The sequence below is a fragment of the Scyliorhinus torazame genome, chromosome 18 (genome assembly GCF_047496885.1).
Source record: "Scyliorhinus torazame isolate Kashiwa2021f chromosome 18, sScyTor2.1, whole genome shotgun sequence".
Lineage (NCBI taxonomy): Eukaryota > Metazoa > Chordata > Chondrichthyes > Carcharhiniformes > Scyliorhinidae > Scyliorhinus > Scyliorhinus torazame.
The window spans coordinates 38,773,290-38,917,468 of record NC_092724.1 but is presented as its reverse complement, the minus strand read 5'-3'; the positions used below and the strand labels follow the sequence as shown (position 1 = coordinate 38,917,468).

The 144,179-nt window shown below is 47.7% G+C and overlaps 2 protein-coding genes across 5 annotated transcripts; both read left to right on the top strand.

Annotated features, from left to right (window-relative positions):
* The first annotated feature begins 32,687 nt into the window (after window positions 1-32,687).
* LOC140395138 (C-C motif chemokine 20-like) lies at window positions 32,688-51,584 on the top strand. The gene is made up of 5 exons (XM_072482608.1): window positions 32,688-32,815; window positions 36,050-36,148; window positions 45,208-45,331; window positions 46,363-46,492; window positions 49,825-51,584. The coding sequence occupies exons 2-5, from the start codon at window positions 36,085-36,087 to the stop codon at window positions 49,828-49,830; spliced, it is 324 nt and encodes a 107-aa protein (XP_072338709.1). The 5' UTR covers window positions 32,688-32,815; window positions 36,050-36,084; the 3' UTR covers window positions 49,831-51,584.
* A 19,630-nt stretch (window positions 51,585-71,214) lies between these two features.
* Window positions 71,215-142,071, top strand: pnhd (pinhead). Of its 4 annotated transcripts, none has more exons than XM_072482604.1 (9): window positions 71,215-71,457; window positions 105,356-105,496; window positions 120,636-120,786; window positions 125,965-126,054; window positions 132,174-132,316; window positions 132,800-133,067; window positions 137,411-137,592; window positions 137,702-137,760; window positions 140,755-142,071. In XM_072482604.1, exons 5-9 carry the CDS (start codon window positions 132,197-132,199, stop codon window positions 140,912-140,914), a joined length of 789 nt encoding a protein of 262 aa, XP_072338705.1. In that variant the 5' UTR covers window positions 71,215-71,457; window positions 105,356-105,496; window positions 120,636-120,786; window positions 125,965-126,054; window positions 132,174-132,196; the 3' UTR covers window positions 140,915-142,071. The 4 variants fall into 4 exon arrangements, with proteins under 4 accessions (XP_072338705.1, XP_072338708.1, XP_072338707.1 ...); XM_072482607.1 differs by lacking the exon at window positions 71,215-71,457 and adding an exon at window positions 86,801-86,868; XM_072482606.1 differs by lacking the exon at window positions 71,215-71,457 and adding an exon at window positions 104,625-104,773.
* Window positions 142,072-144,179: the final 2,108 nt, after the last annotated feature.

Below are 144,179 nucleotides of genomic sequence, written 5' to 3'. Positions count from 1 at the left end.
GGAAAGGGCCAAGTGGATCAAGTGTCATTCGGGGACCAATTAGGGGACAGTGATCATTGCACCATAAGGATTAGGTTGGCTAGGGAAGACGACAAGGAACAATCGAGAGTAAAGAATAATTATCTGAGGGAAAGCCAACTTTGATTGCGTAAGAATGGATCTGGCCCAGATAAATTGGAATCCAAGCTTAGCAGACAGAATTGTAACCGAACAATGGGCTGCTTTTTAAGGAAGCGTTAGTTCAAAAACAGCCAAGGTATATTCCTAAAAAGGAGAAATGCAGGACAAACAAGAGATAGAGATTAAAATTAAACAGAAAAAGTGTGCTTCTGAGAGATCAGGTGAACCTGGTCGAATATAGAAGGTTCAGAGGGAAGCGAGAAAGCAGACAAGAGAAACAAAGAGACAGTATGAGAAGAGACTGGCAGCTAACATAAAGGAGAATCGCAAGCATATAAATAGTAAAATGGTGGTCAGAGGAGGACCAATTACAGACCAAAGGAGATTTATACATGGAAGAAAGGGGCATGACTGAGATAATAAGTAAATACTTTGAATCCGTCTTTACCAAAGAAGAAGATGCTGCCCAGGTCATAGGAGGTAGTCCAGACACTTGAAGTGTTTAAAATTGATAAGGAGGGGGTATTGGATCTGCTGGTCTGCACTTAACATTGATAACCCGGATGACATGCAGACAAGGATATGGAAAGAAGTGAGGGGGGAGATTGCAGAAGAACTGTCCAGAATTTTCCAATCTTTCTTCAACTGAGGGGTGATACCAGAGGACTGGAGAATGGCAAATAATACGCTTTTCTTCAAAAAAGGGTGTAAAGATAAGCCCAGCAACTATAGGTCAGTCAGGTTAACTTCAGGGGGGGGGGGTAACTTTTAGAAACAAAATTAATAGTCACTATTGCAAATACGAGGGGCAGCATGTGGCGCAGTGGTTAGCACTGCTGCCTCACAGCGCCGAGGACCCGGGTTCGATCACGGCCCCGGGTCGATGTCCGTGTGAGTTTTCACATTCTCGCGTGTCTGCGTAGGTCTCACCCCCACAATCCGTGGATATGCAGGGTAGGAGAATTGGCCGGGCTAAATTGCCTCTCTATTGGAAAACTTAAAATAAAAAAACTATTGCAAATACGGTTAATTAAGGGAAGCCAGCATAGGGTTAGTTAAGGGAAAATCATATTTAACTAACTTTGCTTGAGTTTTCTGAAGAGGTAACAGAGAGAGTTGTTGAAGTTAATGCTGTTGATATGGTGCACATGGGCTTGAATTTTCCAGCTATCACTTGATGGGTCCGGAAGTGGATGCAAAATACACTTCTGGAAATGACGGGGCCCTAGAAACAAATTTCACGCTGGCTGTTCAATTAACGGGCAGCTGGCGTAAATCATGTCCCGGGGAAAGGCCCATTGCTGCCAGAGAGGGCGGTCGCCAAGAAAAGGGAGGGTGTGGGCTAACACTTCTACTGTGTTCCCTCATGGAGACAACCGCTGTGGAACTGTCTCAGGCAGCTGCAGACCTGTGAAAAATAAATTGCAATGGAGAAAAGCTGCAAAGAGTGTAAAGGCAGCACATTCATGCACAAACCACAGTCCTCAGGTACCTTTTTAATTTATTTCAGCCCTGACCTTCCATCGCCCCCTGGACTGAGGTAGCAGCTAAAACGTACAAGCTGCCTGGCCAATTGGCCGGCCCGCCGACTGTAAAAGCAGGCAGGTCACGTAAAATTGCTTCCAATTGGCCCCTTAATGGGTGAATTTGGCTGCTTGATGGTTCGGCGGCGCAATTCTGACTCTGGCGCTATCCCACTCGTGTGAGTGCGCGATGATGTTAGGATTCATGCCCGACCCCTTCTCCCGCGATTGCACCCGCTTCCAGGTTGGTGGCGTGCCCACCCAAGGAACGTAAAATTCTGGCCATGAATCTGGAAAGGCATTTGAAAAAATACCGCACAACAGACTTATGATCAAAGTCGGAGCTCGTGGAATAAATAGGACAGTAGCAACATGGATGTGAATTTTGGCTGAGTGGCAGGAAATAAATAGTAATGGTGAACTTGCTTTTCGGATTGGAGAATGTTTCATAGTAGAATTCCCCAGGGATCGATATTAGGACCCCTGCACTTCCTGATATATATTAAAGACCTCGGACAGGATTCTCTGCCCCAGGCAATATAAAATAAAGGGAAAATTCTAAAAGCAGTGCAGGAGCGGAAGGAATGGGTGTATATGTGCATAAATCATTGAACTTGACAGGGCTAGGTTAGCAAAACATACGGCACCTTGAGGTTTATCAATCGGGCAAACAGAGTATTAATAGGTTATGTTAGACCTCAATAAAGCACTTTTTCAGCCTCAACTGGAATACTGTGTCTGGGAATCATACTCCAGGGAGGATGTGCATGCATTAGAGAGAGTGCAGCAAAGATTAAGCAGAATAGCTCCAGGGATGAGGAACTTCAATTATGCAAAACGGTTGGAGAATTTGGACTGTTCTTCTTGGAGAAGGGAAGGTTAAGAGGAGATTTGATACAGGTATTCAAAATCGTGAGGGGTCTGAACACAGCCATTGGTGAGGAACAGGATTGAGAACTAGAAGGTGTAAATTGAAGGCAATTGGCAAAAGAAGCAATGGCAGCATGGGAAAAATATTTATACTCAGTGAGTGGTTAGGATCTGGAATGCACTGCCTCAGAGTGTGGTGGAGGCTGGGTGAATTGAGGCTTTTAAAAAGGAATTGGATCATTATCTGAAAAAAATATTAGCATACCTACAGGGAAAAGGCAGGGGAGTGGAATTAGGTGAATTATTCCTTCAGAGGACAAGCACAGACCTGACAGGCCATCTATGCAGTCACCATTTGATTATTCAATGATTCTAACCCACCGCAACATCATGGTGGTCCCCCTAGCCATCTTCCGCTTTATCTGGAGGTCAGCAACGGACCTTATCCACAAGGATCCGTTGAGCCAACATTGCCCTCTTCCTGATGACCACTTTTGTATGCAGCTATAGCAGCCTTCGACCCGAGATTGAGGACAGCCCGGAGCTCAAATCCAATGCTGACACAGCTATATGCAAGGACCCTGGGTACACAAACACCAAGTGCTGAGGTTCTATTTGGCCCAGTGTTGTGAAGGATGGGTCTGACCACTTTGTCACAGATCCATTCCTTGTAGAAAGGTTTTATTGAAAAACGCCTTCAATAAATCTATCAGGCAGTGGCCCACCTGTAACATCCTCAAAGCCCCGTGGGAAAAGGAGATGGTGGATCCTGTGAGATAGTTCTCCGGGCAGATTGCCAAAGTCATTTGACAGAACACCTCTTTGTCAAAACTTCCAAACAAGTACCAAGCTGTAGCTTGGTTTGTGGTGAGAAAGGCCCTCACTGTCAGATCCTTTCTGCGTGCCCAGAGGCAGCGGCTGTTGGGAAAGGAATGCTGCTCAACTTGTTCTGGGATGATCCAGATATATCACATCTGGAAAGCGATGCAGTAGTTTTTGGCATCCCGAACGCCTCCATGAAGCAGGATTTTGTGCTCTACAGGGCTGTTCTCAGGGACCTAGCGGAGATGAACATAAACTGCTGTTGGAGGGCCATCAACTGGATGAAAAATACTCTGTCCAAAACCTATTGGTCTTCCAGTGTAATGAGCTGCCAATAACCGAGTCCTACAGATTGGCACATTCCAAATTTAAAACTATTCACTGAGGGACAGACTATTCCTCCCGGACCTCGGTCTAATCTTGCGACTTGTCTTGTGTCTTGCAGCACCTGCTGGTGATTGGGTGGGTCCATCCAGTGTTCCCCGGCCCAACCAGTGCCAGAGCTGGAGCCCCCCCACCCTGAGAGCCGAGCACTGACTAGGAGAGCAGCTCGGACTGCAGCCTTCTACCCCAGATTCAGGACACCCCGGAGCTCAAATCCAATGCTGACACAGGCTTCCCGTCACAGCTATCTCCAACACTCTCCACCATCCCAGAGACACTCACCTCGGTTGGACACTTTGGAGAAGATGCTCCTGGGACAGTATCTGGTGTACACCACACACATGCTCTGATACATCAGGTGCAGGTAGGAACTCCCGAGGGGGTGGATGGTCGAAGGGCGGGCCAGGGACTAGCTGTCGTCCAGATGGGTTTTGGGCTGAACAAAAGAACAAAGAACAATACAGCACTGGAACAGGCCCATTGGCCCTCCAAGCCTGTACCGGTCATGATACCAACCTTGGCCAAAATCCTCAGCACTTCCTTGTGCCATATCGCTCTATTCCCATCCTCTCCATGTATTTGTTAAGGTGCCTTTTGAATGCCATTAATGTGTCTGCTTCCACAACCTCCCCTGGAAACGCGTTCCAGGCACTCACCACCATCTGTGTAAAATAATCGGCCACGCATATCTCCTCTAAACTCTAAACATGGACCTTAAACCTATGCCTCCTGGTGACTGACTCCTCCACCCTGGGAAAGGGTACCTGCCCATCCATTCCATCCATGCCCCTCATAATCTTGTAGCCCTCAATCAGATCACCCCTCAACCTCCGTCTTTCTAATGAAAACAGTCAGAGTCTATTCAGCCTCTCTGCATAGCTAACACCCTCCAGGCCAGGCAACATCCTGGTAAACCTCCTCTGCACCCTCTCCAAAGCCTCCACATTCTTCTGGTAGTGTGGCAACCAGAATTGTGCGCAATATTCCAAGTGTGGCCTTACCAAGGTTCTATACAACTGTAACACGATGGCAGTTTTTACACTTGATGCCCTGTCCAAAGAAGGCAAGCAATCCGTATGCTTTCTTGACTTCCTTGTCCACTCGTGTTGCCACCTTCAAAGTTCTGTGTGCGTGCCAAAATGCATTACCTCACATTTGTCCAGGTTAAACTCCATTTGCCATTTCTCTGCCCAAGTATCCAACCTATCTATGTCCTGCTGTACCCTCTGACAATCCTCAACACTCTCTGCCACTCCACCAACCTTGGTGTCATCCCCCAACTTATTAATCAGACCGGCTACATTTTCCTCCAAATCGTTTATGTGCACTACAAACAACAGAGGCCCCAGCACAGATCCCTGTGGAACACCACTCGTCACGACCTTCAATTCAGAAAAACATCCTTCTACTGCTACCCTTTGCCTTCTGTGACCGAGCCAGTTCTGTATCCATCTTACCACCCCACATCTGATCCCGTTTGACTTCATCTTTTCTACCAGTCTGCCATGAGGTACTTTGTCAAAGGTTTTACTGAAGTCCATGTACACAACATCCACCGCCCTCTCCTCATCAATTATCTTTGTCACCTCCTCATAAAACTCAATCAAGTGAGTGAGGCACAACCTCCCCTTCACAAAACCATGCTGTCTGTCACTAATGAGTCCATTTGTTTCCAAACGGGTATAAATCCAGTCCCTGAGAATTCTCTCCAATAATTTACCTACTACCGACGTGAGGCTAACCAGCCTATAGTTTCCAGGATTATCCCTGCTACCTTTCTTAAACAGCAGTACCACAATAGCTATTTTCCAGTCCTCTGGGATCTCACCTGTAGCCAATGAGGATACAAAGATGTCACCACCGCACGGGTGGTGTCCACGGTGGAGGCATTGGGGCGAAGGTTTTGGCTATGGATCACCATGTCCAAGGCCTGGGGTATTCTGTGCAGGCGCTGGCCGAGACCCAGGACAGGATTGCTGCCTCACAGGCAGCCATGTACCAGAGCCACCTGCAAATTGAAGCGGCGCTTCTGAGGGTGGCCCAGTCACAGCAGGCCATGGCTGGGAATGTCGGCGGCATTGCCCAAGCGCAGGCCGACGTGGCGCAGACACAGAGGAAGGTGGCCCAGTCCCAGAGGAAGATGGCACAGTCACTGGCAGATGTGACACAGACACAGAAGGTGCTGGCACAGTCAATGGGTGATGTGGCGCAGGCCCAGACGGAGATGGCCCACTCCATGTGCTCAATGGCCACAAGCATACAGACCCTGGTCGAGATCAGTGATGGCCTCCAGGACTGGCAGCGCAAGATGGCGGGGGAGCTTCAGGAGATAGCTCGCTTCCACCCCCATCCCATGGAGTAGCCCCGGGGTCATCGGGCAGCCTGAAAGAAGAGGTGGTGATGGGGCCCTTGCCGGTGATTCACACGGGAGGTACTGAAACACCGCAGCACCTCAGACTCCACCCCCCTGTCCCTGGCGCATCGGGTGGGAAGTGGGCAGAACAGGGTGGCACCATGCCACCTGGGATGCCCGAGCAGCAGCCCATCCAGGCCCCATCGCCGCAGAAATATCCGCCAACAGGGACACAGGTCTCGGGCGGGAATCACATCACGCCACCTCCAATCCTGATGTACCATTTGGGAATCCACCAAGACGTGGCGTTAGGGCCTGTAATGCCAAAATGTTTGGCACTAATTACGTTGGCACAGATGCAGGACACAGTTTAGTGATGGGGCTAGGGCACAACTCTGTATATACGTTGTCACACTGTTACAACCTGACTTGGTGCTCTGTCAGAACGGTGTGAGGGGTGGGCTGGTCTGGGCAGGCCAGAGAGGGGGTGCAGGTGGGAGGGGGAGGTGTAATGGGCTGACTTTTGGGTGGTCTAGGCTCCCCCCCCCCCTCCCCAATCATACCCACCATTGTCACTCCAGGAATCCGATGGTGCCAGTCTACCCCCACCCCCAGTCGATTGGAGGCAATCAGAGTGTCCCGTGTGCGTTGGCCCTGGCGCACATGTCGTACGGCCTCCCATACCTGTCAGGGCCCCATGTCCTGCCCATCCACCCCCTCCCCCGCACCCTTCTCATCAGATGAAGCCTGCCGTTCCTCCTCATCCTCCTCCTTCAGCACATCGCCCCGCTGCTGCTCGATTTTGTGGAGGCCGCAGCAGGCTGCCATGATGTGGGCGACTCACTCAGCATCATACTGGAGGGTCCCTCCAGAGCGGTCCAGGCACCTGAACTGCAACTTCAGGAGGTCTAAGCACTGCTCGATCATGCTCGTGGTTGCTGCATGGCCATCGCTGTATCGGGTCCCAGCGTTGGTCTATGGCCTCTGGATAAGCGTTATCAGCCACGACCGCAATGGAAAACTCCTGTCAAACAGGAGCCAACCACCCAGCCAACAGGTCAGGAATCGTCGATGTGCCAGAATGAAGGCGTCATGCACACTGCCCGGGTATCTGATGGTCACATATCAGCTGCACTTTCATCGAATGGAACCCCTTTCAGATTGTGTAGAGCAGCCTGTCATCTGCAGGTGCTCGTAGGCGGACCTGGGGCAAGTCGGCAATGTCGGCGAACTCCGCTGCCCAGGCATCCTGGTGGGCTCGGTCCACATTGAAATGGATGTATTGAGCCAATTGGGCATATAGGGCCTCTGTGTTGAAACGGATGCATCTGTGCACCGAGATCTGTGAGGCACCGGACAGGTCCCCACTCGGTGTCTAGAAGGACCCCGTGGCGTAAAGGTCCAGGGCGACCATCACCTTGATGGCCACCGGGAGCAAGTATCCTCCCCCATACCTCTGCGGTTCCAAGGTGTGCCATGTTCTGGCCGCCATGTCGCATTCTCTCCCTGCTCAGCCGGAGTCTTGGGAATGCCAGGGCTGGTAGGTCCTCCAATGATGGGCGCTGTCGGTACACACGAGGCCTCATGCCAGAAGTATGCTCCGTGGCCCCCTCTGTCAGGCTACAGTGGCCATTCCCCTTGATGTGGTGATGTGCATCAATGTAGATGCATATAGGCTAGCTAGACACTAGAGGGAGCACCAGAAACACACACACACGCAACCAATAGATCAGTTAGATAGGACATGATCAATGGACATTCACGATACACAAGGAGGTGACACCACCACAGGAGGGCATTTCACCAACCCATATATAAAGGAGACTACACACCTGATCTGCCTCTTTCCAGTGGAGCCAGTCAGTGAGTAGAGACACAGGGTTGATTCAATATTACACCCACCACGTGGATTGCAGCAACTGGTTAGTCAGTCTGGGTAGCTATAGTAGGATTAGCAGTAGTGTCGAACCTGAGTAATAGAAGTGTAAATAGTTTAATAAATGTGTTGAAGTTATCTCCACGTCCGAACCTTCCTTTGTCAAGTGCACCACAAGGAAGCCACTTATGTTCCACCTAGAACATAACAAATCACTTGAGTGTGCCACATGATGCCCCGCTGGTGGGTGGTGGCCTGGTTGGGCGGGGGGGCGGTGGAGGGTGGGGTGGGGGCACCCAAACGTCTGCAAAACCAGAGGCCAAGGTGGGTGGTCAGTCGGGTGCATAGCAAAATGGCTGCTGTTATAACCTGCCTACTTACCATTGGCTGGGGACTAATGACAATCCCATAATCCTGTGGGAGTATGAGCTTCCCCAATGAGGGGGGCGGAGAAACCATTAGTAAACTCCTCGTATAAATAAAGCTGGCCAGTTTAGGAACCAGCAGGAAGGAGTGTGCAGCAAGGGAAGTTGCTGCTGCTGTTATCTATATTTGTTATTGTAAATAAATGTTATTACTTTGTATCCTTAAAACTCGTGCTGGATTCTTCGTGGCCCTCACAAAACTGGCGACGAAGGTTAAAGTGAATAGTTGTCTACACTGCTGAAGCCACCTCCCTGGATTTTTGTTGGATACAGGTTGGAAGTTGTTTTCTATTATACCATGCCTCTGTACGGACGTTTGGATGTTTTTGATGCTGCGCTGGAAAGCTGAAACCAGTACACACAACGGATGCGTTACTATTTCCGGGCAAACAATATCACTGAAAACGAGCGCCAGGTGGTCATATTGCTCACCGCCTGTGGCCCGCATACGTTTGGGGTGATTAGGAGCCTTACGTACCCAGCTGCGCCGGACACCAAAACGTTTGATGAACTTGTGAATATAGTGGGGCAACATTTTAAACCCAACCCCGTCCACGATAGTCCAGCGTTACCGGTTTAATACCGCTGAGAGGACCCCTGGAGAATCCCTTGCCGATTTTCTATCCAGGCTACGCAGGATTGCGGAGTACTGTGACTATGGTGAGACCTTGTCAGAAATGTTACGCGACCGTTTGGTTTGCGGTATTAACAACGCGGCCACCCAGAGAAAGTTGTTAGCTGAGCCAACATTGACTTTTCAACAGGCCATTCAAATAGTATTGTCCCGAGAGAGCGCAGAACGAGGAGTGCAGGAGCTACAGGGAATGGAAGTGCATGCCTTGAGGCGCAACCCCTTCCGTCCGAAAACGTCCCCCCGCACTCCTGCGGTACCTTGGGCGAGGCAACGTCCGGACCGATGCCAGTGGCCGTCGGACATTCCTCCCCGAAGGGAGCCTTCTCCAGAACCAATGGATGAGGAGCCATGTCCGTGTCAGACTTGTAGGCGCCGACCCCGTCGCGGACGGCGGTCCTGGGGGCGCCAGAGGCGCCGTCGTTCCGACCGAAACTGGGACCAGCCCAGGGGCCGTACCTTCCATGTGGATGAACCTGCGGCGACTACTCCTGAGGATGTGGAGATGGAGGACGACTGCCTGCAGCTGCATTGTGTGGCAGCTCCCCGTGTGGCCCCCATTAAGGTGACAGTACGGGTCAATGGCCACCCGCTTTAGATGGAGTTGGACACTGGCGCAGCCGTCTCCGTGATCGCCCAGAGGACATTCGACCGTATCAAGCTGTCTCACCTGTCTTAGGGGCTAGGTGGACGCTGGAGGGGTTGCCGCCGCTCCAGCCGGCGCCGAAGGGACTGCACGAGTTCACGCATGCGCCAAAGGGCCGGTGTGATCTTGCGCATGTGCGGAACCACTGGCGTGTTTTGGCGCATGTGCTGGGTTCTCTTCTCCGCGCCGGCACAAGCCTGCCCACAGATCGGTGGGCCCCGATCGCGGGCCAGGCCACCGTGGGAGCCCCCCGGGGTCAGATACCCCGCACCCCCCCGAGGACCGCCCCAGCCGACTTACCTGCCAGGTCCCGCCATGTGGGTCCATGCGCAATCCACGCCGGCGGGACTGGCCAAAAACAGACGGCCGCTCGGCCCATCGGGCCCCGACCGGCGTGGCGTGAACACCGCCCCCGCCCGAAAACCGGCGCCAGAGAATACGGCAGCCAGCGTCGGGGCGGTGGGGCGGGATTCGCGCCGCTGCCCCCCCACCCCCCGGATTCTCCGACCTGGCGGGGGGGTCGGAGAATCCCGCCACCTGATGTCCTTGAAACTGAGATGGCCAACATCACAGCTGCAGGCTAAACCTCGGTTGCAATTTTGCTGTGCCAACAATTTCTGCTGTGCTGACCCCCTTTCAGCTATTGCAGCTCTTTAAAACCTGAAGCTGCATGCAGATTTCTGCCCCCAACCTCATATGGCCACCAGTCAATCAGAGATGACACTGTCACTGAGAACTCACCAAGATAGTTGAGGGCAAAAATGGTGTCCGCTAATATTCTACTTGGAATCTAAGTGGAATATTGAGTTTCCTAAAGCAGAAGGAGCACTATGTGCCGATTTAAAAAATATATCTATGTGCTAGAAAACTGATGGAATTTGCTGTCTCTTGATAAGCTATTTATGTAGTCTAAAGTCGCCTGGGCTGGTTTAGCACAGTGGGCTAAGACAGCTGGCTTGTAATGCAGAACAAGATCAGCAGCGCGGGTTCAATTCCTGTTCTAGCCTCCTCGAACAAAGCCGGAATGTGGCGACTCGGGGCTTTTCACAGTAACTTCATTGAAGCTTACTTGTGATAATAAGCAATTATTATTATTATAGCCCCAGATGACCATAGGCTGCTTTCCCCTTTGAGGGGGAGAGCTGACTGATGGTGATTTAACCAGAGGATCACTGCACCTCAGGCGAGGGGCAAAGTTGAGAAGGCGAAGCCTTCATAAATAACCTCAGCCGGTACAGAAACTGAACCCGCGGTGTTGGCCTCGCTCTGCATCACAAACCAGCTGTCCAACCAACAGAGCTAAACCAACGTAAACTATGATGTATTTCTGACATCTGTCAGTCACGTGTTACACGCTCGAAAGAGAGAGTTTGGAATCATGCCGAGGAGCAATATACCTATTCTGTCATCTGTTTAGATGGCGTACTAAAAAACAAGTGTTCAGATACCAGAGTATGTCTACGATCTGTCTAAGAACCAAATACCACTCCTAGAATCCGACATAAAAGGACCCATCTTAGAACAGCTTATTCTGGGCGGCACAGTGGTTAGCACTGGTGCCTCACAGCACCGAGGACCTGGGAACTTCCATGGAATTTATTTCACTCCACTGCTTAGTTTGGCGGACATTCGGTTGTGACACCATTTGTTCCAGTGATTATACTTGAAAGGCATGAGTACTGATGGATTGAGCAAGACATAGCTAGAGGCTATGGAACCTCAACGGTTAACTCCATCATACATTGCACAAAAACGCTGCGGGATTCAAAGTCCTCCCCACTTCTTTTTTGTATTCATTCATGGGATGTGGGCATCGCTGATTAGACCAGCATTTATTGCCCATTGTTAATTGCCTTGAGAATGTGATGGTGAGCCGCCTTCTTGAACCACTGCAATCCATATAATGTCGGTACACCCACAGTGCTGTTAGGGAGGAAGTTCCAGGATTTTGACCCAGTGACAGTAAAGGAACGGCTATATTTTCCAAGTCAGCTTGGTGGGTGACTTGGAGGGGAACTTCCAGGTGGTAGTATTCTCATGTGTCTGCTGCCTTTACTTCTAGATGATCATGGTTCTGACTTTGGAAGATGCTTTGGAAGAGCCACGCGGTTCTGCGCATACGCACCAATGAGTGCGCCCGCATTTTTTTACATGGTTGCGGCTGTCATCTTGAAGGCCGCTTGCAGCTGGCATTGTTAAAAGCCAGCTGCTGCGGCTGTTGCTTGCAAATTTGCACAATCGGGAGCGCCACAACGGACGACTCCGGACCCCCCTAACACCCACCCACGACCCACCCGCGGGTCGCGACCCCGACTCTGAAAATGCCTGATCTAAGGGGTCCCAAATGGTGCTGAACATAATGCAGTCATTCGCAAACGTCCCTACTTCTGACCAGATGGCGGAAGAAAGGTCATTGATAAAGCAGCTAAAGGTGGTTGGGCCTAGGACGCTTTCCCAATGCTGACCATATTTTTATGTTACTGTAACTATGGAACATTTAAAAGTACTCTTATGATCAGGGGCTGCTAGGATTGAGTATCATAAAATTGTCCCATCTATGCTGTCAAACCTGTTCAGATACAAGGAATAAGGGCTGCTGGACTAGAGTCACGGCTGGGATTCTCCGAGCCTCTGTGCCGAAATCGCGTTCAGTGCGAGGGCGGAGAATGGGGCGTCAGACCCGCGATCGGGTCCGGCGCCTTCCCACGATTCTCCGCGGACTGGAGAATCGCCGCCAGTCGCGTGAGCGCGGTCGACGCGGCGCCGGTCGGTGGCCATTGAAAGAGGCACCTGCGGCAATTCTCCGCCAGCAGCTGGCCACGTTCACGCCGGCGTGGTTCTAACATAGTTCCACCCAGCGGGCATTAGGAGTGGCGGCTGCCGCGGCCGCCCTGGTCGGGGTCGGGGGATCCGTCACCTGGGGGGGGGGGGGGGGGGGCAGGGGGGCAATCTGCAGGGGTGGGCTTATTTTGTGGGGGCTGGCTTGCTGTGTGAGTCTGCCACGTTGTGCGGGGGGGGGGGGGGGGGGGGGGGGGGCAGGGGGGCAATCTGCAGGGGTGGGCTTATTTTGTGGGGGCTGGCTTGCTGTGTGAGTCTGCCACGTTGTGCGGGGCCGCCGCCGCTGTGCACGTGCACAGACCCATGGCCGGAAGTGCAGGGCCCTGAATCGGCAGCTGGAGCTGCGCGGAGCACTCGCCGCCTTGCTGGCCCCCTTCAGATAAGTGAATCGCTGGCCAAGGGGCCCGTTGACACCAACGTGAAACGCTCCAGTGTTTACGCCGCGTCAACACTTAGCCGCCGTTTCAGAGAACCCCGGCCTACAGTTTTTGAGTTAACTGGACGAATGTTGGCATGGTTCAATGAAAATTAAATGTTTCCTTACTGATCTGAACAAAATGTTTTGCTGTATTATTTGGCATTTGACTAATTCTCAACATTTCTCACAAAACCACAGAATTTTCCTGAAAAACTGTTCTTTCAGACGGGGTGAGTACAATCCTGTCAAAACCCGTCTCCTTGTAAATAATATTATTGTCAATCAGTGCCTGTGAACAAAATATTCTGTTACATCCTGTAACATGGCCCCGAACAAGCGCCGGAATGTGGCGACTAGGGGCTTTTCACAGTAACTTCATTGAAGCCTACTCGTGACAATAAGCGATTTTCATTTCATTTTCATGTTGAATATAAATCTACCTCTGGGCTGTTTTGCCAATTTTGATGAAGCGGATAAGCCTTTTTGTGTTGGCATGAGACTCTATAGCAATCACTTTGTGAGGGAAGGTGCTGTTGAGCCACAAAATCAAGTTAGTGCCACTGAAAAAGCAGCAAGTGTATGTGGAGGATGAGAATTCAACAGTAGGAAGGATTGGGGTGCAGTTAGAGCAGTTATCAATCATCTCAGTGCTGCATGATTAAGAGCGTTTTGTATTCTCATTTTAAGCAGTGAAAGCATTCAGCCTGAATCAAACTTCAAATATCAATGGTTTGACCGGCAGCCAAACATTTGGCAATCCAAGTATTTAACATGAGTAGCTGATGACAGATCGCTCCCTCGGGGGAGAGCTCTCAGTAAACAATGATCTTCGCTAAAGTGCTGATAAGGGAGCCAACCTAAAACAAGACCAGAGGGGTTTGTTTCCTGGTGTCCTTGCCAATTTTAAACCCCCCCACCCCACCAACACCTACAATAGATGACCTGCTCCTTTATTTAATTGGCTGTGCACCTTGCTTTGCACAAATTGACTGCCTCGTTTCTTGCATTGCCAGTGACTAAAATACTAAAAGTACTTAATTGGCTGCAAAGCTCTTGGGACATCTTGCGGTTATAAAGATATTATAAAGAATATTAGAAAGACGTTGGGCGCGATTTTCCTACTGCGTTGTGCCCGACACATGGAGAGTGTTAGCTTTATGGAAAAGCTGAATAGACTCGGACTGTTTTCATTAGAAAGACGGAGGTTGAGGGGTGACCTGATAGAGGTCTACAAGATTATGAGGGGCACTGTGCCCGACATTTGGCGAGGCCAAAAACGGAATTTGCGCTGGGCGGCAGTTTGCCAAGCTCGCAGCCCACCCCGATGGCTTGTCTTTTCCGAGGCGGGCAGACTTTGCTGAGTGCATCAAGGCCAATGCAGGCTGGAGGCGGCACCACATCTGCAGGGGGCTGCCACACGCCCTCAAGACTTAGCTGCACATCAGGATGATGAGGGGACCAGAAGGGGAAACCAACGACGTGCCAGTGTGTACATGAGTCGATAGTCGCACTACGAATTGCCGGACAGCATATGCCGCAGAAGACTGCTTCTTCAAAGGGAGACAGTGTGGCACCAATGCCACATTATCGTGGACATGGCAGCCTGTGGACGAGGAGGACACTCGCTCCCAGTGGCCATAAATCACTGTAGCCCTCAATTTCTACACCACCGGGGCATTCTATGGCTCAAGTGGGAACCTGTGTGGCATCTCACAATTGTCAGGTGCATCTGTGAGAACAAAGAACAAAGAACAATACAGCACAGGAACAGGCCCTTCGGCTCTTCAAGCCTGTACCGGTCATGATACCAACCCTTGCCAAAACCCACAGCACTTCCTTGTGCCGTATCCCTCTATACCCATCCTATCCATGTGTTTGTCAATATGACTTTTGATCGCCGTTAATGTATCTGCTTCCACAACCTCCCCTGGCAATCTGTTCCAGGCACTCACCACCCTCTGCGGAAAAAACCTGCCTCGCACATCTCCTCTAAACTTTGCCCCACGGATCTTAAACCTATGCCCCCTGGTGACTGATCCCCCCCCCCCACCCTTGGACAGAGTGCCTGCCCATCCACTCTATCCATGCCCCTCATAATCTTGTAGGACTCTATCAGGTCACCCCTCAACCTCCGTCTTTCTAATGAAAACAGTCCGAGTCTATTCAGCTTTTCCACATAGCTAACACTCTCCAGACTAGGCAACATCCTGGTAAACCTCCTCTGCACCCTCTCCAAAGCCTCCACATCCTTCTGGTAATGTGGCGACCTGAATCATGTGCAATATTCCAAGTGTGGCCTTACCAAGGTTTTGTACAACTGTAGCATGACTTGCCAGTTTATATACGCAAAGCCCCGTCCAATAAAAGCAAGCATTCCGTACGTTTTCTTGACTACCTTGTCCACTTGTGTTGCCATCTTCAAAGGCCTGTGGACCTGCACACCCAGATCTCTATGACTTTCTATATTCCTAAGAGTTTTACCATTTACAGTATATTTCCCCTCCATGTTAGACCTACCAAAATGCATTACCTCACATTTGTCCGGATTAAACTCCATTTGCCATTTATCTGCCCAAGTCTCCAACCTATCTATGTCCTGCTGTATATTCTGACAATCCTCAACACTATCTGCCACTCCACCAACCTTGGTGTCATCCCCCAACTTATTAATCAGACCGGCGACATTTTCCTCCAAATCGTTTATGTACACCACAAACAACAGAGGCCCCAGCACCGATCCCTGTGGAACACCACTAGTCACAACCTTCCATTTGGAAAAACACCCTTCTACTGCTACCCTTTGCCTTCTGTGACAAAGCCAATTCTGGAACCATCTTACCACCTCACCTCAGATCCCATGTGACTTCACCTTTTGTACCAGTCTGCCACGAGGCACCTTGTTAAAGGCTTTCCTGAAGTCCATGTAAACAACATCCACCACCCTCCCCTCATCAATCATCTTTGTCACCTCTTGAAAAATCTCGATCAAATTAGTGAGGCACGACTTCCCCTTCACAAAACCATGCTGTCTATCGCTTATGGGTCCATTTGTTTCCAACTGGGTATAAATCCTGTCCCTGAGAATTCTCTCCAATAATATACCTACTACCAACATGAGGCTCACCGGCCTATAGTTTCTTGGATTATCCCTGCTACCTTTCTTAAACAGCGGTAGCACATTAGCTATTTTCCAGTCCTCTGGGATCTCACCTGTAGCCAATGAGGATACAAAGATGTCAGTCAAGGCCACAGCTAGTTCCTCCCTTGCTTCCCTCAGTATTCTGGGATAAATCCCATCTGGCCCAGGAGACTTATCGACCTTAAAGTCTTTTAAAAGACCCAATACCTCCCTTTTGATGTTAATATGATCCAGACAGTCCACACACCCTATCCAAGATTCAACTTCCACAAAGTCACTTTCTTTAGTGAACACTGATGCAAAGTATTCATTTAGTACCTCGCCCATTTCCTCTGGCTCAACACATAGATTCCCCCCATTGTCCTTAAGTGGTCCAATCCTTTCCCTGGCCACCCTTTTGCTTTTTACACCTTAATCCTACTTGCCAAGGACTTTTCATGACCCCTCCTAGCCCTCCTAATTTCTTGCATCAGTACCATTCTACTTTCTTTATACTCCTCAAGGGTTTTGACTATTCCCACCCTTCTAGACCGTACAAAAGTCTTCTTTTACTTTTTGACAAGGCTCACAATATCCCTCATTATCCAAGGCTCCCTAAACTTCCCATACTTATCCTTCAATCTCTCAGGAACGTGACTTTCCTGAATCCTAATTAACTGTCGCTTGAAAGACTCCCACATGTCCGATGCTGATTTATTTTCCAACAGTGGCACCCAATCCAAATTCTTCAATTCCTGTGAGGTGACAGATGATCTGTGTGCCCAGGCATTCGACTAAATCACCTTCGATCTGGACCAGGCCCACCGAGGTGCCCGCGCTGCAGGATTTGCCATCATCGCTGGGATGCGACAGATCCAGGGGGTACTCCAGAGTTCGGCACAGTCACAGAGGACCATCGCTGAGGGCTTCGATACCACGGTGCAGACAATGGGGGCCTCCAGGACTGGCATCCCCAAATCAAGGAGCTGGTCGTCACAATGCCATCCTCCTGGCTTGACTGGGAATGAGTGCTGAGGGGCTGTTTAAACAATGCTCCCCTTGTTAGCTGCGTGCAGCTGAGCTGTGAGTCAAGTCAAACAGATGCCTGAAGACTTTGGCATGGCAGGTTTCACAAGGGAGCTTGTTTTTTGCGGCAAGTGCGGATGAATACCGATCTCGATCGGGCCATTGCAGCCGGCAGAAATCACCCCGCCAATCCCACTCAAAATTACACTTAGTAATTTTTCGTGGGAATCACGCCCTTTATATAAATATTTTTGATTTAAAGCCCAAAAGCATTTGCAGAAAGATTGAATGTAACACATTATCAAAGGGTTAAAGCTGAGATATATGGAATGGTTGATTGGTTAGCAAAGACCAGGGGCTGGATTCTCCGTCCCGCCACATTTCTATTTCACCCCGCCGGCTGGAGCTCCGTTACGCCGGCTAGTCAATGGGGCAGCCCCACGCCGTCAGGAAACCTCCAGGCTTCTGGCAAAATGGAGCATCCCGCCGGCGGAGAATCCAGCCCCAGACCCTGTTCTTTGGTTTAATGCGCAGGTATGAGATACACTTTCTGCAGGCGTGAGATACACTGGGCGGGTTTCCCCTCTCCGCCAGCCGCTTGTTCGTCGGCGACTCACACTCACCAGCAGCGGGAATCTCTGTTCCCACCACCTGCCAATGGGATTTCCCATTGTGGCCACGCAACGCTGGAACCCGCGGTCGTGGGTGCACAGCTGGCGGAATGGAGAATCCCACGGTGGAGAATCCCACCCACTATTCTTCAGATATGCGATGCACCATTCTGCTGGTATGTGATACACTTGGCGGGATTCTCCAAACGCCGTCAAAATCGTGTTCGGTGGTCGGCTGGAGAATCAATTTTTACTCCGGAATCGGGTGCGCGCCGTTTTTCCAATACCCTGCCCCATCAAAAATGGCGTACTCAAGGAGTATGGCCCACACCGTCGTGACAGCCTCAGGATGTCACCTGAGCCCCTACCCTGATGCTCCACCCCGATGGGCCGACTTCCCGATGGTGTGTCCTCTCACTTTTCGGGGACCTCGCGTGGCGGCTGCGGACTGTGTCCAGCACGGCCACAGTTGGGGGGGGGGGGGGTGGGGGTGGGGGACCTCGCGTGGCGGCTGCGGACTGTGTCCAGCACCGCCACAGTGGGGGGGGGGGGGAGCAGTTCCGCTGGCAGGGGGGGTGTCGGTGGGGGCTGGGAGACTAGGGGTTAGTCCAGGGGTGGTGAGGGGGGTTACAGGGGGCCAGCTTTTGGCAGGTCGGGTCCATGCGCGGTCACAGACCCAGTAATTCTGCATCCATATCGGAAGGTATGTGGTGCGGCTGCTAGCCCTGCACCGGGCTGAGCACTTGTTGGTCATAAGACCAGACGGATCCTGCAGACATAGCCACAGAATCAGAGAATCCAATACACTATTCTGCAGGTATGTGGTGCTCTATTCCACAGGTGTGAGATGCAGTATTCTGCAGGTGTCAGATGCACTGTTCCGCAGGTGTGAAATGCACTATTGTGCAGATATGTGATGCACTTTTCTGCAGGTATGAGATGCACTATTCTGCGGGTGTGTGATACACTATATTGAAGTAATGAGATATACTATTCTGCAGGTGCAAGATGCACTATTCTGCAAGTGTGAGATGCACTATTCTGCAGGTATGAGATACACTATTCTTCAGGTATGAGATGCACTATTCTGCAGGGATGAGATGCACTATTCTGCAGATTCAAGATGCACTATTCTGCAGGTGTCAGATGCATTATTCTGCAAATGTGAAATGCACCATTGTGCAGATATGTGATGCACTATTCTGCTGGTATGCGGTGTACTATTCTGCAGGTGTGTGATACACTATTCTGCAGTAGTGAGCTATACTATTCTGTAGGTGCAAGATGCACTATTCTGCAAGCCTGAGATGCACTATTCTGCAGATATGAGCTGCACTATTCTGCAGGGATGAGATGCAGTATTCTGCAGGTGTCAGTTGCACTATTCTGCAAGTGTGAAATGCACTATGGTGCAGATATGTGATGTACTATTCTGCAGGTGTGCGATACACTATTCTGCAGTAATGAGATATACTATTCTGCAGGTGCGAGATGCACTATTCTGCAAGTGTGAGATGCACTATTCTGCAGGTATGAGATACACTATTCTGCAGGTATGAGATGCACTATTCTGAAGGGATGAGATGCACTATTCTGCAGGTGTCAGTTGCACTATTCTGCAGGTGTGAAATGCACTATTGTGCAGATATGTGATGCACTATTCTGCAGGTATGAGATGCACTATTCTGCAGGTATGAGATGCACTATTCTGCAGGGATGAATTGCACTATTCTGCCGGTGTGAGATGCACTATTCTGCAGACTCAAGATACACTATTCTGCAGGTATGAGATGCACTATTCTGCAATTATGAGATGCACTATTCTGCAATTATGAGATGCACTATTCTGAAAGTATGAGATGCACTATAATGCAGGTGTGAGATGCACTATTCTGCAGATGTGAGATGCACAATTCTGCAGGTATGGGCTATGCTATTCTGAAGGAGATGTACTATTCTGCAGGTGTGAGGTGCACTATTATGTAGGTGTAAGATGCACTATTCTGAAGGTATGAGATGTATGTACAATCCTGCAGGTATGAGATGCACTATTCTGCAGGTGCAAGATGTACTATTCTGCAGGTGTGTGATACACTATTCTGCAGGTATGAGATGTACTATTCTGCAGTTATGAGATGCACAATTCTGCAAGAATGGGATGTACGATTCTGCCAGTGTGTATCTCACTAGCTGCACTCTTACATTCCTCAAATGCAACAGCTTACATACCCACAACTTAACAATGCCTTTCTTTTCACTCTCAGTGTCACTATTGAAGGAGGCAGTGGGCCTGGCATTGAGAAGTTTGAACTTTCACCCTAAAACAGCTCTTCTTTTTCTGGAAGCAGATAGTGGTTTGAGGTCTGTATAGTGAATCCAGAGATGTTTTATGTGTATTTTACCAGTCTCTCCCTGGTTGCCCACCACTTACCTGTTTATAGCAATTAGGTAAAAAAAGCAGCAGTGCAGACTGACAAACACTCAAGACCTGATGGTTTCACTTTGGTGTATTAAATTGCTTGGAAAATTTCGCACGTAACCAGGAAATAATAAAATGGTTAATCTAACATCTATTGTGGGAGAGATAGTTGAATCTACAATTAAGGACAGAGTGACTAAGCATTGGAGAAATTTGAGCTGATTAAAGGGAAACAACACAGATTTTTTTTATTTGTACGTGCCATGTAGCCATCACTGGTGAAGCAGGATTTTGTAATCCAGTCTTAATTATCCTGAGAAGGTGGTGGTGAGTCATCTTCTTCAAGCCATGTGATGGAGGTACATCATGGGTTCAATAGCTGGGGGTAGTTCCAGGACTTTGGCCCAGTGACAATGCAGGAACGCTGGTATACTTCAAAATCAGGATGATGTGTGACTTGGAGGGAAATTTGGAAGTGGTGGTTGTTATATTACGATATTTATTATATTTATTACTCTCTTAATCAAGCCAAGTTGTTAAATGACAGCCGTAATCTTCCAGCAATGATTAAGTAATTTATTGAGTAATATAAAATAATCTTGTGAGTTCTCTTTTAATACTAAACTAGTAAAACAGATAAACAACTGTAGAATATTAACTATTAAATAAGTTGATATAAAACTCTAATAACTAATAACTTCTCTCTAGCTTTCTCACTTCTGTTCTCTCTGCAATCCTGACACACACTCCTCTAAGAAAGAGCGGGGAAACATTTATATAGGTCCTGATAGTGCGGCCATCTAGTGTTCATTTGCCTGTACTTGCTTAACATAGTCTGATTATGTATTTTTTTGGTTGAAATGTTTTATTTAAAACAAATTTGTAACATTTCCAGAGAGAAAACAGGCCCTGTGCAAAGAGCATAGTGCCCTATGCATAGTGAAAACAAACAGTGGGAAAGAATAAACATGTTAATAAAGCACTTCCCCTGTCAGCTCAGTTTGCCCTGCCCCACGTGTTCAACTAAACTAACGTGGCTCTAACCCCCGCCCCCCCGTCCCTGGGTGCTGCTGCTGTTGGTTTCCTGCGCTGTTCCCTGAGAGTCTGCAAACGACCTTCTCCCCCGGGGGATCCCTAGACCCCCCCCCCCTTGCCCACTTAAGTCTCCTCTGCTCTCCTTCCCGGCTGCCCCCACCCCAATCTCACCTACCCCCCGAGGCCTGACCTGCCAGGCCAGCCCTGCGCTTGGCCTAGCCCGCCCCTCCTCCTACTCTCCCTGGGGCCCCTTGACCTACGCTAGCTATGCTGACCCCTGCCCCTGGCGCCTGTCTGTCTCCCATCTGAGCGCACGGGCCCTCCCCCCACACACCAAGGACCCATTAACCTGATTGTATCTCCCCGTGCCCTTTCAAGTCCCTTAACCAGCCCCTAGCCCATCCCCCTCTCCGAGGCCCCGATCTCCCGCCAAAAGGTACCAAGCGCAGGACCCCCCGTCTCTATCCCCCCCCCCCCCCTCGATGCTATCCCCCCAAAACACCCTACACAATGCGCCCTCCAGCCCCCGCTCTCTGTCCCGGCTGAAAACACTCTTGGATAGAACATTACAGTACAGGATAATTTAACAAACCGCCGCCACACTAAAGCTCTGAGAGCCCAGAGTCCTTTAGTTCAAGTCCAGCTTCTTCTTTTAATAAAAGTCCACACCTAGTCAGAGCAAATTAGGTTAACAGACCACCACCACTGTACAGCACTGAGAAAACTAAGTGCCCGTTAGTTCAAGTCCAGCTTCTTTTCTTTAATAAAAGTCCAAACCTGTTCTGGTGTCTCGAAGTAGTGATGGAGTTCCTCAAACGTAACCCAAAGCTTCGCAGGATACAGCATTCCGAACCGAACCTCCTTTTTGTAGAGGGCTGCCTTCACCTTGATGAATCCTGCACGCCTCTTGGCCAGCTCCGTTCCTAGCTCCTGGTAGATGCGCACCTCACAATTCTCCCATCTACTGCTCCTCTCCGCCTTGGCCCATCGCAGCACACGTTCCCTGTCAGCAAGCTGGTGAAAGCGGACCACCAAGGCCCTCGGTTGGTCGCCCGTCCTGGGCTTCCTTGCGGGGGCTCTATGAGCCCCATCCAACTCCAGGGGTCGGGGGAAGGCGTCCGGCCCCATCAGTGCCTCGAGCATACCTTTCACGTATGCACCTACATCCGACCCTTCCCAGCCCTCGGGGAGGCCAACGAACCTCAAATACTGCCTCCTGGCTGTGTTCTCCAGCTCTTCAAAGTGCTCCTGCATCATCCTCTGGCGGGCGTTCAGCTCTTCCACCTCGTGCTCCAACTCCACCACCGTGTCCGCCTGGCTGGAGAGCTTCACCTCAACCTCCCTGAGCGCCTTCTCCTGGACCGCCTGCGCCTCGACCATTCGGTCCATTACCGCCCTCATCGGGTCCAACGTGTCCCTCTTCAATTCGGGAAGCAGTTCTTAAAAAACTCCATCTGCTGCTCCCTTGGCCAGTGAGCCTCCGTTCCCTGGTCCCTGCCATCCGCCATGTTTCGCCGCCTGGCCTGGGGTCCCCGCTGCTCCCACTTCGAGCCCTGCCGCTCCACTCGACCACTTCTGGTCCAGCTGCTTATACCCTGGGGGGGGGGGGGGAAGCCTCTTCCCTATCGTCTCCTCAACCTAACCATGTCGCCAGGTCCCGCAAAAGTCCGTTTAAAAGGTCCGTTTGCCCATCGCGGGCGGGAGCGATCCGACCTGCGACCTGCTTCCTCGTGGGCGCCACCGGAAGTCTTCTGATTATGTATTATTGAATACAGAGATCATTACAGTGGTGTTTGCAAGTGCCTCCTCCTTTTGTCTTTTAAGGTGTGTTTATAGAAACTCCAAAGTTTTAATGAAATTCACCTGACCTTTATGTTGAATTTGGCTAGGATGAGCACAAAAGCCTTCGCTGCAGGTGTGAGTCATCAGACTTCCAAGACATTTTAATCCAAACAAGGTTTATTCTAAGAATGTAGTTAACATACATTCTTAGATTCTATGATTCTATGATATATATTTAAACACAGCAAGAAGTTTTATCAATTACAAACATAAAGACACCACACAGCTACATTTACATTAATCTATGTATAGCACTTAATGAAATCCTCCTTAGCTGTTCCAATTCAAAAACAAAATCCAATTAAACCAAAACCCCTTTTCAAGGGCGTGGCCCAGCACATTGTATTCTCATTTGAATGGGATTGGTCCTTTTCCTCAAATTCTGATACAGTTCCAAACAGAAGATTCAAAGTCCTTCTGGAAAACAACTATGTCTTTAAAGTTAACAAGGCAGTCAGCCACACCCAATGGGCCTTTTACTGGAACAACTCCTTAAAATGAAAACTTAGAAGGACAGGAAAAGACACTTCTTTCTCCTTTAAACCCTCCTCTCACCTCACAACCACAGCCTTACTCCACCCACAAAATGACATCACTGAAGCCATGTGATAAGACAAAAACCTTTCTTAAAGGGACACTCACATGACAGATGGTAGAGATTGCATGTTTGGAAGGTGTTGTCAAAGATTCATTGGCATGTTTCTGTAATGTATCTTGTAGATGGCACACAGTGCAGCCATGGTGAAGTAGCGATGGAGGGGGTGAATATTTAAGGTGGTGGGTGAGTGCCAATCAAGCGGGCTGTTTTATCTTGGATGATACTTAGCTTCTCAAGTGTTGCTGGAGCTGCACTGATCCAGGTATTCCATCACACTCCTCACTTGTGTCCTGAAGATGGTGGGCAGGATTTGGATAGTCAGAAGGTGAGACAGTCATCACAGAATATCCATCCTCTGACCCGTTCTTGTAGCCACTGCATTCATTTGGCTGGTTTAGTCAAATTTTCGGTCAATGGTGATCCCTATGATCTTAATGATGGGAACTTCCATGATGGTAAAAGCATTGTATGTCAAGGGAGGTGGATAGACTCTATTTTTGACGATAGTCAATGCTGGACTTTTGTGTGACATGAATGTTACTTGATACTTATCAGTCTAAGCCTAAATGTTGTCCAGGGCTTAATGCAGACACAGACTGCTTTAATATCTGAGGAACTACAAATGGATCTGAACACTGTACAATCATCAGTGAAAATCACCACATCTGACCTCATGATGGTGGGAAGGCGATTGACGAAACAACTCAAGATGGCTGTGTTATAGCTTGAATGGCTAATTGTTGAAAGATAGTGCCAGAGTCAATATTACATTAATTTACAGAGTTAAACATCACCTACTAACTGAATCACACTAAAGTTTCAATAAGTGCCTTTATATATGTGCTAAGTAAAGTTATTACCCACCACCTGCGTACAAGTAAATATAACTAATATGCAATTAATAGGTTGGCCCCAAGATACTGCCCAAAGGAACTCATAAAATCACTACAGTGCAGAAGAAGGCCATTTGGCCCACCAAATCTACAGCGACCTTCTGAAAGGGAAACTTCTACCTAGGCCAACTCCCCAGCCCATCTCTCACTATCCCTGTAACCTAACCTGCGTACCCTTGGACACTAATGGAAAATCAACCTAACCTGCACATCTTTGGATTTTGGGAGCAAACCGGAGCACCTGGAGGAAACTCACGCAGACACGGGGAAAACAGGAATATTCCACACAGTCACCCAAAGCCCGAATTGATCCCAGGTCCCAGACACTCTGACACAGTAGCACTAACAATTCTGCCACCATGTCACCCTGAGATCATTATCCTCCAACAACCTCAATCCTTTGATCTATGTATGGTTCCAACCAGTGGACAGTTTTTCCCTGGTTTCCTGTTGACTTCAGCTTTACTATGAAGTGAAATGAAAGTAGGCTTCAAATGAAGTTACTGTGAAAAGCCCCTAGTCGCCACATTCCGGCGCCTGTTCAGGGAGGCTGTTACGGGAATCGAACCGTGCTGCTGGCCTGCCTTGGTCTGCTTTCAAAGCCAGCGATTTAGCCCTGTGCTATTGCTGCACTTAGTCAAATGTTGCCTTGCTATCAAGGGCTGACATTCACAACTCACCTCAGGAATTCCGCTCTCATTGATGTTTGGCCCAATAATGTAATGAGCCCAGTGGCCCTGGCAGAACCAAACTGAGCATTGATGAGTAGGTTGTTGTTAAGTAAGTGGCACTTACCATCACTTTGCTGATGATTGTAAGGAGATGGATGGGGCTGGTAATTGGATTGGTAGTAGATAGAAAATAGGCAGAGTAATGGCTGTGTTTCAGTCAGAAGGGATTAATTAGACATGTTTGTGCTGGGGCCTCAGCTATTCACTATATTTATTAATGACTTAGATACCACAAAAGAGAGCTATATAAATAAGTTTGTCGATGACATAAAACTTGGTGGCACAGCAAGTAGTGTAGAGAGGAGCATAAAGTTACAAAACCATATGGATAGATTAAATGATTAGGATACACGGTGGCAGATGGACTGGTTAAAATATCAGAACAGTGGAACTCCGAAGGGCTTTTTGGGGCCACACAAACAGATTACTGAAATGTAAAGTTTGGGTACAAAAAACACTCAAAAGAGCTAGTGGAATACTATCCCTTAGATCTAGAGGGCTAGAATTTAAATGGTAGGAAGTATTGCTCATGCTATTGAGAACCAAGGTTAGAATGCATTTGGAGTACAGTCTACTACACACTGCACATTAGAAAGGATTAGTGATATTTTGTAGGGAATCGATAGGTTAGAGAAAACCTTTTCCACTAGTGAAGACAAGGGCACTTCACCTTAAAATCGGAACCACTAAAGTTCAGGAAAGAAATTAAGAAAGACTTCTTCACGTCAAGGACAGTAGAATTGTGGAACTCTCTTCCATCAGAGGTGTACCGACCTGAATTAATCATTTTAAAGCTGAGATCAAGGGTATTAAAGGAGTTAAGGATATAAGAGGGCAGCTCGGTGTCACAATGGTTAGCACTGCTGCCTCACGATGCCAGGGACTCGGGTTCGAATCTGGCCATGGGTGAGTGTCTTTGTGGAGCTTGCAGGTTCTGCCCATGTCTCTGGGTGCACTGGTTTCCTCCCATAATCCAACGGTGTGCAGCTTAGGTGGATTGGCCATGATAAATTGCCCCATAATGTCCAAAGATGTGCAGGTTAACTTGGGTAATGGGGTAGAACAGGGAATTGGGAATAAGTAGGGTTCTCTATCGGATGATCGGTGCAGACCCGATGGACCGAATGACCTCCTCCTGCCCGCTAGGGATTCTAAGGGTATTAAGGAAACTAAAGGTATTTAAGGAACCAAGGCATTTCCCATGTAAACAGGCAACCATTAGAACATGGTGTTCTAATACCGCAGGTGCTGCATGAGTTTAGTTATAGCAGATAAAAGACTTTCTCAGCAACAATTAGTTGTGCTTCAGGTTATCTCTATCCTTATATTTACTTTATAAGCTTCACTGCATCTCTAAAGACTCAACCACCTATGCCTTAGGTCTTTGACGGTGACCCAGAACGGCTTCGAATTTTTAGCTGTATTTGGTGCTCAAGTAAAGTGCTTCAACCCTGACACTGAGTAATGTCTAAGACGCTGTCCTTTCACCTCTGAGATGTAGGTCCCTGATTTCGGTAGGGGTGTGCAGTTTATTAGAAGCTGAACTATTACCTTTGGAATAGGATCTTTCATCAAGAGATGCTGGCGCAGTGTGTTAGAATCTTTCTTTTTATTTCTGAGGCATGCGTCCTTCTCCAACAGTATATTTTCTACCATTTACCTGTTCGTTTGTGTTGTCATATGGATTTTAGAATTGGACTTTCTGTCATGTGACAATAGTTTTTTGGAAAGAATCACAGAACCATAGATATCCATAGCACAGCCCATTCATTCCACTGCGACTTTGACAGAATAATCCAAACCAAAATGCCCTGCTCTACTCTGCTCGTTCCCCATACCTTCCTCTGCTTCATATACTAGTTCAGTTTTCCTTTAATCCTTAGTCACTATTCTCCAACCAGATAAAGTGGTGTTTCCCTGTACAATCTGTAAAGATCTTCTCTACTCTAATTCCTCTTTTCCCAATTCTTGCTTTGTGTCAGCTTCCAACGCCTGGCACCGCGGTGCCTAGTGGTTCTACATTAAACCTCCACAATGGCTTGAATATACTTTGTTTAATTGAACTACACAGATTTCTCAGGGTAAGTCCAAACCCTGTACAATATATCTTTATTTCTTTACTCCTGGACTCTTTGGGCGGGTTTTCCTGCTTCTTGAACGCTCTGCCACCGGGGAACCCGTGGCGGGGCGGGGGGGGTCGCTATTGACGGGAGCAGAAGATCCCGCCAGAGAATCTGTCTGGAACATCCCGCCTAGATCTATCCTTATTAACAAAATCCAAAACATTACCGGCCTCTGTATGATTTAATCCACTGGTAACTGTATTTTCTCAGAAGGAAAGGCTGCCCAGGACTTCCCCCATGGCGGGGAAAGGCTGTGCTGGGGTGTGCAACAACTTATATTTAAATATTGACTAAAGTAGCAAAGTATCCTAAGGTGCTTAAAAGAGTGCTGTCAAACATAATTTTACACTTGCCCGCAAAAGGAGATGTTTTGCCAGTTTTTTGTCTTTAAATCATTGCAAGACGTGGAGAAAATGTAGGTCAAATTAAAGCCTGGAATTGGAAATCTCAACGTTTTTGGCCTTGGGCAGGAGCAGTCTAGTTCAAGGATTGGGGGATCAGGATATTCCCTCTGATTGTTTTCTTTTTATTATCCAGTTTTCTCGAACAATATTTTTTACACCCTCCTTTTGTACATTTAAGATTTTAATTCAACCATTATTTCCCAGCGACCAATGTGTAATATTTATTTAATCTCTCCTCTGTATTGTCATCCTCCATAACTAGAATCCCACAAACAATTCTATCCCTCTACTTTTAATGAGATTGTAAAAACCCTTAATATTTCCTTCGAATCATCTCCTAGTCCTAGCTCTTTTTATTATTGCTATTTAATACTTTTGATCTTTTTGTTCATTTCCTCACAATACTTCTTTACTCCTCTTGGCAATGTTTGTGTTCCTTTCAAGTTTTCTTTTCATTTTAATCTCTGTAAATCCATGAAACTTTGATGCATACTATGATGCTTCCTTTATTCCTGTAAGTATATAGACTTTATCCCTTTCATGTGGATGCTGGTTAGCTCAGCTGGCTAGTTGGCTATTGTGTGATGCAGAGTGATATACAGTACATGTTGAATCCTAGTCCTGGCTATGATAATTCATGGAGGCCCTGCCTCCTCATCGTATTTGCAGAGTGGTGCCCCTCTAGCTACAAGTTGCTGAGATGTCTAGCTCTAATGGTGAGAGTTGCCTATGGTCCTTTGGGAGTATGACCAGATACATGGATCCATCCGTCTCATGTTTGGAGACACCCCACTGTTTTTCTGTCAGTTAACTGTATTAGGATCAACGTCCAGTTATATTCCAATCTCACAGCAACTACTTTTGGTCCTCTTTGTTTTCCCAAACTGTTTTAACCTGCCTGCTTACCATTGGCTGGGGACTAATGACAATCCCACAATCCTGTGGGAGTATGAGCTTCCCCAATGAGGGGGGCAGAGAAATCATTAGCAGACTCCCTGTATAAATAAAGCTGGCCAGTTTGGAACCAGCCAGGAAGGAGTGAGCAGCAAGCGAAGTTGCTATATGTTATAGTAAATAAATGTTATTTCTTTGTATCCTTAAAATTCGTGCTGGATTCTTCGTGGCCCTCACAAAACTGACGACGAGGGTTAAAGTGAACAGCTGTCTACACTGCTGAAGCCACGTCCCTGGATTTTAGTTGGATATAGGTTGGAAGTTGTTTTCTGTTACACCATGCCTCTGTACGGTCGTTTGGATGTTTTTGATGTTGTGCTGGAAAGCTGGAACCAGTATGCACAACGGATGCGTTACTATTTCCGGGCAAACAACATCACCGAAAACGAGCGCCAGGTGGTCATATTGCTCACCGCCTGTGGCCCGCATACCTTTGGGGTGATTAGGAGCCTTATGTACCCAGCTGCGCCGGACACCAAAATGTTTGATGAACTTGTGAACTTAGTGGGGCAACATTTTAACCCAACCCCATCCACGATAGTCCAACGTTACCGGTTTAATACCGCTGAGAGGACCCTGGGAGAGAGAATCCCTTGCCGACTTTCTATCCATGCTATGCAGGATTGCGGAGTACTGTGACTATGGTGAGACCTTGTCAGAAATGTTTCAATTCCCACTGTGGTTGAGGAAAATTTGGGACCCCTTCCTTGTCCTGCTCCTGAGAGTGGAAGGCAAAGGCAAGCCACCACTGAAAAACTGCCAAGGAAATGGCAGAGATTGGGGCACCAGTAGACAATGATCCAAAAACCTTCCTATGGGCAGAGCACACACATGGTATGACTGACAGAACTGTGAGTACCCACACCACAAGTACTGTAATGCACCACCACCTTCTCAAGGGCAATTAGGGATGGACAATAAATGCTGGCTTAGTCAGCGACACCGACGCGCATGAATGAATTTTAAAAAATCTTGGATACAGTGTCTCAGTTCTTTCTTTCCCACCTTGGAATAGTGACCATTCTTTTAAGCTGGTACCTAGCCAACAGTGCTAGAGAAATTCCATCAGCATTGCCTCTATCACATCTTCCAGTTTCAATGGGAAGAATGTCCTTCTTGATGCCAGCTCCACAAGAGATCAGGCAAAACTCCTGCAAAATCAACTTTGATAGGCCGGATACTGTCCAAATGGCTGAAAAGCGTCTCCCCCACCTTTTTGGTGCTGCTTTGTCAACTCTCAGGTAACCATCATCGGAGGACAAAGAAACCTTTTCAAAGACACTTTGAAGCTCTCCATGGACCACAGTAACATTGACATTAGTGACTGAGAAGAGTTTTTCAGCAATCATTGAGAATGGCAACAACTTGTCCATCAAGCTGGATCATACTTTGAGTGACAATATCTTAATGGTGAGGCACAGCAGGGACAGAGAAGGAAAGAAAAAGAAGCAAATCCTGAATTCCAGATCCCCCTACCTCATGGGACATCCTGCCCCATGTTTCCAAAAACCTGCAAGTCGGGAATCTGACTGTCCAGTCACATGAAGTCCCAAGGCAGAAACTCACGGCCCGGAGTAGACGTCATCCACGAACTGAGGGGCAACTGATGTCGACGCCAAGTCTAGAACGTGAATATACATCAGACCTCTTTCCTCTCACATGACTATGCCATCAGCCATTGTCTCATAGAAAATCCAGCAATAAATGAGCTGCAATAATAATCTTTATTAGTGTCACAAGTAGGCTGACATTAACATTGCAATGAAGTTACTGTGAAAATCTGTTAGTCGCCACACTCCGCCGCCTGTTCAGGTACACCGAGGGAGAACTCAGAATGTCCAATTCACCCAACAGCACGTCTTTCGGGACTTGTGGGAGGAAACCAGAACACCTGGATGAAACCCATGCAGACACGGGGAGAACGTGCAGATTCCGCACAGGCAGTGACCCAAGCTTGGAATTGAACACGGGTCCCTGGCACTGTGAAGCAACAGTGCTAACCACGGTGCTACCATGCTGTCCATGATGTCCTTCTGATATGATTCCAACTTTCATGAAAAATAAAGATGACAGTGTAGCCGCTGACCCTGCATTCACCATCTCCTACAGAGAAAGCCCCTCTCAATGAGCTCTATGGCTTTTGATTTGATTTTGATTTTATTTATTGTCACATGTACCGAAGTAGAGTGAAAAATATTTTTCTGCTGCCGAGGGAACGTACACAGTACGTACATAGTAGACAAAAGAATAATCAACAGAGAACATTGACAAATGGTACATCGACAAACAGTGATTGGTTACAGTGCAGAACAAGGGGTGAAACAAAGCAAATTCATGAGCAAGAGCAGCATAGGGCATCGTGAATAGTGTTCTTACAGGGAACAGATCAGTCCGAGAGGGGAGTCATTGAGGAGTCTTGTAGCTGTGGGGAAGAAGCTGTTCCTATGTCTGGATGTGTGGGTCTGCAGACTTCTGTACCTTCTGCCTGATGGAAGGGTCTGGAAGAAGGTAAAGCCTGGGTGGGAGGGGTCTCTGATAATGCTGACTGCCTTCCTGAGGCAGCGGGAGATGTATACAGAATCAATGTGGGGGTGGCAAGCTTGTGAGATGCGTTGGGTTGAGCTCACCACACTCTGCAGTTTCTTGCAATCCTGGACCGAGCAGTTGCCATACGAGGCTGTAATGCAGCCGGATAGGATGCTCTCTATCGCGCATATGTAGACGTTTGTGAGAGTCGATGCAGACATGCCAAATTTCTTTAGCTTCCATAGGAAGTAGAGACGCTTTTGTGCTTTCTTGACTGTTGCATCAACATGCGTGGACCAGGTCAGACTGTTGGTGATGGAGACCTCCAGGAACTTAAAGCTATTGACCATCTCCACTTCGGAGCCATTGATACAGAAGGGAGCATGTGTCGTGCTACACTTCCTGAAGTCGATGATCAGTTCCTTGGTATTTCTAACATTTAGAGAGAGGTTGTTTTTGGTGCACCATGCGACCAAATGATTTATCTCCCTCCTGTAGTCTGATTCATCGTTGTTTGAGATATGGCCCAGCACAGTCGTGTCATCTGCAAACTTGTAGATTGAGTTGGAGTTAAATTTTGCCACGCAGTTGTGTGTATATAGGGGGTACAGTAGAGGACTGAGCACACTTCTTGTGGAGTTATGAGATGTTTCAGATTGGGGATGCAGCGATGGAATGTTTGTCAAGTCACACAACGCAGGCAAAGTGAGAGGTATTATAATCTAGCCCTGAGAAAAAGATCTTAGGGTTGTGCTGTTAGGGGAGGCAAAGTGAGCCATGTTAGTCCCCCTTAACCAGAGGTGGTTGTGGAGGGTTGGTGTACAGCTGTGACGGAGGGTAGGGAGTGTGCTGGTGCACAGAGGAGAAACAAGAGAGCGACCAATGGACTGGCCAACAAACTTTCTAGTGCCAGAGATTGAAAGGAGCAAATCACTTTCCATTGGCGCAACTCAGTCCAGTTTGATGCTTTTTAGCACCCAGAAATACTGAATGAAGTTCAGCCTGGACTCCAGGCAGTAAGACCTGATACACACATGAGCACAAAAAGTTGGAATACTTATAATGATGCATTTTCGCACATGCTCACTAAATGAGCAATATCATAGTGCAAAATGAGTAACTCGTTAACTTAGACGACCAAGGGCTGGAGTGGGTTCGGGGTAGATTAGTGAGGTGAGTGGGAAGAGGTTAAGGGGTTTAGTCCAAAGTTGGATTCCAGTGATTGCATTAAATAGCAAGTTGCCAATTGAAGCAGGTGTCTGTGTAATGAGTGGGAGAGGGTCTGTTTGCTGGTACACCTGGCTACCTGGCAGATGTATGCGCTGTGTACATTTCAGCATGTGCAGTTACTGAACCAAACCTCGCTTGGCTACTTTGCAACGCTGCTTTGCTTTGAATCTCACGCTTGGCAAAACAAAACAAAAAAAATCTCCGTTCTGCAGCAAACCGTGCAACTAAACCCCCGAGTACAGAAAGGAGTGTCACCTGACAAATCCCAGCCGGCAGATTCTCACAGAGCTGGAGGGGAGGGGCCTGCGAGATCTATAAAAGGAGAGTTTCTTGTGTCCAAAATATGTCTCCACGTGTGTTCAGTGGAAGCCTGTGAGAACGAGCCAACCACCCCGTAAGGTAAGTGAAACTTTTTTAATGTACACCCGTTTGTGGAAGGGAAGAGAAAAGTTCTCACAATTGTTAGCCACTTGTCAGTGATTTATTAGGACACTATTCAACTGGTCTTTTTTTCTAATGTGACATACATTCTGACGGGTTCTGCTCTATTCCCTCCGAGGTGCTCTTTACTATTTCTGTGTCGAAATAAGCCCCCTTTCCCATCTCAGATTAGCAAAGAGCTATTGATTCGGCTTTTGCCATTCCCCTGCGCTGTTTGAGCTTTGCGGGTATTGACCACAGCATTATTCTTGACACAGCCTGGGCGAAGAACTCAGCCAAGATGCCCAACCCAGTCAGTCACCTTTGTACAGTCAGATCCAGGGTTAACTCAGCGGAGGAAAGGGAGATCAGAGATTTCAGCTGCTTACACCTGGACGCTGTGGCCCGAACCTGCATTACAAAGCAATGCTGTTGACATTGATAGAAATGACAGGTGGTGATATTGTGACACAAACCGAGTGGCAGAACAATCGGCACCCTCCCCTGCACCCCCCCCCCCCCCAACAAATGACCATAGGGTTCTTCAAGGTTTTCAACCTTGAAGAACCCTATCTTGTGACTTAGAAGCCTTGCAGTGCAGAAGGAGGCCATTCGGCCCAATGAGTCTGTATCGACCCTCTGAAAGAGCGCCCACTCTTCTCCCCCCCCCCCATCTAACCTGCAAATCCCTGGGCACTAAGGGGCAATTTAGCATGGCCAATCCACCTAACCTGCACATCTTCGACTGTGGGAGAACAAAGAAAAGTGCAGCACAGGAACAGGCCCTTCGGCCCTCCAAGCCTGTGCCGACCATGCTGCCCGTCTAAACTAAAATCTTCTGCACTTCTGGGGTCCGTATCCCTGTATTCCCATCCTATTCATGTATTTGTCAAGATGCCCCTTAAATGTCACTATCGTCCCTGCTTCCACCACCTCCTCCGGCAGCGAGTTCCAGGCACCCACTGCCCTCTGTGTAAAAATACTTACCTCATACATCTCCTCTAAACCTTGCCCCTCACACCTTAAACCTATGCCCCCTAGTAATTGACCCCTCTACCCTGGGAAAAAGTCTCTGACTATCCACTCAGTCTATGCCCCTTATAATTATGTAGACCTCTATCAGATCGCCCCTCAACCTCCGTCGTTCCAGTGAGAACAAACCACGTTTATTCAACCTCCCCTCATAGCTAATGCCCTCCATACCAGGCAACACCCTGGTAAATCTCTTCTGCACCCTCTCTAAAGCGCCACATCCTTCTGGTAGTGTGGCGACCAGAATTGAACACTATACTCCAAGTGTGGCCTAACTAAGGTTCTATACAGCTGCAACATGACTTGCCAATTCTTATACTCAATGCCCTGGCCAATGAAGGCAAGCATGCCGTATGCCTTCTTGACCACCTTCTCCACCTGTGTTGCCCCTTTCAATGACCTGTGGACCTGTACTCCTAGATCTCTCTGACTTTCAATACTCTTGAGGGTTCTACCATTCACTGTATATTCCCTACCTGCATTAGACCTTCCAAAATGCATTACCTCACATTTGTCCGAATTAAACTCCATCTGCCATCTCTCCGCCCAAGTCTCCAAATGATCTAAATCCTGCTGTATCCTCTGACCGTCCTCACCGCTATCTGCAATTCCACCAACCTTTTATGTCGTCTGCAAACTTACTAATCAGACCAGTTACATTTTACTCCAAATCATTTATATATACCACGAACAGCGAAGGTCCCAGCACTGATCCCTGCGAAACACCACTAGTCACAGCCCTCCAATCAGAAAAGCACCCTTCCATTGCTACTCTCTGCCCTCTATGACCTAGCCAGTTCTGTATCCATCTTGCCAGCTCACTCCTGATCCCATGTGACTTCACCTTTTGTACCAGTCTGCCATGAGGGACCTTGTCAAAGGCCTTACTGATGTGCATATAGACAACATCCACTGCCCTACTTTCATCAATCATAGATTTCATAGAATTTTTTTTCATAGAATTTTACAGTGCAGAAGGAGGCCATTCAGCCCATCGAGTCTGCACCGGCTCTTGGAAAGAGCACCCTACCCAAGATCCACACCTCCACCCTATCCCCATAACCCCACCCAACACTAAGGGCAATTTTGGACACTAAGGGCAATTTAGAATGGCCAATCCACCTAACCTGCACATCTTTGGACTGTGGGAGGAAACCGGAGCACCCGGAGGAAACCCATGCACACATGGGGAGGATGTGCAGACTCCGCACAGACAGTGACCCAAGCCGGAATCGAACCTGGGACCTTGGAGCTGTGAAGCAATTGTGCTATCCACAATGCTACCGTGCTGCCCTTTGTGACCTCCTCGAAAAACTCTTATCAAGTTAGTGAGACACAACCTCCCCTTCACAAAACCATGCTGCCTCTTGCTAATACGAGAGGAGGAAACTGGAGCACCCGGAGGAAAGTCACGCAGACACGGGGAGAAAGTGCAAACTCCACACAGTCACCCAAGACCGGAATTGAACCCAGGTCCCTGACTCTGTGATGCAGCCATGCTAACAACTGTGCCACCGTGCTGCTCCAGAGCAATTGTGAAATCCTGTGGAAGCCCTTCTCCCCTCACACTGTGTGTATATATTATAGAACAAACATGTTTTTAAAAAGCAAAATAACATTGAATAATCAAATATATCATGAAATATTACAAAACAATTGGTACAAGTTTCAAGTGACCTGATATTTTGTGACATCCTTAAGGATGCTCAGGGAACGTAGGTGAAAAACACCACATGCGGCCTTAATAATGCTGCTAAGAGACAATAAAGTGAGCGGAAAATGTTCACTATGCAGTTTCAGAAAGATTACAGACCCTGTCGACAGGGTTGTGAGACACAACAGCAATAGAGTATATAGAAGTGACAATAAGATGTGGAAGCATTTAGCTAAAAGCAAAATGCTGCAGATGTTGGAAACCTGAAATCAGAACAATAAATGCTGGATAAACTCAGCAGGTCTGGCAGCATCTGTGGAGAGTGAAACAACGAGTTATTGTTTCAAGTCCATTTCTATCGAATTCTATAGGAGGGTCACGTGGACTTGAAATGTTAACTCTGTTTCTCTCTTCACTGGTGCTCTCAGACCTGCCGAGTTGATCCAACATTTTCTGGTTCTACTTAATAAGATTTGGGGTTAATGCTGTTTGCTGCAGAACCTGAGAATTGCCTCCCTTCCATCTAGACTCTCGTAACTGGGGATTCATAGCCGGGAGAAGAATGAGGTTCCCGGTATTCACCTTCACCCTGATGGCCGCCTGCTTCTACCTGAGCACTTCACAAGGTAAGTGGACACATACTAACTGCAAGATTCCCTTGTCGATGAGGATGTGAGAAGGGTACCATTTCTGCACTCGTGCTCCGAGGGAGCTGACTCGAACTGTTGTGCGTCTGGAGCATTGGCCTCACACACGACGCTATGATTTTCCACTTAGACTGCTGAAATGCTCAGTGGAGCAAAGGGATTTGTTACACACTGCGGTTAAGGGCAGTGCGGTTTGATAATTCGCTTTCCTTATAATCAATGGGAGAGTAAATATTTTTGTTTGCTGCCCCTGGGATCATGTTGAGTTGCCAATGAAGATTTTGTTGTGGTTTGTATCCGGTGTCGGTATGCTACTGGCACTGGCCTAGGATTTCTGGGGACATCCTGCAATGTTAGCATTGGACATGCTCATGTCCAGTGTTCACAGACAGATAAGGCAGGAGGAAATATTCCCAGTCTTCTATTTTCACTGTGGTGACCTTCTTGTGTGCCCCATGAAGCGAGTGGTGCTGGAACCTGCGCGTGTCTTGGCATCTCATGGAGCCAAGACCATTTGTAGGTCAGTAAATCCTTCTCCGTGTCTTTCACAGCACGATCTTTGGGCTCTGGAACTTTGCCACTGCTGGATCACAGAATTGTTACACCGCAGTAGGAGCCCATTCGACCCATCTGTCTGCACCAGCTCTCCAAATGAGCATTATGACTTAGCACCCTACCTTTTCTCTGTACCCCTAGACATTGTTTCTATTCAAATAAGCATCTAATGCCCTCTTGAATGCCTCGATTGAACCCGCCTCCACTACACTCCCAGGCTGCGCATTCCAGACCCGAATCACTCACTGTGTGAAAACGTTTTTTCTCTCTCATCACATTTGCCTCTTTTGTAAATCACTTTTTCTTGATCCTTTAACGAGCAGGAACTGTTTCTCCCTGGCTCCTCTGTCCATTAGAACACCTTTTAGACTTCTTTGCTCCAAGGACAGAAGTCCCAACCTCTGTTCTCCAGCAGTAGCTGAACGAGCTCTGTTTGGGCTACAGCTTCCTGCACCTAGCGGTGGGACCTAGATTGCTCCTCATGTGATCCTCACCTTCAGTTTACATTACAATGGTGAAGGTGAAATTAATATGATGCAAACTTTTTTTTAAAAAATCATTTAATTTGTAATTTTCTTCTCTCGGGTCACCAACTTTGGTTGGACAGATTCCTGGAGGTCACATCGTATGATGTTTCACGTTGAATTGCCCTATCTGGTCAAGTAACGTTTTGCTTTCCATTGCCAACAATTTTATAACTGATAAACAGAAGTGTTCATTGGAAATTAATAAGAACAGGAACACGCAATGTTTTTAAATGTCCCAATGATTTTTCTCCTGAATTGCTCATGGTGATAAATTCCTGGAGGGTTGCCAACCCTACTGTCTCCCCAAAAAGCCTTGACAGATTGGTGCTGCGATATGGCACCTTGTGCCAGCAGCTTTTCAATACCTCCGGCGTCTTGTGTAAACAGAGACAACGAGTATTGAGCAAGTTATCTAACCAGGTAAAGGATTACAGCTCAGGCAAGTCTAAACTTGTCCACCTTTCAGCAAAGCTGGCTGGATAATGATCAGGCCCAAAACTCCTGGCTGATTCTCCCCTTTATCCCAGCAATATTGTGCTGGCAACAATTATTCATGTGGTGAAATCAGTCTGGCAATGAAGCTGGCAGCAATCTGTCAATGTAGGTTTCTTCATAAAACTCAGTCTAACATGCGAAAACTACTTTTCCTCTTCACATAGATTTCTCACGCAGGTGAAACTGGTTCATATATGCTGTTTTGAATAAAGATAATGATCAATAAAATAAATAAATTAAAAAAGGGATGACACAGGGTATATGGGCAGACACAAGTTTACAATTCCACCCTTGTTTATTTTCAAACACAATAAAACAGTTTAACCCCCAAATTGTGCCAACTATAATATGCCCAAGACCCTGAATACTACCTGTGCCGATGTACTGGATCGTGCTGTGGATCCAAAGTCCCGGTTGTCTCAGGGCCTTCGTCTGCGAAGCTGGGTCTCACATGCTGCTCCCTTCTGCGTTCTGGTCCGCCGTTGAGTCTTCTCCAATGACTCTGCATTGAATCTTTGTTGAGAAGGTCTCTGGATGCCTCTTTGTTTTACCCCTCCACATCCTTCCCGAAACTTCTCTTGTCCTCAGCCAATGAGGTCGCTAGGTGGGAGTCTCAACATCCAATGGAGTTGCCGATTGCAACTGCGCAGGACACCATGAACCATCCTCCCCCTCACACCCCAGTCAAGTAGACCATCCTCTGACATATTTTCTTTATGTAACCTTAGCCCCTATAAGATGATCCAGGTGCCAGAAAGTCTGACTTCATCTGGGCAATCCTCAACAATCGATCTATTTGAATGGGGCCAATAATCTTCCAATGTCTTATTTACAGAGCAGGCCCAGACTTGCCGCAGCTGTCCAGTCTATTCGAGTTTGGCTTTTTGACTTCCCATCAGGCCTGACAGTGGCTTTAATTTAAAAAAAAAAAAATTTTATTGAAAATTTTTGGTCAACCAACACAGTACATTGTGCATCCTTTACACAATATTATAACAACACAAATAACAATGACCTATTTTATAAACAGAAAATGAATAAATAATAAATAACAAAAATGAAAACTAACCCTAATTGGCAACTGCCTTATCACAAGTAACACTCCAAAAATATAATTTAACAGTCCAATATATAATTATCTGTAGCAACGACCTATACATATTATACAGTATATATTAACAACCCTGAGAGTCCTTCTGGTTCCTCCTCCTCCCCCCCCCCCCCCCCCCCCCCCCCGATCCTGGGCTGCTGCTGCTGCCTTCTTTTTTCCATTCCATCTATCTTTCTGCGAGGTATTCGACGAACGGTTGCCACCGCCTGGTGAACCCTTGAGCCGACCCCCTTAGGACGAACTTAATCCGCTCTAGCTTTATAAACCCTGCCATGTCATTTATCCAGGTCTCCACCCCCGGGGGCTTGGCTTCTTTCCACATTAGCAATATCCTGCGCCGGGCTACTAGGGAAGCAAAGGCCAAAACATCGGCCTCTCTCGCCTCCTGCACTCCCGGCTCTTGTGCAACCCCAAATATAGCCAACCCCCAGCTTGGTTCGACCCGGACCCCTACTACTTTTGAAAGCACCTTTGTCACCCCCATCCAAAACCCCTGTAGTGCCGGGCATGACCAAAGCATACGGGTATGATTCGCTGGGCTTCTCGAGCACCTCGCACACCTATCCTCCACCCCAAAAAATTTACTGAGCCGTGCTCCAGTCATATGCGCCCTGTGTAATACCTTAAACTGAATCAGGCTTAGCCTGGCACACGAGGACAACGAGTTTACCCTCCTTAGGGCATCTGCCCACAGCCCCTCCGCGATCTCCTCCCCCAGCTCTTCTTCCCATTTCCCTTTTAGTTCATCTACCATAGTCTCCCCTTCGTCCCTCATTTCCCTATATATATCTGACACCTTACCATCCCCCACCCATGTCTTTGAGATCACTCTGTCCTGCACCTCTTGTGTCGGGAGCTGCGGGAATTCCCTCACCTGTTGCCTCGCAAAAGCCCTCAGTTGCATATACCTGAATGCATTCCCTTGGGGCAACCCATATTTCTCGGTCAGCGCTCCCAGACTCGCGAACTTCTCATCCACAAACAGATCTTTCAGTTGCGTTATTCCTGCTCTTTGCCACATTCCATATTCCCCCCGGGGCAAACCTATGGTTGTTTCTTATCGGGGACGCCCCCAAAGCTCCAGTCTTTCCCCTATGCCGTCTCCACTGTCCCCAAATCTTCAGTGTAGCCACCACCACCGGGCTTGTGGTGTAGTTCCTCGGTGAGAACAGCAATGGGGCTGTCACCATAGCCTGTAGGCTAGTCCCCCTACAGGACGCCCTCTCTAATCTCTTCCACGCCGCTCCCTCCTCCTCTCCCATCCACTTACTCACCATTGAAATATTAGCGGCCCAATAATACTCACTTAGGCTCGGTAGTGCCAGCCCCCCCCCCTATCCCTGCTACGCTATAAGAATCCCTTCCTCACTCTCGGGGTTTTCCCGGCCCACACAAAACCCGTGATGCTCTTTTCGATCCTTTTAAAAAAAGTCTTCGTGATCACCACCGGGAGGCACTGAAACACAAAGAGGAATCTCGGGAGGACCACCATCTTAACCGCCTGCACCCTCCCTGCCAGTGACAGGGATACCATATCCCATCTCTTGAAATCCTCCTCCATTTGTTCCACCAACCGCGTTAAATTTAACCTATGCAATGTGCCCAATTCTTGGCTATCTGGATCCCCAGGTAACGAAAGTCCCTTGTTACCTTCCTCAATGGTAGGTCCTCTATTTCTCTACTCTGCTCCCCTGGATGCACCACAAACAACTCACTTTTCCCCATGTTCAATTTATACGCTGAAAAATCCCCAAACTCCAAGTATCCGCACTATTTCTGGCATCCCCTCCGCCGGGTCTGCCACATATAGTAACAAATCGTCCGCATACAAAGATACCCGGTGTTCTTCTCCTCCTCTAAGTACTCCCCTCTACCTCATGGAACCCCTCAACGCTATCGCCAGGGGCTCAATCGCCAGTGCAAACAATAATGGGGACAGAGGGCATCCCTGCCTTGACCCTCTGTGGAGCCGAAAATATGCAGATCCCCGTCCATTCGTGACCACGCTCGCCATCGGGGCCCTATACAACAGCTGCACCCATCTAACATACCCCTCTCCAAAACCAAATCTCCTCAACACCTCCCACAAATAATCCCACTCCACTCTATCAAATGCTTTCTCGGCATCCATCGCCACTACTATCTCCGTTTCCCCCTCTGGTGGGGGCATCATCATTACCCCTAACAACCTCCGTATATTCGTGTTCAGCTGTCTCCCCTTCACAAACCCAGTTTGGTCCCCGTGGACCACCCCCGGGACACATTCCTCTATTCTCATTGCCATTACCTTGGCCAGGATCTTGGCATCTACATTTAGGAGGGAAATAGGTCTATAGGACCCGCATTGTAGCGGGTCCTTTTCCTTCTTTAAGAGAAGCGATATCGTTGTCATAGTCGGGAGCAGTTGTCCCCTTTCCTTTGCCTCATTAAAGGTCCTCGTCAATACCGGGGCGAGCAAGTCCACATATTTTTTTTGAATTCGACTGGGAATCCATCCGGTCCCAGGGCCTTTCCCGCCTGCATGCTCCTAATTCCTTTCACCACTTCTTCTACCTCGATCTGTGCTCCCAGTCCCACCCTTTCCTGCTCTTCCACCTTGGGAAATTCCAGCCGATCCAAAAAGCCCATCATTCTCTCCCTCCCATCCGGGGGTTGAGCTTCATATAATTTTTTATAAAATGTCTTGAACACTCCATTCACTCCATCGAACGCTCCCCACTCCATCTCTCCTTCCTCATCCCTCACTCCCCCTATTTCCCTCGCTGCTCCCCTTTTCCTCAATTGGTGTGCCAGCAACCTGCTCGCCTTCTCCCCATATTCGTACTGTACACCCTGTGCCTTCCTCCATTGTGCCTCTGCAGTGCCCGTAGTCAGCAAGTCAAATTCTACATGTAGCCTTTGCCTTTCCCTATACAGTCCCTCCTCCGGTGCTTCCGCATATTGTCTGTCCACCCTCAAAAGTTCTTGCAGCAACCGCTCCCGCTCCTTACTCTCCTGCTTCCCTTTATGTACCCTTATTGATATCAGCTCCCCTCTAACCACCGCCTTCAGCGCCTCCCAGACCACTCCCACCTGGACCTCCCCATTATCATTGAGTTCCAAGTACTTTTAAATGCACCCCCTCACCCTTAGACACACCCCCTCATCTGCCATTAGTCCCATGTCCATTCTCCAGGGTGGGTGCCCTCCTGTTTCCTCCCCTATCTCCAAGTCTACCCAGTGTGGAGCGTGATCTGAAATGGCTATAGCTGTATACTCCGTTCCCCTCACCTTCGGGATCAACGCCCTTCCCAGCACAAAAAAGTCTATTCGCGAGTAGACTTTATGGGCATAGGAGAAAAACGAGAACTCCTTACTCCTAGGTCTGCTAAATCTCCACGGGTCTACACCTCCCATCTGCTCCATAAAATCTTTAAGCACCTTGGCTGCTGCCGGCCTCCTTCCAGTCCTGGACTTCGACCTATCCAGCCCTGGTTCCAACACCGTATTAAAATCTCCCCCCATTATCAGCTTTCCCATCTCTAGGTCCGGAATGCGTCCTAGCATCCGCCTCATAAAATTGGCATCATCCCAGTTCGGGGCATATACGTTTACCAAAACCACCGTCTCCCCCTATAGTTTGCCACTCACCATCACGTATCTGCCCCCGTTATCCGCCACTATAGTCTTTGCCTCGAACATTACCCGCTTCCCCACTAATATAGCCACCCCCCTGTTTTTCGCATCTAGCCCCGAATGGAACACCTGCCCCACCCATCCTTTGCGTAGCCTAACCTGGTCTATCAGTTTCAGGTGCGTTTCCTGTAACATAACCACATCTGCCTTAAGTTTCTTAAGGTGTGCGAGTACCCGTGCCCTCTTTATCGGCCCGTTCAGCCCTCTCACGTTCCACGTGATCAGCCGGGTTGGGGGGCTTCCTACCCCACCCCCTTGTCGATTAGCCATCCCCTTTTTCCAGCTCCTCACCCGGTTCCCACGCAGCTGTATCTCCCCCAGGCGGTGCCCCCCCGCCCATCCCCTCCCATACCAGCTCCCCCCTCTCCCCAGCAGCAGCAACCCAGTAATTCCCCCCTCCCACCCCCCCCCCCTGCTAGACCCCCCGCTAGCGTAATTACTCCCCCCAAGTTGCTCCCAGAAGTCAGCAAACTCTGGCCGACCTCTGCTTCCCCCCCGTGACCTCGGCTCGCACCGTGTGACGCCCCCTCCTTCCTGCTTCTCTATTCCCGCCATGATTATCATAGCGCGGGAACCAAGCCTGCGCTTCTCCCTTGGCCCCGCCCCCAATGGCCAACGCCCCATCTCCTCCACCTCCCCTCCTCCCCCCATCACCACCTGTGGAAGAGAGAAAAGTTACCACATCGCAGGATTAGTACATAAAACTCCTCTTTCCCCCCTTTTTAACCTCCCTCTTCGCCCCCCACATTCGCCCCACCACTTTGTTCAAACGTTCTTTTTAATAACCCACTCATTCCAGTTTTTCTTCCACAATAAAAGTCCACGCTTCATCCGCCGTCTCAAAGTAGTGGTGCCTTCCTCGATATGTGACCCACAGTCTTGCCGGTTGCAGCATTCCAAATTTTATCTTCTTTTTGTGAAGCACCGCCTTGGCCCGATTAAAGCTCGCCCTCCTTCTCACCACCTCCGCACTCCAGTCTTGATAAACACGGATCACCGCGTTCTCCTATTTACTGCTCCGAGTTTTCTTTGCCCATCTAAGGACCATTTCTTTCTCCTTAAAACGGAGGAATCTCACCACTATGGCTCTGGGAATTTCTCCTGCTCTCGGTCCTCGCACCATCACTCGGTATACTCCCTCCACCTCCAACGGACCCGCCGGGGCCTCCGCTCCCATTAACGAGTGCAGCATCGTGCTCACATATGCACCGACGTCCGCTCCCTCCACACCTTCAGGAAGACCAAGAATCCTCAGGTTGTTGCTCCTCGCATTATTCTCCAGCACCTCCAGCCTTTCCACACACCTTTTGTGTTGTGCCTCGTGCATCTCTGTCTTCACCACCAGGCCCTGTATGTCGTCCTCATTCTCGGCTGCCTTTGCCTTCACGACCCGAAGCTCCCGCTCCTGGGTCTTTTGTTCCTCCTTTAGCCCTTCGATCGCCTGTAGTATCGGGGCCAACAGCTCTTTCTTCATTTCCTTTTTGAGCTCTTCCACACAGCATTTCAAGAACTCTTGTTGTTCAGGGCCCCATGTTAAACTGCCACCTTCCGACGCCATCTTGGTTTTTGCTTGCCTTCCTTGCCGCTGTTCTAAAGGATCCACTGCAATCCGGCCACTTTCTCCTTTTTTCATCCGTATCCAGGGGGGATTCCCTTCTGGTTTACCGCACAGTGTTTTTAGCCGTCAAAATTGCCGTTGGGGCTCCTATCAAGAGCCCAAAAGTCCGTTTCACCGGGAGCTGCCGAAACGTGCAACTCAGCTGGTCATCGCCGCACCCGGAAGTCCCGACAGTGGCTTTAATAACGGTCGAGTTTCTAACACTTTGTTTATGCCTGCAAGTAGCCAAGGGACAGATTCAAGTGTGACCAAAATATTACAATTGTTTGTCTTGTAGGCTCATATCTCTGACTCTGGTATTCTAAAAAAAATCATTGTAACCAATTCAAAATGGAAGTCTGGCTATGAGAAAGATGAAAGCATTTGTTAAAATGCCGGTTGTTTGCTTGGGGCATCAGCTGAATATTGTTGTGTTGTGTAGTGTTAGCGTTTGAGCAGTGGTTGGACACTTAGATCGGAGACAATGTGGGATTTAAATCGGGATAATTGAAATCTCCCACTTTGTGTAAATAGGAGGTCCCGGAGAGAATTCTTGCGTTCGTGGCCTGTGGAATCTCTTTAACACTCCATGCCCCCTCCGGGAGCCTCATCCCGGGGTGAGTTTGATGCATGCACCTGGACTGTTTCCTGAGAGAGGTGTACCCAACTTCTTCTCTCTATCTCTCGAACCATTTTATGTCTCTGATTGATGGCCTTCAACGCACTGGGTTTTTAAAAAAATTGTAATTACTGGGGTTCCAGTGAGAGAGCAACATTTTCAATTCATTTGGAAATTTTTTTAAAAAAATCTCCCACTTCGTAATTATTCACCAAAATCAATTGCACCACGAAGGTGACCAACAATGAAAACTATCCTAGTAAGGTTCATCCTCACCAGGAGAAAAGGAAAATGTGTTACATTATCAGAAGTAAATACAATTTTAAGAAACTTATAATTGCATTAAGCAAAAACCACCTTGCTGTGCTGCCATTGGGAATGCAGCATGGAGGGCGACTCAAACTGACCGCTGAGTTGTTGCTCTTACGTGACCAGATTACATCATTTATCTCTTAACAGCAAACTCGTTTGAAGACTGCTGCTTGCAATATTACAAAGGAGCACATACCAGTAGACTCCAGAAGCGCATCGTCAGTTACTACGAGCAGACCACTGGTGGAGGCTGCAATTTACATGCAATCGTGTAAGTACAAAAACTGCATAGAACCCGGCTCCTCACACGCTCACGGTGTGACAGAGACCAGCTCCTCGCACACTCACAGCGTGACAGAGCCTAGCTTCTCACACAATCGCGGTGTGATGGAGCCCGGCGCCTCGCACGCTCACGGGAGGACAGAGCCCAGCTCCCCACACGCTCACGGGAGGACAGAGCCCAGCTCCCCACACGCTCACGGCGTGACCGAGCCCAGCTCCACACACGCTCACGGCGTGGCCGAGCCCCGCTCCACACATGCTCGTGGCATGTCAGAGCCCCGCTCCTTGCACACTCGTGGCGTGTCAGAGCCCTGCTCCTTTCACTCTCGCGGCGTGCCAGAACTTGGCTCCTCCTCGCACACTCGCAGTGTGACAGAGCCTGGCTCCTCGCACACTCATGGTGTGACAGAGCTCAGATCTTCGTGCCCATAGAAAAGTCTATTCATCACAGTTAGCCTTTATCTCCCAAAACCTGTGTTGCCAAAACTCTTTCTGCAAAATTCTTCTGTGGAAAAATAGTGTAAATATTTGAAAACATGACAAGCCCCATGACAGCTGAGCTGATTGTAGCTCAAATGTTAGACAGTGGCCCCACCCTCCCATGTCAGACTGTGACAACCTCCCCCAGTGTCAGACTGTGAATCTCCATCCTTCCCAAGTGTCGGACTGTATTTCTATATTACAATAGGGCGGCATGGTGGTTAGCACTGCTGCCTCACAATGCCAGGGACCTTGGTTCAATTCCAACCTTGGGTGACTGTGTGTATTTTTACCCCGTGACTGCATGGGTTTCCCCCTGGTGCTCTGATTTCCTCCCACAGTCCAAAGATGTGCAGGTTGGGTGGATTGGTCATGCTAAATTACCCCTTGGTGTCTAAAAGGTTAGGTGAGGTTACGGGGAGAGGGTGAGGGTGTGGGTCTAGGTCGGGTGCTCTTTCAGAGGGTTGGTGCAGACTTGATGGGCCAAATGGTCTCCTTCTGCACTGTCGTGATTCTATGAATCTTTCCCCATTTCTGCAGCCTAAAGTTGAGGCGTGTGACCCTTTGTATGAATCCAAATGTGCCGTGGGTCAAATATTACATCAAAAGAGATAGAAAGCACGGAAGAAGATGCCGGGATATTTCTCGACCCTGTAAACATCGGAACACAGTAAGTGGAAACAGTACACAAGAGTCTGGCTAGATTGAGTGATGAGTTCAGCCTATTGACTGACTGTGGGACTCTGGGAGATACAAGCTGACGATGGGCGTGTAGTGTCAGGACCTGTTCAGGTCTGTGGAATCCAGTTCAAAATAGCCGAAATTCCAGGGAATGGTTAGGGACAAGAAATTTTGGAATCCAACATCAACATGGCCAATCCTCGCCGCAGCCACCTGGATATGTTAATGAATATTGTGCTAAAATCAGGCGGGGTTGGGGGTGGGGGGGGGGGGGGGGGGAGGCGGGGGGGGGGCTCCTATTCTGATTCAAGTGCCAAGAAATTGCTGCTGGTCATCCATCTTACTGACCAGTTGGTGTAATTGTGGGTCAGCCTGATATCATCACATTTCCATATCATGACTGCAGATCCATGCCAGGAAGGGAATGTCTAGGCCACTCTCCAACACCAATATGTCAGATAATCCAATCACTGCTGCACTATCCATCGGCGGGAATGTTGTTGGTGGGGGCGATGGGCAGGCAGGTTCAGGAATCCCTTCATCTGCCACCTAGGAATGTATAGCAAATTTCAGGAAACTGAAGGGTCTGAAAGTGGAAAAGTCACCTGGACCAGATGGACTACACCCTAAAAGAGATAGCTGAGGAAATTGTGGAGGCATTAGTGATGATCTTTCAGGAATCACTGGAGGCAGGAAGGGTCCCAGAGGATTGGAAGGTGGCTAATGTAACACCACTGTTTAAGAAGGGAGGGAGGCAGAAGACGGGAAATTATAGGCCGGTTAGCCTGACTTCGGTCATTGGTAAGATTTTAGAGTCTGTTATTAAAGATGAGATCGTGAAGCACTTGGAAGTGCATGGTAAAATAGGACTGAGTCAGCACGGCTTTGTCAAAGGGAGGACGTGTCTGACAAATCTGTTAGAGTTCTTTGAGGAGATAACAAGCAAGTTAGACAAAGGAGAAGTGGACGTGATTTATTTAGATTTCCAGAAGGCCTTTGACAAGGTGTCGCATAGGAGACTGTTAAATAAGTTAAGAGCTCATGGTGTTCGAGCTCATGGTGTTCAAGGTAAGATCCTGGCCTGGATAGGGGATTGGCTGACATAGAGGAAGGCAGAGAATGGGGATAAAGAGGACTTTTTCAGGATGGCAGCCGATGACTAGTGGTGTGCCTCAGGGGTCTGTGCTGGGACCACAACATTTTACAATCTACATTAATGATCTGGAAGATGGTACTGAAGGCACTGTTGCTAAGTTTGCAGATGATACAAAGATCTGTAGAGGGACAGGTTGTATTGAGGAAGCAAGGGGGAGTCAGAAGGACTTGGACAAGCTAGGAGAGTGGGCAATGAAGTGGCAAATGAAATACAATGTGGAAAAGTGTGAGGTTATGCACTTTGGAAGGAGGAATCTAGGCATAGACTATTTTCTACATTGGGAAATGCTTCGGAAAGCAGAAGCACAAAGGGACTTGGGAGTCCTTGTTCACGATTCTTTTAAGGTTAATGTGCAGGTTCAGTCGGCAGTTAAGAAGGCAAATGCAATGTTAGCATTCATGTCAAGAGGGCTAGAATATAAGACCAAGGATGTACTTCTGAGGCTGTATAAGGCTCTGGTCAGACCCCATTTGGTGTACTGTGAGCAGTTTTGGGGCCCATGTCTAAGGAAGGATGTGCTGGCCTTGGAAAGGGTCCAGCGGAGGTTCACAAGAATGATCCCTGGAATGAAGAACTTGTCATATGAGGAACATTTGAGGACTCTAGGTCTGTACTGGTTGGAGTTTAGAAGGATGAGAGGGGATCTTATTGAAACGTACAAGATACTGTGAGGCCTGGATAGGGTGGACGTGGAGAGGATGTTTCCACTTGTAGGAAAAACTAGAACCAGAGGACACCATCGCAGATTAAAGGGACGATCCTTTAAAACAGAGATGAGGAGGAATTTCTTCAGCCAGAGGGTGGTGAATCTGTGGAACTCTTTGCTGCAGAAGACTGTGGATGCCAATTCACTGGAGTGTCTTTAAGGCAGAGATAGATAAGTTCTTGAATAATAAGGGGATCAGGGGTTATGGGGAGAAGGCAAGAGAATGGGGATGAGAAAATATCAGCCATGATTGAATGGCGGAGCAGACTCGATGGGCCAAGTGGCCTAATTCTGCTCCTATGTCTTATGGTCTTATCCCTCCTTCGCCTGCTTCAATAACGTGACAAAAAAGTTGAAATCTCTTCAGGATATCCAGGCCATAACCCCAGGTAATTGTCAAATCCATCATGCGGTAACAGACCATGCTGATAACACCAGGCCATGGGAATCCCTGGAAATTTGGACTGCCAGTCATGTCCCCTCCTTTCGCCCCCAGCTTTTGTAAGGTACGGGCAAGGCTGCTGTGCCACACTAGGCCCCATAAAATCCCTGATCTAAATCTGGAACCTTGTGTGGGGGGAACTTTATTCCACCTCCCTGGGGAAGTCTTGGGCTCGCCATGGTAACAGCGGGACAGGTATTTCTGAATTTCCCACCATCTCTGGCCCATTCTTGGCAGACCTGCGGCAGGAGTACTCTGAAAGGGCTGTGAATCTCTGGCTGCAGTGCACCATTCGTTTATGGTCATCTCATTCTGTAAACCTTACCAACTCCTCGCACCCCATTCCCCGAGTGTGCAATTAATAATTCATGCGTACAAATTAAATACAAAACTCTTTAACAGACTGAATAGTAAAGTGTAAATCCTGAGTAAGTTTGTTATGCTCTAACTCGTGTAGTGCAATTAGCCCTGTGTGGCATGGGAGCCAGACTGTCCTATTCTTCACCTTCTTATAAATTTGTAGCAGATAAAACAACCTGACATTCCATTGTAGTTTTATATCCGATTGATAGTGTGAACATGGAGAGGATGTTTGCACTAGTAGGAAAAACTAGAACCTGAGGGCACAGCCTCAGACTGAAGAGATGATCCTTTAAAACGGATGAGGAGGAATTTCTTAGCCAAACGGTGGTGAATCTGTGGAACTCATTGCCGCAGAAGGCTGTGGAGGCCAAATCACAGTGTCTTTAAGACCGAAATAAATAGGTTCTTGATTAATAAGGGGATCAGGGGTAATGGGGATGAGAAACATATCAGCCATGATTGAATGGCGGAGCAGACTCTTTGGGTCGAATGGCCTCATTCTTATGGTGTTACGTCTAAAACAGTGTTCCTATTCTAACTGTTCTATTAATATGGGGTAGGTCCCAATAAGAGTGTTGCTGATCCCTCCACCATTGTGTTTGGGTGATGGTACAATACGTTTCTGAAAATCCACTTGCTTTACATATTTTTCAGCATTAACCAGGCTGTGAGGAGGAGGAGAGCTGATCCAAGACCCTCCCCAACCTGAGGCCACTTCTTCTCTGAAACCTGTCTTTGAATAAAGACCGAAGTGATTGGATATGGTTACACTAACACCAGTCGATGCTTCCACCAGCTAAAACATAATAAAGACATCACCAACTCCCCGCTGCCAAACTCGACTAGAGAGGGAAGACACTGTGGGGATGAGGGCAACACATCACCAGACATACTGTTACCATTGAAGCATTACACACTTAAATCATAATTCTTAAATCAGCAACGCAATCATTATGTTTAACTGCAAACAGTTCCACTCTGACCTCTTGGCTGCTGCATGTTGTTTATCTTGTGTAGTGTTTTTTTTGTTAGCTTGTTAACCTGTATAATTCACTCAAAAGAATCAATATATTTTTGACAAGTTTAAGACCAATCCAAAATCAAAAAATCCAATGGAGGAGGATGCCCTGTACCCACAATGGGGTAGAACACCACTTGTCCTCACGTCCTTCCTTCCAGGAGCTGCTGCTGTGCCTGGACGCATTCCTACCTCCCATTCCCCGTCAAGACCATGCACTCCCACTGACATGTCGACTCCTTTAAGGTGGCCTTGCATCTGAACTCCTCAAATAATTTCTAAAATGGGTGTTGGTGGAGTTTTGACAAAGTTCCCCTGAGGTTCCCCCCAAGGCACCAGCGGCAGTGAGCATGAAATGTCAACATCCCATCAATTTATTTTACTATGCTTGACCTATCCAGCTAAGTGCATGGTACTTTGAAAATGTTTATGCGGGGAAATACGATACCTTAAAGGGAAAAACTTGCATGGTAACTTTGAGGTTTCTGTGGAACCATGCAGCTTAGAGAGAGCATGAGTAAGTAGCCGGTTGTTATTTATGAGGGAGCATTATAATTGAAGCACTTGGCCTTGCAGCTTCTTTAAGGGGTGCTAGCGGGCATTTCCAGTGTCGATCTGCGCCTTAATGAACCTCTGGCTGGCCTAGTGCAGGTTTCAGGTATTTTACCATGATGGTTTCTTGTGTTCAATATGGGCTACACTGGGGACGGCACATAGTGCAGTGGTTAGCACTGGGGCTACGGCGCTGAGGACCCGGGTTTGAATCCCGGTCCTGGGTCACTGTCCGTGTGGAGTTTGCACATTCTCCCCTTGTCTGCGTGGGTTTCACCCCCACAACTCAAAGATGTGCAGGGTAGGTGGATTGGCCACGCTGAATTGCCCCTTAATTGGAAAAAAAATAATTGGGTACTCTAAATTTTTAAAAAAGCATGGGCGTGTAGCCCATGTTTCAACTTAAGGCCTTGAAGGTCACCTGGTCACCTTGAAGGAAAATTAATATCAGAACACAGTGCTGAACATCGTCCCCACATAACCTTTCAGATTTTGAAGTGCTTGTACTTTGAGCTGTAAGGGAGTGGCGCGACAGGACTTCACGAGAGGAAAGTCTTCTTGGAGACAACAGTGACAACAATTACAGCCTCAGCTATTCCAGTCACATTACAGGAGCCAAAGTTTGTTGCTGCAGCTTTCACTGAGCTGCAATCTGAGCCAGAACCCTAGCCTGTAGGCCGCACGCAACGTATAATCGTGTCTAATTTCTGTATTACAATTATTGATCAATTCTGATTATCTAGCATAGCAGCTTTATACAGAGTGGAGTTGCTGGAATAACCTTGATTATGTACAGGGTTGAGATTTTTTCTATGTTTCAATAAATTTTGATCATTTTATCGAACTGTATCCAGTGCTCCCTTCAGTATCCATTCAGGCTGAATGCTAACAGCTCAGAAAACCTGACAAGTCAAAAATGAGCCTGCATATGTTTTTGACATGTCAAATCAAATCATGAGGTGGAGATGCTGGCGTTGGACTGGGGTGAGCACAGTAAGAAGTCTTACAACACCAGGTTAAAGTCCAACAGGTTTGTTGCAAATCACTAGCTTTCGGAGCACTGCTCCTTCCTCAGATGAAGGAAGAGGTATGTTCCAGAAACATATATAAATATATAGATAAAGTCAAAGATGCAAGACGATACTTTGAATGTGAGCATTTGCAGATAATTAAGTCTTTACAGATCCAAAGAGAGGGGCAACCCCAGGTTAAAGAGGTGTGAATTGTCTCAAGCCAGGACAGTTGGTAGGATTTTGCAAGCCCAGGCCAGATGGTGGGGGATGAATGTAATGCGACATGAATCCAAGGTCCCGGTTGAGGCCGTACACATGTGTGTGGAGCTTGTAGTTTGTCGAGGAACACAGGCTCGAAAACCACCAGCGAAGGTAGAAAAGAGGGGCCCCTGGCAGGGGGCAACAACATGCCAACGGGGGGGAGGGGAGGGGTGAGGCAACACCAGGCCCCCCCCCCGCCCCCCCATGGCGAGCGCACCCTGAACAAAGAACAAACCACTGCCCGAGGGACCGCTTCAGGTGGGAGGCCAGGCACCAGCACGAGGGAACGAGAGTAGCGGAGAAGGGAGAGCAAGCAAGAGGAGTGCAGGGTAGGATAGGGGAAGAGCGGGCAGAAAACCGTAGAGGCCGGGTAAGGGAGAAGCGAGACTGTAACTCCCGAGAGGGGGGCCACTGCACCAGCAGGAAAGCTAGTGCTGGGGGCGTGCAAAAAAGCAGGGCCGCAGCGCGCCCCCAACAGGGGGGAAGGTGCCAGGCTGGAGGTGGGGGGACCACTCAACAGAGACGGGAGAGCAAACTGGGATAGGAACAGGGGAAAGAGGGACAAAGGAGGGGTACAGGGAGAGGGCAGAAAGGGGAGAGACCGGGAGGGGGGGGGGGGGGGGAAACACAGGGAGGGAGAGACCGGGGAGGGGTGACACAGGGAAGGAGGGACAAACAAGGCTAGAAAAGGAATAGCAATAAGGCTACGAAGTTCCACAATCAAGGGCTCGAAACAAGGAATCGCTGTAAGCACCCACCCAGTACGGTCTCTGGGCGAAGGGAGACCCCAGAGTGCAGGGGACTACCCGCATGGCGGACGCACAGTGGGCGGCCATGTCGGGTGCCACCGGGAAAAAGGGAAACCCTGGAGCGCAGGGACCCGATCGCATGGAGAGAGCAGTGACAGCGGCCATCCTGGACGGCCCCCTAACAAGGGGAAACCCCGGAGGGCAGGGGCACGTCCACCAGGTAAGTATGGTTAGTCCCGCAGGAGCGAGGGGACAGAAGCCCCTCACCAGAATAGTCAGCCGGAACGTAAGGGGACTCAACGGCCCAGTGAAGAGATCCAGAGTCCTCACCCACCTAAGAAATATGAGGGCCGACATAGTCTTCCTCCAAGAGACACACCTGAGAGAGCAGGACCGACTGTGGGTAAGAAAGTGCTGGGTGGGACAAATCTACCATTCCTGCTATGGAACAAGGGCCAGGAGGGTGGCGGTATTGATCGGCAAGAGGACGATGTTTAGGGCGACAAAGACGGTTACGGACCCAGGGGGGCGGTATGTCATGGTCAGCGGGGCCCTGGATGGGGCACCGGTAGTACTAGTTAACGTGTGCGCACCCAACTGGGACGACATGAGCTTCATCAAGAAGACCAAGGCAGAAATCCCTGTCATAGCGACGCATCGACTAATCATGGGGGGGACTTGTGCACAGGACCCAAAGACAGACAGATCAAACCCCATAACGGGGAAAACCTCAAGCATGGCAAGGGAACCCAGTCACTTTATGGAGCAGATGGGAGCGGTGGACCCCTGGAGGTTCACCCACCCGAGGGAGAAGGAATTCTCCTTCTCCCCAGTACACAACATATACACCAGAATTGACTTCTTTGTGGTGGGGAAAACAGTGCTTCCGGGGATAGAAGGTGGAATACTCCGCAATTGTGATATCAGACCACGCTCCACACTACATGGACATGAGGCTGGAGATGGGCAGGGCCCAACGCCCCACATGGAGGTTGGACGTCGCCCTACTAGCGGACAAGGCTTTCAACAAAAGGTTATCACGGGCCATAGCAGAGTACACGGAGAACAACCAGAATGGGGAGGTCTCACCCTCCACGTTCTGGGAAGCACGAAGAGGGGAAATCATCGCTTTCAAAGCGCAAAGAGATAGGGAGGAAAGGGTGTCTACGCAACACCTGGTCGACTCCATACTGGAGGTAGACCGTAAATACTCCAAGGCCCCGACCGTAGAGCTCCTGGCGGAGACGAAAGAGCCACAAAGGAACTTTGACCTGCTCTCCACCAGGAAAGCAGTGCACCAGCTCCGCCAGGCACGTGGGACCCTATACGAACACGGAGACAAAGACAGCCGCCTGTTGACACACCAGCTGAGAAAGCAGGCAGCCACCAGAGAAATTGCACAAATCAGGGATACTAGAGGCACGCTAGAAACAGAACCAGAAAAGATCAACAAAACCTTCCATGCCTTCTACCAAGGGCTGTACACCAATGGGGGAGTCTGGGATGAAACGGTTCCTTGATGGACTGGACATTCCAGTCGTGGGGGAGGACAAAAAACAGGGCTTGGAAGTACCACTAGCACTGGGAGAGATCATGGACAGCATTAGCTCCATGCAGGCGGGAAAGGCGCAGGGACCCGACGGGTTCCCGGCGGACTTCCACAAAAAATTTGCGACAGCACTGGCCCCGCAGCTGCGGGAGATGTTCACAGACTTGCTGGCTAAGGGCACACTGCCACCCACGCTAGCACAGGCCTCAATCTCGCTGATACCTAAGAAAGACAAAGACCCAACGGAATGTGGGTCATACAGACCCATCTCACTGCTGAACGCAGACGCCAAAATACTGGCCAAAATCCTAGCCAAAAGGTTAGAAGACTGTGTACCAGAGGTGGTCACAGAGGATCAGACGGGCTTTGTCAAAGGTAGACAGCTTACCTCGAACATCAGGCGCCTGCTGAACGTGATAATGACCCCCTCCGGGAGAGAATACCAGAGGTGATCGTCCCCGAGATGCAGAGAAGGCCTTCGACAGAGTCGAATGGAAATACCTCATAGAGGTACTGGAGCGGTTCGGACTTGGAACAGGGTTCACCTCCTGGGTAAAGCTCCTATACCACGCTCCCATGGCGAGCGTACGGACCAACAATACCAACTCCCGATACTTCTAGCTGCACAGGGGCACCAGACAAGGATGCCCACGGTCCCCGCTGCTGTTCGCTCTGGCGATCGAACCACTAGCAATCGCGCTCAGAGCAGCAAAAAGCTGGAGGGGGACCCGAAGGGGCGGCAGAGAGCACAGAGTCTCACTCTATGCAGATGACCTGCTCCTCTACATTTCGGTCCCACAAAGCAGCATGGACGGAATCATCGCGCTCCTGAAAGAGTTTGGCGCCTTATCGGGCTACAAACTCAACATGAGCAAAAGCGAGATCTTCCCGGTACACCCACAAGTAGGTGGGGCAGCACTAACGGGACTGCTGTTTAAACAAGCCCAACACAAATTCCGCTACCTGGATCCAAATAGCCCATGACTGGAAAGGAATCCACAAATGGAACCTCACCAGTCTGACGGAGGAAGTAAAAAAGGACCTGCAAAGATGGAACACACTCCCACTCTCCCTCGCGGGGAGAGTCCAGACGATCAAAATGAACGTGCTGCCCAGGTACCTCTTCCTATTCAGATCCAACCCGATCTACATCCCCAAGGCCTTTTTCAAAGCACTAGACAAACTAATCATGGCGTTCGTATGAGGGGGGAAGAATGCTAGGATCCCAAAGAAGTTCTTACAAAAAACAAAATCCAGGGGGGGGGCTTGCCCTCCCAAACCTACAACTTTACCACTGGGCGGCGACGGCCGAGCGAATAAGGGGATGGATCAAGGAGCCAGAAGGCGAATGGGTGTGCGCGGAGGACGCCTCCTGCAAGCGGACCTCCCTCTGGGCTCTCGCCACGGTGGCACTCCCATCCCCACCCAAAAAACGCTCCAGCAGCCCAGTGGTAATAGCCACCCTCCAGTCCTGGAACCAACTACGGCAACATTTGGCCTGACCAGAATGTTGGGTAAAGCTCCCATCTGCAACAACCATAGGTTCACGCCAGCGCTGACTGACGCTACCTTCAAAAGGTGGGGACAGGACAGAAGGACACTGACAGTCAGGGACCTATACACGGACGGCAGGATCGCAACACTGGGCGAACTGACCGAGAAATTCCAGTTAGCCAGGGGGAACGAGCTCAGGTACCTGCAACTCAAAAACTTCCTACGAAAGGAGACAGGGACATACCCACAACCACCACGACAGACCCTACTGGAAGAGTTATTGGACGCAAGCATATTAGATAAAAGAAACTGTAGTGACATGTATGACCGACTGGTAGAAGGGGCCGACACCGTACTGGACGCAACAAGAATGAAGTGGGAGGAGGACCTGGGGATCGAAATAGGGTGGGGACTCCGGAGCGAAGCACTGCATAGGGTCAACTCCACCTCCACGTGTGCAAGGCTCAGCCTGACGCAACTAAAAGTGGTACATAGAGCCCACTTAACAAGAACCCGTATGAGTAGGTTCTTCCCGGAGGTGGAGGATGAAGTGTTGGGTGCTCTGAGATACAGACGAAGCAACACGGTTGTGATTGGTACAACGCAGTTTTATTCTGTTAAACTATTTATACAACCTTGGTACTCAGCACGTGTTGACTGTGTGAGTGTCTGGCTTTGAGGTCCTTGCTCTGTGCGGTCTCCTAATGGACTGCCCAGGAATTGTCGTGTTTCTTGTATTGTACTGTGTATGCTCTTGTCTGTGATTGGCTGTCGTGTTATGTGTGCTAATTGGTCCGTTGCTCTGTCTATCATTATGTATGTGCTGTGATGTTCACTTGAATATCATGACATCCCCCCTTTTTTACAAGATTATGTGCCTACGTGGTTATAAATAGAAATGTGTCCTGAGTGCAGCTAAATGTGTGTGTGCGAGTAATATTTACAGCATGTACATGGGGCTTAACTATATACAAGGGGCGATGTCGGGTGCGACATGCTAACAAGGTTGTACCATAACAAAAAGAAAACAACGTGGAAATGTGGAACAATAAAACGAATGCCTGTAACGAGTAAAACATAGACATGTTAAAACAGTGGTTGCAAGAGTTCAACGTGTAAACAGTCTCATAAGTCCAGTCTAGTAGGGAATTCGGGTTGACCGCCTCAAGGGTGGGTCGAGAACCATCGGCTGAGGTGCGGGCCTGGCCACGGGTGGCGACGGAAGGGGCATGGTAACAGGCAGCTCCACAAAGTCGCTATCAGGGACCTCAGGAGGACACGGTGTCAGTGTAAGATCTCGTTGCGAGCGTGGAAAAAGGCGAAGAGCCCGGCGATTGCGCCTATGCACGGATCCATCAGGCATGCGTACCAGGAACGAGCGGGGAGCCACGCTTTAGAGAACTTCGGCAGGTGCTGACCAGCCACCTTCTGGTAGGTGGATGTGGACGTCGTCTCCAGGGGCCAGGGCGGGAAGATCAGTTGCCCATGTGTCATACGATCTCTTCTGGCGATCGCGCTGCAGTTGCATTCTATGCAGTACCGGAGCATGGTCTATTGTTGGTGCCAGGATGGAAGGCACAGTGGTTCTGAGGGCGCGACCCATCAGCAGCTGTGCTGGTGAGAGACCCGTGGCTAGTGGGGCCGAGCGATAGGCCAGCAGGGCGAGGTTGGAGTCCGACCCGGCAGCAGCAGCCTTGCAGAGGAGCCGCTTGGCAATGTGAACGCCCTTCTCCACCTTTCCATTTGACTGGGGGTACAGAGGACAGGATGTCACGTGTGTGAAGCCATACGAGGCAGCAAACAATGACCAATCCTGGCTGGCGAAACAGGGCCCATTGTCCGACATGACAGTCATCGGAATGCCAGGGCGAGCAAAGGTGTCTTTGCAGGCCCTGATGACAGCAGACGACGTCAAATCGTGCAGGCGTATGACTTCTGGGTAGTTTGAGAAGTAGTCAACTATGATGACATAGTCCTTGCCGAGCGCGTGAAACAGGTCTACACACACCTTCGCCCAAGGGGACGTCACCAGCTCATGGGGCAGAAGCGTTTCAGGAGGTTGCGCCGGCTGAAACCTTTGGCAGGTGGGACAGTTGAGCACCATGTTGGCAATATCGTCACTGATGCCCGGCCAGTACACCACCTCTCGGGCCCTGCGTCTGCACTTCTCAACCCCCCAAGTGGCCTTCGTGTAGTTGGTCGAGAACCAGCTGGCGCATGCTGTGCAGAATCACAATCCGGTCCAGCTTCAGAAGGACACCATCAATGACGGCCAGGTTGTCTCGGACATTGTAGAACTGCGGGCACTGCCCTTTGAGCCACCCTCCCGTCATGTGGCACATCACACGCTGTAGAAGGGGGTCGGCCGCTGTCTCTCGGCGAATACGGGCCCGACTGGAGTCGTCAGCCGGTAGATTTGCCGCTGTGAAAGCCACCTGTGCCTCGACCTGACATACGAACCTCTCCGCATCTGGCGGCGTGCTCACTGCTCTGGATAGGGCATCCGCCACGATGAGTTCCTTCCCTGGAGTGTAGACCAGTTGGAAGTCATACCTCCTGAGTTTAAGTAAGATGCGCTGGAGGCGAGGGGTCATCTCGTTCAGGTCCTTGTTTATTATGCTGACCAGGGGGCGGTGGTCAATTTCGACAGTGAACCGGGGAAGACCATATACATAATCATGGAACTTGTCTAAACTGGTTAGCAAGCCCAGGCACTCCTTTTCGATCTGCGCGTAGCGCTGCTCTGTGGGGGTCATGGCCCGCGATGCAGAGGCAACCGGGGCCCATGATGCCGTGTCATCCCGCTGCAGGAGCACTGCCCCAATGCCGGTTTGGCTGGCATCAGTTGAGATTTTGGTGGCACGAGACGTGTCAAAAAACGCCAATACCGGTGCAGTGGTGAGTTTGCGTTTGAGCTCCTCCCATTCCAGCTGGTGTGTGGGCAGCCACTGGAACTCTGTGGACTTTTTGACGAGGTGGCGCAGAGCCGTCGTGTGAGAGGCAAGGTTGGGAATGAACTTCCCCAGGAAGTTGACCATGCCAAGGAAGCGTAGCACTGCTTTCTTGTTGGCCGGCTGCGGCATGGCTGTGATGGCGCTCACCTTGTCTGCATCCGGACGGACCCCTGACCGGGAGATATGGTCCCCCAGGAACTTCAACTCGGTCTGGCCAAAGGAACACTTGGCTCGGTTGAGGCGCAGGCCTTTCTCCCGTATGCGGGCAAAAACGCGTTGGAGATGATATATGTGCTCCTGTGGTGTGGTGGACCAGATGATGACATCGTCCACATATATGCGCACCCCTTCGATGCCTTCCATCATCTGCTCCATGATCCTATGAAAGACCTCGGATGCCGAGATGATGCCAAATGGCATCCGGTTGTAGCAGAACCTGCCGAAAGGGGTGTTGAAGGTGCATAGCTTTCGGGTGGAGGGATTGAGTTGGATCTGCCAAAACCCCTTAGAAGCATCCAGTTTTGTAAATATTTTCGCCTGGGCCATTTCACTGGTGATCTCCTCCCGTTTGGGTATGGGATAATGTTCCCTCATGATATTATTATTGAGGTCTTTGGGGTCAATACAGATACGGAGCTTGCCGGAGGGCTTCTTGACACACACCATGGAGCTGACCCACGGCGTGGGCTCCGTGACCCTGGATAGGACCCCTTGGTCCTGAAGATCCTGCAGCTGCTGCTTGAGGCGGTCTTTAAGTGGCGCAGGAACCCTGCGAGGTGCGTGAATGACCGGGATGGCGTCCGGTTTGAGGCGAATTCGGTAGGTGTATGGCAGTGTTCCCATGCCCTCGAATGCCTCCTGGTTGTGGGCGAGGAGCGATTGGAGCTGTGTGTTGAACTCTGCATCCGGGAAGTCAGATGTGCCGTCTGGAGAGAGAGAGTGGACTCGTTGCACGAGGTGGAGAGCTTTGCATGCCTGTGCACCCAGCAGGGAGTCCTTCGATGAGCCGACTATCTCGAACGAGAGTGTGGCCGTGTGTGTGTTGTGTGTCACCTGGAGCTGGCAGGATCCCATAGCCGGGATAACATTCCTGTTGTAGTCGACCATCCTACACCGGGACGGCCGGATTGGTGGTCTGACCTTCATGGCGTAGAAGGCTGACCATGCTATGAGGTTGGCGGAGGCACCAGTGTCCAGGCGGAAAGTGATCGCCGATCGGTTGACCGTCAGGGTGGCACACCATTCATTGCCCGGATTGATTGTGTTGACCCGGTTCCCATCAATGACCGCAACCCGGAAGGCGTCTTGGTCATCTGTGTCATCGGTTTGGATGTCGTAATGTGGAGGCTGAATGGTCCGCACGTTCCTGAGAGGTTGTCGGAGATGCGGAAGATCAACAGGTTGAGCCGCTCGACAGTAAGCAGCGTAGTGGCCCACCTTGCCACAGCGTAGGCATTGTCGGGTTTTTGCGGGACATTGCCCTTTTAAATGTGCAGCTCCACAGTTGCCGCACGTCGTGACGTCATGGCGTTCGTTACGCCACTGCGCATGTGCAGTTCAGTCTTGCATCGAGCGCACCTGCGCATCACGTCCCTCAGTGTTGCCGTAGGTTTTGGCGCGCACAAGCGCGGGAGGCCTCAAAAAGTGCGCGAAACGGCCGCCCTCGTCCGGGCTGCGGGCCAGGAGAAACTCGATCGCCTGGACCCCTTCAGCCTCGTGCGTCGCCTGGCTCTCCGATCCGGTCGCGTAGGACCCCTCCCCCCCTCCGCGCCGATTCGGTCGCCTGAAATTGGACATAGCGGCTAGTCGCGTTCTCATGCAGGACACAGGCTTCAACTGCAGATGCTAAGGTCAGGCCTTTTATTTTTAGAAGCTGCTGGCATAGTCTGCCGGAGGCAACTCCAAAAACAATCTGGTCCCGGATCATGGACTCTGAGGTGGTGTCGTAACCGCAGGACTGCGCCAGTATGCGGAGATGCGTCAGGAAGGACTGAAAGAGCTCATCCTTACCTTGCAGGTGCTGCTGGAAGACATACCTCTCAAAGCTCTCGTTGACCTCGGCGTTGAAGTGTTGGTCGAGCTTGAGGAGGACCGCGTCATACTTAGATTTGTCCTTGCCTTCCGCGAACACCAGGGAGTTGTATACATGGATGGCGTGCTGACCTGCGGTGGTGAGGAGGATGGCAATCTTCCTTTTGTCCGAGGCGCCGTGTTTTTCGTTGGCTTCCATAAAGAGTTCGAAGCGCTGCTTGAAGAGCGTCCAATTTACGCCCAGGTTCCCAGCGACTTGCAATGGCTGCGGTGTGTTGACGGTGTCCATGGCACAGGATGGCAGATTTGTGGGTATGTTTCGATTCACTTCTGGTACCATGAAGTGTTGGGTGCTTTGAGATACAGACGAACCAACACGGTTGCGATTGGTACAACACAGTTTTATTCTGTTAAACTATTTATACAACAAACTTGGTACTCAGCACGTGTTGACTGTGTGAGTGTCTGGCTTTGAGGTCCTTGCCCTGTGCCGTCTCCTAATGGACTGCCCAGGAAGTGTCGTGTTTCTTGTTTTGTACTGTGTATGCTCTTGTCTGTGATTGGCTGTCGTGTTATGTGTGCTAATTGGTCCGTTGCTCTGTCTATCATTATGTATGTGGTTATGTGCTGTGATGTTCACTTGAATATCATGACAGAGGACAGATGTGAGCGGTGCCAAGGAGGCCCAGCCAACCACGGCCACATGTTCTGGTCCTGCCCCAGACTTGTGGAGTACTGGACAGCCTTCTTCGAGGCAATGTCCAAGGTGGTGGGGGTGAGGGTGGAGCCATGCCCGAAAGTGGCAATCTTCGAGGTTTCAGACCAGCCAGATCTATTCCTGGGGAGGAGGGCGGACGTCCTTGCCTTTGCCTCCCTGATTGCCCGCCATAGAATCTGTTCGGCTGGCGGTCAGCAGCACCACCCAAGCTGCAGACCGGCTGTCCGACCTCTCGGAATCTCTCCAAATGGAGAAAATCAAATTCGCCATCCGAGGGTCAGACGACGGCTTCCACAGAACGTGGGAGCCATTCACCCAATTGTTCCGAGACCTGTTTGTGGCCAACAAACAAGCAGAAGAATAGCCAGGTAGCCAAGAAACAGGGGAGAGTAGCCAAAGCATGAGAGGGAGAGATAGACCGGGAGAGGGGGGTGGGGGGCGGACAGCTAAATCTAAGAGGAAGGAAAGGTGAGCCACGGGGGGGGGGGGGGGGGGGCACGCGCGGGGGGGGGGGGGGGGCGCGCGGGGGGGGGGGGGGCGGCAGGAGCGGGGAGAGGGGGGGTAGAGGGAAGAGACAGGGAACAATAGAGGAGAGCCGGGGAGGGGGGAGGCAGGGAAACGTTAACAAACTTAACGTCCACAGGAGCAGAGAAAACAGGGAAGACGGGAGGGCCGCAGAAGCGGAAGTGCGCAGAAGTGGAACGAGACGACAACGGCAGCGAACTCCGTCTGGGAGAAGCAAGGGACGACAACACCACGAACAGATGCCGACTTATGTGTGTAAATAATTTTGCCAAGTGTACAGAGCTGCTGCTGTTGAGCGGGGGCATAATACCGTCCGATGGCTTCTCAGAGAAAATTAAAACATCAGCAGCAGCGACCAGTAGGGGAGTGGGGGTGAGTGCTCCGTTGGGAGGGTGTGGGAAGACTGAGGCGCGTGGGGTCACGTCTAGTCAATTGGGATTGTATATTCTCTTTTTGCACTCTGTTAATGTTCACTCTATTTCGCTGTGTTAGGATTATTACTATTTATTATGAAAAACTTTGCAAAACATTAATTTAAAAAACTGTTTTAAAAGAAAAAAATGTGTGTGGAACTTGGCTATCAGTTTCTGCTCGGCGATTTTGCATTGTCGCGCGTCCCGAAGGCTGCCTTGGAGAACGCTTACCCGGAGATCATAGGCTGAATGCCCTTGACTGCTGAAGTTTTCCCAGATTGGAAGGGAACATTCCTGCCTGGCGATTGTCACACGATGTCCGTTCATCCGTTGTCGCAGCGTTTACATGGTCTCGCCAATGTACCTCGCTTCGGGACATCCTTTCCTGCAGCGTATGAGGTAGACAACATTGGCCGAGTCGCACGAGTATGTACTGCATACCTGGTGGGTGGTGTTCTCACATGTAATGGTGGTACCCATGTCGATGATCTGGCACGTCTTGCAGAGATTGCCATGGCAGGGTTGTGTGGTGTCATGGTGTCATTACATTGAAAGCATAGTAGGAAGGGGGTTATTGTAATTTCCTCTAAATTCTTTTGGAAACGATACTGAGAGACAAGATATATACACATTTGGGGAAAAATGGACTAGTTAGTGACAGGCAGCATGATTTTGTACAGGGCAAGTCATGTCTCACCAACTTGATTGAGTTTTTTGAAGAGGTGACAAAAAAAATTGATGAGGGAAGGGTTGATGATGTAGTTTATTTGGACTTTCGTAAGGCATTTGACAAGGTCCCACATGCAGACTGGTACAAAAACTAAAATCACATGGGATTCGGGGTGGGCTGGCTAGATGAATACTGAACTGGCTTGGTTATAGAAGACAGAGAATAGCGGTGGAAGGGTGTTTTTGAGAATGGAAATCTGTAGCTAGTGTGTTCCGCAGAGATCAATTCTGAGACCTCTATTGTTTGTAGTATATATAAATGATCTGGAGGAAAATGTGGATGGTCTGATTAGTAAGTTTGCGGATGACATGAAGATTGGCGGAGTTGCTGATAGCGCCGAGGATTGTCAGAGCATACAACAGGATATAGATGGATAGGAGACTTGGGCACAGAAATGGCAGATGGAGTTTAACCCGGACAAATGCGAGGTGATGCATTTTGGACGATCAAATCTAGGTATGAATTATACTGTAAATGGCAGAACCCTTAGGAACAATAACATACAGAGGGATCTGGGTCTGCAAGTCCACAGTTCCCTAAAAGTGGCAACACAGGTGGCCACGATGATTAAGAAGACATGTGGCATGCTTGCCTTCAGCAGCCAGGGCATTGAGTACAGGAGTTGGGCAATCATGTTGCAGCTGTATAAAATATTGGAGTGTTGGTCACCACATTACCTAAAGAACGTGGCAACTTTGGAGAGGGTGCAAAGAGACCAGGATGTTGCCTGGTCTCAAGGGTGTTGGCTATGCGGAGAGGTTGAATAAACTAGAATTGTTTTCACTGGAATGACTGAGGCTGAGGGGAGACCTGGTAGAGGTCTACAAAATTATGAGAGACATAGGCAGGGTGGATTGTCAGAGGCTTTTTCCAAGGGTGGAAGTGTCAATTACAATGGGGCACAGGTTCAAGGTGAGCGGGGGAAAGTTTAAGGGAGATATGCGGGGTAAGTTTTTCACACAGAGTGGTGGGTGCCTGGAATGCACTGCCAGAGGATGTGGTGGAAACAGGCACTTAAGCAACATTTAAGAGGCATCTGGATGGGTCCATGAATAGGGAGGAAATAGAGGGATGCGGATCGAGTAAGGGCAGAAGGTTTTGTTTTTAGTTAGGGCATTATGATCGGCACAAGCTTGGAGGCCCTTCGGCCCTGTTCCTGTGCTGTACTTTTCTTTGTTCTTTATTCCACCACTGCTGGCTTTCTCCAGTCTGAGGTTACACAGGTCTCCCTACAATAGTTACGTCTCACCAGTGCTGTTGTGCTTCTGCAGTTTTCCCCTTCCTGCCTCTCTTGTCTCTAGTCCTGAATATTGTTTAGTTCCCACCTTCTCTGCCCCTGTCTGGTACCTGCATTTTTCTCCGTCCCACATTATTCCCCTACTTGCAATAAAGAATATCTTAATTTTCTTTGGAAAATCAGTTCTGTCTCAATATCTACATATTGTCTTCCCACGACCTGCTTTTTAGGTGGGGGGAAAACAAGGGAGACAACATTCTGTTTAATATCTTCTGGGGTGTTTGGGTGTGCATAGGCCTCTTTATTTGCGTGGCCCAGCACACTGTTATGAGTGGTCCCTAGGCGAGGTTCCCAAATTTTGTTAGCCCATTCGAGATTTATTATACCCCAGGTGAGGAGAGATGAACTGGCTCTTTTTCATTATTCAACCAATCGGTTCGTCACAACAAGATTAATTTGAAAAATATCCCTTCGTTTCACAGGTCCCTCTTTCCAGTCCCAATATTTATGATTCAAAAGGAGCCAATTTAACCAGGCTTTCTTGAGGTAAAAAAAAGTATGTTTTTTAGCTACTATGCAAATAAAAGATAGAACACAGGCAACAAAAACGGAAAATGCTGGACAATCTCAGCAGGTCTGACAGCATCTGTGGATAGAGAAGGGAGCTAACGTTTTGAGTCTGGATGACTCTTTGTCAAAGCTGTAGAGAACAGGAAATAGGATCAGATTTATACTGTTGCAGCGACATGGAGCAGTGGGGCTGGATAGAGGGCCAGATTGGATAAGAACATAAGAACTAGGAGCAGGAGTAGGCCATCTGGCCCCTCGAGCCTGCTCCACCATTCAATGAGATCATGGCTGATCTTTTGTGGACTCAGCTCCACTTTCCGGCCCTAACATCATTACCCTTAATCCCTTTATTGTTCAAAAAACTATCTATCTTTATCTTACAAACATTTAATGAAGGAGCCTCTACTGCTTCACCGGGCAAGGAATTCCATAGATTCACAACCCTTTGGGTGAAGAAGTTCCTCCTAAACTCAGTCCTAAATCTACTTCCCCTTATTTTGAGGCTATGCCCCCTAGTTCTGCTTTCACCCGCCAGTGGAAACAACCTGCCCGCATCTATCCTATCTATTCCCTTCATAATCTTATATGTTTCAATAAGATCCCCCCTCATCCTTCTAAATTCCAACGAGTACAGTCCCAGTCTACTCAACCTCTCCTCGTAATTCAACCCCTTCAGCTCTGGGATAAATCTAGTGAATTTCCTCTGCACACCCTCCAGTGCCAGTACGTCCTTTCTCAAGTAAGGAGACCAAAACTGAACACAATACTCCAGGTGTGGCCTCACTAACACCTTATACAATTGCAGCGTAACCTCCCTAGTCTTAAACTCCATCCCTCTAGCAATGAAGGACAAAATTCCATTTGCCTTCTTAATCACCTGTTGCGCCTGTAAACCAACATTTTGCGACTCATGCACTAGCACACCCAGGTCTCTCTGCACACCAGCATGTTTTAATATTTTATCATTTAAATAATAATCCCTTTTGCTGTTATTCCTACCAAAATAGATAACCTCACATTTGTCAACATTTTATTCCATCTGCCAGACCCTAGCCCATTCACTTAGCCTATCCAAATCCCTCTGCAGACTTCCAGTATCCTCTGCACTTTTTGCTTTACCACTTATCTTAGTGTCGTCTGCAAACTTGGACACATTGCCCTTGGTCCCCAACTCCAAATCATCTATGCAAATTGTGAACAGTTGTGGGCCCAACACTGATCCCTGAGGGACACCACTTGCTACTGATTGCCAACCAGAGAAACACCCATTAATCCTCACTCTTTGCTTTCTATGAATTAACCAATCCTCTATCCATGCTACTACTTTCCCCTTAATACCATGCATCTTTATCTTATGCAGAAACCTTTTGTGTGGCACCTTGTCAAAGGCTTTCTGGAAATCCAGATATGCCACATCAATTGGCTCCCCGTTAACTACCGCACTGGTAATGTCCTCAAAAAATTCCACTAAATTAGTTAGGCACGACCTGCCCTTTATGAAGCCATGCTGCGTCTGCCCAATGGGACAATTTCCATCCAGATGCCTCGCTATTTCTGCCTTGATGATATCACTGTGGCTTCACAGCACCAGGGTCCCAGGTTCGATTCCCTGCTGGGTCACGGTCTGTGCGGAGTCTGCATGTTCTCCCCGTGTCTGCGTGGGTTTCCTCCAGGTGCTCCGGTTTCCTCCCACAGTCCAAAGGCGTGCAGGTTAGGTGGATTGGCCATGATAAATTGCCCTTAGTGACTAAAAAGATTAGGAGGGGTTTTTGGGTTACGGGGATAGGGTGGAAGTGAGGGCTTAAGTGGGTCAGTGCAGACTCGATGGGCCGAATGGCCTTCTTCTGCATTGTATATTTTATGTTTTATATGTTCTATGTCATGGACAGGCGCGATTCAGCGGCCTCGTCATGCCCAACTTGCTTTCGGGTCAAGACCATTGAATCTCGCAAGAGGTCCCTCGTGGGATTTGGAATGCTCAAAGCACCTCATGAAATTCAACGGACCTCACTCGGTGTGGCCCATTTAAATATATGTTTGCTGGATTCTCCCGGCACTCAAAACTCAACAACCGTGCCTGCAAGAACTCGTCAGGGTGCCGTTTAGTACTGATCCACACAAAAGTTGTCCAGGCGTAATGGCACCTGGGGGTCTCCCAGGCCATTGGGGACCCCCAGATGGTTGTGGAAAGAGCAGCGTGGCACCCTGGCTCTCCCTCTGGCACCTAGGCACCTTGGCACTACCAGCCTGGCATCCTACAGTGCCACCCAGGTGCCACTGCCAGAGTGTCTGGGTGGCACTGCCAAGCCAGCAGGGGCACTTCCAGATTGGCAGTGCCATGATGCCAGGTTGGCATGCCAGGAATTGGGTACGGGGGTCCTTACCAGGTAGCGGGGCATGATGGGGTATTATTGGGGGACTCCCCAAGATTGGGGGGAGGAAAGTGTCGAAAACGGGGGGGGGGGGGGGCCTGAATTGAGGGAGGGGGAGGTGGAAATCGGGGCAGCCTTCCAAAATGGCACCCCGATCTGCGAGGAGCCTCTCCTGCTGGTGAACCTTACTCGAAGATTGGCCTCGGCTGTGAGAATCTCCCCAAGGCCCAAAGAAATGGCAAAGTACCGTTGAATAGGGAGATATTTCCCGATGCCGCAGCTGCCGGCAAATGCGCCCAAAACCAGATATACAAATTTTTCAATGTGAGGCGCGCCCAAAGGGAATGTAAATGGTGGTGATAATGTCTAAGAAGGGTACTGATAGTGGCATATTAGGAGATCAGAATGTGTTATTGGCAGAACAGGGACAAGCAGTGTGTGGCGGCACAGTAGCACAGTGGCTAGCACTGTTGCTTCACAGCGCCAGGGACCACAGTTTGATTCCAAGCTTGGATCACTGTCTCTGTGAAGTCTGCATGTTCTCCCCACATCTGCGTGGGTTTCCTCTGGGCTCTCCGGTTTCCTCCCACATGTCCCGAAAAACGTGCTTGTTAGGTGAATTGGACATTTTGAATTCTCCCTCAGTGTAGCCGAGCAGACGACGGAATGTGGCGGCTTGGGGATTTTCACAGTAACTTCATTGCAGTGTTAATGTAAGCCTACTTGTGACACTAATAGAGATTACTATTATTATTGCATGCTCCTTCTGTCAGGACAAGATCCTGCCTGTGAATATCTGTAGCTTCCAGCATGCTTAAGTGAGCCATACTGCGAGCCTGACTGGTAATCCTAAATTGATATTTAGTGTAATTCTTAGCACAATCAGGATTGTTCAGCAAGTGTTGTCCAATCACATGAATCACATATAAACTATGTTTTGTGTTTTGCAAACACAGACTGTTTGGGCACGGTCAGTATTTTTCCCACCGTGACAGTCGAAGGGACTTGCTGTTTGATACAATTCGCCACTAGTCATTGGGACATACAGCCCCACATACCTGGAATCACACTGGCAATAAAATTCATATACCACCTTATTCATTTTGTGATAGGCAGAATATCCTTTAAACTTGACGGCAGTATCCTGCTACACAATAAACGTTTGCCTGAAACGCATTGCCTGAATGGGTGGTGGAGGCAGATTCAATCATTGATTTCAAGACGTATTTAATACACGAGTGGGGAAAAAAATGATTGTTAGGCTATGGGAAAAGGAAAGGCAAGTAGGGCTAACTGGGTTGGTCTTGAAGGGGCCAGCACAGGCTGAATAACCTCTTTCTGAGCTGAAACCATTCTATGGGAGCTTCTTTTATTCTTTCTTGGGATGTGGGCATTGCTGGCCAGGGCAGCATTTATTGCCCATTCCTAATTGCTTAAGAAGTTGCTGGTGAGATGCCTTCTTGAACCGCTTCAGTTCATGTGACGGAGGTAGATCCACAGTGCTGTTAGGGAGGGAGTTAACATCTCATTTTTAGCTTTGCTTGGTGTTGCTCCTGGGATGCCCTCCTGCACTCATCATTGAAAAAACTGTAATTTGAGATCTGAAATACAGCTTAAAAAACTTTAAACTGTAAAGGCAACCAAGAATTAATATAAAAACACCACTGACGGTAAGAAAGCCCCCAGCCCCGTGCCTGGACTCTTAATCCACCTGCTAAAATCGTATCAACAATAACTTGCATTCAGATAGCACCTATTACATGATAAAGCATCCCAAAGTGCTTCATGGGAGTACTATCAAACAAAAGTTGACACTGCGCCACATAAAGCAATATCAGTGTGGATTAATCAAAAGCTTGGTCAAAGAGGTAACGTTAAAGAGCGTCATAAGGGATAAGAGGGCTGAAGAGATTTGGGTAGAGGGGGTATTCCAGAACATGAGGCCTCAGCAGTCACCATTAGCGGTGGTGGCAATAAAAAACATCGGGGAAGAATAAGAGGCCAGAATTAGAAGAGCACAGTTAGGGTAAAGGGCACTGGTCTGGAGGGAATTATGGGTGAGATCATGGAGGGATTTGAAAACAAGGGTGTGAATTTTAAAGCCAAGACATTGCTTGACCTGCAACCAGTGTAGGTCACCGAGCTCAGGGAGTGTTGAACAAATAAGATTTTGCGCAAGTCAGTATACAGGCGGGTGAGTTTGGCGTGAGATCAAGTTTAAAGGGTAGACTGCCCAGAAGTGATTGGAACAGATCAGGTCCCGTGAGAACAAATGCATGGATGAAGGTTTCAACAGCCGAAGAACTGATGCAGGGTCAAAGCCGAGTGACTAATGGAAGTGGAGGTAGGTGGTCTCAGTGACATCATGGATATGATGTTCAAATCAGCGAATAAATGGCACCAACGTTACAAACAGTCTGGTTTAGCTTCAGGCCGTTGCCTGGGAGAAGGATGACATCAATGGCTTGGAAACATAGCTTTTGACAGGTGTCATTGGCTGCGAGCTTCCCAATATTTAGTTGGTGAAATTCCTGATTATCTGGAACTTGATGTCAGTCAAGCAGTCTGACAATTTAGAGAGGGGTCGAGAGAATTAGTGGTGAGGTGTCATCAGCGTATATGTGGAACCCCATGTTACGTTTTCAGAGCAGGGAACTAACTGGACAAGAATTAGGAGGAGGCCAAGGGATAGATCTTTGGGGGCGCCGGAGATAATGATGCAAAAGTGTGAAGAGAAGCTGCTTCGGGTGATTCTCTGGCTATGCTGAGATGGATAAGAATGGAATCAGGTAAGTGCAGCTCCACCAAACTGAAGAACACAGGAAAAGGGATAACAATAATAATTGCTAATTGTCACAAGTCGGCTTCAATGAAGTCACTGTGAAAAGCCCCTAGTCGCCACATTCCGGCACCTGTTCGGGGAGGCCGGTATGGGAATTGAACCCATGCTGCCATGTTCTGCATTACAAGCCAGCCCTGGTTTAGTGTGCACAATGGTGTTAAAGGCTGGACGCAGCACAGGAAGGATGGGGAGGGGCAGCTTGCTACGGTCACTGCCACATAGGATGTCATTCGTGATTTTGCTAACAGCTGATTTAGTCTTGAGGCAGGGGTGGAAATTTGAAGATATATTTGAACATGGAATTCGGGAAAAAGGGCACGGATTTGGGAGGCCTTTAGATAGAAGAGCGAAGTTGGAGGTAGGGCAGTGGTTTGAAAGGACTAAGGGTCCAAGGTTGTTTTTTTTGTTTAAGGAGAGGGGTGATGTGACGATAGTGGATTTGATGGCGAGGGGGATAGTCCATGAGAAGAGGTAAATGTTAATAATAACGGCTAACTTGGGGGCCCGGAATGAAAGTTGGGGTGCTCAACAGTTGAATGGAAGTAGGGTCTCATGGGTAAGGTGAGCTTGGAAAGAGGAGGAAATTGAGAAAGATGTGGATTAGGGCAGAGAGAACCATAGAGGAGATTAGGCCACTTAGCCTGGAGAAAGAGAGGGAAACAGCAGAGGCAGCAGAGCATGGCAAATAAGTCCATGAGGTGCTTGTACATGTTGGACATGAGGGTGGATGGCAACTCCTAAGAACCGTCCTGTTTCTCACCTCCGTACTACCAGGCCCTGACGCTGCAGTGGTTTAAGAAGTTGGTTTCTCAAGGATGGGAATAAATACCAGTCTTGTCAGAGGCACCCACATTAATAATGAAGTGGGGGGGGGGCGGGGAGTGAAGAATTTGCTGTGTGCTTGTTGCTGACCTCAGACTCTATGCAACCGTGATTTGGAATGAACTTTGGCCTGAATGAGAACCCGTACTGATAATCTGACTGTCCCTGTTATATAATGTGTTGAGTTCTCCCTTCCAGGTTTAAATAGGGATACACTGTGTGGGACGTTATGCTCAAAGAAGAGCGAGGTGATTCTTTCCTTACTTTGATGTTTTGCTGAGTATCTGCCACAGGATGGAATTAAGAACTGCTGCTGGTAATGGCTGTTTGCCAGGATGGCTGCTCGCCAGAACATGCAAATCGGCGGAGTCAAGATAAAATCAGTAATTCTGATTCTGAAGGCAGTTTGTGAACAAAGGCCCAACTGTTCAGTTCAGGTGAGAACTTAGTTCTTTACGATGCATGAATACCTGGCTCTGGGTGAAACTTTATACTGTGATGTTGCAAGAGGCTGGGGACCGTGATAAGCAGGGTGGCGTTCACTCAGTTCAATAGCTCACACAGTTGTCCAAATACCAAAAAACTGAACGTTTATTTAAAAGCCTTCAGATACTCAGCAAAAGAAGGAAATAATCACCTCGCTCTTCTTTGAGCCTAACGTCACACACAGTGTATCCCTATTTAAACCTGGAAGGGAAAACTCAACACATTATATAACAGGGACAGTCAGATTATCAGTACGGGTTCTCATTCAGGCCAAAGTTCATTCCAAATCAGGGTTGCATAGAGTCTGAGGTCAGCAACAAGCACACAGCAAATTCTTCACTCCCCCCCTCACTTCACGTCCCGCCTCACTTCTCCCCCCTGCCCCCACTTCAATCCCCCCCCCCCACTTCATCCACCCTCCCCCCCCTTCACTTCTGTCAACCCTCTACCCACCCCACCCCTACCCTTTTTTAGGTGCTATAGAGCACATTGAGTGCAACATTTTAGCTTATTCCCTACTCTGCTATCAGCCCTGGACTATTGCTCCTTTTTAAGTCGTGAATTAGCTTTGGTCACAGTTTTTCGAATTGTTTGACAATGGGAATATTCTCTCACTGCCTGTTATCAGTGGGTACGCTGTGCTGAACGGACAGATGAAGGTGATACTGGCAGTCATAGAACCTCACAGCACAGAAGAATTATAGAAACATAAAAAATAGATGCAAGAGGAGGCCATTCGGCACTTTGAGCTCCACCACTCATTATGATCATGGCTGATCATCCAATTTAAATAGCCTAATCCCGCTTTGCCCCCCAAATCCTTTGATCCCCTTTGCCCCAAATCGATTTCTTGGATTTCTGAGCTGGAATCTATGCTACTGCAGAAAATTCAGAGTGAGAGCGTATCAAACATTTGTTTGTCTAATCCTGGAAAGTTGTGGGGACCTCTCTGTAGTGAAAGATATGAATAAGATTGAAACGATTCAAAGACATGCTGCATGAGTCAGCGTGGGAAATACACCAGTGATACATCCTTGATCAAAGATTTGGAATGGGAATTGCTACAGCAAAAGAGGGAGAAACATAGGGTAACATTTTACATCTGCTGGTCAGGCACGTATCTGACCCGGAGTCTCATTCAGTACAGTGCGTTAATGCCGGGCGCGGATTTCGAACGTGATCACGCACTGGCACGATATTTCTGTTGGTGGCACATGTACGGATCGGCCGTATCCACCGACAATTATCCAACTTGCCTCAAGGGATTAAATCCCCAATTGACCAGGATTTTATGGGACCCGTGTGATTGCCAGCTCGGTGCACGGGAAACACGGGCAGGTGAGCCACCCGTTATTGAACTTTTTGGGTGCAAGGGTGGGATAAAAGAGGAATGGAACAAATGCTGGGTGAGGAGCTGGGAGTTTCAGGGAGAGAGTTGAATTGATGTTTTGTGGTTTTGAGAGAATGATCTCTGTTGTGGGTTCAGCACAGTTTGGAGATCTCTGGACATTGCTGTCTTCCAGCATTGGGAGTTTGGTTCTCTTTGCCACCCTTTATGCACAGGGTCAGCCCCATAGATGGGTATTGTTTACTCAGCAGGGGGCACCTCCTCCTCTGAGGGAGGGAGGAGGCCTGGTGGTCCCAGGCATCCACCTCGGGCAGTGGCGCAGACACAGCATCATGAGGGGCAGCAGGGAGGACAAGGAGCACCCCCCCCCCCCCCCCGCACTCCCGCAGAAATTGCCACTACCTATCTGCCAGTGTGTACAGGCAACATTCAAACTACTTGCACATGACAGAGGACCAGTGCCGCAGGAAGTTACAGCTTCCAAGAGAAATTGCAACAAGCATATGACAGATGATCAGCCCGGAGACAGCCTCCAATTGTCTGGGTGGACACTCAATGCTTCAAAGGTCACTGTGGCAGTAAACGTTTATGCCTCTGGATCATTCCAGGGCACAGTGGGTGATCTTTGAGGCGTCTTTCACACAATTGTGTCAAGATGGTGACCGAGGGGCAGCATGTGATGCAATGGTTAGCACTGGGCATGCGGCGCTGAGAACCCGGGTTCGATACCCGGCCCTGGGTCATTGTCCGTATAGAGTTTGCACATTCTCTCCGTGTCTGCGTGGGTTTCACCCCCACAACCCAAAGATGTGCAGGCTAGGTGGATTGGCCATGTTAAATTGCCCCTTAATTAGAAAAAAAAAAAAAAATTTAAAAAGAAAGATGGTGACTGGCACTCTGTTCAGGTGGGTGAGAACACTCATTTCAGAACGGGCCAAGTCAGCCAGGCTGAGTAGGCCAGAGGCTTCGCCACCATTGCAGGTTTCCCTCGCATCCAGGGTACCACAGATTACACCCATGTGGCCATTAAGGCACCAGCCAGCCAGCCAGGCGCATTTATGAACAGGATTCTACTCAATGAATGTTCAGATAGTCTGTTACCACAGGATCCAGATTCTGCAGGAATGTGGAAGGTACCCGGGCAGCTCTCATCATACCTACACACTACAGCACTCGCAAATGCCAAGGCTCTTCCCTGCCCCCAGCTCGTCTCGAAGGGTAGCTGATTGGTAACAGGGGTATCCGCTGAAGAAGTGGCTGACAGTTGTCAGGTGCCCAAAGACAGAGACAGAGGAGAGATACAGTCGCTACCTTGTATCCACAAGGGAGGCGGTGGAGACGACCATTAGGCTGCTTGAGATAAGATTCCACTGCCTGGACCAATCCAGGCCACCCTGCAGTATCTGCCCAAGGGAGTGACGCTCATCGTTGTTGTCTATTGCAGTCTTCATCATCTTGCCCTCTCCAGGGGTGAACCTCTGGGCCAGGATGATGATGTGGATGATGCATCTGGTTCAGAAGAGGACACTGCTGTTGACTTGATCTTGACCAGCCAGAAGGTGACGGCGAACAGGCTGCCATCAGGAACGTTCTTGGAGTGGGAGGAGGGGGGGGGGGGGGGGGCGGGGGCTGCCCTATCACAAAGTCCATAGACACTATCCCTATCTAAAACACCTTACAGTGAACCTAGCCATGAGTCCAAATGCCTGACTAATAAAGGTTTATACCCTGGATGTCTATCCACAGTCATTTATGAGGCTGACGCCATTCGAGCATGTGGCACACTGATGCTTCGTGAGCAATAAGAATTTACTGGTGACAACAATCAGATAACACATTAACCAGATGGATAATCTACAGAAAACACTGAGGGAAGGAAATCCCAAATATCCTGTGCAAACCCTTGGTCCTAACTGTGACTGAAGCTTACGTTTGGTGTATTGGCCATGCTAAAATTATCCCTTAGTGTCCAAACGATTAGATAGTGCCTTCAATTCATGGAATTGGGTATTTATCTACTTGGACTGTCTGGTTGATTGTAAGCCTGTAGTCCTCATATATCTTAATGGAGCAATTCAGCTTTAATACAGGAATGGTGGGGAGTGCCCACTCTAGAAACCGCATGGGTGTGATAATTCCTAGTTCTTCCAGGCATTTAAGTTCAGATTCCACTTTTTGGTGTAAGGCATGAGGGACCGGTCTTACTCTAAAAATTCTTGGCTGTTGAGTCTGGGTTGACATAAATCTTGGACTTCACTCCCTTTATTAGACCCAACTCGTTCTGGAACACATCCTTGTATCTGTTCAAGAAACCCTGAAAGACGTTGTCCGAGATTAAAAAAATTCCCAACCAGATTAACCTGATCTGGTGAAACCTATCCCACCCCATCAAGCTTGGTCGATGACCCTTGACAATGATTAAAGCGATTGGGCATCTTTTCACTGATATGACACTGGAGTCACGGTTGTTTCCAAAATCTTTAGGGTCTCCCATATCTATACCACCAACTTAGCTGTTGTCTCACTCAAGTCCAAAGACTAAGCACGTCCTCGATCATATTTGAACATTTTTTCACCCACAACTGTGGATAACGCCCTGGTGTTGACCTCCATCTTTAGTAATCTTCCATTTATGATGAGGAATATCTCCGTCGGGTTGGTTTGCTCACTCTCACCATATTTAATCAGTATGTTTCAAACTCTTCATATGAATTCTTCGCCACTTTATTCACTGGTGCTAGGTTTGCTGTTTTTTAAAAATTGCTGTGTTCTGTAGGCGTGGGAACGTGCTTGGATGCACGTCTGTGCCTGATACCCAAGCAGTGTACACGATGCCTTCATCCTGGCACACTCGATGGTTCCTAACACCTTCGAGGTGCACCCCCGGGTGAGGGGTTGGCTCATGGGTGACAGGGGTATCCACTGAAGTTGTGGCTGATGACGTCTATCCAGAGGCCACAGACTGACATGGAAACCCGTCACAACGATGCCCAGGGGCGCGGTTGTATGGTGCATCTTGAAGATGTGGTTCAGGTGCCAGGACCGCTCTGGAGTGGCACTCCAGTATAGCGCTAGGAGGGTCTCTCACATCGTGGTGGCCTGCTGCGTCCTCTACCACATCATGCAGCAGATGGGCAACATGCTGGAGGAGGGCATTGAACGCCAGGCATCATCCGGCGAGGAGGATGGCCAGGATGGGCAGGGCAGTGGCACAGTGGTTAGCACAGCTGCCTCACAGCACCAGGAACTCGGGTCCAGTCCGACCTCGGTGACTGTGTACAGTTTGCACTTTCTCCCCGTGTCTGCGTGGGTTTCCTCCGGGTGCTCCCATTTCCTCCCAGAGTCCAAAGATGTGCAGGATAGGTGGGTTAGCCATGCTAAATTGCTTCTTAGTGTCCAAAAGGGTTAGGTGGGGTTGCTGGGTTACAGGGATAGGGTGGAGGTGTGGGACTAGGCAGGGTACTCTTTCCTAGGGTCGCTATTTCTTCCTTGATGATAGATTCCAGCATCTTCCCTACTACCGAAGTTAAGCTCACTGGCCTATAATTACCCGCTTTCTGCCTACCTCCTTTTTTAAACAGTGGTGTCACGTTTGCTAATTTCCAATCCGCCGGGACCACCCCAGAGTCTAGTGAATTTTGGTAAATTATCACTAGTGCATTTGCAATTTCCCTAGCCATCTCTTTTAGCACTCTGGGATGCATTCCATCAGGGCCAGGAGACCTGTCTACCTTTAGCCCCATTAGCTTGCCCATTACTACTTCCTTGGTGATAACAATCCTCTCAAGGTCCTCACCTATCATAGCCTCATTTCCATCAGTCACTGGCATGTTATTTGTGTCTTCCACTGTGAAGACCGACCCAAAAAACCTGTTCAGTTCCTCTGAGGAGCCACAAAGCCATTTGGCTAAGATCAAGTGTAATGTAGATTGAGCCTTTGGTTCAGATCTGAGGTGAAATTCTCCCGAAACGGCGCGATGTCCGCCGACTGGCGCCCAAAACGGCGCCAATCAGACGGGCTTCACGCTGCCCCAAAGTTGCGGAATGCTCCGCATCTTTGGGGGCCGAGCCCCAACATTGAGGGGCTAGGCCGACGCCGGAGGAATTTCCGCCCCGCCAGCTGGCGGAAACAGCCTTTGTTGCCCCGCCAGCTAGCGCGGAAATGACATCTCGGGGCGGCGCATACGCGGGAGCGTCAGCGGCCGCTGACAGTTTCCCACGCATGCGCAGTGGAGGGAGTCTCTTCCGCCTCTGCCATGGTGGAGACCGTGGCAGAGGCGGAAGGGAAACAGTGCCCCCACGCACAGGCCCGCCCGCGGATCGGTGGGCCCCGATCGCGGGCCAGGCCACCATGGGGGCACCCCCCGGGACCAGATCGCCCTGCCCCAGGACCCCGGAGCCCGCCCACGCCGCCTTGTCCCGCCGGTAAGGTAGGTGATTTAATTTACGCCGTCGGGACAGGCAATTTATCGGCGGGACTTCGGCCCATCCGGGCCGGAGAATTGAGCGGGGGGGCCCGCCAACCGGCGCGGCCCGATTCCCGCCCCCACCGAATATCCGGTGCTGGAGACTTCAGCAACCGGTGGGGGCGGGATTAACGCCAGCCCCCGGCGATTCTCCGACCCGGCGGGGGGGTCGGAGAATGTCGCCCCTGGTATGGCTCTCTTGTGGGGACCATGAATTGGATTCAATTTGAATTAGTTTTATGAAGCAGGCGAGGAGCTGGATTAGGGGTTCACCCCTGACCACACTCTGAGCCCTGGCTTTGTGCCTCAGAAAACGTAATAAAAAAAACAAAACACCCCACTCATGATGATAAATATGCGTATGTGTGGCCATAAGAACAATCGCTAAATCACCACTCCAGTTTATCAATTGTAGTTCAAATGACATGCCATGTGTTAGGAAAAAGTGTGGAAAGGGTTAATTTCTCTCTCCCTCTCGCTCTCTCTGTAATACCTGGTAACCCAGTCCAATGCTCACCTGAGGCACAATTTCACAACTTGGAAAATTGGATCATTAATACCACTTGGAGAGGATTAAGCAAGAAACCAAGGTTCCATCAAAAATGACAGCCTGCTTAGCGGCTGAGTGATGAAAGGTCTGGTACTGCCAAACTGTTCCACTTGACTAAACTTACAGATAATTCTCTTCAAAAGAAACTTGTCATTAAAAAAATGACAGATCATAGATCATAGAAATTACAGTGCAGAAGGAGGCCATTCGGCCCATTGAGTCTGCACCGGCTCTTGGAAAGAGCACCCTACCCAAGGTCCACACCTCCACCCTATCCCCATAACCCAGTAACCCCATCCAACACTAAGGGCAATTTTGGACACTAAGGGCAATTTAGCATGGCCAATCCACCTAACCTGCAGATCTTTGGCATGTGGGAGGAAACTGGAGCACCCGGAGGAAACCCACGCACAAACGGGGAGAACGTGCAGACTCCGCACAGACAGTGACCCAAGCCGGGAATCGAACCTGGGACCCTGGAGCTGTGAAGCAATTGTGCTATCCACAATGCTACCGTGCTGCCACAGATGGGCCACAAATAAGCGGCACAACTGTGCTATCTGGTAAGAATTGTATTGCCTCAAGATAAGGAGGCCTCACACACCTTCTGGTCTCGGAAGGTTTGATTGATAAGGTTTGATTGATTTCATAGCCTGCTCTGGGTGAATATTCATAAGCCAATAACTACAGGTGTGCTGAAATTGAAATACTAATTACTAATAGATAAATATATCCAGAAATTAATGAATAAATAAGTGGTGATTAACTCAACTTTTCAATGGGTTAGTTAATTATTAAGTTCAGGCTAGTTGAAATATAAATTGTTAACTGAATTGGCAAAAATGAATCACTTTCATATTTGAATGAAACACAATTATTTATTTGGCCTCTGAGCAGTTGTTCCCAAGTACATGGCAATGTTTTATTGTATCAAGCACTTAAACCCGACAGTGTTAAGTTAATATTTCTCCTGACATTACCTGAATGGTGTCCTCTTACCTTCTCCTTTTATTGCTCTTAATCCCACTGTTCCTTTCATACATCAACAACACTCATCCCCCCCATCCCATCCCTTCCTCCCTCACCCCCTCACCGTCACTCCAGCAAATCGGTTGCAGTTACTCTATGCTGATTGTCCTCTCTTGTTCCAGCTCTTTATGAAATATTTTTATTCAAATGTTCTCTTGTTCCAGTCTTGACTTCAGTCCACCCTATCGACCTGTGCTTCTTCGAAAAAAATGTTGCGCACATTCTCCCCTTGTCTGTGTGGGACTCAGCCCCACAACCCAAAGATGTGCAGGTTAGATGGATCGGCCATGATAAATTGCCCCTCAATTGGAAAAAAATAATGGGGTACTCTAAATTTATAATTTAAAAAATGTTTTTTAAAAAGAAAGAGAACGTTACAGATTAAATGGATGATGAATTCTCCTGTGAGATAGTTTACTTGGATTTTCCGAATGATTGTGACAAAGTTTTGGGGAAAAGGTTTCTAATTATGCAAAATGTTTTCAGAATTCAAGCTAGAATGGACCTAAGCTGGCATAATGTAAGGGGAAGACACGCACGAGGTGGCTCCCGCTGGAGTACAGTACGTTTTGTCCCTTTTCTTAGTCCCATGAAGTTTTTACTCTCGGAAACCCACAGAGTTATTGTAATAAAGGTTGTGTATGACTGAAATGCCCCAAGAAACCTGGGAGACGAAGACTGGCAACAGAAACTTGTCAACGGAGTCTGAGGCCTCTTGGAGCTCATCAGCAAGCATAATGGTGGAGTCAGTTTCTGGTGCTTCGTCCACTCTACTAACGGCCGAGGTGCTTTCTAGTACCTTGGAGAAGGAATTTGAAAATCCATCAACGAATTTTATCAGAAGACCTCAAGAAATCAATTGACGAGGCCTTGGCCCCCATTCGAGGGATCAAAGATATGGAGATGGCCTTGTTGGGGACGCAGCAATCGGATTGCCTCACAGGAATCGGAATAGTCGTTGTTGATCAAAAGGAATAGATCATTGAGAACCAAGATGAATGACCTGGAAAATAGATACAGGAGGCAAAATATTCAGATTGCGGGGTTGCCAGAGGGGATGGAGGGCCCAGCGCCCATGGAATACTTTTCGGACATGTTCGGCAAGATGGTGGGTGAGGGTGGATTTACTTCTCTACCTGAATTGGACCGAGCCCAGTGTACAGTTCACCAAGCCCTCGCCCTGAAGATCCACAGTGTGGGGTAAGAGTGAGGTTCCACAGCTTCAAGGAAAACAAGAGGGTCTTGTGCACATTGAACACCGTGACTTTAAGTGGGAAAGCCACTCCATCAGGTTCTATCAGGACATGGGTGTGGAGCTAGCAAAGAAGAGGGCTGTGATCAATGGACTCAAGGCCACCCTGTACAAGAGTGAAGTCTGGTTTAGTTTGATCTACCTAGCTTGGTACAGAGTTACTTTCGAGGGAAAGTACATTTCTTTGACAGCCGGGAGAGACGGAATCTTTCGTTAAAAGGCACAGTGTGGTAGTATGTATTAGGGGTCATGTGGGACTGGAAGCCCTAATATCATTGGCTGACAGATCCCGGGTCCTGGTTGGCCGTTGACCTCTAGCTCCGCCCTGAAGGTGGAGTATAAGAAGCCGGAGTCCTCCCCCGCAGGCCAGTCTACTACCGAGCTGCGGGGGAACAGACACGCTTAATAAAGCCTCATCGACTTCACTCTATTCATCTCTCGGAGTCTTTGTGCGCTACAATTTATTAAGCGTGCCTAAAAAGGACTATGGAGCTCAGGATCATCCCGGAATGCCTGAGGATCAGCCCCCACGCAGTGAACGCGGCAGCAGCTTTCAAGCATTGGCAGACTTGTTTCGAGGCCTACCTCAGAACGGCCACCGGCCGGGTCACAGAAGACCAAAAACTACAGGTCCTGCACTCGAGGTTAAGCACGGATTTTTTCTCTTTCATCGAAGACGCAGAGGATTTCCAGACGGCGTTCGCAGCACTGAAAAGTCTCTATGTCCGCCCAGTAAACCAGATCTACGCTCGCTATCAACTCGCAACGAGACGGCAAAGTCCCGGAGAATCGATAGATGAATTCTACGCCGCGCTACTAATTTTGGGACGAGCCTGCAGCTGCCCTTCGGTGAACGCAAATGAACACACGGACATGTTAATGCGCGATGCTTTTGTGGCAGGTATGAACTCCTCCCAAATCCGCCAAAGACTTCTAGAAAAAGAGTCGCTAGGACTCTCAGAGGCACGGGCCTTAGCAGCCTCCCTAGACGTGGCCGCGCGTAATACCCGCGCCTACGGCCCTGACCGCGCGGCAGCCCATTGGGCTCCGTACGTACCCGTCGCGACAAACCCCCCCCCCCAGGACACCCCACAGGCTTGCGCGGTCCAAACGCCAAGTCGCACCGGGGGCGCCCGCTGCTATTTCTGCGGCCAGGCGAAACACCCCCGGCAGCACTGCCCGGCCCGCGCAACAATCTGCAACAGCTGCGGGAAAAAGGGCCATTTCGCGGTTGTGTGCCGGTCCCGCGAGGTCGCCGCTGTCCCGGTAGAACAGGGAGCCCTGCACGCCGCTTACGCTCCCCAACTCCCCCAGCACCCCATGTACGACCCGCAGGCGCAGCCACTCTGGGTCCCGACCACCGCGGTCCCGGGAGAACACGGAGCCCTGCACGCCGCTTACGCTCCCCAACCCCCCCCCCGCCGCGCCCCATGTATGACCCGCCGGCGCTACCACTTTGGATCCCGACCACCGCTCTCCCTGGAGAAGAGGGAGTTCTGCGCGGCTCTAACGCCCCCCAAACCCCCCCCCCCCCGCGCCCCACATATGACCCGCCGGCGCTACCAATTTGGGTCCCGACCACCGCTGTCCCCAGAGATGAGGGAGCCCCGCGCGTTCCTAACGCTCCCCAACCCCCCCAGCGCCCCATGTGCGACCCGCAGACGCCGCCATTTTGGGTCCCGGCCACCACGAGGGGAGGAAGGGCGCCGCCATCTTGGACCACCCCAGACCTGTACGACGCATGGGGGCGGCCATTTTGTCCACCCCCGCCGCCATCTTGTGACCCCCCAGCCACGTGCGATGTATGGGGGCAGCCATTTTGTACATCCCCGACGCCATCTTGGGCGGCAACAACGGACCCCAGTGTCGACGGCTCCACGGGGTTCGAGGAAGATGCTCCACTACTACAACCACGTCTCGCTTCAATAACGCTCGACCAAGCTCGGCCCCGGACACTCCAGACGACGACGACAACGGTGCTAATAAACGGGCACGAGACGCCATGCCTAGTCGACTCCGGGAGCACGGAGAGCTTTATCCACCCCGACACGGTAAGACGCTGTTCCTTGACCACCTATCCCAGCGCACAAAAGATTTCCCTAGCTGCAGGATCCCACTCCGTACAGATCAAAGGTTTCTGCATAGTTACCCTAACGGTGCAGGGGAGGGAGTTCAAAAACTACAAGGTACACGTCCTTCCCCAACTCTGCGCCCCCACATTACTGGGATTAGACTTCCAGTGCAATCTACAGAGCCTTACCTTCAAATTCGGCGGCCCAATACCCCCACTCACTATCTGCGGCCTCACAACCCTCAAGGTGCAACCCCCGTCCTTGTTTGCGAACCTCACCCCGGATTGCAAACCCGTCGCCACTAGGAGCAGACGGTACAGCGCCCAGGACCGGACCTTCATTCGGTCCGAAGTCCAGCGGCTACTAAAGGAAGGCATAATCCAGGCCAGCAATAGTCCCTGGAGAGCACAGGTGGTAGTAGTGAAGACAGGGGAGAAGCAAAGGATGGTCATAGACTATAGCCAGACCATCAACAGGTACACACAACTAGACGCGTACCCTCTCCCCCGCATATCCGACATGGTCAATCGGATTGCCCAATATAAAGTCTTCTCCACCGTGGACCTCAAGTCCACCTACCATCAGCTCCCCATCCGCCCAAGTGACCGCAAGTACACAGCCTTCGAGGCAGACGGGCGATTATACCATTTCCTAAGGGTCCCATTTGGCGTCACAAACGGGGTCTCGGTCTTCCAACGAGAGATGGACCGAATGGTTGATCAACACGGGTTGCGGGCCACATTCCCGTATCTCGACAATGTTACCATCTGCGGCCACGACCAGCAGGACCACGACGCCAACCTCCAAAAATTCCTCCAGACCGCTAAAGCCTTGAACCTCACGTACAACGAGGACAAGTGCGTTTTTAGCACCAACCGGCTAGCCATCCTGGGCTACGTAGTGCGCAATGGGATAATAGGCCCCGATCCCGAACGTATGCACGCCCTCATGGAATTTCCCCTCCCGCACTGCTCAAAAGCCCTGAAACGCTGCCTGGGGTTCTTTTCATACTACGCCCAGTGGGTCCCCCAGTACGCAGACAAGGCCCGCCCTCTAATACAGACCACGACCTTCCCCCTGTCGACAGAGGCTTGCCAGGCCTTCAGCCGCATCAAAGCGGATATCGCAAAGGCCACGATGCGCGCCATCGACGAGTCCCTCCCCTTCCAGGTCGAGAGCGACGCCTCCGACGTAGCTCTAGCGGCCACCCTTAACCAAGCGGGCAGACCCGTGGCCTTTTTCTCCCGAACCCTCCACGCTTCAGAAATCCGCCACTCCTCAGTGGAAAAGGAAGCCCAAGCCATAGTGGAAGCTGTGCGACATTGGAGGCATTACTTGGCCGGCAGGAGATTCACTCTCCTCACCGACCAACGGTCGGTAGCCTTCATGTTCGATAATGCACTGCGGGGCAAAATCAAAAACGACAAGATCTTAAGGTGGAGGATCGAGCTCTCCACCTTCAACTACGAGATCTTGTATCGTCCCGGAAAGCTGAACGAGCCGTCCGATGCCCTATCCCGCGGCACATGTGCCAACACACAAATTAACCGCCTCCAAACCCTCCACGAGGACCTCTGCCACCCGGGGGTCACTCGGTTTTACCACTTTATCAAGTCCCGCAACCTCCCATACTCCTTAGAGGAGGTCCGTACAGTCACAAGGAACTGCCACATCTGCGCAGGATGCAAACCGCATTTTTTCAGGCCGGATGATGCGCACCTGATTAAGGCTTCCCGCCCCTTTGAACGCCTTAGCCTGGATTTCAAAGGGCCCCTCCCCTCCACCGACCGCAACACATACTTCCTTAATGTGGTGGACGAGTACTCTCGCTTCCCATTCGCCATCCCCTGCTCTGACATGACTGCGGCCACAGTCATTAAAGCCCTGAACACCACCTTCACACTGTTCGGTTGCCCCGCATACGTCCACAGCGACAGGGGGTCCTCTTTCATGAGTGGCGAGCTGCGCCAGTTCCTGCTCAGCAAGGGCATAGCCTCAAGCAGGACGACCAGCTACAACCCCCGGGGGAACGGGCAAGTAGAGAGGGAGAACGGCACGGTCTGGAAGACCATCCTACTGGCCCTACGGTCCAGGGACCTTCCAGTTTCACGGTGGCAGGAGGTCCTCCCGGACGCTCTCCACTCCATCCGGTCGCTATTGTGTACGAGCACTAATCAAACGCCTCATGAGCGTCTCCTTGTCTTCCCTAGGAAGTCCTCCTCTGGAACGTTGCTGCCGACCTGGCTGGCGGCCCCAGGACCCATCTTGCTCCGAAAGCATGTGCGGGCACACAAGGCGGACCCGTTGGTCGAAAGGGTTCACCTCCTCCACGCGAACCCGCAGTACGCTTACGTGGAGTACCCCGACGGCCGACAGGACACGGTCTCCCTGCGAGATCTGGTGCCCGCCGGCAACACACACACCCCCCCGACACCATTCACCCAACCCCCCCCTTCCTGCCACCGCCGCACCCCGCGACCGCCCCCTTCCCAGGAGGATCGGTCCCCCTCCCCCAGGACCGACCAAGAATAAAGCCCAAGCTGAAACCGTAAGGCTCTTATTAAGCGTGTCTGTTCCCCCGCAGCTCGGTAGTAGACTGGCCTGCGGGGGAGGACTCCGGCTTCTTATACTCCGCCTTCAGGGCGGAGCTAGAGGTCAACGGCCAACCAGGACCCGGGATCTGTCAGCCAATGACATTAGGGCTTCCAGTCCCACATGACCCCTAATACATACTACCACACACAGGTTGGGTGCATTGTAATTGGGTTTTCAGTTCTGTCGACGGGCGTGTTGAATTGTTATATTGTTGGGGTTTCATGCTTGTTCTGCTTTTTTCTTGTGCCTGTTGGGGTTGAGGTCTTATAGTTCTTGTTTAGATTTAGGGTTTTACAGTATGTGGAGTTTTGTTCGCTATGATAATTACAGCTTCCTTTCAGTGTGCAAGATACATGGAGTTTTGGGATTTTGTTGTTCATATCTATTTATTCTTTTCTCCAGTCGGGATCCTCCCTACTTAACGGGAGTGGTTATGAAGGGCTCGCTGCAGCTAATTATAGTCATTTTACTTTAGATAATGAGCTTACAGTTTTTGATTTGTTGGTGGTGGACGTTGGCTTTAATAGTTTTTGTTTGCCTCACTTGTATTTGTACTTGGGAGGGGTTTCATTTAAGGGCGATAGTGTGGGCAGAGGGGATGGGAGTTTGCTGACAGTATCTGTAGATTTTTCTTTGTCCAGTCTTTTGACTTGGTTTCATGGCCATCTTGGGTGGGCCTGGTTGCTGCACCTTTTAAGTATCCCTTGGGTAATCTCTTTTGGTGGAAATGGCTGACTCTGGATTGAGGGGTGGATGGGATACCCCCAATTCGTTTGGTCACCTGGAAAGTTAGGGGTTTGAATGGCCCAGTGAAACGATTGTGGGCATTTGCTCACGTTAAGAGTTTGAACTCCGACATGGTGTTTTTGCAAGAGACCCATTTGCAGGTCAGAGACCAAACTAGGCCGCGCAAGAGTTGGAGGTGGCGGGCGGGCAGGACAGGGTTTTCATTCGCGTTTCGATGGTAGGGCCAGGAGTGCGGCAATTTTAATCAATAAAAGACTTCAACTTTCAGCCTCTAAGATTATAGCCGATCCCAATGGTCGATACGTCTGTGGCTCCCTGGTGGGCACCCCGGCTATCAAGGTTAACATTTACACCCCCAACTGGGAAGCTACGAATTCTATTAATACTCTGCTGGCCTCCCTCTTCAATCTAGACTCGCATCAGCTTATTTTAGATGGGGACCTGGAATATGTCTTGGACCCTAGATTGGATCATTCCTGGCCTAAATCTCTTGCTCCATCAGTGGTGGCGAGGGCTTTGCTGTCTTTTATGATGCAGATGGGAGAGGGGGGGTAGCACCCAAGTGATAAAGATTTTGTTGTAGATAGGTCTTTCCTCCCTTCAGTGGTGGTGGCTGAGTAGTCAGCAATTGTTATTTCGGACCATACCCAACACTTTATTGGTCTGTCGCTAGAGTCTGGTCCAATCGAACGTCCACCATGGAGGTTAGACACAACACGATTTAGCAGATAAAAAACTTTGTGAGCACACATCCACTGCTTTAGAGGACTATATAAAATTTAACAAAACCGAGTCAATCTCACCTTCCACGCTGTGGGAAGCCCTTTAGGTGGTCCTTAGGGGGGAAATGATCTCCTATAAAGTGCATTTGGTGAGGGCAGTGAGGGTGCAGCAGCAGAGTGTGGTGGACTCCATTCTTGAGGTGGACCATTAGTACTCTCTTGATGCTACCCCTGAATTGCTGGCCAGTAGGAAAAAACTGCAAACATTGTTTGAACTATCGTCAACTAATAGGGCTTAAACCAATTGCGACGATCAACGAGCATGTTTTACAAATACGGGGAGAAGGCCAGTCGTCTTTTGGCTCACCAGCTTAAAAGACAGTCAGCCCCCTGGGAGATCACACAGATACGGAATTCGAGTGGTAACCCTGTTTCTGTTCCGCCTCAGGTTAATGTGGTTTTTGAATCTTTTTACCGCAATCTTCATAGATTGGGGCCTCCGATGGATGGATCGGTCAAGTCTGACCATTTGGACGGCCTACCCATCCCAACTGTTGAGATGGATGAGATGGAGAGGAGCGGTGAGTTAGAATCCCCGTTCACCCTGATGACATTTTAAAGTTTATTGGATTGATGCAATCTGGCAAAGGCCCTGGCCCGGATGGCTTCCCGATTGAATACTATAAGTAGTTCTCGGAGCAGTGTGTGTCTTTAATTCTGGACATGTCCGATGATTCCCTATCCACCCTCACTCAGGCCTCTATCTCTTTGCTTTTTAAGAGGGACAAAGCCATTACAGAGTGTGGTTTGCACCGCTCAGTTTTGCTTTTGAACACGGGCGTCACTCTAGTTGTCACGATGCTGTCGCTTCGACTGGAGCCTTGCCTCCCAAATATAATCTTGGAAGATCAGACCGGCTTCATGAAGGGTGGTCAATTGTTGGCCGATGTATGTCACCTGTTAAATGTTGGCTTTTTCCCCTTCTCAGTGCCCTAACCTGAGGTGATAACATCTCTTGATGCTGAAAAGGTGTTTGATAGAGTGGAGTGCGAGTCTATATTTGAGATTCTTGGGAGGTATGTGGCGGAATTCTCCCCCCCACGCCGGGTGGGGGAATCGCCCGGGCGCCGCGCGAGTCCCGCCACGCCGTCCTGACGCCCGCTCGCGATTCTCCCACCCCCCCAAACCGGTGCGGCGCGAATCACGGCTGGCCGCTGGGAGAATCGCCACTTGCCGTGGTAATGGGCGAGCGGCAATTCTCCAGCCCGGATGGGCCAAGCGGCCTGCCCAACACGACAGGTTCCCGCCGGTGCCATCCACACCTGGTCGCTGCCGGCGGGAACAGCGTGGGAACGCTAGGGGGGTGGCCTTTGGGGGGGCGAGGAGGGTTCCTGCACCGGGGGGGGGGGGTCTCAAAAGGGGTCTGGCCCCCGATCGGTGCCCACCGATCGGCGGGCCGGCCTCTCTGAAGGAGGACCTCCTTTCCTCCGCTGCCTTGCAAGATCGATCCACCATCTTTGTGCGGGGCGGCCACGAGGAGGACGGCAACCGTGCATGCGCAGGTGACGTCATTAACGCGGCGCTGGTCGCGTCATTTATGCGGCGCTGCTTTTACGCGGCGCCCTTCCGCCGCGCGTAAATGACGTGGCGCCGCTCCTAGCCCCCCGGGGGCGGGAGAATAGGGGTCTGGGAACGGCCTCCGACGCCGGAGTGAAACATTCCGGTTTTCACTCTGGAGTCGGGACTTAGTCTCCCGATGAGAGAATTGCGCCCGTGGTTTTGACCATAAATATATTTCTTGGATTTGTTCATTGAATAAGCCTCTCCTCCCCGCCATTGTTCGTACGAATGCCCTGAACTCTGATTATTTTCCTTGGATTAGGGGCACAGGGCAGGGCTGTCCACTGTCCCCACTCCTATTTGTTCTGGCAATAGAGCCACTTGTTACAGTGCTGAGGTCCTCTGTTGAGCAGAGGGGGGTTAATCGGGGATGGGAGGAACATCGGGTGTCCCTTTATGAGGATGACCTATATTACGGACCCAGTATCCTCCATGGACAACATAATGAAGTTGTTCAGCAGTTTTATTGCTTTCTCTGGGTGCAAGTTCAACTTAGACAACAGTGAATATTTCCTCGTCAACACACCTGGGAGGAGAGCTCAACTGAGGATGTTACCTTTTTGCCTTACCAAGACAAGGGGCTGGATTCTCCATTTTGGAATCTAGACCCCATGCTGTCATGAACTCTGTGGCCTTTTATGCCAGGAAAACTGGCGTCAAAAGGCCACAGATTCCCCGTTTTGCTGGGGGCTAGCAGGGAGCCGTCGTAGAGCTCGCAGCTCTAGCTGCCGATATGGCCCCCAGCACTTCCGGGTCAGAGGCCGTGCATGCGCACGGCCGTGGCCTGCAGCGGCCACACCGTGCTCCATGACGGACGCAGCCCGCGGACCTGGGCCGCCAAAGTAGTGCCCCGCATCTGCCGCTCGCGCGCCCCAGACCACCCGCCCACATTGCCCCCAGCCCCGAATGAAGCCCCCCAGTGCCTGCCAATCGGCCCTCCCCCGACTGTTGCGGCCCCAGACTGAGTCCGCAGCCGCCACACGAGGATCCCAGTCTGTGTGAGCACACGTAAACCACGCCGTCGGAAATTCAGCCGGTCGGCAATGGAGTATTGCGGGGCGGGCCTCAGGAAATTGCCTACGGTGGTGCATACGCAGCGCGGCGTATTCCACGAGAACGCCATTTTTCAGGGCCGGAGAATTGAAAAACCGGCGCCGCTCCTGATTTCGGCATCAAAACGGATTCTCCACCTCGTCGCCAAACGCGATTTCAGCGTCGGGGTACGGAGATTGCAGCCCAAGATTTTGTTATCTGGGGGTCAGGGTGATCGCAGCTGGGCTACAATTCATAAATTAAATGACTCCAGTCTGGTTAGGGGGATTAAGGCAGACTTATAGAGGTGGAACTACCACCCCCCCCCCCCACCCGCATCTATCCCTGGGGCGTAGGTTTCAGACTATAGAACAAACATGCTCCCAATATATTTATTTCTCTTTCAGTGTCTCCCCATTTTTCCATTTTTCTCCTTAAATCCTTTTTTCATTCAGATCAATAAATTGATATTTTCTTTTATTTGGGAGGGGAGGACTCCCAGCATCCGTTAAGTTCTGCATAAAAGGGACAGACAATCGAGGGCCTAGCTCTTCCCAATTTTATGTTTTATTATTGGGCAGTTAATATTTAGAAGATATTGTTGTGGTTTAGCAATCTCGGATTTATATGGGGACAAATGGAAACGAGCTCCTGCGCTACCTCTAGCCTTTGTGCAATAGTTACTGCACCGTTGCCTTTTTTCTGTTGATTTGCCTCAAATCCGGTGGTGATCGCCTCCCTGAGAATTTGGTAGCAGTTTAGGCAGCATTTCAAGCTCCTTTTCCTGTCTTCGCTAGCCCCCATATGTAAGAATCACCTTTTCCTACCAGCTGCTTTGGACTTGACATGTAAAACTTGGGAAGGGAAGTGTCAGGAACAGGTTGGAGACCCAGAACATCAGATGGGATAAGTATTTGTCCAAAAATTAGGACAAATAGAGCACTTTTTTGAAGTACAAGTCACTGGGTTAACAAAGCAGCCAATTTGCATACAGTAAGTTCCCACATGTTGCTGCCACATCCCAGTCCGCTTAAACCCCACCCCCAGCATTCCAGATCACCCCAGCACCCCCATTCACTTTCTTGAGGGCCGCTATGGCAAAAGCAGCTTTACCAACTCCAGTCGTACTCTGCTTGTAAGCTGCTTGGTGCTCTCGACAACCTGATGTAAATGAAGGTCAGGACCCGAGGCAGGGCCACCTGTGGCATCACCGTTCAGGTGCAAGGGTCTGAGACATTGTGCCGGAAGTTGGCAACATGGCATTTAGAACCAGGAGACCAGAGATCCTGCAGGCACCTTGGTATTGCACAATGCAGAGCAAATGCCAGGGTCAAAGCCTTCTGGCTGTAGGTGTGTTGCACAGTTTATATAAGACACAATACAGCAGCAGTCATAGCTCTGTTTGCATTAACATGGTTGACGGCGTACTTTGTTCTGATCTAGACAGCTGTGATTCAAATCCGACATCAGAGACTGACGCATCAAAATCTGAGCTGATATTTCAGTACAATACTCCCATTTCCAGATTAAACATTACACTGATGTTTCAGTACAATACTCCCATTTCCAGATTAAACATTACACTGATGTTTCAGTACAATACTCCCATTTCCAGATTAAACATTACACTGATGTTTCAGTATAATACTCCCTCTTCCAGATTAAACATTGCACTGATGTTTCAGTACAATACTCCCATTTCCAGATAAAACATTACACTGATGTTTCAGTACAGTACTCCCATTTCCAGATTAAACATTACACTGATGTTTCAGTATAATACTCCCATTTCCAGATTAAACATTACACTGATGTTTCAGTACAATACTCCCATTTCCAGATTAAACAGTACACTGATGTTTCAGTATAATACTCCCTCTTCCAGATTAAACATTACACTGATGTTTCAGTATCATACTCCCATTTCCAGATTAAACATTGCACTGATGTTTATTATTATACTGTCAGTGTAATGTTTAATCTGGAAATGGGAGTATTATGCTGAAACATCAGTACAATGTTTAATCTGGAAATGGGAGTATTATACTGAAACATCAGTGTAATGTTTAATCTGGAAGTGGGAGTATTGTACTGAAACATCAGTGCAATGTTTAATCTGGAAATGGGAGTATTGTACTGAAACATCAGTGTAAATTTTAATCTGGAAGAGGGAGTATTATACTGAAACATCAGTGTAATGTTTAATCTGGAAATGGGAGTATTATACTGAAACATCAGTGTAATGTTTAATCTGGAAGAGGGAGTATTATACTGAAACATCAGTGTAATGTTTAATCTGGAAATGGGAGTATTATACTGAAACATCAGTGTAATGTTTAATCTGGAAATGGGAGTATTATACAGAAACATCAGTGTAATGTTTAATCTGGAAATGGGAGTATTATACTGAAACATCAGTGTAATGTTTAATCTGGAAATGGGAGTATTATACTGAAACATCAGTGTAATGTTTAATCTGGAAATGGGAGTATTATACTGAAACATCAGTGTAATGTTTAATCTGGAAATGGGAGTATTATACTGAAACATCAGTACAATGTTTAATCTGGAAATGGGAGTATTATACTGAAACATCAGTGTAATGTTTTATCTGGAAATGGGAGTATTGTACTGAAACACCAGTGCAATGTTTAATCTGGAAATGGGAGTATTGTACTGAAACATCAGTGTAAATTTTAATCTGGAAGAGGGAGTATTATACTGAAACATCAGTGTAATGTTTAATCTGGAAATGGGAGTATTATACTGAAACATCAGTGTAATGTTTAATCTGGAAGAGGGAGTATTATACTGAAACATCAGTGTAATGTTTAATCTGGAAATGGGAGTATTATACTGAAACATCAGTGTAATGTTTAATCTGTAAATGGGAGTATTATACTGAAACATCAGTGTAATGTTTAATCTGGAAATGGGAGTATTATACTGAAACATCAGTGTAATGTTTAATCTGGAAATGGGAGTATTATACTGAAACATCAGTGTAATGTTTAATCTGGAAATGGGAGTATTATACTGAAACATCAGTGTAATGTTTAATCTGTAAATGGGAGTATTATACTGAAACATCAGTGCAATGTTTAATCTGGAAATGGGAGTATTATACTGAAACATCAGTGTAATGTTTAATCTGGAAGAGGGAGTATTATACTATAACATCAGTGTAATGTTTAATCTGGAAGAGAGAGTATTGTACTGAAACATCAGTGTAATGTTTAATCTGGAAATGGGAGTATTATACTGAAACGTGAGTACAATGTTTAATCTGGAAATGGGAGTATTGAAATGAAACATCAGTGTAATGTTCAATCTGGAAATGGGAGTATTATACTGAAACATCAGTGTAATGTTTAATCTGGAAATGGGAGTATTGTACTGAAACATCAGTGCAATGTTTAATCTGGAAATGGGAGTATTGTACTGAAACATCAGTGTAATGTTTAATCTGGAAATGGAAGTATTATACTGAAACATCAGTGTAATGTTTAATCTGGAAATGGGAGTATTATACTGAAACATCAGTGTAATGTTTAACCTGGAAATGGGAGTATTATACTGAAACACCAGTGTAATGTTTAATCTGGAAATGGAAGTATTATACTGAAACATCAGTGTAATGTTTAATCTGGAAATGGGAGTATTATACTGAAACATCAGTACAATGTTTAATCTGGAAGAGAGAGTATTGTACTGAAACATCAGTATAATGTTTAATCTGGAAATGGGAGTATTGTACTGAAACATCAGTGTAAAATTTAATCTGGAAGAGGGAGTATTATACTGAAACATCAGTACAATGTTTAATCTGGAAGAGGGAGTATTGTACTGAAACATCAGTGTAATGTTTAATCTGGAAGAGAGAGTATTGTACTGAAACATCAGTATAATGTTTAATCTGGAAATGGGAGTATTATACTGAAACATCAGTACAATGTTTAATCTGGAAATGGGAGTATTGTACTGAAACATCAGTGTAATGTTTAATCTGGAAATGGGAGTATTATACTGAAACATCAGTGTAATGTTTAACCTGGAAATGGGAGTATTATACTGAAACACCAGTGTAATGTTTAATCTGGAAATGGAAGTATTATACTGAAACATCAGTGTAATGTTTAATCTGGAAGAGGGAGTATTGTACTGAAACATCAGTGTAATGTTTAATCTGGAAGAGAGAGTATTGTACTGAAACATCAGTATAATGTTTAATCTGGAAATGGGAGTATATTTCAGTACAATACTCTCTCTTCCAGATTAAACATTACACTGATGTTTCAGTATAATACTCCCTCTTCCAGATTAAACATTACACTGATGTTTCAGTACAATACTCCCATTTCCAGATTAAACATTACACAGTTGTTTCAGTATTCTACTCCCATTTCCAGATTAAACATTACACTAATGTTTCAGTATAATACTCCCATTTCCAGATTAAACATTACACTGAGATTTCAGTACAAAACTCTCACTTCCAGATTAAACATTACACTGATGTTTCAGTATAATACTCCCTCTTCCAGATTAAACATTACACTGATGTTTCAGTACAATACTCTCTCTTCCAGATTAAACATTACACTGATGTTTCAGAAGAATACTCCCATTTCCAGGTTAAACATTACACTGATGTTTCAGTATAATACTCCCATTTCCAGATTAAACATTACACTGATGTTTCAGTACAATACTCCCATTTCCAGATTAAACATTGTACTGATGTTTCAGTATAATACTCCCATTTCCAGATTAAACATTATACTGATGTTTCAGTACAATACTCTCTCTTCCAGATTAAACATTACACTGATGTTTCAGTACAATACTCCCTCTTCCAGATTAAACATTACACTGATGTTTCAGTATAATACTTCCATTTCCAGATTAAACATTACACTGGTGTTTCAGTACAATACTCCCTCTTCCAGATTAAACATTACACTGATGTTTCAGTAAAATACTCTCTCTTCCAGATTAAACATTGCACTGATGTTTCAGTATAATACTCTCTTCCAGATTAAACATTACACTGATGTTTCAGTACAATACTCTCTCTTCCAGATTAAATTTTACACTGATGTTTCGGTACAATACTCCCATTTCCAGATTAAACATTGCACTGATGTTTCAGTATAATACTCCCATTTCCAGATTAAATATTACACTGATGTTTCAGTATAATACTCCCATTTCCAGATTAAGCATTACACTGATGTTTCAGTATAATACTCCCATTTCCAGATTAAACATTACACTGATATTTCAGTACAATACTCTCTCTTCCAGATTAAACATTACACTGATGTTTCAGTATAATACTCCCTCTTCCAGATTAAACATTACACTGATGTTTCAGTACAATACTCCCATTTCCAGATTAAACATTACACTGATGTTTCAGTATTCTACTCCCATTTCCAGATTAAACATTACACTGATGTTTCAGTATAATACTCCCATTTCCAGATTAAACATTACACTGATATTTCAGTACAATACTCTCACTTCCAGATTAAACATTACACTGATGTTTGAGTATAATACTCCCTCTTCCAGATCAAACATTACACTGATGTTTCAGTACAATACTCTCTCTTCCAGATTAAACATTACACTGATGTTTCAGTATAATACTCCCTCCTCCAGATTAAACATTACACTGATGTTTCAGTATAATACTCCCTCTTCCAGATTAAACATTACATTGATGTTTCAGTATAATACTCACTCTTCCAGATTAAACATTACACTGATGTTTCAGTATAATACTCCCTCTTCCAGATTAAACATAACATTGATGTTTCAGTATAATACTCCCTCTTCCAGATTCAACATTACACTGATGTTTCAGTATAATACTCTCTCTTCCAGATTAAACATTACACTGATATTTCAGTATAATACTCCCATTTCGACATTAAACATTACACCGAGGTTTCAGTGTAATGCACTGATTTCCACATTAAACGTAACACTGATGTTTCAGTATAATACTCCAATTTCCAGATCAAACATGACACTGATGTTTCAGTACAATATTCCCATTTCCAGATTCAACATTACACTGATGTTTCAGTACAATACTCCCTCTTCCAGATTAAACATTGCACTGATGTTTCAGTATAATACTCTCTTCCAGATTAAACATTACACTGATGTTTCAGTACAATACTCTCTTCCAGATTACATTTTACACTGATGTTTCGGTACAATACTCCCATTTCCAGATTAAACATTGCACTGATGTTTCAGTATAATACTCCCATTTCCAGATTAAACATTACACTGATGTTTCAGTATAATACTCCCATTTCCAGATTAAACATTACACTGATGTTTCAGTATAATACTCCCACTTCCAGATTAAACATTACACTGATATTTCAGTACAATACTCTCTCTTCCAGATTAAACATTACACTGATGTTTCAGTATAATACTCCCTCTTCCAGATTAAACATTACACTGATGTTTCAGTACAATACTCCCATTTCCAGATTAAACATTACACTGATGTTTCAGTATTCTACTCCCATTTCCAGATTAAACATTACACTGATGTTTCAGTAAAATACTCCCATTTCCAGATTAAACATTACACTGAGATTTCAGTACAAGTCTCTCACTTCCAGATTAAACATTACACTGATGTTTCAGTATAATACTCCCTCTTCCAGATTAAACATTACACTGATGTTTCAGTACAATACTCTCTCTTCCAGATTAAACATTACACTGATGTTTCAGTATAATACTCCCTCTTCCAGATTAAACATTACACTGATGTTTCAGTATAATACTCCCTCTTCCAGATTAAACATGACATTGATGTTTCAGTATAATAGTCCCTCTTCCAGATTAAACATTACACTGATGTTTCAGTATAATACTCCCTCTTCCAGATTAAACATTACATTGATGTTTCAGTATAATACTCCCTCTTCCAGATTCAACATTACACTGATGTTTCAGTATAATACTCTCTCTTCCAGATTAAACATTACACTGATATTTCAGTATAATACTCCCATTTCGACATTAAACATTACACCGAGGTTTCAGTGTAATGCACTGATTTCCGCATTAAACGTAACACTGATGTTTCAGTATAATACTCCAATTTCCAGATCAAACATGACACTGATGTTTCAGTATAACACTCCCACTTCTAGATTAAACATTACATTGATGTTTCAGTATAATACTCCCTCTTACAGATTAAACATTACACTGATGTTTCAGTACAATACTCCCATTTCCAGATTAAACATTGTACTGATGTTTCAGTATAATACTCCCATTTCCAGATTAAACATTACACTGATGTTTCAGTACAATACTCCCATTTCCAGATTAAACATTGCACTGATGTTTCAGTATAATACTCCCACTTCCAGATTAAACATTACATTGATGTTTCAGCATAATACTCCCTCTTCCAGATTAAACATTACACTGATGTTTCAGTATAATACTCGCATTTCCAGATTAAACAGTACGCTGATATTTCAGTATAATACTCGCATTTCCAGATTAAACATTACACTGATGTTTCAGTATAACACTCCCTCTTCCAGATTAAACATTACATTGATGTTTCAGTATAATATTCCCTCTTCCAGATTAAACATTACACTGATGTTTCAGTATAATACTCCCATTTCCAGATTAAACATTGCACTGATGTTTCAGTATAATACTCCCACTTCCAGATTAAACATTACACTGATATTTCAGTATAATACTCGCATTTCCAGATTAAACAATACACTGATATTTCAGTATAATACTCCCATTTCCAGATTAAACATTGCACTGATGTTTCAGTATAATACTCCCTCTTCCAGATTAAACATTACACTGATGTTTCAGTATAATACTCCCATTTCCAGATTAAACATTACACTGATGTTTCAGTACAATACTCTCTCTTCCAGATTAAACATTAAACTGATGTTTCAGTAAAATACTCTCTCTTCCAGATTAAACATTACACTGATGTTTCAGTATAATACTCCCATTTCCAGATTAAACATTACACTGATATTTCAGTACAATACTCTCACTTCCAGATTAAACATTACACTGATGTTTCAGTATAATACTCCCTCTTCCAGATTAAACATTACACTGATGTTTCAGTACAATACTCCCATTTCCAGATTAAACATTACACTGATGTTTCAGTATAATACTCCCATTTCCAGATTAAACATTACACTGATGTTTCAGTATAATACTCCCATTTCCAGATTAAACATTACACTGATATTTCAGTACAATACTCTCTCTTCCAGATTAAACATTACACTGATATTTCAGTATAATACTCCCATTTCGACATTAAACATTACACCGAGGTTTCAGTGTAATGCACTGATTTCCACATTAAACGTAACACTGATGTTTCAGTATAATACTCCAATTTCCAGATCAAACATGACACTGATGTTTCAGTACAATACTCCCATTTCCAGATTCAACATTACACTGATGTTTCAGTACAATACTCCCTCTTCCAGATTAAACATTGCACTGATGTTTCAGTATAATACTCTCTTCCAGATTAAACATTACAATGATGTTTCAGTACAATACTCTCTCTTCCAGATTACATTTTACACTGATGTTTCGGTACAATACTCCCATTTCCAGATTAAACATTGCACTGATGTTTCAGTATAATACTCCCATTTCCAGATTAAACATTACACTGATGTTTCAGTATAATACTCCCATTTCCAGATTAAACATTACACTGATATTTCAGTACAATACTCTCTCTTCCAGATTAAACATTACACTGATATTTCAGTATAATACTCCCATTTCGACATTAAACATTACACCGAGGTTTCAGTGTAATGCACTGATTTCCACATTAAACGTAACACTGATGTTTCAGTATAATACTCCAATTTCCTGATCAAACATGACACTGATGTTTCAGTACAATACTCCCATTTCCAGATTCAACATTACACTGATGTTTCAGTACAATACTCCCTCTTCCAGATTAAACATTGCACTGATGTTTCAGTATAATACTCCCATTTCCAGATTAAACATTACACTGATATTTCAGTACAATACTCTCTCTTCCAGATTAAACATTACACTGATATTTCAGTATAATACTCCCATTTCGACATTAAACATTACACCGAGGTTTCAGTGTAATGCACTGATTTCCACATTAAACGTAACACTGATGTTTCAGTATAATACTCCAATTTCCTGATCAAACATGACACTGATGTTTCAGTACAATACTCCCTCTTCCAGATTAAACATTGCACTGATGTTTCAGTATAATACTCTCTTCCAGATTAAACATTACAATGATGTTTCAGTACAATACTCTCTCTTCCAGATTACATTTTACACTGATGTTTCGGTACAATACTCCCATTTCCAGATTAAACATTGCACTGATGTTTCAGTATAATACTCCCATTTCCAGATTAAACATTACACTGATGTTTCAGTATAATACTCCCATTTCCAGATTAAACATTACACTGATATTTCAGTACAATACTCTCTCTTCCAGATTAAACATTACACTGATATTTCAGTATAATACTCCCATTTCGACATTAAACATTACACCGAGGTTTCAGTGTAATGCACTGATTTCCGCATTAAACGTAACACTGATGTTTCAGTATAATACTCCAATTTCCTGATCAAACATGACACTGATGTTTCAGTACAATACTCCCATTTCCAGATTCAACATTACACTGATGTTTCAGTATAATACTCCCATTTCCAGATTAAACATTACACTGATGTTTCAGTATAATACTCCCATTTCCAGATTAAACATTACACTGATATTTCAGTACAATACTCTCTCTTCCAGATTAAACATTACACTGATATTTCAGTATAATACTCCCATTTCGACATTAAACATTACACCGAGGTTTCAGTGTAATGCACTGATTTCCACATTAAACGTAACACTGATGTTTCAGTATAATACTCCAATTTCCTGATCAAACATGACACTGATGTTTCAGTACAATACTCCCATTTCCAGATTCAACATTACACTGATGTTTCAGTACAATACTCCCTCTTCCAGATTAAACATTGCACTGATGTTTCAGTATAATACTCTCTTCCAGATTAAACATTACACTGATGTTTCAGTACAATACTCTCTCTTCCAGATTACATTTTACACTGATGTTTCGGTACAATACTCCCATTTCCAGATTAAACATTGCACTGATGTTTCAGTATAATACTCCCATTTCCAGATTAAACATTACACTGATGTTTCAGTATAATACTCCCATTTCCAGATTAAACATTACACTGATGTTTCAGTATAATACTCCCTCTTCCAGATTAAACATGACATTGATGTTTCAGTATAATACTCCCTCTTCCAGATTAAACATTACACTGATGTTTCAGTATAATACTCCCTCTTCCAGATTAAACATTACATTGATGTTTCAGTATAATACTCCCTCTTCCAGATTCAACATTACACTGATGTTTCAGTATAATACTCTCTCTTCCAGATTAAACATTACACTGATATTTCAGTATAATACTCCCATTTCGACATTAAACATTACACCGAGGTTTCAGTGTAATGCACTGATTTCCGCATTAAACGTAACACTGATGTTTCAGTATAATACTCCAATTTCCAGATCAAACATGACACTGATGTTTCAGTATAACACTCCCACTTCTAGATTAAACATTACATTGATGTTTCAGTATAATACTCCCTCTTCCAGATTAAACATTACATTGATGTTTCAGCATAATACTCTCTCTTCCAGATTAAACATTACACTGATGTTTCAGTACAATACTCTCTCTTCCAGATTAAACATTACACTGATGTTTCAGTATAATACTCCCTCTTCCAGATTAAACATTACACTGATGTTTCAGTATAATACTCGCATTTCCAGATTAAACAGTACGCTGATGTTTCAGTATAATACTCCCATTTCCAGATTAAACATTACACTGATATTTCAGTACAATACTCTCTCTTCCAGATTAAACATTACACTGATATTTCAGTATAATACTCCCATTTCGACATTAAACATTACACCGAGGTTTCAGTGTAATGCACTGATTTCCACATTAAACGTAACACTGATGTTTCAGTATAATACTCCAATTTCCTGATCAAACATGACACTGATGTTTCAGTACAATACTCCCTCTTCCAGATTAAACATTGCACTGATGTTTCAGTATAATACTCTCTTCCAGATTAAACATTACAATGATGTTTCAGTACAATACTCTCTCTTCCAGATTACATTTTACACTGATGTTTCGGTACAATACTCCCATTTCCAGATTAAACATTGCACTGATGTTTCAGTATAATACTCCCATTTCCAGATTAAACATTACACTGATGTTTCAGTATAATACTCCCATTTCCAGATTAAACATTACACTGATATTTCAGTACAATACTCTCTCTTCCAGATTAAACATTACACTGATATTTCAGTATAATACTCCCATTTCGACATTAAACATTACACCGAGGTTTCAGTGTAATGCACTGATTTCCGCATTAAACGTAACACTGATGTTTCAGTATAATACTCCAATTTCCTGATCAAACATGACACTGATGTTTCAGTACAATACTCCCATTTCCAGATTCAACATTACACTGATGTTTCAGTATAATACTCCCATTTCCAGATTAAACATTACACTGATGTTTCAGTATAATACTCCCATTTCCAGATTAAACATTACACTGATATTTCAGTACAATACTCTCTCTTCCAGATTAAACATTACACTGATATTTCAGTATAATACTCCCATTTCGACATTAAACATTACACCGAGGTTTCAGTGTAATGCACTGATTTCCACATTAAACGTAACACTGATGTTTCAGTATAATACTCCAATTTCCTGATCAAACATGACACTGATGTTTCAGTACAATACTCCCATTTCCAGATTCAACATTACACTGATGTTTCAGTACAATACTCCCTCTTCCAGATTAAACATTGCACTGATGTTTCAGTATAATACTCTCTTCCAGATTAAACATTACACTGATGTTTCAGTACAATACTCTCTCTTCCAGATTACATTTTACACTGATGTTTCGGTACAATACTCCCATTTCCAGATTAAACATTGCACTGATGTTTCAGTATAATACTCCCATTTCCAGATTAAACATTACACTGATGTTTCAGTATAATACTCCCATTTCCAGATTAAACATTACACTGATGTTTCAGTATAATACTCCCTCTTCCAGATTAAACATGACATTGATGTTTCAGTATAATACTCCCTCTTCCAGATTAAACATTACACTGATGTTTCAGTATAATACTCCCTCTTCCAGATTAAACATTACATTGATGTTTCAGTATAATACTCCCTCTTCCAGATTCAACATTACACTGATGTTTCAGTATAATACTCTCTCTTCCAGATTAAACATTACACTGATATTTCAGTATAATACTCCCATTTCGACATTAAACATTACACCGAGGTTTCAGTGTAATGCACTGATTTCCGCATTAAACGTAACACTGATGTTTCAGTATAATACTCCAATTTCCAGATCAAACATGACACTGATGTTTCAGTATAACACTCCCACTTCTAGATTAAACATTACATTGATGTTTCAGTATAATACTCCCTCTTCCAGATTAAACATTACATTGATGTTTCAGCATAATACTCTCTCTTCCAGATTAAACATTACACTGATGTTTCAGTACAATACTCTCTCTTCCAGATTAAACATTACACTGATGTTTCAGTATAATACTCCCTCTTCCAGATTAAACATTACACTGATGTTTCAGTATAATACTCGCATTTCCAGATTAAACAGTACGCTGATATTTCAGTATAATACTCCCATTTCCAGATTAAACATTACACTGATGTTTCAGTATAACACTCCCTCTTCCAGATTAAACATTACATTGATGTTTCAGTATAATACTCCCTCTTCCAGATTAAACATTACACTGATGTTTCAGTATAATACTCCCATTTCCAGATTAAACATTGCACTGATGTTTCAGTATAATACTCCCACTTCCAGATTAAACATTGCACTGATGTTTCAGTATAATACTCGCATTTCCAGATTAAACAATACACTGATATTTCAGTATAATACTCCCATTTCCAGATTAAACATTACACTGATGTTTCAGTATAACACTCCCTCTTCCAGATTAAACATTACATTGATGTTTCAGTATAATATTCCCTCTTCCAGATTAAACATTACACTGATGTTTCAGTATAATACTCCCATTTCCAGATTAAACATTGCACTGATGTTTCAGTATAATACTCCCACTTCCAGATTAAACATTACACTGATGTTTCAGTATAATACTCGCATTTCCAGATTAAACAATACACTGATATTTCAGTATAATACTCCCATTTCCAGATTAAACATTGCACTGATGTTTCAGTATAATACTCCCTCTTCCAGATTAAACATTACACTGATGTTTCAGTATAATACTCCCTCTTCCAGATTAAACATTACACTGATGTTTCAGTACAATACTCCCATTTCCAGATTAAACATTACACTGATGTTTCAGTATAATACTCCCATTTCCAGATTAAACATTACACTGATGTTTCAGTATAATACTCCCATTTCCAGATTAAACATTACACTGATATTTCAGTACAATACTCTCTCTTCCAGATTAAACATTACACTGATATTTCAGTATAATACTCCCATTTCGACATTAAACATTACACCGAGGTTTCAGTGTAATGCACTGATTTCCGCATTAAACGTAACACTGATGTTTCAGTATAATACTCCAATTTCCAGATCAAACATGACACTGATGTTTCAGTATTACACTCCCACTTCTAGATTAAACATTACATTGATGTTTCAGTATAATACTCCCTCTTACAGATTAAACATTACACTGATGTTTCAGTATAATACTCCCTCTTCCAGATTAAACATTACATTGATGTTTCAGTATAATACTCCCTCTTACAGATTAAACATTACACTGATGTTTCAGTACAATACTCCCTGTTCCAGATTAAACATTACACTCATGTTTCAGCATAATACTCGCATTTCCAGATTAAACAATACACTGATGTTTCAGTACAATACTCCCATTTCCAGATTCAACATTACACTGATGTTTCAGTATAATACTCCCTCTTCCAGATTAAACATTACACTGATGTTTCAGTATAATACTCCCTCTTCCAGATTAAACATTACACTGATGTTTCAGTATAACACTCCCTCTTCCAGATTAAACATTACATTGATGTTTCAGTATAATACTCCCTCTTCCAGATTAAACATTACACTGATGTTTCAGTATAATACTCCCTCTTCCAGATTAAACATTACATTGATGTTTCAGTATAATACTCCCTCTTCCAGATTAAACATTACACTGATGTTTCAGTATAATACTCCCATTTCCAGATTAAACAATACACTGATATTTCAGTATAATACTCCCATTTCCAGATTAAACATTACACTGATGTTTCAGTATAACACTCCCTCTTCGAGATTAAACATTACACTGATGTTTCAGTATAACACTCCCTCTTCCAGATTAAACATTACACTGATGTTTCAGTATAATACTCCCATTTCCAGATTAAACATTACACTGATGTTTCAGTATAATACTCCCTCTTCCAGATTAAACATTACACTGATGTTTCAGTATAACACTCCCTCTTCCAGATTAAACATTACATTGATGTTTCAGTATAATACTCCCTCTTCCAGATTAAACATTACACTGATGTTTCAGTATAATACTCCCTCTTCCAGATTGAACATAACATTGATGTTTCAGTATAATACTCCCTCTAGCAGATTAAGCATTACACTGATATTTCAGTATGATACTCTCTCTTCCAGATTAAACATTGCACGGATGTTTCAGTATAATACTCCCATTTCCAGATTAAACATTACACTGATGTTTCAGTATAATACTCTCATTTCCACGTTAAACATTACACTGATGTTTTAGTATAATACTCCCTCTTCCAGATTAAACATTACACTGATGTTTCAGTATAATGCACTCTCTTCCCGATTAAACATTGTACTGATGTTTCAGTATAATACTCCCATTTCCAGATTAAACATTACACTGATGTTTCAGTATAATACTCCCATTTCCACGTTAAACATTACACTGATGTTTTAGTATAATACTCCCTCTTCCAGATTAAACATTACACTGATGTTTCAGTATAATACTCTCTCTTCCAGATTAAACATTACACTGATGTTTTAGTATAATACTCTCTCTTCCAGATTAAACATTACACTGATATTTCAGTATAATACTCTCTCTTCCAGATTAAACATTACACTGATGTTTCAGTATAATCCTCCCATTTCCAGATTCAACATTACACTGATGTTTCAGTATAATACTCCCATTTCCAGATTCAACATTACACTGATGTTTCAGTATAATACTCCCTCTTCCTGATTAAACATTACACTGATGTTTCAGTATAATACTCTCTCTTCCAGATTAAACATTACACTGATGCTACAGTAGAATACCCCCTCTTCCAGATTAAACATTTCACTGATGTTTCAGTATCATACTCTCTCTTCCAGATTCAACATTACACTGATGCTCTGTCTGTTCTCAAATGGAAGCAAAAGATCCCATGACATGATTTTAACGAAGAGCAGCGGGGTTCTCCCCAGTATCGTTGCCAATATTTATCAATTATGAGTTCACCCCTAAAACGGATGGTCTGGTAATTATTGCATTGTTGTTTGTTTGCTGTACGCAAATAGCTGCTGTGTTTCCGACACAATAACAGTGAATAAAATCAAAACCCGCATTCAAAGTATCATCTTCCGTCATTGACTTTGTCTGTATATGTGGTTGTGGAACCCACATCTTCACTCACCTGAGGAAGGAGCAGTGCTCCGAAAGCTAGTGATCCGAAACAAACCTGTTGGACTTTAACCTGATGTTGTTAGACTTCTTACTCTGTCCACCCCAGCCCAACCGGCACCTCGACATCATACAAACCAAAAGTACGTCATTGACTGTAAAGTGTTTTGAAGCACCCTCAGCTCATGAAGGAAGCTATAAAAGTTCAAATTTTACTTTTAATGGCGTCAGACCGCCAACCTTGACATAGTGAGTTTAAAACCCAACATAAATTTATGAAACCAAATTCAATAATCGTGGCAATTTGCGGCTGGTTAAAGATAAATATTGTACTTCTATTGTGTCTTTCAGCGCCTCAGGATGTCCCAAGGTATTTCACAGCCAATTATGTATTTTTGATGTTTAGTCACTTGTTGTAAACTTGTAAATCTATCTCCAGATCGGAGGGTGCCAGCAGGTGAAACAAAATTCCACAACCAAGAGTTATTGCAACACAACAGTACCTGACTATGCGGTTGAGACCCTGGAGATAGTGACGAAGACCAAAAACAAGCCCATTATTAAGCCTGGATTGAGAAAGGTCAGACAGGGCAAGATATTTTGCATGTGGAATAATGCTAAACGTAAATGCTCAGGTGTTATTGTTGCAAACTGATTAGTGCGGTTACACCTAAAACTAAGAAACTTGCTGTTTAGTGTAGAGAGCTTTTTGCTATCTTCTGATCATTTTATTCCTTCAGCAAAAATGTGCTGCAGGTGTTGTGTGTAGTTAACAGATTTTATGTTTAACAAGGGCAGGGCAAGAAATGCGGACCCAGATAAGCAATTGCTATCAATTCAAACTTGAGTTCAGGCGGGAGATGTGATGGATCTTCCTGTATAAATCTGTGACTCTGTGATCCATAAATATCTCTTGTAATTAAACTAAGTCTTTCTCAATTGGCTGGTTAAAATCTGTGAGTCATGTAGACCTCTGAATATGACCAGAGATTCCATAGGACTGGATTTTCAATCTGGGATCGGAAACCCAATGCCCAGAACATTTTGCCACCCCGATCCACTGACGCGAGTTGTGCTTAAAAAGAAAAGGGCTTAATTGAACCTGGGGCAAGTTTAGCACCCAATTAGCATTGCAGGCCCATAAGATGTAGGAGCAGAAGTAGGCCATTCGGCCCATCCAGTCTGCTCCGCCATTCAATTAAATCATGACTGATCTGATATAATTCTCAACTCCACTTTCCCGCCTTATCCTCATCACCCTTACTGAATAGAAATCTGTCTATCTTGAACATACTTAATGACCCAGCTTCTACAGCTCTCAACGGTAAAGAATTCCACAGATTCACTACCCTCTGAGAGAAGAAATTCCTCCTCATCTCTGTTTTAAATGGGTGACCCCTTACTCTGAGATTATGCCCTCTGGCCCTAGACTCTCCCACAAGGGGAAACATCCTCTCAGCTTCGACCCTGTCAAGCCCCCTGAAAATCCTATATACCTCAATAAGGTCGCCTCTCTGATAAACCCCAATGCACAGGCCCCAATCTATTCAACATCTCCTCATAAGAAAGTCCCTCCTTACCCAGGATCAATCCAGTGAACCGTCGCTGGACTTCCTTCAATGCCAATATGTCTTTCCTTCGATAAGGGGACCAAAACTGTTCACAGTATTTTAGGTGTGGTCTTCAAGTGCCCTGTATAGTTTTAGCCAGACTTAACTATTTTTATACTCCATTCCCTTTGAAACAAAGGTCAACATTCCATTTGCCTTCCCACTTACCTGCTGAATTTACATGTTAGCTTTTAGTGATTTGTGCGTGAGGACACCCAAATCCCTCTAGGCTGCAGTTTTCTGCCGTCTTTCTCCATTTAAATAATATTCAGCTCCTTTATTCTTCCTACCAAAGTGCATAAACTCACATGTTCCCACATTATATTTCATCTGCTAAGTTTTTGCCCACTCACTGAACCTGTCTATGTCCCTCTATAGACTATTTGAGTTATCCCCACCAGTAGCCTTCCCACCTGGCTTTGGGTCATCCGCAAACTTGGCAATTGTGCATTCACTTCCCTCGTCCAGGGAGTTACCTGGAGGTAGAACATAGTTACCATAGTGCATGATTTGACTTGCTGCTCACTGAAGAAATGGTGCGCAGTTCATAGAGGGCTAGTGTTATTAGGGGCAGGCATGGGAGGCCCCATGGTTTGCAGATGAGACGTTAACTGAGGTAGACTCTGAGAGATGAGGGATATTGTTCCTAACATTTGTCAGGGAATTCTGCCCAGAGACACCAAAAGGGCAAGGATGGAGCTGGTTTTGCATCTCAGTGGTAGAGATAGGCATCCATCGATGGTGGCAAATTTCAAAACTTTCTATTCTTGCCCTGGACCATCTGTTTCAAAATGGATGCATTCGCCTGCTCTCCAGAATAGGTTCCCCAGATGGCCGCCCCTCACTGTGACCCTTAGGCCTCCTCTTAACTGGAGGACGCACCGGCTGGTGCTCCTCATCTTCCTCCATGTAATGTCAGGCTAACCTGCTCCTTCAACTCACCCAACTGGGGCTTGTTCGTTCGTCAGGATTTTGCCTCCCAACCTCTGTTGCCCAATTGATGCCAAGAGCCACATGCCCCTCTCAGGAGCTCCATCACTCATCTTTCAGGTCTCTCGGCACCACTGGCTGGGAACTCTGCATCTCATAGAATCACCACAGTGCAGAAGGAAGCCATTCAGCCCATCGGGTCTGCACCGATCCTCCGAATAAAAGAGCACTCCACCCTGGCACACTCCCCCACTCACACCGCCCTGTCCCCATTACCCAACCTGCACATCACTGGATGCTGTGGGGCAATTTATCATGGTCAATCCACCTGACCCGCACATCCTTGGATTCTGGGAGGAAACTGGAGCACCCGGAGGAAACCCAGGCAGGCACGGGGAGAATGTGCAAATCCACACAGTCACACGAGGTTGGAAACAAACCTGGTCCCTGGCGCTGTGAGGCAGCAGTGCTAACCACTGTGTCATTATGTCACTGGCTGAGCAGCTGAGAATGATTCCCTGCTTTTTAAATATGTTGACCAGTGCATCCATTAGCTCTGATTGTCCCCCGGCTGTGCTTACGACAGCTGCAACACGGACATGTCCTAGAGAACCTGTGTTCCCCTCATTTTCTGATCCAAAATTTGGATTGCTCGTCTGAGGCTTATTAATGAGCTCATCAATAAGCTCAACAACTAGTTATTTGAAAATCGTGTTGCATTCTGGGCACGTTCCAGCGACGTCTTCGGGAACCCGGTTTTCAGTGGGCACCCACACCCGTGCTACCAACTGTCATCCCGACCACCAAACCCCTCCCCCCCCCCACCAAACCCCTACACCTGGGTTCCGTGTGCACCTGTGGAATCATTGCTGCTGCACAATCAGTCTCAGGAGGCTAGGAGAGAAAACTGGATCAGATCTGACCTCGGGCTAGCACAGAGTTACCAGGCCAAATGGTCTCCTGTGCTGAACACCTCCATGCTCCTATTTGTGGCCTTGCCTTTTGTACCCGCCTTAGGCAGACAGCCAATCTCTGGGGCAAAGACAGACAGGTTCAGTCTTTGTGTGTGGCACTGTGAATCCTTATCCGAAAAAATAAGAAAGAAGAATCAAGAATAGACCACCTGGCCCCCTCCCGTCTGCACTGCCATTCAATTCGATCATGGCTGATTTCAAATTCAACTCCAATTTCCCACTTGCTCCCCGTGTCAATGTCCGCTAGGCATGTGCAATGGCTGCGGTTGTGGCCTGGTGCCTGTCTGTCACTTCCATTGATACCTGCGGGTGTCCATTCGAGGCTCTCTGTGCCTTTAAAGGTCTCAGAGAGTGTCTCTTTGTCTTCCTCGTGCTGTGGGTGTTTTTGTTTGGACAGGTCAGATGCTGCACCAAAACGAAGTGCTCACCAACAACTATTGGGTGACAGAATGTGGGGCTGGTGCCCTCATGACTGTCGGACAAAAGGTGTTGAAGCGCCCTCTGCTGTTCTGAGGCAAAAACTGTCCTGGTCGACTGTGATGCCAATGCTGCCCTGCAGCTCCCTCTGCTGGTCTGGTATGGTGTGGTTCCTGAGTGGTGCAGCATTCTGCAGCTCGAGAAACCTTCATGGGGACAGGAGACAAATTCAAATATTGGGAACACAGGCAAGTGTTTTTTCTTTGTTCTGGGTCAAGGGAAATGGCCTCCTTGGGCTGTCCTCCCATCTTTACATTTCTGCTTTGTTCTATTCTTCATGGCTCATTGGAAGCAGGTTCAGTGAACCGGGCACAATAATCTATGCCGCCAGCAGTAAACTCCCAGCGAATCAGCTATCGATACCCAACCTCAAAGAGACGGGAAAATGGTCACCATGTAAAATGGGTGGTGGATTCTTCAGGAGCCCGTTTTTGACAAAAATCAATAACACCCCCAAAGCATCTCTGCAGTCACTGGAACTAATTAAGACAAGCTATTTATTCTTCCAATGTCACGGGATTATGAGTGCAGAAAGAGCACAGGTTCAAACTAATAAAAGGCAAAGCTGGTACTAACATCAGGAAATTCTATTTCATACGTACACTCTAACATGCCCAGCATTGAGGCACTAATCACTCAAAACCACCTCCGGTGAGCAGAACAGGTCGTTGGTATGCCTGATATCAGACTCCAAAAACAACTTGAGACACGGTCACAAGAGGGAGACTTCCAGGAGGACAGCGGAAAAGCTTCAGGGATGTCCTCAAAACATTGCTGAAGAGATCAAACACCCCCACTAACAAATGAGAGCCCCTGGCTTGTGACCAATCAAAATGGTTAAGGTTCATTGGGAAGACATCAGAAACATCGAGAGACTTTGTCAGGCACTCACATAGGCCCAGACATTGGTGAGGGCACACAAACCTCCAAGCACCTCATCTACCCAAACCTTCAAGCACCACTTGCGCCACATGTGGCAAAGAATGCAGGACATCCGCAGGGCCTATCAGCCATTTCGGAACCCACCGGACTGGAGTGGAAGCAAGTCATCCTGAATCCCGAGGGACTGCCGAAGAAGAAGATTGTTAAATGCACACCACCAGCCTACGCGAGCAAGGTTGGGGAACGCAATGGATGGAATTTTCTTGGTGTTGTTTGTGCTCTGCCACTCTAACTGCACCAAAGGTGCAGCAGGAGGTCCATTTATTCTGTGTGGAAGTTGCACATTCTCCCCATGTCTGCATGGGTTTCATCCCTGTGGTAAACCACTGTGTTGCATTGTGTTGTGTTGTACATGCCTGGGCTTGTCCCTGCTGGCTCCGCCTGTGGCCCCTCCCCTCGGGCTCATGTATAAAGGTGGCTGGTCTCCGTCTCTGATCCAGTTCGGGCTCAGAGGCCAGGAGGCTAGCTGTTTAGTGTATTAAAGCCTCAGTTACATTCACCACTCGTCGTGTGTTCATTGATGGCATATCAATTTAATACACTAAACATCTGATATGAATTCATCGCTTAAGCCTGATCGCCTGGAGCAGGACCCACAGGCAGCCGATGCCACTGCAACTTTCGAGCACTGGCTAAGCTGCATTCGAAGCGTACCTCGGATCCTTTCACCGACCTCCAAAAGAAGCAGATCCTCCACGCATGGGTGAGTCCACAAGTCTTTCTTCTCATCAAGGACGCCCCCTTGTATACGGAGGCGATAATCCTGCTGAACGGACACTATGCTAAGTCTGTGAACGAGGTGTACGCTAGGCACCTTCTTGCCACAAGCCGACAACACCCTGGGGAGTCACTAGCAGAATTCCTGCGTGCCTTGCGGGTACTCTGCCGGAACTGTGACTGCCAGGCGGTATCGGCTACCCAACACGCAGAGCTGTTGATCAGGGACGCTTATGTCGCGGGCATGAAATCGAGCTACATCCGCCAGCGATTGCTAGAAGGGGGTACACTCGGCCTTCCAGAGACAGTGCAGCTCTCAAACTCGCTGCAGGTGGCCTACCAGAACATGGAGGCCTACACCTCCGACCGCGGGGCACCCTCGTAGACCTTGCGGGCGCCGCCATCATCCGACCCGGGTGCGGCGCAAGCCTGTGCCACGCACCAGTCCGCCAACGCCAGAGGCCCCAAGTGCTACTTTTGCGGCCAGGGTAATCATACCAGACAACGCTGCCCTGCACGGAACGCGACTTTCAACGGGTGTGGGAGGAAGGGCCACTTTGCGAAAGCCTGCCAGGCCCGATCTCTCCCTAAAGCTTCTAGGCCCAGCAGCGCTGCATGCTGCTTGTTGGGGCCGCCCCCAGATGCCGCGCCACCCGCCATGCGCGACCCGTGGGCGAAATCTTCGATTTCGGCCGCCACGTGCGACCCATGGGGGCCGCCATCTTTGACACCATCATGGGACAACTCCGCAGCCTCCTGGGAGCCCTGTTCACCCGATCGTATGCTGGCCGCCACTACCTCCACCCGGCCTACCCATCACCTCGACCAGTCCCGGCCTCATCACCTCACAAAATCGACGATGACCGTCCGGATCAATGGGCACGAGACGGCCTGCCTTTCCGACTCTGGGAGCACAGACAGCTTTATACACCCAGATACGGTAAGGCGCTGCTCCCTCCCAATTTTACCCATGACCCAGAAAATCTCCCTGGCTTCCTGATCACATGCAGTAGCAATCCTGGGGTACTGTGCCGCGACCCTTACTGTACAAGGCGTAGATTACACTAACATCAAAATCTACGTCCTTCCCCATCTCTGCGCTGCCCTATTACTGGGGCTCGACTTCCAGTGCCACCTCCAAAGCCTTACTTTAAAGTTCGGCAGACCCCTGCTCCCCCTCACCGTCTGTAGCCTCGCGACCCTTAAGGTCGCCCCACCCTCGCTCTTCGCTAACCTCACCCCAGACTGTAAGCCCGTCGCTACTAGGAGCAGGCGATACAGTGCCCGGGACAGGGCCTTTATCAGGTCAGATGTCCAGCGATTCTACGAGAGGAGATCATTGAGGCTAGTACCAGCCACTGGAGAGCCCAAGTGGTGGTCATCAAGACTGGGGAGAAGCACCGGATTGTCATTGACTACAGTCAGACCATCAACCGGTATACACAGCTCGATGCGTACCCCCTCCCCCGCATATCTGACATGGTCAATCAGGTTGCGCAGTATCGGGTCTTCTCCACAGTTGACTTGAAGTCTGCGTACCACCAGCTCCCTATCTCCCCGGAGGACCGCCAATACGCTGCCTTCGAGGCAGATGGCCGCCTCTACCACTTCCTCAGGGTTCCCTTCAGCGTCACCAATGGGGTCTCGGTCCTCCAACGGGAAATGGACCGAATGGTTGACCAGTACGGGCTGCGGGCACGTTCCCATACTTAGATAATGTCACCATCTGCGGCCATGACCAGCAGGACCATGCCGAAAACCTCCGGCACTTCCTCCACACTGCCAAACTCCTGAACCTCACTTATAATAAGGAAAAATGCATTTCCGCACAACCCGCCTAGCCATCCTTGGCTACGTTGTGGAAAACGGAGTCCTAGGGCCCGACCCCGACCGGATGCTGGTACTCCCCCTTCCCCCACTGCCCCAAGGCCCTGAAGAGATGCCTGGGGCTCTTCACCTACTATGCCCAGTGGGTCCCCAATTATGCGGACAAGGCCCGTCCGCTTATTAAATCTACCATTTTTCCCCTGACGGCTGAGGCCCGCCTGACCTTCAACCGCATCAAGGCAGATATTGCCAAAGCCGTGATGCACGTTGTGAACGAGTCCATTCCGTTCCAGGTGGAGAGCGATGCGTCGGACTTTGCTCTGGCCGCTACCCTCAACCAGGCGGGCTGGCCCGTGGCTTTCTTCTCCCGTACCTTCCATGCCTCTGAAATTCGACACTCCTCCGTCGAAAAGGAAGCCCAGGCCATTGTGGAAGCTGTGTGACATTGGAGGCATTACCTGGCCGGCAGGCGATTCACTCTCCTCACTGACCAACGGTCGGTTGCCTTCATGTTCAATAACACACAGCGGGGCAAGATCAAGAATGACAAGATACTGAGGTGGAGGATCAAGCTCTCCACCTATAATTACGATATCTTGTATCGGCCTGGGAAGCGCAATGAGCCCCCAGATACCCTATCCCGCGGTACATGTGCCAGCGCACAAGTTGACCGACTCTGGGCCCTCCACAACGACCTCTGCCACCCGGGGGTCACCCGTTTTTTTCACTTTATCAAGGCTCACAACCTGCCTTACTCCATCGAGGAGGTCAGGACCATGACCAGGGACTGCCAGATCTGCGCAGAGTGCAAACCGCACTTCTATCGGCCAGACAGAGCGCACCTGATAAAGGCCTCTCGCCCCTTTGAACGCCTCTGCATCGATTTCAAAGGGCCCCTCCCCTCCACTGACCATAACGTGTACTTCCTCAACATCATTGATGAGTACTCACGTTTCCCTTTCTCCATCCCATGCCCGGACATGACCTCTGCCACCGTCATCAAGGCCCTGCACAGTCTTTTCACCTTGTTCGGGTTCCCCACCTACATCCATAGCGATCGGGGTTCCTCCTTCATGAGCGACGAGTTGCGTCAGTTCTTGCTCAGCAAGGGCATCGCCTCCAGCAGGACAACCAGCTACAACCCCCAGGGCAACAGACAGGTGGAGAGGGAGAACGGAATGGTCTGGAAGGCCGTCCTCCTGGCCCTACGGTCTAGAAGTCTCCCGCTGGCAGGAGGTCCTCTCCGATGCGCTCCACTCCATCCGGTCGCTCCTGTGTACGGCCACCAACGAGACTCCTCACGAGCGTATGTTTGCCTTCCGCAGGAAGTCCACTTCCGGGGTCTTGCTCCCGTCCTGGCTGACAGTCCCAGGGCCCGTCCTCCTCCGGAAGCATGTGAGGAGTCATAAATCAGATCCCCTCGTCGAGACGGGCCTGCTCCTCCATGCCAACCCACAATATGCCTACGTGGCACATCATGATGGGCGGCAGGACACAGTCTCCCTCCGGGATTTGGCACCTGTAGGTTCCCCAGCGACAATCACCACCACTACCGACCCTACACCGTCTTCCCCCACCTCTACCCACCTACCTCAAGAACTGGCACCCACAGGTCCACCGGCGACCATCACCACCACACCACCACCTCCGCCCATACACCGCACCCCCCCCCCCCCTCCACCAACAACTGGGTGAAGAAGAGGACAACACGCTCCCGGACGTGCAGGTCTCGACACCGGTGCCCACACCACAGCCGGGATTGAGGCGATCACGGCGGAAGGTCAAGGCTCCCGACAGACTTGATCTTTAAGCACCCTTCACCCCCGCTGGACTCCTTTTTTTAACAGGGGGCGAATGTGGTAAACCACTGTATTGTACTGTTGTATTGTTACATGCCTGGGCTTGTCCCTGCTGGCTCCGCCTGTGGCTCCTCCCCTCGGGCTCATGTATAAAGGTGACTGGTCTCCGCCTCTGATCCAGTTCGGAATCAGAGGCCAGGAGGCTTTCTGTTTAGTACATTAAAGCCTCAGTTATGTCCACCACTCGTCGTGTGTTCATTGGTGGCATATCAACCCCCACAACCCAAAGATGTACAGATTAGGTGGATTGGCCACACTAAAATTGCCCCTTAATTGGAAAATAAATAATTGGGTACTCTCATTTTTTTTTCAAAAGGTCCATTTACCATCTGAATCCAGCAACCTTGCGGTTGTGGAGCAGGAGCAGCTCTGAGGAAATGTTCATTAATGTGTGATGACATTGTAAAGCTGAGCGGCAGTTGCAGTGTTAAGAAACACTTCTGTGAGGCAATGGGAGAACCGTCCAAGTGCCAACATGGGTCCAGCAGAGATTTCTGTGGGCAGGAGAAGTGAGAGGGGATTTCTGTCTTTCTTATGCCTGGGGACAACTAGGTGCAGTGAAGAGGAAATGATTCCTTCAATTTTATTTTTTAAATTTGTTTTATTAAAGGAAAATTTAGCATGGCCAATCCACCTACCCTGCACATCTTTGGGTTGTGGGGGCAAAACCTACGCAGACACGGGGAAAATGTGCAAACTCCACACAGACAGTGACCTGGGGCCGGGACCAAACCCGGGTCCTCGGTGCCGTGAGGCAGCAGTGCTAACCACTGAAGAGGAAATGACGGCTGAAACCTACTACATCAAATACTCTGTATGTCGCAATGCTGAGCTAAGATGTTCTTTGCCAAAAACGCACATGGACCTGTACACAGGGTGGACACAAGACCAACATGAACACTGAAATGAGGCAGGAAGGTACAATTTCAACGCTGTCTCCTTTTGCAAAAACCAGCAACTTGGTCACGCAATCCCAACACCCCCCCATGTTTTCCAGTGGCGGAGGCAGCTCGCCATTGGCCACTGATGGGATCTTCCAGTGCCACCAATGTCTACGCCATTTTGCATCACTCGCCAGTCCCGCCATCAGGGAACCCACCGCCGGGAGGGCGGCCTTGGCAGAACCAGAGGATCCCAGCGGTGGGAAGTGTCATAATATACACCAGTATATCATGGTGCAGACACACACTGATGGACACACAGTGGAACCAATCAACACACACAACACCGCAGCCAATCACCAGTGAGAGCACACGCACTATAAAGACAGGGGGCATCAGAGTTCCCGCTCATTCGAGTTGCAGCTAGCTAGGAGCACAGAGCTCACAGCCTGCAGCACAGACATTCACCGTGTGCTGAGTGCATCAACTGGTTAGGACAAGGCAAAGGTCTTTAGTTAAAGCTAGTATCGTATTAACCCACAGTGAGAGTATGTTAAACAGTTAATGACTCAATAAAATAGTGTTGCACTATTTCAAGTGTTGGTGATCTGTATGTGTTCCAAGGATCCAGAGTGCCCAACATGATACCAGAAGTTGTGGGATTTTAGCACTTCTTAGACCTACCTGCAAGTGATCTGCCTTCCGCCAGCATTCCGTCATCCTGCAACATGGACATCAGCCCTCCGCCGCCGCTCCGCATCGCCGGCAACCTAGGGGCCAACTGGAAGATATTCAAACAGTGCTTCCAGCTCTACCTGGAAGCCACAGACCGGGAGGATGCCTCGGACACCAGGAAGATCGCTCTCTTCCTGTCCACGGCCGGGGACCATGCCATCCACATTTTCAATTCTCTCACCTTTGCGGATGATGAAGATAAAACAAAGTTCAAGACGGTCCTCCTCAAGCTTGACACTCACTGCAGCGTAGAGGTGAATGAAAGTTTTGACGCTACGTGTTCCAACAGTGTTTGCAGGGTAAGGATGAACCTTTCCAATCCTTTCTCACTCACCTCCGCATCCTTGCACAGTCTCGCAGCTACGGGCCCACCTCCGACTCCATGAAACGCGACCAGATCGTTTTCGGTGTTCAGTCGGACCCCCTACGACAGCAGCTCCTCAAAGTAAAGCAGGTCACCCTAGCGACCGCCATTGAGACCTGTGTCCTACACGAAAACGCCACGAGTCGGTATTCCCACATCCAAGCGGCTGAAACGGCGCGGCAAGGTCCCCACGAGGCAGAACGGGTCCAAGCAATTGAGCAAGTCCAGGGCCTCAGCCTGGATGAGGGCGGCCATTTCGCCCACTTTTCGTGGACTCCTGCGCTTGTGCGCACCAAACGAGGGGATGGCGATGTCGAAGAATGTAATGCGCAGGCGCGCACCACGCATAACCGCACCGCGCATGCGCGGTGGCGCAGCGAACGTGCTGACGCTACGACGTGTGGCAACTGTGGCTCCACCCATTTAAGACGGCAATGCCCTGCCAAATCTCGACAATGCCTACGATGTGGCAAACTTGGCCACTATGCTGCCTGCTGTCGAGCAGCTCAGCCTGCCAATTCATATCGCTCCAGCCAGCCTCGCAGGAATGTCCGGGCAATTCAACCCATGGTCACCGAGTCCGATGCAGACCTCCCACACAGCAGTGACACCGAGGACCCGAAGGCGCCTTTTCGAGTCGGTATTGTGACAAAAAACAGGGTGACCCCGAAGCAAAGACACCAGCCGCTGTCGGTATAGAGCATCGATCAAGACGATGAGTGGTGTGCCACCCTGACGGTCAACGGGTCCCAAATACGATTCCGCCTGGACACTAGTGCCTCCGCCAATCTCATTGCGCGGTCTGACTTCCAATGCCTTTGTGTCAAACCAGCCATTTTTCCATCAGCCTGCCAGCTATTGGACTACAATGGCAATGCCATTGATGACAGCGGCACGTGCCAACTTAAAGTGACGCACAGGTCACGCAAAGCCATCCTTCCTTTTGAAATCGTGGGCTCCTCGAAAGCCTCCCTGCTTGGCGCGCAGGCATGCAAGCTGTTGAACCTAGTTCAGAGAGTTCACTCTCTCTCTCCTGATGACACGTCTGCCTATCAGGACACCAACTTCAGGGCACAACTCGATGCCATTATCAACCAGTACCTCAACGTCTTCGAAGGCATGGGCACGCTCCCATATACCTACAAGATCTTATTGAAACAGAATGCCACGCCTGTGGTGCGCGCACCTCGCAGGGTCCCAGCACCCCTTAAGGACCGCCTCAAGCAGCAGCTGCAGGACCTCCAGGACCAAGGAGTGATTTCCAGAGTCACGGAACCAACCGACTGGGTCAGTTCCATGGTATGTGTAAAAAAGCCTTCCGGCGAATTGAGAATTTGCATTGATCCCAAAGATCTAAATCGCAATATCATGAGGGAGCTCTATCCAATTCCCAAGCGCGAAGAGATCACATGCGAGATGTCTCGTGCAAGCTCTTCACCAAACTCAACGCCTCAAAAGGATTCTGGCAAATCCAGCTCGACAAATCCAGCAGGAAACTGTGTACATTTAACACCCCCTTTGGCAAATATTGTTACAACAGGATGCCGTTTGGGATCATATCTGCTTCAGAGGAGTTCCATAGGATTATTGAACAAATGATGGAAGTCATTGAAGGTGTTCGCGTCTATGTCGATGACATAATCATTTGGTCCACCACCCCGCAGGAGCATGTCAGTCGCCTCCAGCGCGTATTCAAATGTATACATGAGCATGGCCTCCGCCTCAACAGGGCCAAATGCTCTTTTGGTCAGACGGAACTCAAGTTCCTCGGGGACCACATCTCCCAGTTGGGTGTGTGGCCGGATGCGGACAAGGTAGCTGCCATCACAGCCATGAAAACGCCAGTGGACAAGAAGGCGGTTCTCCGATTTCTGGGCATGGTCAACTTTTTAGGGAAGTTCATCCCTAACCTCGCCTCTCATACCACGGCTCTCAGGAACCTGGTCAGGAAGACGACAGACTTCCAATGGCTCCCTGCCCACGAGCGCAAATGGAGAGAACTCAAAACCAAACTCACCACCGCCCCGGTCTTAGCTTTCTTTGATCCAGCAAAAGAGACCAAAATTTCGACCGATGCCAGCCAATCCCGCATTGGGGCAGTGCTCCTTCAACGCGATGAGGCCTCATCATGGGCCCCCGTTGCATATGCGTCACACGCCATGACCCCCACGGAGCAGCGCTGCGCACAGATAGAAAAGGAGTGCCTGGGCCTTCTGACCGGTGTGGTTAAGTTTCACGATTATGTGTACGGACTTCCTCAATTCACCGTCGAGACCGACCATCGCCCGCTGGTCAATATAATACAGAAAGACTTGAACGACGTGACGCCTCGCCTCCAGCGTATTCTTCTCAAGCTCCGGCGATATGACTTCCAGCTGGTATACACCCCAGGCAAAGACCTCATAATTGCTGACGCTGTCTCCAGGGCAGTCAACACTCCATGTGACCCAGCGGGATTCGTCTGCCAGGTTGACGCCTATGTGGCCTTCGTGGTCTCCAATCTACCTGCCACAGATGAACGCCTCGTCGAAGTTCGCCGCAAGACGGTGGCTGACCCCTTGCTGCAGCGTGTCATGCGCCACCTAACAGACGGGTGGCTCAAGGGCCAATGCCCTCAGTTCTATAATGTCAGAGATGATCTGGCGATAGTAGACGGGGTTCTTCTGAAACTGGACCGCATTGTCATCCCGCATCGTGCGCCAGCTTGTCCTGGAACAGCTACACGAGGGTCATCTTGGCGTGGAAAAGTGCCACTGACAGGCCCGAGAGGCAGTGTACTGGCCCGGCATTAATGAAGACATAGCCAACACAGTGCTCAACTGCCCCACTTGTCAGCGCTTCCAGCCGGCCCAACCACGTGAGACCCTGCAGCCCCATGAGTTGGTCACGTCACCATGGACCAAGGTGGGCATTGACCTGTTCCACGCGCTGGGTAGAGACTATGTCCTGATCGTGGACTACTTTTCTAATTACCCAGAGGTGATACGGTTGCATGATATCACATCGTCTGCAGTCATCCATGTATGTAAAGAAACCTTTGCTCGACACGGCATCCCGCTCACGGTTATGTCGGACAATGGCCCCTGCTTCGCAAGCCAGCAATTGTACAACTTTGCCAGGCGGTACAATTTTGCCCATGTGACATCCAGTCCCCTGTACCCCCAATCCAACGGCAAAGCGGAGAAGGGAGTCCACACAGTCAAACGGCTCCTCTGCAAGGCTGCCGATGCTGGGTCCGATCTCTACCTTGCCTTGCTGGCCTATCGTTCCGCCCCACTGTCCACTGGCCTGTCGCCAGCCCAGTTGCTCATGGGTCGTACCCTGAGGACGACGGTGCCGTCCATTCATGTCCCAGACCTCGACCACGTTCCGGTCCTTTGCCGGAAGCAGCTGTCTCGTGCACAGCACAAGGCGACTCATGACTCCCATGCAGCTGATCTCCCTGCTCTGGCTCCAGATGACAATGTCCGCATCCATCTTCCGGATAGTGGCTGGTCTGCAACTGCTGTTGTCCTTCAGCTGGTGGCCTCCCGCTCGTTCCTGGTTCGGCTACCGAGTGGCTCTATTCTGCACCGCAATCGATGCGCCCTTCGTCTCGTTCCACGCTCGCTACATGATCCTCCACTGTCGCCTCGCCCTCCTGCTGACACTGCATCGGACTATGCAGAGATCCCTGTCACTCTGCATCCTCCTCACTCTGACGCAGTCCAGCCCGCTCCTCTGCCGGCGGCTCCCGACCCACCCTTGAGGCGGTGAACCAGAATTCTTCGCCCACCTCAGAGACTTAATTTGTGAACTTTGTGGACTTATAGACTTTCTGAATTGTTCTGTTCTTCCGTTTGATCGTTTACATGGTTTGTATATAGTGTTCATCTCGTTATTCTTGTTGCAAACTGTTTTTCTGCACCAGGCACCTTCCCATGTAAATAGCTTAGTTCTCATGTACATAGTCCTGTAAATACGTCTTTCGCACGCACGTAGTCAGGGACATTCTCACCATACACTATTTATTGCCACACATGTACATTCTTTTATAAAAGGGGGATGTCATAATATACACCAGTATATCATGGTGCAGACACACACTGAAGGACACAAAGTGGGACCAATCAACACACACAACACCGCAGCCAATCACTAGTTAGAGCACACGCACTATAAAGACAGGGGGCATCAGAGTTCCCGCTCATTCGAGCTGCAGTTAGCTAGTAGGACAGAGCTCACAGCCTGCAGCACAGACATTCTCCATGTGCTGAGTGCATCGACTGGTTAGGACAAGGCAAAGGTCTTTAGTTAAAGCTAGTATCGTGTTAACCCACAGTGAGAGTATGTTAAACAGTTAATGATTCAATAAAATAGTGTTGCACTATTTCAAGTGTTGGTGACCTGTATGTGTTCCATAGATCCAGAGTGCCCAACACAACAGGAAAGGCCACCCCTAGATTGGTACTACAGGGTTGCACTGAAAGAGTGCTGCACTATCAGAGGTGCTGACTGTTGCATGAGATGTCAAACCAGGAAAGATCTCACAGCCACAGCTTTGATGAAGTGCAGGTAAGTTCTCTCTGTTATCCTTCAAGCAGCATCAGTGAAACAGATTATTACCACATTGCTGATTATGGGACCTTGTGTACAAAGTGGTTCCCCTGTTTCTTAAATTAGAATGTTTTTACATGATATATCATTGGGTGTAAAGTATTTTGGGATATCCTGCAGTTGTGAGAGCTGCTATAGAAATGCAAGTATTTTCTATGCACCTCTTTTAACACACTTCTGCACACAAAGAACAGGGACATCTGCTTCATATGGTTGTGCTTATAAGTCAGTGTCACTTTTGCACAAATTTTATAAAATTAAATGAATGTCTAAATGGCACATATTTAAATATTGCTGCACTATGACTGGCAACAAACACTTCCAGCTCCAAATAAAAGCCTGACTGGAACCTAAGCTAGAGCACAAAATGGCTAGAGATTGGGTATATTTCCAAGTAGTCAGCATCGTTCATCTATTGTCAACGTAACCAAGGTCTACTCTTGCGCTTCAAGAATGGACGGGGCCATAGTTCAAATAAGGGACGGACGGGGGTGAAGGAATAGTTAGAATTTTTCGCTAAGGTAAAGGTGAGGGGAGAGGCTGAATAAACTTGGTTTGTTCTCATTGGAACGAAGAAGGTTGAGGGCGACCTGATAGGGGTCTACAAAATTATGAGGGGCATAGACAGAGTGGATAGTCAGAGACATTTTCCCAGGGTGGAGGGGTCAATTACTAGGGGGCATAGGTTTGAGGTGCGAGAGGCAAGGTTTAGAGGAGATGTACGAGGCAAGTGTTTTACACAGAGGGTAGTGGGTGCTTGGAACTCGCTTGGAACTGGAGGAGGTGGTGGAAGCAGGGACGATAGTGATACTTAAGGGGCATCTTGACAAATACATGAACAGGATGGGAATAGAGGGATACGGACCCCAGAAGTGTAGAAGATTTTAGTTTAGACGGGCAGCATGGTCGCCGCAGGCATGGAGGGCCGAAGGGCCTGTTCCTGTGTTGTACTTTTCTTTGTTCTTTGTTGTAAGGCAAAGTCGCCATAGTCCCAGGTGACCATAGCCTGTTTTGCTCTTTGAGGGTGTAGCCAGTTAAACTGGCTAACTCCCGATTTAGAATGGCTAACCCCGATTTAAAAAGGCTGATGGGAAAATCAGCCAACAGGACTAAAACAAGCAGCTGCAGGTAAAACTGTGTATTCGCCTCTGGGGAGGCCAGACAAGATCAATACCTGCAGCCATCAGCATAACAAAACACCAGCCACCTGAATACTAATTAGCAATCCCCGGGAACAATGTGCAACAAATTAGACACACAAAGCTAACCCAGACTTTCCGGCGCCAACAGGAGCCTACAAAAAGAGAGGTGAACGACCACCCCAAAACCGCCCCATCGATCAAGGAATTGCTCCAGCATTGGAGAATGTCGAACCAAGTGATTGGGACGAAGTCCAATCACTTGGAACCAGGTACAGGGTCTGCCCCGAAAGGCAGGAAGCCCCTGGGGACTATAAGAATAGAGTCCAAGTTCAAATCGGCCCTTCCGCACCCTCCGACACCCTTCTGCAACCCTTCTGCAACCCCTTCTGCCTCCTGCACCCTTCTGCTGCTACCCCTCTGCATCCTCCTGCACCCTTCTGCTTCTTCTTCTGACCGGGTCACTCAGCAACGCAGACCAACCCTTGACAGTGACCGATCCAGCCATCGCGAAACATCCCGTAAGTCTTATTTCAACGCTCGCTTCGAGATAGGCGCTCCTAGCTACCAATCTGTACCAACTTCGAATCCCGCAGGCTCAGAACCCGAACGAAAGGCCATTTGTTTCCCTGACCTGGTGGGCCAGTTCCAAGTTAATTATTGGTCTGTTAGTTGTAGGAAGTAGCTTAGACGTAGAATTTATGCATGAGTAGTGATTACTGTGTATAATAAATGTGCTTTGATTTAACTCTTACTAAGCGGTGTATTGGATTATTGATGATTACTCGGACTTGAACCACGTGGCGGTATCAGAAAGATACCTGGCGACTCAAGAGCAAAGGTGATAGAACAGAGCAATTAAACTAAATAGCAACAACAAGGGGAAGAGCTGACTAATGGTGATTTAACCTGAGGATCACCACACCTCAGGCGAGGGGCAAGGTTGAGAAGGTGGGATCTTCATGAATAACCTGGGCCGGCACGGGAATTGAACCTGCGCTGCTGGCCTCATTCTGCACCACAAACCAGCTGTCTAGCTAACTGAGTTGATCGGCCCCCAAATTATACACTGGGGGCCTCATAAACGACCATTAATGCAAAGGAACCAATGCCTGCTTTTGGCATGGGCAATAGACACCCATTTTCTGCCCATTACCAAAAAGGCAAATGGTGCACCTCTGTCTCATTGTGAGTGTATACTTCTTACCCGCCATACAGGAGGCTTACGAGCTGGTGTTTGAAAAGCATGTGCTGTTCAGCTGAATTTCTAGGCCTAAGACTTGATCCCTCATGACAGGAGTCTGAGGAGAGATTTGGATTTTTCAGTGTCAGAGGGAAGCATCTCAAGCAGTTTTTATAGAGGTGGATCATATTGTCAGAGGAACGGAATAAATAAACCCAGAATGTCGCACGAGATTACCTTTGGAGTAGAACAAGGGGACACAGGTTATTTTAGGATTTTAAAAGGTCATTTTAGGATTTACATCAGAAAATTCTCCTTCACACAAATAAGTTTCTAACTGGACAAAAAAACCCCAAAGTGTTCTGAAGAGATAATTAGATGATGCAGAATAAAAATTGGATGGGTGAATTAAGGTGGGCCGATTAGCTATTTTCCTCAGAGCGGGAATGCAGGTTCACACTGCGCATGTATCATAGATTATCATAGAATTTACAGTGCAGAAGGAGGCCATTCGGCCCATCGAGTCTGCACCGGCTCTTGGAAAGAGCACCCTACCCAAGGTCAACACCTCCACCCTATCCCCATAACCCAGTAACCGCACCCAACACTAAGGGCAATTTTGGACACTAAGGGCAATTTATCATCGTCAATCCACCTAACCTGCACATCTTTGGACTGTGGGAGGAAACCGGAGCACCCGGAGGAAACCCACGCACACACGGGGAGGATGTGCAGACTCCGCACAGACAGTGACCCAAGCCGGAATCGAACCTGGGACCCTGGATCTGTGAAGCAATTGTGCTATCCACAATGCTACCGTGCTGCCCATTGTATCTCAATGTCTTGGGCTGTTTGAGGGGTATACGCGAGATGAGTTAAATTATCCTGTGATCTGTGGCTTATTTTGGAGGCTCCTTAACATTGTAAGGGCCTTCTGTGGGTCAGGCACAATCTCACTGTGGCTTAGGTTATTTAAATCCTTTTGGGAGGGCAATTCGGGTTAATCAGAAGCACCATCACAATGCCTGCTGATTTGGAGAGGAATCTCCAGATAGAGCCATGCATACTGGATCTGGATTGCCGCAGACTCTCTGATAAGAGTGAGTGTTTGATTTTTCTCAGTGTCCCTGTCCCCCTGCTGTGTTTGTCACGTCCTCCCTCTCACCCCCTAGTCTAATCTCTGCCAAGCCGCCAGAGGAATTCTTTCAAGTTTCCCAGTTTCAAAGTGGCCACTGCAGATTTGTGACTTAATTAAAGCGCGTTGAAACAACAATCGCAGCCAATACCATTCATAAGCATGATACCCAGTTCTACCAGCCACAGGGCTAAGCAGACCCATACTTACACCTATTTGCAGAGAGTCGCTTTGAAGTGCTTGTCTGGAATGTGCTGTTTCGACACCGTTTGGTGCCTTATGAAGGATGAAGTCAGCAAGTGTACACATCCCGCCTTCTGTGCCCCGAACATAAATAGCCTTTGCAAACCTAACCAGCCAGTGCCAAGACCGAGAGGTTCCCAGTAGGAAGATGGCTGGAGTGGCTGAGAAAGCCCTGTGTCTGCTTGCTGCCCTCGCCCTCCTCTCCAGCGGTTTGACAGGTACTTACATTATAACAGCTTCCAGCTTGACTTTACCGAAAAAGTTTGGGGTTAAAAGGAAAAATAGATCAATTTAAAAAAGAAAGACACAGAAATGAACTGGCAATGGATGGTGTGGCAGGATGTAGGTCAGTTGAACCTGACACATGTTACCTGGCAACTAACAGTACCGATTGGTGCTTAGTGTTACAGTAAACAACAACCTATATTTATATAGCACCTTTTAATGGAATAAAATGTCCCAAAGCACTTCACAGGAGTATTATAAAGCAGAATTTGTCGCCGAGACACATAAGGAAATATTAGGTCAGATGACCAAAAGCGTGGTCAGAGAGAGAGGTTTTATGGGGTGGCGTAAAGAAGGACAGTGTAGTTGAAAGGTGGAGAGTGGGCGGGAATTCTAGAGCTTAAGGACTAGACAACTGAAGGTGCAGCCATCGATGGGGCAGTGTTTAAAGTCAGGGATACTCAAGAGTCAGGATTAGATGAGGGCTGAGATTCTTGGAGGGTCGTGAGGAGGTCGCAGAGAGAGGGAAGGACAAGACGATGGAGGAATTTTCAGACGGGGATGAGAAATTTAAAGTCAAGACGCACGCTAGTGCAGGTCGGCGGGAAAAGGAGTAAAAGGGTGAACTGGACTAGGTGTGAGTCAGATGAGTTGGATGAGCTCAGGTTTACAGTGGGTACAATGTGGGAGACCAGCCAGGAGTGCGTTGGAATAATCAAATCTGGAGCGAGCAAAGGCATGAATGAGCGTTTCAGCAGGAAATGAGCTGAGGAAGGGATGAAATTGGAGGATGCTGTTGAGGTGGAAATAGATGATCTTAATGAATGCATGAATATGCAGTCATTAGTTAATCGCGGAGTCAAATCTAATATCAAGAGCACAAAATGGTCTGGTTTAGCCTCAGAAAGTTGGCAGGGAGGGGGAGGGGCTTGGTAGCTACCGAACAGAGTTTTAAGCAGGGTCCAGAAACAGTGGCGGTGAGTTCCAGCTGCGTGTCCCTCGCGTATATGTGAAAGCCAACATTGTACTTTCGCTGGTGAGAAATGTAATTGAGAAACAGAACAGGCCTTAGATGAAGTTTATTGCCTTATTAGAATATAAAAGACGTTTCTTCATTTAAACATCTTGCAAGTTCAAAAGCTTAACACTGCTTCAGTTTTTTTCATATTTGTAACGCTAATTATTTTATGATTAATATGCCTACTGTCCAGGTGCTGGAATTCTGACTGGTCCCAGGAACATTGTGCTCAAAGGGAAGCAGTGCTGCCGGAGACAGCCTCATTATATCTTCATCGGGAAAGGTTAGAGACAATCACAGGGACCTTCCAGTCAATCTCATTCCCACTTCCTCTTTACAGCTCTTTCTACATACAGTGTACACTGACTCTGCTCAATCGCTCCATCCCACGTTTCCAGATTACCTCTGTCTATAGCTTTCAAAGCTAAATCTATTTGCAAATTGAGCATGGCTATGAAACAATATTTACTTTCACCGATGATAAACATACAATATAAATCTGGAGTCAGGTCTCAATCTGATCCGAGAATGAGACTGGCTGGAGGGGAACATCATGGACTGTAAAATCATAAGCCGTAGGAGCAGTGGGCCATTTGGCCCATCAAGTCTGCTCCACCATTCAATGCGATTGTGACTGATTTGATATGATAATCTTCAACTCCACTTTTTCGCCTTATCCCATAACCCTTGGTTCCCTCACCGATTAAAAATCTATCTACCTCAGCCTTGAACATACTTAATGATCCAGCCTCTACAACCCTTTGTGGCAAAGAATTCCACAGATTGACTACCCATAGAGAAAAAATTCCTCCTCATCTTTGTCATAAATGGATGACCCCTTACTCTGAGATTATGCCCTCTGGTCCTAGATTCTCCCACAAGCAGAAACAACCTTGTAAATCCGGCAAAATCTCAAACCAGGGGCGAAATTCTCCGGTATCGGCGCGATGTCCGCCGACTGGCGCCCAAAATGGTGCAAATCAGTCGGGCATCGTGCTGCCCCAATGGTGCGGAATGCTCCGAATCTTGGGGGGCCGAGCCCTAACCTTGAGGGGCTAAGCCGGCGGCAGACGAATTTCCGCCCCGCCAGCTGGCGGAAAAGGCCTTTGGTGCCCCGCCAGCTGACGCGGAAATGACATCTCCGGGCAGCGCATATGCGGGAGCATCAGCGGCGGCTGATGGCATTCCCGCGCATGTGCAGTGGAGGGAGTCTCTTCCGCCTCCGCCATGGTGGAGGCCGTGGCGAAGGCGGAAGGGAAAGAGTGCCCCCACGGCACAGGCCCGCCCGTGGATCGGTGGGCCCCGATCGCGGGCCAGGCCACCCCAGGAACCCGGAGCCCGCCCGTGCCGCCTTGTCCCGCCGGTAAGGTAGGTGGTTTAATTTACGCCGGCGGGATAGGCATTTTAGCGGCGGGACTTCGGTCCATACGGGCCGGAGAATCGCGGGGGGGGGGCCTGCCAACCGGTGCGGCACGATTCCCGCCCCCGCCGAATATCCGGTGGTGGAGAATTCGGCAACCGGCGGGGGCGGGATTCACGCCAGTCCCCGGCGATTCTCCGACCCGGCGGGGGGTCGCCGAGAATCTCGCCCCTGATCTATAGAATGTTCACCTTCCTTCCTGACACCCTAGAAATCTTTGTTAACCCACTTTAAACTCAAATTAACCGTCAGAAAGTTAGGAAACTTCCCCTTAAAATTTAAATATTTAATTGTTAAGGTGACAGCCCTTCTCCATCCTGTATCCGGGCAATGGAAAGCTCCCTTCTAGGCATAGACAGCAATGAACTGCAGATGTTGGAAACCAGATTGTCTGAAACCAGAAGATCAAATGCAGAATAAATGGAATATTAAGTAGTATGCCAGAAATGATTTACTTTCCTTTTAACTTGACAGCCACTTAATGGTAATGTTTGAACAAGCAGAACATACAAAAGTTTCTCATGAAGCAAAATCTGACAGGAATATTTTTTTAAATCGAGGATTGCAATCATCAGATTTTCAGATATAACTCAAAGTATACAAGAGACAGCAGGTCAGGCAGATTCTTTGGGGAGAACAAGGATTTCAACATTTGAAGGGTGGTCTGGATCAGGGCAGTGCAGGAAGGGTGCAGTCGAGGATTCCAAACGGTCACTACATGTCTCAGACCCATTACTGCAGTATAAATCTTTTTTTTAAATATAAATTTAAAGTACCCAATTCTTTTTTTCCCAATTAAGGGGTAATTTAGCGTGGCCAATCCCACCCTGCACATCTTTGGATTGTGGGGGTGAAACCCACGCAGACACGGGGAGAATGTGCAAACTCCACACGGACAGTGACCCAGGGCCAGGATCGAACCCGGGTCCTCGGTGCCTTGAAGCTGTAGTGCTAACCATTGCGCCACAGTACCACCCTGCTGCTGTATAAGTCATACATTGATTTTTCTTCCCAGAATTTATTTTTCTATCTCAGTCTCTCTCCCACTTTCCTTCGATCCTCCCCTTGGAATTTCTCATTGGATGGTACTGCGGCACGGTAGCACTGTTGCTTCACAGCGCCAGGGTCCCAGGTTCGATTCCTGGCTTGGGTCACTGTCTGTGTGGAGTCTGCACATTCTCCCCGTGTCTGCGTGGGTTTCCTCCGGGTGCTCCGGTTTCCTCCCACAAGTCCCGAAAGATGTGCTGTTAGGTGGATTTGACATTCTGAATTCTCCCTCTGTGTCCACGAACAGGCGCTGGTCAGACCATAGGAACCATAGGAGCCATAGGAGTGTGGCGACTAGGAGCTTTTCACAGTAACTTCATTTCAGTGTTAATGTAAGCCGACTTGTGACAATAAAGATTATTATTATGCACTCATTCTGTGAAAGTCTTTTCACTCCTCCATTCTTTTCTTCTTTTTTGGATTAATTCCACACTCTATCTCTCTCCCTGTCTTCAACTGTCTTTCAGCACATCCCCCTTTCTTCGTTTGCAGCTTTGCACTGTTTCTCACACACCTTCCTTCACATGCTTCCATTTGAGGTGCAGTTTCACTCCTGGTTGCCACTGACAGACACCAACTATAAACATGGGTCAGAAGAGGGCTGGTCACATGACTGGTGCAAGCTCAGGTAATTCAAAATGTTTCAAAAGTATAAATCCAACCACCAACGAATCATAAATAAATGACCCGTCATGGGAGAGTCTCGGACCAGAAGGCCATAATCTCAGATGGTGGAATTTGAATTCAATAAAAATCTTGAATTAGAAGTCTAATGATCACCATGAAACCATTGCCGATTGTCGTAAAACCCCATCTGGTTCACTAATGTCCTTCAGGGAAGGAAATCTGCCATCCTTACATGGTCTGGCCTTCATGTGACTCCAGAGCCACACAGTGATGTGGTTGACTCTTACTGCTCCCCTCTGAAAGGTCACTCAATTCAAGGGCAATTAGGGATGGGCAACAAATGCTGGCCCAGCCAATGATACCCACATCCCAAGAACAAACTAAAAAAATGTTTTGGAAGATTCCTTTGAGGTAGCAGTTTAAAGCCAGTCGTTGTCCTAGATTAAATTCTCCTGGGTGAAAGCCCTCTGTTTGTCTCGGGTCACCCATCTGTGCTGAGCGCTCTTGTTGTCCTCAGTTTCCGGTGGCAAGGGAGCATGCAGCCCGTTATCGCGGAGTGTCCATGCTCGTGAGCCCCGTTACCATGCATGTCAGGCATGGGCTGGGGCTGGGACTAGGGCAGCAGCTGGTGAGGCAAATTCATCAACGTTTTTGTGGGCCAGCAACACAATCCAGGGTCTGCAGGTCTGGGCGCTGTTAATAATCGTAGGATCAAAATACCAGACACAAAGGTGCCAGACAGGGGATAGAGCTGCTGAAAACCAGACTGTTCATTGTAAAGTTGAACAAATGGCCACCCTAGCTCTATCTGGCACCTTTATGTGGTGCTGTCTCCTGTTCCTATTGTCTGACTGTTATCATAGAATCTCTACAGTGCAGACGGAGGCCATTCAGCCCATCGGGTCCGCACTGACTCTTCAAAAGAGCCCACTCCCCTTCTCTATCCACTCCCCTTCCCTATCCCCGTAACCTTACCTATACATCTTTGGAGTCTAAGGGGCAATTTAGCATGACTAATCCACCTAACGTACACTTCTTTGGACTGTGGGAAGAAACTGGAGCACCCGGAGGCGATCCACGCAGACTCTGGGAGAACGTGCACAGACAGTCACCCAATGTCAGAATCAAATCTGGGTCCCTGGTGCTGTGAGGCAGTAGTGCTAACCACTGTGCCACCGTGCCGTCCCTGTACGTTATGAACAGTCAGTCAGTTATTGGCCCCTCTACATCAGTTGGAGATAGCTAGGAGGGTGGAGGGTAGTGCTGTGAAGTGGCAGGGTGTGGAGGGCATGGGATGGTGACGGGAAGGAAGGTGATTTGTAGGTGGATGAAGAGCAAAAGCTCTGACAGTCCCTAAGTGATCAGTTAATCATTATGAAGTGGGTCAAGATCATCGACTGTTTCGGAGCAAGAGACCGAGGAACTGACTTTCTTTATTGAGTGCAAGGCACCTTTTTAAAAGGTGAGGAAATGGCACTGAATCTGCCTGAGGTAATTGGGTAATCAGAGTTTCGGATGAGGTCGCATCAATAGTCACAGATGCAAGTGCAGATCAGCTCAAGTGTACGAGGTCCTCCCTGGCGGGTGCAGAAATTTTAGATTATTATGTAAATTATGAAAGGCTCATTTTGACTTTGTCCAACAGTGTAAAAGCAAATTGGCCAATCGATTCACAGCTCTGCCAATTTTTATTTCAGAGTGAGGCATGAGGGCTCAGAATGGTGACACTTCCAAATGAATAGTGTGGAGAAATCTGAGGTCACTTTGTTTGCGAGAATCGAAAAACAGAATATTATTTCAAAGGCATGAAGCTTGTAAGTGGTGTTGATGACAGGGACTTGGTAAGGAACACAGAACGTTTGCAGGACGGTATACTAAATAACTGGGAAGGCAAGTGGTATGTTGTCCTCAATTGCAAGGACAATAAATACAAGAATAACTTCCTGCAAATGTATAAGACCACATCGGAAATACAGTGTGCAATTTTGGTCTCCATATTAATGGGAGCATATACAAAGGGAGCCAGTTTAGCTCAGTTGGCTGGACAGATGGTTTGTAATTCAGAACGAGGCCAGCAGCGTGGGTTCAATTCCCGTACCAGCTGAGATTATTCATGAAGGCCCTGCCTTCTCAACCTAGCCACTCACCTGAGGTGTGGTGATCCTCAGGTTAAATCACCCCCATCTGGGACTATGGTGACTTTACTTACTTTACATTTGCATTGGAGACGGCACAGCAAAGCTTCAGTAGACTGGTCCTGGGATGAGGGAGTTGCCCTATTTGTGAGGCTGAGTAAATTGGATCTATCATCTCTGGAGATTAGAGGAATGAGTGGTAATCTCACTGAAACATACAAAAATTCTTAGGGGTTTGACAGGGTAGATACAGTGAGGTTGTTTCCCCTCACTGAGATATCGAAAACATGGGGCACAGTCTCAGGAGAAGCAGGCAATCCTTTAGAACTGAGATGAAAATTAATTTCTTCAATGAAAGGTTTGTGAACCTTTGGAATTCTCTACGCAGGTAGGTTGTGCATGCTCCCTTGTTGAATATGTCGCAGGCTGAGCTATGTGGGGATATGCCTGTAAACAATATTGTAGATAGTTGGTGGTGCGACCTCCAACCAGCAGGTGGCGGTACAGATCCACCATGCGGTCTTGAGACAGTGGTCATGTGACAAGGCACTCAATATAAGTCAGGGCAGATTCGGTGATCCAGAGAGGTTTGTAAGATGTTCATGAGGACTGTTGTGCATAGGGGTAGTTCCAGGGGAGTATAAAGAAACTCCATGATAATTTGCTCTGTATCTGATTGTTACCTTACCACGTGTGTATTAATAAAGATCCTGGTTTGGACAAGGCACAAGCAGTTTTGTGGATTCCTTGCTAGACAACAAGCACTGAACACAACAAGCTATTGGGGTATTGAGGAGTATGATGAGTGGGCAGGAAAATGGAGTTAAAAGCCAAGGTCAGCACGATCAAATCGAATGGTGGAGCAGAGTTGACGAACCATATGATCTACTCATGCTCCTCTTTCCTTTGTTCTCTATATTGGGCCCATGCAATCCCTCTTGTCTGAGTTACTGTCTCTCTCAGGCAGAACGTCATCTACCTCACCCAGTTTTTCACCATGTTTCCTCGGTGACAGCTCAGTTTGTGAAATTCTTTTGGTCGTGTTACTTGTAGTGCTTTCAACGAGCAGAGTTGAGAAGATTTTTTGGTAAAATTATGCAATTTCCATTTTAAATGTAGTATTGATGTCGACCATGCTGCTCCTTTGTGACCAGTACTATTTTGTCCTCGCAGATGTCTCCAGCAGCCCTGTCAGTATGGACATTGGGAAATGTCATTCTCACTGTGGCAACCCCCAGAGATCGGTAAATTACAACTCTGAACTCCTGGGATTCCCTAAACATCTCTCTGTGCTGGAACAACTCCAAACTAAAAAGGTGATTCAAAAGAACACTCTTCATTTTAACTCACAGAAATAATTAAAATTCAAAATTTTTTTTATAGGTATCTTATAGAGGGACTACAGCAGTGAATTTCCTCAGTGGTGGGTGCAAACCCAATTCTTCCGTCAAAGGTCATTGTCCTGAAACATTACCTCTGTTTCTCTCTCAATAGATGGTGCCTGTCCTGCTATTTTCAAGCACTTTCTGTTTTTATTTCAGATCTACAGCATCTGGGCATCCTGTTATTCTGCAAAAGTCTTTTCTAAAGTATAAACGGGGGTTTCAGTATAAACAGGATCAGGATTTCTGCAGCAATAGAAAGATGATTCCTATGGAAATGGGATTTTAGTGTTAAATGCAATGGACCTGATCACCTGATTATTATTAAGAATTGATGATATGTTATTTAGACTATTGTATAACATTGTACAAGAGTCATTTAGAACCGTCTCACATTGCTTCATCTCCTTCCTGCAGAAGCGGCTGTTGGAGCACACATTGGAACTTTCTAGGACACCAATGGAATCATCGTGTCCACGTGATTCTCTGTGTGAGCCAGTGCGCATGAGGGTCGAGCGATTTCAGCTGTTCGACGGAGTCCGAGAGCTGGAGGTGATTGAGGAGTGTCAGTGCAATGTGCGACCAACAGCATGTGTTCGATCACTTCTGCTGAAAACATACTCACCTGACAGTCCACTGGAGGTCACTGTAGATGTGGGCAAGTGTTCCAACCCAACAGCTCCAGGTACTTCAATCCAGTGGTTAGCTATTAGTAAAAGAACAAAGGGCTTACATTTATATCGCACCTTTTTTGGCATCAGGATGTCCCAAAGCCAATTAACTACTTCTTGAAGTGTAGTACCATTATATTTTAGGAAAAATTACAGCCAATTTTGTGGAGAGGGGTGATTGGTGGGTGGAGTGGGGGGATTGGTGGGTGTAGAGGGATGGTGGGTGGAGAGGGACAATTGGTATAATGGGGTGATGGGTAGAGAGGGGTAATGGGTGGGGCGATGTGGTGGTTCGAGAGGGGTGATGGGTGGAAAGGAATTGTGGGTGGGGAGGGGCGATGTTTGGGGGGGTCTGATGGGTAAGGAGGGATGATGGGTGGGGAGGGGTAATGAGTGGAAAGAGGGCAGCACGGTGACACAGTGGTTAGCACTGCTGCCTCAGGGCACCGAGATCCCAGGTTCGATCCCGGCTCTGGGTCACTGGCCGTGTGGAATTCGCACATTCTCCCCGTGTTTGCATACGTTGCACCACAACCCAAAGATGTGCAGTGTAGGTGGATTGGCCACACTAAATTGCCCTTAATTGGAAAAAATGAATTGAGCACTCTAAATTTATTTTTTTAATTTAAATAATGAGTGGAAAGGTGGGCAGCACGGTGGCGCAGTGGGTTAGCCCTGCTGCCTCACGGCGCCGAGGGCCCAGGTTCGATCCCGGCTCTGGGTCACTGTCCGTGTGGAATTGGCACATTCTCCCCGTGTTTGCGTGGGTTTCACCCTCACAACCCAAAGGTGTGCAGTGTAGGTGAATTGGCCACGCTAAATTGCCCATTAATTGGAAAAAATTAATTGGGCACTCTAAATTTAAAAAACAAAAATGAGTGGAAAGGAATAGTAGGTGGAGAGCAATGATGGGTGGAGAGGAATGGTTGGTGGGGAAGAATGGTAAGTGGAGAGAGGTGACGGGCAGAGAGGAGTGATGGGCTGAGAGGGTTGATGGGTATGGAGGGTTGATGGGTGGAGACGGGTGGTGGGTAGAGAGGGGTGATGGGTGGAGAGAGTTGATGGGTGGAGACGGGTGGTGGGTTGAAAGGGGTGATGGGTGGAGATGGGTGGTGGGTAGAGAGTGGTGATGGGTGGAGACGGGTGGTGGGTAGAGAGTGGTGATGGGTGGATGGAGAGGAGCGATGGGTGGCGATGGTTGATGGGTGGAGATGGGTGGTGGGTAGAGAGGGGTGATGGGTGGGAGGGTTGATGGGTGGAGATGGGTGGTGGGTAGAGAGCGGTGATGGGTGGAGAGGGTTGATGGGTGGGAGTGTTGATGGGTGGAGATGGGTGGTGGGTAGAGAGGGGTGATGGGTAGTTGGAGAGGAGCGATGGGTGGGAGTGTTGATGGGTGGGGAGTGTTGATGGGTGGGAGGGTTAATGGGTGGGAGGGGTGATGGGTCGAGATGGGTGGTGGGTAGAGAGGGGTGATGGGTGGGAGGGTTGATGGGTGGGGAGGGTTGATGGGTCGAGATGGGTGGTGGGTAGAGAGTGGTGATGGGTGGGAGGGTTGATGGGTGGGAGGGTTGATGGGTGGGAAGGTTGATGGGTGGGAGGGTTGATGGGTGAGAGGGGTGATGGGTGGGAGGGTTGATGGGTGAGAGGGGTGATGGGTGGGGGGGGTTGATGGGTGGAGAGGGTTGATGGGTGGGAGGGTTGATGGGTCGAGATGGGTGGTGGGTAGAGAGGGCTGATGGGTGGGAGGGGTGATGGGTGGGGAGGGTTGATGGGTCGAGATGGGTGGTGGGTAGAGAGTGGTGATGGGTGGGAGGGTTGATGGGTGGGAGGGTTGATGGGTGGGAGGGCTGATGGGTGGAGAGGGCTGATTGGTCGAGATGGATGATGGGTGGGGAGGGTTGATGGGTGGGAGGGTTGATGGGTGGGGAGGGTTGATGGGTGGGAGGGTTGATGAGTGGGGAGGGCTGATGGGTGTAGAGGGCTGATGGGTGGAGAGGGCTGATGGGTGGGAGGGTTGATGGGTGGGGAGGGTTGATGGGTCGAGATGGGTGGTGGATAGAGAGTGGTGATGGGTGGGAGGGTTGATGGGTGAGAGGGGTGATGGGTGGGAGGGTTGATGGGTCGAGATGGGTGGTGGGTAGAGGGGGGTGATGGGTGGGAGGGTTGATGGGTGGGAGGGGTGATGGGTGGGGAGGGTTGATGGGTCGAGATGGGTGGTGGGTAGAGAGGGGTGATGGGTGGGAGGGGTGATGGGTGGGAGGGTTGATGGGTCAAGATGGGTGGTGGGTAGAGAGGGGTGATGGGTGGGAGGGCTGATGGGTGGGAGGGTTGATGGGTGGAGATGGGTGGTGGGTAGAGAGGGGTCATGGGTGGAGAGGGTTGATGGGTGGGAGGGCTGATGGGTCAAGATGGGTGGTGGGTAGAGAGGGGTGATGGGTGGGAGGGCTGATGGGTGGGAGGGTTGATGGGTGGAGATGGGTGGTGGGTCGAGAGGGGTCATGGGTGGAGAGGGTTGATAGGTGGGAGGGCTGATGGGTCAAGATGGGTGGTGGGTAGAGAGTGGTGATGAGTGGGAGGGTTGATGGGTGGAGAGCAGCGATGTGTGAGGAGGGCTGATGTGAAAGATGTCGGCGTATATTGGCAGCTGAAGTGTTCTCTTGACCCACCTGGGTGACCTCACTCAAATCTTTTTAACATATAATATTCTCTGTGGGAAGGGAACACTGGCAACTGATGGGAATTAAATTGAATTGGATGGTTGTGATTTAATGGTGATTGGCTGTTCAGGAATCTACATTCAGTGTAAATCTGTGCAGGCAGTTAAATGGAATGTCACTGAGAATAAAGAGACTAGAAGCAGCAGCATTTTAGTATAACATTCTGTATTCTTACTTTCTCTTTCTGTTTTTTGTCTCATTATTTGAGTCTTTGGGTCAAACAAAAATCATGTAGAATTTACAAAGATAGGCCATTTGTTTTTCACCACATGATCCCCTGTAACCACCTCTATTAGTACATCCTACTTGGCTCTGCCTCTTTTACTTATCCATCTTCCTCTCAAATGCATCTTTGATAATTTGCCTAAACATTCTAACCATATTCCATTTCCACATTTGCTGAGTAAAGATGTTTATCTTGAATTCCTTCCTGGTTTCATTGGGCATTAATGGGGTGGGATTTTCTGGCTGCCCCTTGGCCTATATTCCGCGATGGAGGTGGCTCGCCGTTGGCTGCCAGTGGGATCTTCTGGTCTCGCTGATGTCTATGGCGATTTCCGTGGCTCGCCTGTCCAGCCGCCAGGTAACCCGCTGCTGGGAGTCGCCTTCGGTGGGTAACCGTAAGATCCCGCCAAGGGGAAGAGCCCAAAAACCTTGCCCATTTCCTGATACTTATGACCCATAATTTGGGATTCCACCACAAGTGGAAACATTTTCTTGATGGCTACCCTTTGAAACTATGTTAATTCAGGGTTTCATTGGTTCTCTGGAACTGGAACGGGAAAGGGTTTTAATGAGAGTTTCACTGCCAATCACCTGATGTGAGGCCAGGATGTAATGAGCAGCTGTTAAACCGGCAGAGACCCAGGTAAAGCTGCCCGGATAAAAGCAAATTATTGTGGATGCTGGAATGTGAAAGAAAAATAGATAATACTGGCCAATCTCAGCATGTCTGGAGCCCCCCCCCCACAACAAGGTCAGAAATATTCAGCCCAACTTTACTGTATAATTTAAGTGGGCGATCCCTATGTGTAGCCTCAGAGGGCTAGATTCTGTGCACGATAGCGTAAAACAGATAATGAATCACAGCCCATTCTATCATTTTCGTTGACTCTGGCTGTGTATGTAATGTAACATCAGCAACACCCCATTTGGCTTCCATCCAACCTGGGACTGCACCCCGATTGAAATCAGGAGATACAGGAGGAGAAATATGAAGGCAAAAGATAGCTGGGATGTTAAGGAAGGTCAGGGGTAAAGAGCAACTGGAAAATTGTTGGTGATGGTTCCTGGACCATTGACTTCTAGGAAAATATAAAAATTATGGTAAACATTATTCTTGGCCGAATTAAAAAGATTTCAGTGGTGGTTCACTTCTTGCAGTGAAGATTGGGTCAACAAAGAAAGGTTTCAGAACATTTAATTCTCCTCCAATTATGCACCATCCATTGCACAGAACTGACCCCAAAAGTGCAGAGTCATGGCTTATATTAAAAATCAGCACTTACCACTGCTGTGAGCTAGATATCTCCCTCGTGAGGTGATGGCTGCGGATGTACTTTTCCTTGAGTAAATCCAGAAGGAAGAAGGTTGGGATTTTCCCTGACGTATGCTGCCTTTGTTTTGTTTATTCCCTGCAGGTGGTCTGGGATGTGTACCCACCAAATTTGAATCAGTTTTATTAGAGAGTCCAAACGGATTGGAGCTTATTCAAACTGTTGAATTGTGCGAGATGAGAGAGAACTGCTACAGACTGCCCCATGTGGAGTATTACTGTGTGATCACCGTTAACTCCAGCGGTGAGAAGGAAGAGAGGCTCAAGGTACTGGAGGTGTTAATTACGCAGCAGCTGCAGTTTGCTCAGTGTTTGGCTGTTGTTCATCCACAGGTTCCTGAAGTGACTGTGTCTCTTTGTTGTGATAATCTTACAGGAAATCGATGTTGGCAGATGTTTGGGTGTATGTACTGCAGGAAGTGGCGATCTCGTAAGGTAAGCACAGCTGGTCCTAGTCTTCTCCCATCCCCACCTTTTCCAAAAGACACAGCTTGATGCAGAGTTTCACTAATAATAACATGCCAGTGGATGCTGCAACTCCGATGACAGATCTGCAACTTAAATGAGTTGGTAATGCTGCCTACAGAGGCTTGGAGTCCAAGCTCAATAAACAGCTTCTCCCTGTAAAGGAAGAAAGTCCCCGAGGTCCATAGGCTGCTCTCCCCTTTTGAAAGAGAGCGGACCGGTGGTGATTTAACCTGAGGGTCACCACACCTCAGGTGAGGGGTGAGGTTGAAAAGGCGGGGCTTTCTGAGGACAACCTCAACCGGTCCGGGAATTGCACCCACGCTGTTGGCATCGCTCCGCATCACGAACCAGCTGTTCAGCCAACTGAGCTAACCGACACCCAGCTTCTCTCTGTACTTCTGCACGCGAAACATTTTTAAAATAGTAATCGTACATTGATAGAGGAAGACTGTGTTGTGAGCAAGAGTAGGCTAATTTAAGGGCTCAAACGCATGAGATATCAAAAGTAGCACCTCAAATAACTACAACCAAAAAAGGCTAATGGCATGCTGTGCCTTGTGACAAGATGTGCAGAGTACAAAAGTCAAGATGTAATGGCAAATTCATATTTAACCATAGTAAGATCACAGCTGGAGTTACTTTGTGCAGTTTGTGGCTCCATATTCTCGGAAGAATGTTAAGGAAATGAAGGATACAGTAAGGATTTGACAGGATGCGGCCTGCTGTAAGGGAAATACAAATCTGAAGATAGAGGTGAAACATTGTTGGTGTTTGAAGAGAGATTACAGGGTGATTTAAAAAAAGGTGTTTGAAACTATGAGAGGATGGGGCAGAACTGATAGAAACAGACTCCATTGATTGAGGAGGCCAAAATGAGGGGATGTAATTAAATAGAAGAGATTTACGATGGAGTGCAGCAGCAACAATTTACACAGAGGCTTGTGCAGCTATTGAACGCACTACTTGTGTCCGTTATTGAAGCAGAGAGCATAGGGTATAATAATATCCACAAGGTTCCACTAACCTCTCACAATGACATTCACGGAAATCCTGTTCAACAGCATAAGCAGCTATCCATGCCGTTTCTCCGGGTTTCTGTCAAAGTTACAGAGGGAGTTTGGGAGAAATCCCTAAGGAAGTTCTACCACCATGCCAACACTTAAAACTAAGTTAGCTCTGTGGTTAAAGGAAAGGGAGATTAATGGATATGGAAATAAAGCAGGCAAACAAGATTAAATGAATTTGCTTTGATGCTAATGGAACAGTAAAATGGAATCGCTCTCATAAAATGGAGCAACACAGGAATAGAAACATCAAAGAGGCAACAAAAAAGTCAGAAATAATCATTTATTTTATGATGATATTGAGCATCATGATTTCTTTTTGGGGGGATCTTTTGAAAGGATTTACATGCTTTCTAGACCTTCCTGACTCGAACTTTATTCAATTATTCAACACTGTATGCCAAACTGCCTTAAGAAACTATGACATTTTCACCAGAAGAATACTTAGTGCATTTCTAAGGTGTTCATTGGATCACAGTTTCAGGGGAAGTGTCAGTTCCTTTAAATTTCTTATGTTTTAAAATAGTTGTCAGAGAAATGTTAATTGATGAGCTACTGATGATATCGGAAGTCATTTTGAGGCTCACACACTCATGGGTCCTTAATTTAAAAGTAAGACCTTTAAAATGTTGAATGTACAAGGTCTTACTTGCCAGTTTTTTTTTCAAGTGAAACCTTTAAGCTTTTAGTACAGAAGATGCCTTCAGTTAACCACAGTATTAACTGATTTACCTTACCTCCATGGTATCCAGCACTACAGACCTGGGCTCATAGGTTTTGCAATCAAAAAATGGTTTAAAAATGAGAGCGCACATGCTCCACAATACAAAATTCTTCAGCAGACCAACACAATAATAGAGGTAGGACAAAAGAAAGTTACCCGTTTATTTGTAACTTCAGTGGTAGTGGTACCCAATTTCCATGTGCTTCACTCAAGCCATACCCAGTCCCTGTCAAACTTACTGAGAGGGACCATGTCCATGTCTAACTTACTGAGAAGGATCCAGTCTCCATCTAACTTACTGAGAGGAACTCAGACTTTGAACGACTCAATAGAGGTATCTGATGTCTAAGTCACAAAAAACTATCCAGTTTTCTGTTTGACATTCTGATATAGCTAGTGTTTATAATATTATTAGAGGCATGACTTTTTAAATACATTTTTCCGCTGATGGAGGTTTGTTCTGTATTTGTTCTTCTGTGCAGAAACTATTAGTTCTTATTGCCAGTGGATTTATTTGATGTTGCTACAGTTCAGCACAATTATACCTGTTTGTTTCAGAATATGAATTCCAGGATGCTGGCTTTCCTGTGTACGCTCTGTGTTGTGACCTGTGTGGCTCGGTTTTGATTGTTTTAATTTAGAGCTTCTGTTTAATTCTGGCAGTCAATTGAACAATTTGAAAGGAGGATTTTACTGAAAAAACTTAATGCTGAGCAGCTCTTTGTTTTTAAAAGCCAGTCAGATTTTTGACAAGATCAGGATGTATTGAACTTTTGGCTACACCTCCATATTAAAGACATTGACTGTGAGCTTGAACTCCATCCCAGTTTAAGCTAAACTACCTTCTCACTGATTGATACTTAAAAAAAAAAAATTTAGAGTACCCAATTCATTTTTTCCAATTAAGGGGCAATTTAGCGTGGCCAATCCACCTACCCTGCACATCTTTGGGTTGTGGGGGTGAAACCCACGCAAACACGGGAAGAATGTGCAAACTCCACACGGACAGTGACCCAGAGCCAGGATCAAACCTGGGACCTCGGCGCCGTGAGACTGCAGTGCTACCACTGCGCCACCCTGCTGCCCATGACCTGGTTGATATCCAGGTTTCTCAGGCAGGGTTTATTCTCTTGCTCTCAAAAGATGTTGATGGTTATTCCCCTTCTTTTTCAGGGATATTCGGAGCAAGGACCAGTGCGTGGTTTGTGAAGACGGCTCATCAAATGGCTGCTTCCCTGGAGAATATGAAACCCACACATTCCGGAGCAGACGCGGGAAGTTCAGGACTGTCAATGCTATCAAATCCTGCAAATGCCTTGGGGCAAACTTATAGTCAACTAGAGAGAGAGAGAATGTAGGGTTACATCAACAAACGCTGTGACGGGGCGGCACGGTGGCTCAGTGGTTAGCACTGCTGCCTCACGGTGCCGAGGACCCAGGTTCGATCCCGCCCCCGGGTCACTGTCCGTGTGGAGTTTGCACATTCTCCCTGTGTCTGTGTGGGTCTCACCCCCATAACCCAAAGATGTGCAGGGTAGGTGAATTGGCTACGCTAAATTGCACCTTACTTGGAAATAAAGTGAATTGGGACTTTAAATTTTTTTAAAACATCAACAAACGCTGTGACCATTAATGCTGTCTTGCATAATGCTTTACTTTATGATCTATTCCTTTCCCAGACACTGGATCCAGTTACCTCTCTCTTGTGGCCATTTTTGAATTATGTATACCAGTATCCACTCATATGCCCTCTGATGCCTATCCTTTATTAGGGGTATTACGGTACCATGTGATGCCAAGAGGCTATTGGTGGATAGACACTGGGTCCCGATTGGATCAGCCGCCTACTGGCTTCACCCAGTAAGGCGGAGTATAAGAGCCCGGGTTCTCCCAGCAGCCGCATTCTGTAACTGTGCTGCTGGGGAACAAGTCTGCGTAATAAAGCCATCGATTGACTCCATCTCTTCTCGTCTCGTGAGTGATTGATCGTGCTACACTTTATTACGCAGGGTACCGTAATACCCCTAATACAAACCACCACACAGGAGTTATTAGGCGTGGTTAAGGAGCAGTAACCCCTGGCTAAGTCCTTAGCACCAAGGCATTACAATCCATTAATAAATACTGGCACCTCAGCACAGACTTAGTATTGAACCTGGGAGCTAATCGCAAAACACATGAATGAGACAACATGCAAACTTGGAGCGAGAGGCCTGTGTCTATGAGGAAATCTCAGCAATGCTCACTCCAGCATCCAGGAATGAAGTTGGTTCTGACAGAGGAGAGGGAGTCAGGGAAGGACTCATTGAATCGCACGTTAGTAAAACCTTCAGCTCCAAAAGGAATCTTTCAGAAAGTAATTGATCCCCTCTGGGACCTTCTAATGGTTCCACATGTTCCTGGGCCTTTCCTGGGATTTCCATGGATTTCATGCCTGCCTTCAACTAGTATTTGTTTCATTAAAGTCTGTTGAGAACGTTTTGGACAGAATTCGAAGTGTGTGTGTGTGTGTGGGTGGGTGGGTGGGGGGGGGGGGGGGGGGGGGGGTTGGGGGGGGGGGGGTCGACCATGTTCTGACCCATTTGCTTTCCCCCAGTGATGAGGGGGGGGATCGACCAGGTTCTAACCCATTTGCTTTCCCCCAGTGATGATTCGCTGCTCTTCCTCCAGGGCACAATTGGAATTTCAGACCCTTCAATATTTATGCACTGAGACCCATGTGTAGCAATTGGGACTTGTTGCCAATCGGCACCGTAATCACCAATAATGTTGCTCTTTTTAATGAGTGGAATACTATCCACCAATCGGCACCAATAATGTTGCCAAATTAACTAGATATGACAGTTATTAATGATAATATTGCTTTTCAGAATCGCCAGGTATCAAATGATCAAATGGTAAGGCTTTACCGGATATCGATCAAAGACCAAACAACCAGTTAGTCAGTTCATGTTCAAAGATAGTTTATTTACACACAAGGATTACTTCGACATGCAACATGAAACACTACAAGTTAAATTACAGCTAACAACTGCAAGAACCTATCCTTAACTTCAGGGCAACCGCCTCTTTGCAGATGAACAAGGCCTTTGTTCAGATCTTGCGTGGCTGGGTAGAAGAAGTGGCTTCGTCTCTGCTGGGCTATTGAAATGAAATGAAAATCACTTATTGTCACAAGTAGGCTTCAAATGAAGTTACTGTGAAAAACCCCTAGTCGCCACATTCCGGCGCCTGTTCGGGGAGGCTGGTAGCGATCGTTGGTCGTGAACTTGTCTTCTGGTCGTAATGCTACACTTGGTTTTAGGTGTAGGTCGGGGCCAAGAGAGACCGAACACATGGCTGTGTCTCTTTTTATCCCTCTGGGATTTTGCGCTCTTTGGGGCGGTCCTTAGCTTTGGACCCACTAATTCGACAGGCTTCGATCACTGCCTTAGATTTTGGCCAATAAAGGGGCGGGTGCCTTGATGGCTGGGCATGTCCTGAGCGGTCATTGACCTTGGCTTTTTGGGCTTTCTTAGCAAAGGGAGTGATGCTGGTTAGTCTGCATCTGTATCGGTTACCTGGGTACAGTCCTTTTGTTCTGGGGAAATGGGCCATTGGAATGCAAACGAACGGGGGTTTCGATCGTGTCTAGCTATCTGGGTTGGAAATACACACACAAGCTCTGAGTGTGTCTGAGTCCTGGGTTGGCCATAATTCCCATGGTCCTTTGCAGGTTGCCATCTGCGATGGCTACATCCCGTCCTCTTGATCCTGAACGCGAAGCGTGGTGCATCACACTGTTGATCCCTCATCCGTCCTTGGTGTGCCGGCTACCCTTGGTCAAGGACAGGTTCTACACTACTCTGTCCTATGTTTTGGAGCATTTACCTAAGTTTTATTAACCATCATACATTCATAATCTCTAAGGGGACACTATAAAACATTCAACTATTACACATTTAACTTATTCGCACAAGGGAATATCTAACTATCACTATCTAAGCTACTCTCATACTGCTTGCATATATAAAAAAGGAACTTATGTGCAATACAAAATTTTTAAACCAACGGCAGCATCACATTTCAACTTAACTTATCAACGTTATAGAGGTGTACAATCTTTATTTTTATCGGTGGTTACATTGTTTGTTGGGTTGGGTGAATTCCGAAGAAGGGGGCTCGGAGTGTATATATCGGGGAGCAGGAGGCTCTTTTTCGCCATTTGCGGAGTCTAAGTGTCTGGATAACACTGCAGATTATTGCTATCACCAGAAGGGCCTCTACTGTATCTGAAAGGGAATACCATTTAACAATGTTTTTGCACCAAGTGGGGGTATCAGTGTTTATCTCTATGTGTGGTATGGTGTCCGGGCTAGTTGTGTGGTCATGTTCAGGGCTGGTGTGGTGTCGGGTACAGAGGCTTGTGACATGCGCAGTTGTAGGAGTCCAGTGATGATCACAATGTAGGTCATCAGTCCACTCTTCATCTTGTCTTCTGTTCTTCGTTCTTCGCATATTCCTGGGGGTGCAAGCATAATATCTGTTATTATCGTTGGTTAACATCTCGTTTTGTTTGACTTTCTCTCCTTAACTTCAATTACCCATTAGAATCGTCA

Coding starts and splice junctions, on each gene's coding strand:
- LOC140395138 (XM_072482608.1), top strand. CDS start 36,085: ATGAGGTTCCCGGTATTCACCTTCACCCTGATGGCCGCCTGCTTCTAC. Junction 36,149..45,207: donor CTACCTGAGCACTTCACAAG/GTAAGTGGACAC, acceptor ATCTCTTAACAG/CAAACTCGTTTGAAGACTGC. Junction 45,332..46,362: donor TGCAATTTACATGCAATCGT/GTAAGTACAAAA, acceptor CCATTTCTGCAG/CCTAAAGTTGAGGCGTGTGA.
- pnhd (XM_072482603.1), top strand. CDS start 124,677: ATGGCTGGAGTGGCTGAGAAAGCCCTGTGTCTGCTTGCTGCCCTCGCC. Junction 126,055..132,173: donor TTATATCTTCATCGGGAAAG/GTTAGAGACAAT, acceptor TTGTCCTCGCAG/ATGTCTCCAGCAGCCCTGTC. Junction 132,317..132,799: donor AACAACTCCAAACTAAAAAG/GTGATTCAAAAG, acceptor TCCTTCCTGCAG/AAGCGGCTGTTGGAGCACAC.